This window comes from Perissodus microlepis, chromosome 8, assembly GCF_051167445.1.
Source record: "Perissodus microlepis isolate ML-2025 ecotype Zambia chromosome 8, ASM5116744v1, whole genome shotgun sequence".
Classification (NCBI taxonomy): Eukaryota; Metazoa; Chordata; class Actinopteri; order Cichliformes; family Cichlidae; genus Perissodus; species Perissodus microlepis.
Window position 1 is genome coordinate 8,518,492 of NC_140468.1, and position 133,628 is coordinate 8,652,119.

Below are 133,628 nucleotides of genomic sequence, written 5' to 3' on the forward strand. Positions count from 1 at the left end.
GTTATTGGGAAATAAAGACATACATACATTTTTTTTGTCATTCACCAGTATATGCTTGGCTGGGTTATATTAAGTTTAATATTCAATATATGGTAATAAAGTCTATAAAACACGATTTGGGGATTTATGCGGCAAACGCTTTTAAATTTCGGCAAAACTGGGCTCCTGTATCAATATTCGATTCGCTTTTCGTCTTGGCCCTCGGTAATTGCCGTAGTGACATATAAATGTGTTTTCAACCGGAAGTCCCGCCCCTTTTTCATCCCCTCTCTGGCCGACTGAGTGAGTTCATGTTGCACCACAAACATAATGACTATTTTAATCATCGTCCATCCTCTTTGTCAGCAACAATTAGAACCCAACTTTTGCTAAAATATAATTATTTCATTCCGTTGGTAGAAGATTAGATTGAAATTTTATTTTTAGTACATTGATTATCGTCTGTATAGCTGACTCGATCTCTCTCTTCCGCAGCGTCCAGTCCGCTGACACGGCAGCATGGTAAGGTTGCATCTCATTTTAATCTGTTAGCTGCTTATTATTTGTGCTTAATAAGGTTATATGTCATGTATACGTGTATGTTGTTACTTAGAATGTGTTTACAGTTCAGTTAATAGTCGGTAGTTGTTGTAAAAGTAGTTAGCACTGGCTATTAGCATTAGCAAAATGCCGCTCAGGGGCTAAGCTGGGCCACCCGGCTGCAGTTTGTTGAGGAATGACACGAGTCAATACCTATAGGAAATTGTTTTTGGGTTTTTTTTGTTATTTTAATTAGAAGTGAATGTCTTGAAAGTAGCTTAAGGCACTAAAATCATAGTTGCGTCTTTTCTACAGTAGAACAGCTCTGACTTGGTCTGCGTTAGCCACAGGGTGCCTGACAATTAGCAACATCCTACCAAAAGAGAGTTTTTTGCTAACAGCAAGAAGTCCAAACATCTCAGGCTGATGTGCCCGTGATGCATTCACACTCTTGCGAGAATAATGATGGACCAAGTGCTAGGTTTCGACTTTATAACGGGAACCTCAGTTCCACCGGTCCACTAACACTCGTTGGCGATTCATTATCAGCATGTTAAGTTTGATGCTCTGTCTGACTGATCATTTTTGCTGTTTATTTGTAGCCTCGCAAGATAGAAGAAATCAAAGATTTCCTGCTGACAGCCAGGAGGAAGGATGCTAAGTGTAAGAGGCACACAGGCATCACATTTTGATGAACTAGAAATTTAATCTTCTTGCCAAAGAATAGGTAGATATGTGGGTGACAGCTTGCCACAGACAGCTCTATGCTAACATTGTAAATTGAAATGCACCTTTTTAAGTCCAGTGAAGGTGTTGAAAAAGAAATTTGAACCTCTAGAAACATGGGGGGGGCATCTATCATGTAGTTACCTCTAAATTAAAGTGCTCTTCAATGAGATTTTGGTCTTCCCCCAAAGCAAAATCACCATGGCTTTGATAAATAATAAATTGTGATGAAACTTACTAAAAGTGTTTAGTAATTGGCAGGCTTGTGGCAGTTATTCTGTGTTGTCTTAGGCTATTTAATATACAGACCATTCATACTTGCATTTGTAGTCACCTCCCACAAGCCTATTTTTGAGGCATGAAAAAACATGTGTTCAGAATGCTGTTTTTATTAGCAGATCCAGTAGAGGAAAGTATTAAACTAAAGCTCTCACCTATCAGTGTTTGTTTGACTTGAGAAATAATTATGTTTGAGTTGACTTTTGAAGAGACTCAGCGCTAACACAGCTTTGTCGTTCCTCCTTTAGCCGTAAAGATCAAGAAGAACAAGGACAATGTTAAGTTCAAGGTGCGCTGCAGCAGGTACCTGTACACCCTGGTCATCACAGACAAGGAGAAGGCTGAGAAGCTCAAACAGTCCCTGCCCCCAGGTGAGTAATAAGAGAGGTGGCATGTAAAGTGAACACAGCTGTCTGGAAAATGTACTCTTGATTTTTATCAAGTAGATTTAAGGGCTTTGAATTAAAATGACTCAGACTAAATCTTTTATCGCACTGATTTAAAGATATGTGCACATATACTACTCTGTACAGTTTTGGGCCACCTTTGGGTTGAAGATTTTTAATGCTGGTGCATCCCTTTAAGTTAACTTACTTATTGAGACATGGTTCAGTGATTGTTAATGGTTTGTTTCTCTTGGCTGCAGTGTTAAAAAATAAACCCTTTTTGAAGAACATTCATAAAAATACAGTTAAGCTTTTTGATATTCTGGGACTTTAGTGCTTTTATTGGTCCACAGTAGTTGTCTGCTTCATCATATTTGGAAGGAAACATATAAAACGTAGTTAATTTCATAAACAAATGTCTGGAATCTTTAGCATTTAAAAAGTCTGTGTGCACATGTATTAATGATATCTGGTTCTCGTGGAAAATGACCTGGACTTAACAGTGTGTAAAGCACAGCTGCAGATTCTCTGTTTACAATGTGTAGAACAGAAGGTCCTGATACTTAAGTGCCCCGAATTGCGAGGGTTAATAGTGCAATACTGGGAAAAAAAGTCTCATAATAAAGAGAATCAAAGAAATTGATTGCTACAGCAGAGCTTTCCCAGCTTATGTTGTGTTCCTTTGCTCTGATATCTGGTTGGTTTTCAAATGTTTTCATATTTGATTGCAGCCTGTCTAGACATTGCAGTTAGTGCCTAATAGTCTGTGTATGGTGGCATTGCACCATAAAACCTGTAGCTAAGTAGTTTGCCTCATAATGGCAGAGGAGCCATTTTTAGACAAATTAATTCATTTTAAAATTAATAATATCATCAATTTTCTGCTGCATATCAGGGTTTAGATTAGTTTCTTCAAAGAATTATTTCTTTAAAAATTGTAATACTTTAAATTATAATGAGCTATCATTTTATTATCCTCTGCTTTTTCTGTAACACGTCATGTTGTAGCTGGTAGGACTGAAACTGGCATTGAATCGCAAGCTCTTTGTATTAAAAAAAAAACCCCAACAACCCTGAATTAAATTCTAATCGCCACAGAAACATTCATGCTCTTCAAAGAGCAGATCCACATTAACTGGTTCCTTGCAGTTTGCTGTCACTCGTGTTGATGGCAGTCTGCAGTCTTCTTAATACTACCAGTATGATAATTGTTAATAACTTGCCCTGTAAAGGTCACATGTGATACCTGGTGCAAGTGGAGAAATTTTGATGAAAATATAAATACTCCTTACTACTTTAATCATGTGATGCCTCAAATGTATTTTCCCAGTTGTGTTTTAGAAAGTGTGTATCTGAATATTTCTAATCTTTTGTCCTTCGTTCTCTACAGGTCTGGCTGTGAAGGAGCTGAAGTAAATCCGTGATGTACAGATAATTGTAATAAAAAAACTGGGGGAAAAAAAATCACTTTGGTTTCTGTGTTTTGTTGTGTTGTTATACCATAATCCACAAGTTGTGACATGGACATTGGAGCATTTGATCTGAAATGAGCAGCGATGACTTTATAGCACAATTTGGGGCGAAATAATAAAATGCATCCTTTGTAGATGTTGATTGTTTTCTTCAGCTTCATCTTTGTAGAGGTTTTCACTGACTGTTTGGTTACAATGTCTGCATCAACATATAGCCACACTACATCTATATACAAGATTTTTACCCAGAAAATGTAAGCTTGTAAATTTTAATGGCTATAAAATTAATTTTGGAAACATTTAAAGCGATAAAGTCATATAACCAGCACAGTTAGCTATTTGACAGCTGGGCTGAATCTGGCTCAATTCCACTTCGTTTAATTACAGCAAAGTTTCATAAATAAATATAAGTAACCTGCTCATGAATACAGCAAATATTATTTTAGCATCTAAATTTGCTGCATCTGTAGCTGAAGTACACCAGAAAATACAACTATACAAAATGTTAATATAAGCCACTTTAAAAATGACCCACCAGCTGCTCTCACGGGCTGCATGTTGTGTAATTGGCTTAATTGAACACTAGGTGGCACCGCTGTTGCTTATTTACCAGAGAATAAAGGGACCGTTAATAATAAAAAAAAATCGATGTAGCTGATGTTACAATAAACTGACTTTGTTTATTTAATTAATTAGTTGTACTTATGATGTGTGCTGCCAGACTAATGTTCCGAAACCATTTATGAAAGCGAATGTGCACGCCCCCTCACCCCCTGGTGTCCTGAGCCTACTATAAGTGCGCGTTCACGCTGCTGACTGTGTTGTCTGCTGTTTGTGTGGAGCAGCTGTCGGTCGGATAGTATCTGTGGGTCCACAGGAACGGAAACATGGACGCAGAGTGATTATTGGTCTTTCTCGGGAAAAATCTTAACCGGATCTCACTTTGCAAACACACTTTTACCTTTGCAGGACTTTCCCCACCTCTCACGTGTGGTCGAGTGTGTTTCCACAACCGAGCATGCTTTTATCGTTGCCTTTGTTTAATGTGCGACTTGATTAAAATATCCGGCAGCGGAAGAAACTGCCTGCTTTACTACTGAGAGGCTAATTTAGGCTGAAGCCTAACTTTTTCTCCGGGCAGTGATGTCTTCGGATCGTGTGGATTACATTGCGCCGTGGTGGACTTACTGGCTTCACAATTTTCCTCATATCAATCTGAGGTTTCAGCCCATTGATAAGACCTTCCAGCCTGAAGATGCGAACTACCAGCAGGTCAGTGGAGAGGGATATGGGACATATGGCTCTTTACCAGAAGCCTAGTTATAGACGCTTAAAAACTTAGGTATAATATGTCTGTAGGTTTCTGCAATGACACTTAATAAAGAGTTTATAATACTATTTTAACACATTGTCCCAAAACCAACCCACAGTATGATCAATTTTTCTGATATTGCTGTTGTTTCACTATAATCAGTTGTGGTCTGTTTGCTATCACTATTCCCTCTGCTACCCTCAAGAGTCACACTGCATTGTATTATTGATGACAAAAGTGGGCCATAATGTTCCTGTACGTAACCTAGTCAGCTCCACTGAAATCACACTGAAGCTTCTTTACTTTGCCATGGACCTGAGAATCAACTCAAAATGCTGTTTATGTATTGTAATTGCAGTCATCGTTCTGAAAGCAGCGATTGCTCTTCAGCAAACACACTAACAAAGCATCATCATCATTACTTCAGAAAACCTTAGAAAGAGAAAACGCAGCACAGGACATCTCCCAAACACTGCTTGGATCTACTGTCGCAGCTTTTAAAATGAGCTAATCTTTTATCTGTGTGTGCTGGAGAGACAGAGAGAGGAAGCACCCTTGTGGGATATTGCTGGCATAGATCACCCGTGGGAGTCAAAGTCCAACTCCAGAGATGGTGACAGGACCATTTCACACAGCACTGAAGAGGGTTGGGATCAACCTTTGGATGACTAATGACCTGCTTGTGAACACATGTCATGTTCCATGAATGTTTCATTATTTAACTGTTGAATTTTTCAAGGTTACAGTTCTGCCTCTGTCATTGCAAGTAGTCATCCTGAGAAGTGATGGCATTTAAGTTCATCGCTGCAGCATCCTAGCACACTGGTCTCCAGAGTGAGTTCAGGTGTCTGAGACAGTCAGAGCCTTATAATGATTTTCAAGCGTTTAATTTCAGCAGTGAAATAAGGCAAGTGGGAGTCATTATCACATAGTCACCATTAGTGAATCGCAAATGGGCGCATTCTTTCATAAGCCAATACTAGTCACGCCAGATTTAATGTGGCTATGATTCATATTTCCTTCTTATTTCTGTGTTAACACATCATCACAAGTTTCCTGGAATTTAAAGGAGGATTTTAGTCATAGCACCTCTTCAGTTGGGGGTGATCAAAAACAGAGATAGAAGGGGGTAAAAAAAGCCTTACTTATTCTAACTAAGTGGGGACAATAAGAGCAAGGTTATTTTTCCACCTTGTGATGTTTTTGGTGGGTGTTTCATTCACTTGTTTCACCCCTCAGACCCAAGGGGGACCCCCTCTGTACTATAACTATAACGCTGATATTGTCAACAGTTACCTATCAGCACAGATAGGAAGCAACTTAGGGTCTCTCCTTTTCTGTTGGAAAAGTATCAAGAGAAGAATCAAGCCTAAAAAAACCTCTCTTCATGATGTGTTGAGTCCCTGTGCTTGAGCCTTTCAGGACTTTAACGATAGAAAAGAAGAGACCCCAGGAAATACTGGACAGCATATTCACTGATACCATTGCATTCATTTTGGTTTTGATGCATTCTGTCTTTGCAAGATATAGAATATATTTTTTCACTCATGTTGAGGAAGACTCCAAATGAGGCAAAGAGAGGCAGATTGCCTTTTTTCCTCATGCTGCCCTGTGCCGCCCTCGGTTGCATTGTGGAAATACAGCCAGAGCCACGGGGTGCAGGAAGAGAAGGTGGTGAGTCTCAGCAGGTGAAAAGCAATTTCCACTGAGAATACTGTCAGCCACAGGCAGTCAGTCAGTCTGGGGTAGGAAATCCCCACCACTGCATCCATCAACCTTACTTGTTCTGTGCGAATCTTCTTTCTCCCACCACACTCTGTCTGACTAAACCATGCTCCTGCTTTCTATTGTCGAGGCTTTAATGGTCTCAGCATGTAAAACAATGTACTGTAAAACACCACAGCAAATGACGCAATTGCAGGCACATGCCAGGCTACTTAGGGCATTATATTCCTTTTCCTTTATGAGCTGTTGAGCTTAATTCACATCACCACCCCCTGTTTTGCCTGAATTAGAAGCCATGCTCATGTGCTGTGCATGTAATCAATTAATGAGTTACTGAGAATAACACTGATAACATGGATCTTGGGTGTCCTGAATAGTCGCCAAGCTGTGAATTATGCTTATAGTATTTAGGGTGAGTGTTGAGGTTGCTAGTGAAGTATAATGTATTAACATTCACAAGCTGTGAATTAACTTATACTGTCCTGTTTTATAAAACTACAGTACACTGTGATATCTGGGGTGATATAGTGCATTGCAGTCGATACTTTTACAGCATTTAATAGTTTAATGGGATAAAAATTACACTTTAATTGAGTTATGTGGTGGTGAGTTGATTCTTTTGTTAACGAGTTGCTGAGTTGACATTTTCTGTTGTAGATGGGGTAGCACTGAGCAGCTGAGCCATGCTTCTTAAAGCAGACCACATGCTTTGTCAGAGGATTTGTAATTGGTTAGTTGTACCGTGGGCAATCCTGGTGAAGTCCCGCCCTGGCTTTGGGCCAGGGAATGTGAAGGGATGTGAGGCGATGCTATATTTCATTGTTCTTTATCTGTGTGTGTGTGTGTGTGTGTGTGTGTGTGTGTGTGTGTGTGTGTGTGTGTGTGTGTGTGGTAGGAATCTACTACTGCTGTTGTCAGTAAAGGAATGTCTGTAAGCTGAATCATCTGCCTGGAGTGCCTCTAATTTCTGTCTTCTGACCTTAATCAAGCTATCCTTTTTTATTTTACTGAGATATTTTGGAAAATCTCATCTAGTGCTGCAGAGTTGAGGGTTGAGTAGGCTTGAAAACTATGCAGAGGATCCGTTGAGTGACTGCTTTAAAGGTAAAAGTGTTTAAACCTTGCTCCCAGGGCCTACTTTCAGACCTGCACTCAATTGGTCAATTACTGCATGGAGTGGGCGTGATTGTTGAACTGTTTCTTTTCTTTTTTTCTAAGCATGCTGACCTCGTGAGCAACTGACATCCATCACTTATTTTTGTTTTGGGCACGCACAGGCTTGAGAGCCAAACTGCTGATCTGCTCAGCAATTTGCTCAGTCTTTCTCAGCCAGTGTCTGATGTAGAAAATGGATTTCTCTGCTCTTCCTGTCCCGAGGCCTGGGGGATATAAAGAGGGCAAAAAACTGGAAAGGCTTACCCAAAAGTAGGACAGAGTCGGAGGCCTAATTTTTTTTGTTCTTGTATTTTTGAATGTATGTGTGTGTGTATGTTGAGCCAGGCATTATGTGTAGGTCAGAAGGTCCTAGTCTATCTGACTTCTCATTTCTTTTCTTCATTTCCTGCTTTGTGAATCAAACATAAACATATTTATGCCAAATAAATTACTGGTACAGATCACATGGATCACATGGATGACTGGATCACATGCTCCAGTCATCCCACCAATGTACTCTCCTCCCTTTTAAGCAGCCAGAGTCACTAAAACTCATATAGTGTGATGATAGAATGTAATACTAAATACTAAAATCAGAGTTTTCAGAACAATAGTCATTTGTGCTTCTGTTTACTTGAAGTTTTTAATATATATGTTTAGGTAGTCCTACATTTGCACTGGCACTTACTGTACTGTGCAAAAACTTTGAGCCAAGGTGGAAGCCATTCTGTTGTGGGTGTATTTTTAATGTTCTGCTGACAATGTGGGAGTGTAATTGTGCATTACTGGCTAGGGCAGCCGACTGGGAGACAGAACTCTCATATATGCAAATTAAAATAAAACAACAAACAAATAAAATGTAGGCAGATTGGTTACTGTACAGTATACAGCTCTGCGCAAAAGTCTTGAGCCATCCGTAATTTCTTTATGTTTTGCGAGTAGAATGGGGAATAGGTGCAGTGATTTGTTGAAACATATGCCAATGTGTGGAAATACAGAATGTAAGACAAAAATAGAGTTTGTACAATTCTATGACAGTGGATATTTCGTAGGATCACATTTATTCTTCACCACAATCTGACAATCTTACAAGCTTTAATTAGTCTTCATAGTTCTCAAGGATTCGTTAAAGACGTTTAAAGCTCTTCTTGGGTTTTTGGCCGCCTCTTGTTCTGTTCTCTGTCAAGATGATCCCACACTGCTTCGATAATGTTGAAGTCTGGGCTCTTAGGAGGCCAATCCATGACTGATAGAGTTCTAATGTGTGATTTTCTGCCCAGATATGCTTTTACTGCTCTGGCAGTGTGTTTGTCATGGTGAAGAATGAAGCTGTTAACATTCAGATACTTTCCAGATGGTGTTGCATGGTGGATCAAAATGTGATCAGGATTGTAGTACTCGCATTTCATGACTTTCAGGTGCTGTTCATCTTCAGCTAATTCAGCTCATTGTTGGTGTTGTTGGTGCAAATATACTTTTCATGCCAGCCCAACTATTATCTTTGACATTTGTTGGTTGGTTGCTAAGTTGCCTGTTATATTTAGACACAGCATTGGTTCTTCCCCGGAGTTAGGTGTGTTTTTATGCTCGAGTGATTCATAGATCTGAGTTAAGATCAGTGTTAGCACACAAACAAACAACAATAATAATAATAATTCCTCTGAAGATGGTCAGGTACAAGGACTGGACTGAAAATCTGTGAAAAACCAGCCAACATCCAAAGAAAAACTTTGAAAGACCTTCACAAAACCTGGAGAGCTATTGCTCAAGATGACTTTAAAACATTACAAGACATTTAGACTCCTTGGAAGAAAAATATAAAGAAATGAGGGGTGGTTCAAGGCGTTTGTGAAGTACTGTACATCAACAGAAAAGCAGACGTTTGGCTGATTACCGAAGTAATTAACTCAGGCATTACTTGAACCAATTTTGAGTTGGTCATGAGACTCTGGGAAGACACAGGCAGCATGTTCGTGTTTTTTGTGAAAATTAAATATTTTCCTCTTATCAGCTGTTCAGTAACAGTAATTACTGGGAAGGATGTGGATTTATGCTCGTGTACGCTCAGTCAAGCACAGAAATGTGTTGAAAAATGTATGCAGCCGCTGCAGGAAATCTGTCATGTTCTTTACTGTTGACAGTTAGCTAGTCTCATGTGGTGTTATGCCTGTTACGGTACAAAGAGTTCAGGGAAGCTTTTGTATTTTAGGGTAGATGTTTGTCTTCTTTGCTCTTGTTCTAAACATTTACACAATTAAGGATGGTTAAAAAAAAACTTTTGTCTGTTTCCTGCAGAGGAAAACAGACTTTTTTTCTCTTTTTGTCTGAGACTAATTGACACATCCTGTAATAACCACCTCAGACAGTCTTCTGTTGAAGGCTTTTATCTTATTGCTCAGAGTGATATGGGATAAAGACCTGGTCACATACACAGCGTTCATTTATGGTCACAAACAAGAACTTTTAATACATCCCATCTCTCTGCGTCAGTGGCTTTTCTTACAGATCGCGTCTGAAAAATGAGTTCCACCGCGATGCTTGGTTTTTCCGACTTTCCAGGTGTTTTTTGTCACCTTTGCTATTTCTGTTGTCATTCATCAGCATTCCCTTCACCTCACCATCTTTATTCATTGAGATAAAACCTCCCAGTTTAAATAAATGCACTGTGTGTCAGAGCTAATCATAAAGACCGGAAAACTTATGTGCAGTCTTTGTGGATAAAATATGTATTTTTTATGATTTTCTCCAAGTCGTATACTTCAGTTTGAAAGCGCTGCAGCTCCATTTCCCATTAAAGTACAGCCATTACATTCTCATTATACTGCTAGATTTATGAATATTTCTAATTTATGGTTAAAAAATGATTTGATTGCATTTTTACGTGAGCCCTCTTCACACGATGTTGTTTCAAGCAGCTACTTTCCTGATTTGCAGCTAAACGCTTATATGGCACTGTTGTGTTAACTGCGTTTAGTGCGTGTGATCGAAAATGAAAAATTATGCGTTTCAAGAGCTGAAAATCCATTATCTGTTCAGCTATCGCAGTCACTCTGATTGCACTGGAAATTTACCAACTCCTTTTGCCGCCTCCTCAAGAAAATCAATCTTAAATCTGTCGTTCTTAATTCCCATGCTCCTTGTCTTATCTCAGCCTCTCCCCGTTTGCCTGAATGATTGTGTAACCTTATTGTTAAAGCAGTGATTCACCTCAGCTCAGTCTCTCTGGTAGGTTGTCTTTTTTTGCTACACAGCCATCTATGTATGTATTCCTCGTTAGTGACATGCATAGACAAAGAGAAAAGAACTTACACTGTCCCCTCTGGGTTTCCAGAAGGTCATTAACCCCAATCTGTCTCCATGCTGCTTGAAGCTAGTGATTAGTATCACCTGATTGACTATATGGTATGGGTTAGGTCTGCACTAATAAGGCAATATTCAAGCCCTCACGCTGATCTAACCACGATTAAACAGGATATGACAGCAGCGGATGACCAACCGTGCTGCTGTAAACTTGGTTTTCTTTGTATTTCCTTAGTGTTATAATTTTAGTTAGTGATATACAACACAGGAAACCTTCAGCGGGTCGCATGAAAGGCCGTACAGCTTTGGCCATACACCAAAGCTGTATGAATTGGGAGACGTGGATTCACATAGCCACATTCCTCTCATGTCTCTCTTCCATGTAAGCTGGTGGGGGGGTTGGATTTCCTTTGTTGTGACGGTGTGGAATCAAAATCATGACCCCTGACTTCCCCGAGGAAACAGTTTGGCTTTGGGATCAGAGAGGAAACAAACATAACGCGCTTTGCTTCACTCCAGAGATGTCCCGGTCAGGATGCCGTGTTTATTAAAGAAGCATTTACTAAAAAAATATTCACAACGGTTTCTTTTTAAAGAAAAAACAGAAAGGGTGAAATTAAACGGATTGGAAGAAACTTTAAACTGACACCATCAGTTTATTGTAGTAAGACAGCACAATGTAGATATACATCAATACAGCTTTTTTTTTTTAATAATAGGCTTCTGTGGGGTACTTTATTGCAATATAGTAGACCTACCATTGATATTAGTTTCACAATAACAATAGTGCAAAATACCACCTAAGTAGCGACAGCTTATAATCAAGTTATCAAGAGCAGTGGAGTGGATAAAAACTTTTTTTTTCTTCCATCTCCAGTATTTGCTTCAAAGTTGCTTCTTGCTTCCTCTCACTGCAAGCATTAGGAAACTGGTTGAATGTAGAACTGCAGTGGGTCTTTGGATGCTTTTTTAATTGCTTGAAGTATTAATACCAGTATGGCTAACGCCATACTGGTATTAATACTTCCCTAACATAGTGTAATAGATTTGAAACAATGGTTTAACAACAGAACCACCCCGCTTCTCATCCATATCTCATGGGTCACCTTGCTGGGACTTAATAGCATCCCAGCTGTGAACATGGGCAGGCTCAGCTGAATGCACTGAGCTGGAAAGGGCCCTCATCTCCGGGGCATCCAAGTACGTATCGGAGTGGAACAGGCAGAAGCAAGGAGGAAGATAGTGAGTTGGACCATTCATTGATCTTTGGGTGGGGGACTTTGCTTCTTTGCCATATCAGCTTGCATTTCTTAAGGCGCTTGGCTGCCTCAGTTCAATCTGGTATGGTGGTCTTGAGTCATAGAAAAAGTGCTGTGCTATGTCATGCAGAATGGTTACTGTAATAAAGAAAGAAATGATGGGGGAAAATTTGCCATGGGGCTCTCATTTTAAAAGCTAAAGTTTACTAATTGTGAGGAGTACTAAAAGTACGTTTGTTAAGTATTAAGTTCAATAAAAAAAAACTTGATGACATGAATCTAAAGATGTGGAATTTAAGCTTTTTACAAAGTTGCTGTTGTGTTGTTTTGTAGGAGAGAAGGATCCAGTCCTTGTGGAGTTTTGGGGTGTAGAAGGGAAAGGTAGTGAAACATTAAAAGAATAAGTGAAAGAGAAAGCTCTTTTCTGGTGACATTCAACAGCAGCTACTGTTTCCCACCAAGCTTTGAATTTCAAAGTGGAGCTTTTTCTTTTTAAATGTCTTCTTTTTTCACTAACTGACCTGACACCTATTTAACCCCTATCACGCTGAAGTAATGTCACTGCCCATTCAGGCCACTGTCGAATTCGGTGTATTGCAAAGCAATGTGCACAGCGCCTGGAGGCCTTCCCAACCTACGCACAGCTTTCTGCCACCTGCTGTGGAGCTCCAATGCTCGCAGAAGACACTTCACATTGCTTAGCGTTGCATTTAGAGCTCCTCTAAGTTTGTGGAATTCCTCTGTTAAATGACTCAGGGCTGCTTAGCAGATGCACTTTAACAGATGGAGGTGCTTTCCATTTCTATGTATTAATTATGTGTATTAAAAATTGATTTTTAATGGGAGCTCAGTAAAAGGCACATATAACACTTAGGGAGTTGTGAGTTTACATCTGTGTTGACATAGCACGACCTCTATGTGCTCTGTTTCTTGTCTGTCTTTGTTATGCTCCAGCAAAGCGGCAGAGAGTGCTCATCAAGGACACTGAATATTTGGAAAGATGTTCTCTAGTAAATCAGAGTCTTTCCAGTGAAATTAAGTTGAACTGACTGTGAAGCTGTAAAAGCAAACTTCCACATCCCTGCATTAAACCTCCCACAGTCCCTCTCTTGGATTGAGACCGAAGCACCGTGAACATGCTCCGGAGCGGCATAGACTCCACTCAGTATTGATTTTTGCATCCTTCGAGTTGTAAGTGCATTCAGAGGGTTATTTTCAGTATTTCATATTATCTGACGTTAGAAAGCAATAACATCATTCTGCCTTGGCCAGCTGTCTTTAAGTCTGTTTGTCATATTTCTCACATGGCTTTGCGATAGGTCATTACAGCATCACTGTCCGTTTATCTCACCGTCCCATCTGTGCTGGCTTTCATCATACCTTTGATGGTGCTCGGGGGAGAATAAATGACTCAGCCAGTGCCCTTTGGGTCATTTCTACCCCCGGGTTATTACTGCTTCATTATGCTTCTCCCTTTGTCCTCCATTTGAACAAGAACGTGTGTCCAGGCCTTTGTTTTATTTATTCTCTGTTATGGGCCATTTTGTTGATTGTTATTGTAGTGCAGTTTAATTGCAAACCATTCTTTTTAAAGTTGTTTTCAATATTCTGTTCGGCCAACTCTGCATTTTTTTAGAGTCTGATTAACAAATGAATTACTTCTTACAAATTCAGTATATAGATGTTCAAAGACAGATCTAATAGGCTTTACTTGCCGTCTAATTTGCATTGGATATGCTACAGGCAGTTTGAAGTTCATACAGGGGCCACATCTGAATTTCTGAGTAACAAATAGTTCAAAAGTTCAATTAAAAACAATCTGCCCATTTTAACTGTGCGTTAAGTTTATTACCCTGCAGTTTGTATAGTCGTCGTTCTTTGGGGCAGATTCTTTTTTGGCATTCAACAATGATATCTTGTACTGGATTTTGGGAAAATCACATTATTATGCAACATTCCTGCCTCAAGGCAAGGCCATCTACAATGGGATTGTAATGGGAGAGAAACTGGGCCGAGCAGTGAGTAACAGAGTGTGTTTGAGGTAGCCGTGAGGATGAGGTATCTCCGTCGGCTGTCTCCCCTGTTATGAATTCACGCACATGGAAACACACACTTTGTCAGGCAGCCACTCTTTGCCTGCACCACCTCTCTTTGTCTCTATTTTGCTCTTTTTCTCATCTGCACCCTCACTGTTTTCATTACCACAACAATTCCTCCGTCATTCTGTCATCCTCTTTTTATGCAACCCCCCCCACCAACCCCCTCACCCATGCTATGCAGCTCTCCGGGACTGCCTTTACGCTCAGCTAGATCTTCCTTTCTTTCCTGTGCCGTTGGCTCCAGCCTCGTGCTCACCCCACCCCCGTGTCTATAGGGACAATTGGGAGGAAACAAAAGAGAGCGGACAGCACGGCCTCTTGAGTTTACAGTGAGCAAGTAAGGAGAAGGGTGTTAACATATTGAGTCTGCTTTTATGGCGAACTACTCAAACCTAATTTAGGTAGCAGTTAAGTGGTTGGAGCTGAATTTACCAAAGAGTGAATGTGTGCACACTCTGGTCAGTAAAAGATAAATGGTGTTTTTAAACTTAATGGAAGGTTGGAGTACTTGGGGATGATGGTTCCAGGATGGGGTTTGCGGTGTGGTTATGTGTGTCTTTGTGCGTCCTGCTACTGAATGGATGCTACATAATTTAGAAGCTATTATTTTTGCACCCTACTACTGAGAAGAAAGAACAGTAGAGGAAATGACAGACAGTGTTGTCTCAGCTATAACTGCTTTAAAAGCAATACATTTATGAGTTCCGTTTTAAGTCCTATATATTCTTTGACTTTGTTGTCAACAAAAACATAATCGCTTGTGCTCCTCTCATTCTGCCACTTTCTCTGCTTCTTCTGCATTGCCTGCCTGCATAGGAATCACAAGACAGAGGCATGGCAATTTAACCAAGCCTGTCACATGCTGCTTAATTCAAATAGGCTGATAATTCGCCCGTTCACTCGTCTTCCTTCCCTGCTGCAAGGGCAACAACTAACATGCATGTTACCATGACGATAAGAGGGGCCCGGTGGCCTAGTGTTTGTTCGTTCAGCGGGAGTTTCCCCCTTTTCTCTCCTCTGTTGAAAAATCCAAAGCTGTCTCCCACCCATCCCCCTCTGTTCATATTTTCCACCTGCGCCCCCACATCTCCATCTCATTTACTGTGTTCACCTCAATTACACCCAGTTTATGCCAGCTCTCATCATTCAAAAACTCCACCCTGCTTTAAGATGTCGCTCTCGCCCCAGCTCTCTTTGTCTCACCTTGGTGAGCGCTCCCATCCATCTGTCTGAACACAGCAATTAACACATATACAGCCCCATCTGCGAAACTGCAAAGTGCTAAATTTTCATTTAAAGAACTTCTTTATATGTAGCATTTTCTTCTATTGCCTTTTATTTTTGGTCAAAGTGTGACAGCAGTGTGGCATAGCCTAAAATAGGAAGCCTCACCTTACTCTCTTGGTTCCCTTTAATGCCATGTGGACTGATTTTATGTGAAGGACTCACTCATTTGCAGTGAAAATGCAAAGTATTTAAGATTTATGCTAGCTCCCGGGTGTCTTGTCTCAGTGCTGCTCTTCTGCTCGAGCCAACGTTAACAGAGTCACTGGCTCCCACACCATCACAAACTTGATGTATTATAGGAAAAAAAGTTTTTTTTCATAAATATAAATAATTTTTGCTAGTGAGAACTTTTTTTTCAAGGAGGCTAGCAGATGTTAGCTAGCAAACAGCTGGCAGCCATGTCTGCTAGCTAGAATTTTTCTGACAGGTAAGCAGGTAACACTCGGTAACATTTACTGCTAGAAAGTAAATGCACTTTTTGCAGTACTAATCATGAGGGGGGTTGTGAGCCAGCTTGCTGTAAGCCATGCAACCATTTTCCTCTTCTTTCATCTGGTTCCCTTAGGGTTCACTACAGTAGATCATTTGCTTCAGTCTGAACCTATCTCTTGCATCCTCCTCATTTACACCAAACCCTCCTTCACTACACCCATGAATCCATTTTGTGGTCTCTTTCCATCCTGCCTGGCAGAAATATATTCAAAATTTCTTTGTCCTGTATATCCACTATTCCCAAACTGCTCACCCTGAGCTGTCCCTCTGGTATACTAATTTATAATCCTGTCCCTCCGGATCACTCCCACTGAAAATATTAACATATTTAATTCTGCCACCTCCACCTCGACCTCCTGTCTTCAAATAACATATAATCGCAGGTCTCTCTACCATCTTGTAAACCTTCCTTTTCACTCCTGCTGCTATGCTTGTTACAATCACCCCTGACACTCATCCTGACCCACTGCCTGCACCCTTTTCTTACCTGTCTTGTGCACTGTCCATTGCTTCAAATGATTTACCCAGGGTATTTAAATTTGTCCACCTTCACTGCCTCTGCTCTTTGCATCGTCACTGTTACCCATATTTCCCTCTTAATGTCATGTTTTCTACAAGCCATGCAACTACAGACAGTGTAAAAATCGACATAGCTATAATGATGTCACCCACGGGTTTCTGAAGTCCCATTTTGAAGCCCGATGAGTGTTTCTGCTGTCACAATCTTGGTTTCAAAAAACAGATGTGACAAGGAAGGGCTGGTCTGACTTTGATATTAGCTAAAAACTTCAGTTCAATTCAATTTTATTTATATAGCGCCAAAACACAACAACAGTCACCTCAAAGCGCTTTATATTGTAAGATAGACCCTACAATAATACATACAGAGAAAAAAACCCAACAATCATATGACCCCCTATGAGCAAGCACTTTGGTGACAGTGAGAAAGAAAAACTCCCTTTTAACAGGAAGAAACCTCCGGCAGAACCAGGCTCAGGGAGGGACGGCCATCTGCTGCGACCGGTTGGGGTGAGAGAAGGAAGACGGGATAAAAGACATGCTGTGGAAGAAAGACAGAGATTACAAGTATGATTCAGTGCAGAGAGGTCTATTAACACATGTTGAGTGAAAAAGGTGACTGAAAAGGAAATCCAGCCCCAACTATATGCTTTAGGAAAAAAACAAAACAAAACAACTTGTAATTGGCTGTGTGCAGTAAAACCATTTTGAAATGTGATATAACCATTTTTTGGTCAACATTGCCCAAATTTAGAGACTGAGCCCATAAACTTAGTAGGGATGTTTTTACAGAGGTTCAGATAGAAAGCCATTTTCCCATAGACGTCTGTAGTCTATGGGAAAAATCTGGAACCACAGCTATTGCCATCTGGTGGCAGGTTTAAGTCACTTCAGTGTTGGCATAATTTAGAAGCTATATTCATGCTAAGGCTTTCTACACACACACAATAGGTATCTGCAGTACTATCTTTACCATGTTCAAGTCACCTTTTAGTCAAGACTGGTGCTTCTAATTCTCAACAACTGTATAAATGGTGGAATAATGACGGCAATGCAAGCTGTTCAATGATGTTTCTTGTGTAACATCATCCACACATTACATGCAACTATAAGTGACTGCGCCAATCTGTTAGTGCCCAAAGCAGTTGCTAGCAGGTTATTGATTCAGCACGATATACCTATTTGTGGCCAATTTCAACTTGCAAGTTGCAGCAACTGCCAGCAAACATTCAAGAAGGGTCATTAACTGGACTCTAGGCCTATGTAACTGAATCTTTGGCCATTAATTTCACAGCTGTTGCCATCAAACTCCAGCAACCACTCTCTGATCAGTTGGGGAATACGTATTTTTCCCTTGCAGCCGGTGGTTTCTAGATGGTTGTCAACTGGTTTCTAGGCCTGTGTAACTCAGGCCTTATTCATGTGATGTGACAGCAAAACCTCAACAGAAGTTAATGGAAAACAAGCTGTTTGCTGTCTTCTTCGGTGACCTCCGTAAACATGATTATCATGACTTCCTGTGCTGAGTTCCTTTGAGGTCTAACATGAAGTTTGTTTTGTGAATTATGGTCACTGTTAGAGCTGGGAAGGAGGATTCTCCAGGATATGGGCACTGGCTAAGGATTTGGGAGTTACAAGTCATTAGTCAATGAGCATCCAGTATCCTCGGCTTCACATCAGATTTCAAAACACCAAGATGTTGAGTGTGAAAATGCTCTGCTCAAGGCTTCATTAATGGGACACAGTTTGGAGTTTTTTGGGTTTTTTTTATAGAGATGAATAATGAAAAAAAAAGGAAAGCAACTCAACAGGACCAGTAGAAACAAATAGTGTTTTTTTAGTGGGAAGGGAGTAAAAGTTATAAAAGATTTGTTGTGCAAAAAGAGCAAACATATAAATGCTTTTATCCAAAGATACCTTGCAGTTATGAGGACTTTCAAATAAAGTGTTGCTAGTTTTTTGATTTCAGAGAATTTTTAGATTTGCGGTTCAACTGGCTCTTTATAGCAGTAAATGATATATTCCTGCAAACTCTTCGGTCGCTGAATTTTAATCCCACCACTTCACTTGCAGGACACATGACATCACAGGCGAGAGAACAGATGGCTCAGCACTGAAAAGATTTCAGGAAAACTAAAAAGGAAGAGTAAAGGGGGTGGAAAGGAGGGGACCGAGCTCGAATAAACCCATCTGCTCACAGATGGATGCAGATTTCATTTGGGCCTGTTATGACAGTCTTGTTGCTATTTTTGTCACCGCTCTCCATCTTTCGCAGAAGGTGGGATGGGGGCTAAAAGGAGGGGTTGAGAGGGAGAGGAATGTACCCAGAGATGTATGAGGAGGTGTCTTGTCTGCTTTCCAGTTGGATTCGGGATCCCAGAATGCAGCTGGCCTTGTTACCATGGCTGATGCAGGCATATTTATTATTGTTTATGTGTGTTATTACCACACAAATCACAATAAGGGCTGACAGCAAAGCTGGAAACTGGTTATTTGTATAGGAAGTTAGCACAATTTAGAAGCCAGTTAAACCCAGCGAGCTGTACTGATATAAGGGTTGCTCTGTATACAGAATATTTCTTCGTTATTTAAATTTTACTGATACTTAAAAAGCAATAGTTTAATTACAGTGGGCACTTAAAGCAGTTCAAGTTACTTTTTCCACTACTTCACAACTTAAGTGTTAACATCTTCCTCACTAGTAATTATCCAGTAATATTAATGAATAATTCAGTGTGCCAACATTTTGCATTTGATGCTCGAGAAACATTTTAAATCACAAGAACTTTTAGAGGAAAAAATGTGGTAAAACATGTGAAAATGTAATTATACTCAATGTCACTTGTGTGCAGTTTAATATACAGACTGTAAATTACTTTGCATTTTAGTACTTTGTAGTAAAATGGTATAGACCTCTGGTTTTTCTTACTGCCGTGTGGATGTTACAGCACGGTGCTTATAAAATAATAAGTTTCCTTGCAATGACACAAGGCGTTTGATTTATTTCCTCCTGTTCTCACCCTCTGCAGTCACTCATATTCCTGGGCTGTGTGGCGGCGGCGGGGCTTGGCCTCAACCTTCTGTGTCTGGCCATCTACCTGAGCTGCTTGTGCTGCTGCCGTAAAGAGGAGGAGGAGGAAAGCAAGAAACCTAATTCCTGCTGCGTCACCTGGTCGGCAGTCGCCGCCGGCCTCATCACATGGTGAGAGAATCACGACCCAGACAGCGTGTTATGAATAACCGTGATAACAGTTCGCACACGCTCTCCGCTGCTGTCTGCAGTTCTGTGTTTTCCCATTTTCTTTATTTGTTGTTCTGTATTTATCATACAGAGCTGTAAGTGCTGTGATGTTTTCACTGCACATTCTCTATTCCCACACTAACTTATTAGTCTGTAGCACGTAGACTCTCTCTGTGTATTTGTCCACTCTGTTTGTCTTTTTGTCTTCCCATTTGTATTCTCCGTGTGTTCGGAGCCTCTCCTTCTGGTCTTCGTAAACACTGTAGGTTCATGAGTCTCTACCATTTGTTCATTTCTAGTGATTTCTAGTTTTGAAAATGTTCCACAGAAAGAGTAAGGATTTGAATTTGTGTTGTTGAAAATGGCTCTTTAGGAAACTATGGTCACTATATTTTGAGGCACAATAAAAATTCATCCAACGCTGAGTTCACTCTGGTATTAACAAAATATCCCACTGGCATTTGTGGCTCTCAAGCACTATACCAGTGGTTGATGGAAGCTATCCTGATGTGGGCGTATTGTCAATGTTCTACTGACAATGTGGAAGTGCAATTGTGCATTACTGGCTAGGGCAGCCAGCTGGGAGACAGCTTTTCTATTATGCAAATTATAATTAAAAACCAAAAAAAACCCAACCAAAAACCAAAATGTAGGTGGATCGGTTACTGTACAATAAGCAGTACAATGAGCTGCACATCTTTCATTTATATTTTGGTAGGAAAATAGGGGATAGGTGCATTGATTCACTGAAATGTATGCAAACATGGAAATAAAGTCTATAATAGTTTGTATGTCTGCCTTCGGGGCGATCGGGGCGATTGTGGCTCAAGAGTTGGTAGTTCGCCTTGTAATCGGAAGGTTGCCGGTTCGAGCCCCGGCTTGGACAGTCTCGGTCGTTGTGTCCTTGGGCAAGACACTTCACCCGTTGCCTACTGGTGGTGGTCAGAGGCCCGGTGGCGCCAGTGTCCGGCAGCCTCGCCTCTGTCAGTGTGCCCCAGGGTGGCTGTTGCTACAATGTAGCTTGCCATCACCAGTTTGTGAATGGGTGGGTGACTGGATGTGTAAAGCGCTTTGGGGTCCTTAGGGACTAGTAAAGCGCTATACAAATACAGGCCATTTACCATTTATTCTTCAGCACAGCCTGAACTCTGTTAGGGTAGCTTTCTTTAAGCAGTCTTCAGGAATAGTTCTCCAGGCTTCAGACCTTTCAAAGCTCTTCTTTGAATGCAGCCTGTTTTTTGTTATATTCTCTCTCAAGATGCTGCTTCAGTAATGTTGACATCCACGTTCTGCTGAGGCCAATCTATGACTGATAGTATTCAACTCTGGGATTTTCTGTCCAAGTAGTGTGTTTGGGATCATTGTCATGTGGAAAAAATGACGTTGAGACTTTCCAGATCGTATTGCATGGTGGATCAAAATCTGACCGTACTTTTCTGTTTTCTTAATTGAATCAATTTTGACAAAATCCTCAACACCACTGTCTCAAATGCAACTCCAAACTATGAGAGAGCTTCCACCATCCTTTACAGATTGCTGCACACAGTCAGTGTTGTACATCTGTCCTGGCCATACTGGTGATTTTGGATTCATCTTTCCCTAAGACTTTTTGCAACTGATTTTCAGTGCAATTTTTTTGGCATACCACAGCCCTTTCTCCCCGTTTCCCGTAAGGATGGCTTCTTGGCAGCCATTCTTCCACTGAGACCATTACTGATCCTCTAGCAAACAAGTAGTTGGATCAACTGTAGCCCTACATGCATCTGTCACTTCCTCTGTCAGGTCTTTGGTGGATATTTTCCCATTTCTTGAGGTCAGAAAGGTCATCTTAGAGTTTCAGATACAGATCCTCTGCTGTGGATAATTTTTTTTTAGAGCTGTTAATTCTTATTTGTGTTCTTCACTTGCCCAATTTCCATACTGAGAAATGCCAAGTTTTAGGCTTTAAAAACAAATAAAAAACAGGTACAAGCAGTGGAATTAAAATGAACGCAAAAGCAGCCAATGCCCAAAGAAAAACTCAGAGAAAGCCCAGAGAACTACAGCTTGAGACCAGCGTGGAAGCAAAATATAAAGAAATGAGGGAGGATCAAGACACAATACTTCATGATATACACTGCACATGCAGGCCAAAAGAATGTAGAAATATAGAGGGACAAAAGATGACTATAGTATTTTAAAATTTTATTTCAGTTGTATTGTTAAATTATTTATTGGAAAAAAAATGAAGCACATGAAGGTCATTCTACCTATCAAAATCCCTTCTGTGTCTCACTGGGAATATGGCAGGAATATCATACTGTAGAGGTCTTGAAAATTATACCAGTCAGTGCAGTTTTAATGACTTCCTAGTTTTCCTGGCTTGCTGAATGACTGAATAGCGTTTCCTCTCGCTTGTACAGGCCTAAGTATCAAACTGTACTGCTGCAGACGTAACCTACTTGTTTTGCTTGTTTAAAAACTTTTTGTTTATGTCACTGGAAGAATAATGCAACCCAGTGCAATGAATTTGTATTTTTCATTAGCACAAATTTTGTGTCACCCGCACATTGTGTGAGTGCCAAACCTAAGTATGGCATTTTATGCAAAAATCACGTATTAAATAAACCACTTAAAATGTGAAAACGATACTATTTTAAGGATAAATGTTTTCTTTTTTGTTATCGTTAAGATGATATCAGACGCAGTATTTCCCCTCAGATTTTATAATGGAGCAGCGTTGCAGTTAATGTGATTTGTTTTGGCTGGAGGCTGCTGCATCTCATCAAGTCTATGGTGAACTGAAAACTTCCCTGATGTGAAGTGACATTAGCTGTGATATATACAATAGATTAATGGCATTAGTGTTATAGCCTTTAGCTGGTATAGGAAGCCTAAAGCAGCTAATTATTTTTGGCAAGATCCAACTTTTCATTCATTAAAGTTTCGGCTTTTGCGACCGACTCGAACACGTGAACTCAGTCAGCACTTACATCACCACATAGAACCCATCAAATCCCTCAATGAGCTCCGCTGTCCTCGCAAAGTGGATAACTGAATTACTCGACTATCCACAAAGGAGGGGACAGTCAACCATGTGACAACCATGCTTGTTAACTACCTGATTCAGATGTTACCAACCCATCAGCTTTTATCAGTCTCACACACAGATCCCCAATGAGTGGAGTCCTCTACTTTCAGTGTGGCCCAGTAGTTTGTTATTAACCATTATAATCATTCTAATAAACAGAGATCAACACAAATTATGGTGGCTCCAACCAGCAGTACTGAATAAGGTGACAACTCACTCAGCTGGTTGGTTATCTACTGCCAGTGTCATGTGATTAATTACTGCTGCACGACTATGTCCAAAACGATTATTATGATCATTTTGATTAATATTGCAACCGTGATCATTTGTCCCAATCATTTGTTGATTTTAGTGACAAAATCTTTCGTCAATGCACTTTCACTCACATTCATATTATCTTACATTCCTGTGTTACAGTAAATTGAAATTGGTTCTCTTTATTCACCTAATTTCAGTGGACGTCTTAGAAGAAAAATAAAAAGTGGCCCAAAATGTAAAACAAAATTCAATAAACAGTCCACTTATTTTGCTCTTACATTCCAGTTAATTAGAACATCTTTGCAGACAATTAAGTGTTTATTTAGCTTACCTAAATGCATCTCCCAGAAGACAAATATAAAGTATTTCACTGCTCATAATACCTGCATGTGCTCAGCAGCTCTGTAGCAAAGAATGTGCATCTTTGGTCGAACAAAATGGAACTATGTTGGTGATTTCACTGTGTTTTTATGAGCTGGATGGATAAGCTGGAGAAGCTGGCTGGGGAGACAGAGGTCTGAGCATCTTTGCTTAGGATGCTACACCCACAACCCGGCCCCGGATAAGTGGAAAAAGATGGAGAGATGGAAGGATGGATATGAAAAAACAAACAAACAAACAAACTGCAGTTTGTGGTTATGTTTTCAGATGGCTGAATAAGTTAAGTTGTGTTGTGTTGAGCAGACACAACTCCACAGCACTCTTTGACTAAGATCTTTTCTTGGTTAACACTTGCCTTAAATTGGAATTATTTCCAGGGAAAGGATGATGATTCATTTCTGCTGCTGTGCCAGACACTTGGATTTTATCATATCATATCTTTAAATGTAATGTCACCCAGAATAGTCAAGGAAACTTAAAGCTGCATGGTGCAGAAACAGCTGGCATGTGTAGGGAGTGCTTGATTTACCTTGTGTTTTATCGGTGAAGAATTCATTTTCACTATCGCCTGATCATATTAATTTAACTGTGGGAATCCAGAATCATGGTTAAGCTTATGATATGACTTACTGGGCAACCCTATGATTAATGATTAACAGTCAGTGAGTGGTATTGTAAAATCTGAAAAGGAGCACAAGTGGGGAAAAAATTAAGTCTTAAACCCACAGTGGATTTAGTGAAATAGATTAGCAATTGTTTTAACAACTGTGCAAAGATTAAATAATAGTGAACCTTTATACAAAATATAAGAAAGTTATTGGTAGTGATGAAAATTTTTCACCTTCAGTTCATATGGTAACTTTGTTAATGTAAACCCCTCATGTGCTGAGTGTGAGAGAAAGTTTAACAGGTAGAACAGCAAATAAAGGGGACACAGCCGGTAAGCAGTGAAGTATGAAGAGCAATGGATTCAGAAAATTTATTTTTTTCCCTCCTATTTACAAAAAAATATCTGGTGCTTACAAACCCAGAAGCCCCAAGGTCATGAGACATGGTTTGAAACTTTGTCTGGTATCTAGGACGTCAGCTTTAAAGGGCTCTCAAGAACATCTGACAACATGAGCCAATCTGTCGTCACGATGCCAAAAAAACATAGCGGCATGTTCTGTATGTCATTAGATGGAATAGCCTAGAGTTCCTATAGTCCTGGTCCTCTGCTAGTTAGTGCTCTCCACTGTATTTTCACTCTTTTGCATCATACATTTTTAATGTAGGGAGTACTGCTCACTTGAGACGCTCTATATTTTAAGAAACTTTAATGAGCACTGTTTCACTTGATGGGAACAGAAGTCATTTTCTACTGATGACATAAAGAAACCACTGAAAAGAATGGGCGACGTCGGCTAATTGTTGTATAATTAATGTTTTCTTTTGTGTCTTTTCATTTTTTAGTCCAGATTAATAGGTTGATCTGACATATGCAAAGTTTATCATCGTGTTTTTTGGTGAGCTGTGCTTATCTTTGAATTCAATAGCTCTCCAAATTGCTAAATCAGCGGGAAAGCTTATTAGCAATATGTTTAAACTAGATGTAGCACTGTTGTGCTTCATTTTTATTAAATCCAATTTGGTAGAATTGAAGTTGAGGATTTTAAAACAGACTTAATAGCATTAGAGTGTAATGACTCATTTATCTGATTTAAGGGTGTTGCTCTCTAATTTATAAATCAGATTATGCGTGATTAGGGAGTAGAACTCTTCTACTCCCACAGGGACAAGGAGACATACTGCATTTAATGAAGTTTTTCTTTCTCCTCCCTTCTGCTGTCCCATGTCTCCTTTGTTTCCCTGGGCTGGATCGCCATACGTGGATTAACGTTTTAGCTGGATTAAATTGGTGACCATTTGCCTTGATCCTGGATTTCTTAGTTCTTAAAAGCATCTGTAGGATTTGTTGTCACAGCAACATATCCGTAAGGTCAAACCAACTCAGTAGCAGGATTATTAAGTAGATGATGGAGGGAAACTTTACCATGCGTAATTTATTCCAATGGAAGAAACTAGCTGTGTTTATTGCACTGATAAAAATAATCACCAGCTCAGTCCTTTAGTGTACACTGAGTCCATAATTTTAGAGCCCCACCACTTCAATCTGGATGGAAAAAAATAATGCACACCATATTAAAAGAAAAAGTGACATAAAGGAAATGGAGATCAGTGAGCAATGATATGACACAAACAATAAGATTGCTTTACCAAATTGAAGTCAGCGCTGCTGCATCCTGCCAGTCCTTAGAGGAAGAGCCCCTCTCCTGTATCATCTGAATTTGATTGATGATAGCCAGCTCTTGAGCAGAGGTCAAGCTGGGCTCAGCTGGTCCTCTCACATTTTTTTCTACTTCCTATCTATTAACTTTAAAAGAGACAGAGAAAATTGAGTGTTTCAGTTTGAAAAGATATCGTGGTGTTTTACTTTTTTTTTTGCTGTCGGGCTCTTTGAAGCCCAGTCTTGATTAGAATCCTGATAAATAATAAATAAAGATCTTACTCATTGATTGTATTTGTAGGTTAGGATATGTAATATGATGCTATTTTGTTATATGACTATTATAGACATGTTTGGGCTGTTAAGGTTCACATCGAGCATCAGAATGGGCATGGTTGCTGACGGCAGACTGGCTGGTCTGACAATTCAAGAAACTACTCATCTACAAAGATTGCACCACACAGCCATCCCCATGGTTTATAGAGATTGCCTTAAAAAAAGAAAAAAATATCTAGTAGCAATTCTCTGAGGTCAAAGCAGAATGGCCAGACTAGCTGAGGTAAAAAGAAGGCAACAGTGCCTCAAATAACCACTTGTTAGAACCAAGGCATGGAGAAGAGGATCCCTGATAACATGTCATGTCACAAAGCTTGGATCATCTCAAACTGATTGCTTGAACATGTCAATGAGTTCAATGTCCCCAAATGGCCTCCACAGTTACCAGATCTCAAGTCATTAGAGCATCATTAGGTTGTGGTGTAACAAGAGATTTACATCACGAATGTGCAGCCAACAAATCTGCAGCAGTGATGATGTCATATCAGTATGGCTCAAAATCTCTGAGGAATGTTTTCAGCACTTTGATGAACCTGTGCCACAAAGAATTAAGGCTGCTCTAAAGACAAAAGGGAGTCAAATCCAGTACTAGCAATATGTATCAATATATATCATGTGCAGTTTAGAGACTCTCTGTTAATTCCCTACAGCCCTTAAAAAAAGTTTTGCTCCCCTGGAGGTAACTTTGCATGCTTTCATTGTCACTGACCACGGTTCAGTTATGAGTGAATCTTGCTGTTCTAATCAAATATTCTTGTGCCTTCAAAGGACAAATGAACCAGGACCAGTAAGTCTTGGTTCATGTGACCTGGTATCGTTTAAGATCTCCTTCTTCTTTTTTTTCTGTGTGTGTTTTTTGTTTGTTTCTTTGTTAAGTTGTTTACTTTGTGTGTTCAGTGTTCGTTCACCCTTCCTGTGTGTGTTATTGGCTTGTTGGGTGTCAGCCCAAACCTCATCGGTTTCCCTTGTGTCCTGTTTCCCAATTAGTTTCTGTGTATTTATAGTGTTGTCTCACCCTCTAGTTGTCAGTTTGTCTGAATTCTCAGCCTGAGTTTCTCCCCCGTCATCTGCTTCTGCTTCACTCTTCTCTGTATTTGCTCAGTTTCGATTGTGAACTTTGGTTTAAACCTTGTTTAATTTACATTCTTGTTTTTGTTCCAGCTTCTAGTGAACTGGGTTCTCTTTTGAACAGAAATCCCTTTGGTGAATATAAGAGTGCTTTATTTTATTGCATTTTGTGATAAAGTTTGACCTTTTATTTTACATATGTTTAGAGTATAGTGGAATAAAGTCTAAGTCTATGCTTCCTCCTCTGATTATATTTATACCCTTTAAACAAAATCATGTCCATCTGTCTGGTCTACACTTCTGTGCTGCTGTAAATTATACTACAAGTCTTAAGTTAAACTCTCCATCAGCATTAGCTATTTTAAAGTATTATAAAGTGTGTTGCATTGTTGTTCAGACCAGTTCATCATCATTTGCAGTCCATACCAAAAAAGCTCCCTCTAATGGGGAGGACTGTACTTAAAAGGTTTATGTTGCCTGACTTGGTAAGCTAAGACAGGATGAAATATGAGATCAGTGAAGTTGGAGGAAACATCCTGTGGGAAACAGACTCTCTTTCATCTGACTCCTGACTTTGATTTTGTCCATCTACTGGATGAAATAGAACATAGATGTGTTTGCCTAGTGGATTTCACACCGGATTTGTACTGAAGTTGAAAACTGGCTTCATATTAATCCCATCCGTCCTTTTCACCCTTTCCCTACACCCTAATTCTATTTTTTGCCCTGATTTTGCCTCCCTTCCCTCTATAATCCTGATCGGTCTCCCCCTTTTCTCTTGACTTCCTCCACTCTAATTATGTTTGACAGTGGCTAGGTCTGATACGCTGTGATGTCCGTTATAATTAACACTGGTGAAGCCAGAGCAGATGTCACTCAGCTGTAGCTGCAGCCCTGCCCATGGTGTAGCACATTAACTCTGTAATTATGGTGTATCATAACTGATCAGGCTGCTCATGCTGAGGACATCTGGACTGATTTTTTTTTTTACTACAACTATGATAGTTTGCGGTTTAGAATATTACTTGAGGTATATTACCGTGATAGTTTGGCACACAATGAGCATTTGGGTTTTTAAAAAGAATTTCAATTAATTTGATATTGCTTTAGTCTTCCCAGAAGAACAGTTTGATTAAAGAAGGGTGTGATTTACAAAAACCAAACAGTTCATTCCCACACAGTCACTACAAGGTGAATTACAGAGGGGTTATTTGAATTAGGGCTGCCACGATTAGTCGACTAGTCACGATTACGTCGACTATCAGAATCGTCGACGACTGATTTAATAGTCGACGCGTCGTTTGAAGCTTTGTAAAATCACAAAAGACGCAGGAATAAGTAGTGGGACTTAAGAGTGTAATAACGGACTAAAACAGAAGATGGCAGTACTGCATGTACAAGGATGCCAGCTGCCGTTAAACCCCGAAGAAGAAGTAGCTCTGTCCCAGAATTCATAGCGCTGCCCAGCTCAGTTTCCAACAATGGTGGCAGCTAGTTAGTTTTAATATTACTCTTATTATTCTTTCTGGGTCACAAAATAAACGTTTAACATATTTTCAGGCGAGAATGTAACTGTGTAAACCTCAAATATCTCCTCAGTTTATCAAGACACCACATATTTTCAAAAGCACTCCGACGTTTTCGGAGACGTCTGTTACCCACTAGCTCGATAGCTAGCCGGGGGCAAGGCTCACTAGAGCCCGTGAGAACACCGGACTCCCGGCAAATCGTTTTCAAACCCACCGCTGTCTTTCGCTACTCAGGTTAAACATATATAAGTCACTTAGATAACTTAAAAATGTTATTGTTTGGCTTTTTGTAGTATTTTATTTGTTCCTGAGTAAATCGGTTTGGCTGAGATTAAAGTTATAGTTTTTACACAGCTGAATAAACGTCAAGCAGACAACTGATTATCAGAAGTGTGAGCTGCTCAAGAATATACTCCGGTGTCCCGTTATATTTTAGATAGCAAGGAGTTTATTAAACTTCACCGAAACAATCTGCAAATCTCATTAAAATTTAATAAACTATCATCTTGTCTTTATTTTTAGTTAGCACATACCTTAAACAATTAAAGCTGTAAGCTAATGATAGTTATATAAGAGCAGATGCATGCTGCAATAAGCTGTACGTCCAATGGATGCATGATCTGATTAGTCGACTAATCGCAAAAATAATCGGTGACTAGTCGACTATCAAAATAATCGTTTGTGGCAGCCCTAATTTGAATGCCAACAAAGCACATTATGCCAAAGAGGGTGAGTTTATTAACTATCGGTGTATGCAAAAGGTAAACTGTTCAATTCTGTCTGATCACTGTGTGCGGTGCACTGGCAGGGTTAGGAGAACCATACGCCGGCACACTTAAACAAATGCACCTGAGCAATCAGTTGGATTTAAGCACGGCATTCATGGACTGTGACCACTGTCCGTGCAAGAGCATGGATCTCCAGTTCCTCAGTGATACCTCATGAGAACACGCATTATGTAAATTACAAATACAGGGCATGTGAGAGGAAAGTAAATCAGCCATTCCAGAAAATACCCTATTTAAGCCACACAATGTGTAAAATCTTGAGCTCCGCAAAAGTGCCGTTGAAGAGTGCGTATTGCATAAAAGAGAGAATAACTGGCAAAGGTTGACAGTCATGCCCAAGCACAGCAACACTGAAGATACCCGTTCATTTCCAGATCTGGGGTGTTGGACGGCTGCTCATTTAAATTGCTGTATGGAAACGTGGGGTACAACACTGACAGGTCGCCAGTCTATCACACGGCTAACACAAACACACTTAACATGCCTGTCTTTGGATTGTGGTAGAGAGCCAGAGTACATGGAGAGCATTCACATGGGCACAATGAGAACATGCAAACTCCACACAGCAATCCAGTGGATTCCAGGGACAGTGGTTACCATTGAAATGATCAGTCCGACTTTGGAAACTGACTAAAACTAAACTAAGCAGAAAAGAGAACAATAATTCTTCATGAATGAAAACAATAATAAGTCTAGTGAGGTCACTGTTAGTCTTATTATGATGACAGTACTGACCCGCCACAGGATGTTTTAGAACACAAAATTACAAATTCTTTCAATAAAAGATAATAACATGTCAGTATTCTCCAATCTAGTCCAAGAAGTGTAATAATAAGGGGATTTTTATTTTATTTTTTGCTTCTACTGCCTATAAAAAAAGTAATAGATCGTTAAAAATTATTCTCTTTTCCTGTCGATTTTAAATATACATTTTTTTAAATTTCTTTTTGTGGAACATCTCTCTTGACAGTCACAAAGTAGAAATTATAACAGAGGCCACAAGTGAGAGAGGATGTCTGTGTATCCACTGAATCCATTAGAGGAAAGCTTTTGGAACGAGCCGCCGTAACACAAAATCTATCAGCAATATAAATGTACCAACCAAGTAATTGGCAGCATATACGTTTGTTTTTACTGCTTCTCAGAACTTAAATGAGCTATGCTGGACTTTTTGTAGCTCTAAAAAAAGATGAAAAGTTCAGAAAGTAACTATTTGTGTTCCGTAGTTTATATCAAAGGGGATTTTCCCCTGCTGAGAGTTCAGTAGGGCAGCGTAAAATATAAGCTCACCCGTCTATACTTATCATCCCAAGAGATTCATTGCTGCCATTCTGGGGCAAAATTTCAAATATTCAGACCTGTCAGGGTCTATTTAGCATAGCTTTTTTTTGCTTCAGGCTGAATTTTTTTTTAGGTTATTTTATTTTATTTTATTTTATTATTAATTCCCATCACTGTCTGTTATGTACTTATTCATTTATCAATGTGACAGTTTGGACTCTTGCTCAGTACATGCCTACTCAAATCTATGGTGTTCTTTCTCTTTGAATTAGACGATGGATATTTCAAGTAGCAGCACTAAGAGAACTGGCAGGACCGAGGGAGTACAAAGGGGAGAGAGAAGGCAAAGAAGACACGTTCTATTTGTCCTCTCAGTTCTTTTAATCTGAATTCTGCCTAAAATAGTTGCCTTTTTTAGAAGTAAGTCTGTGGTTCTCCAAGCTGTGACTGCTTTAATACATTCCCTGCATCTGTGCTGTTAAAGGGGCTAATAGCACACAAACATAGATATACAAAGAACAAATAAGATGCTATGTATCTTTGGTGAGGAACCCAACCCACCCCCGCCCAGTCTTGCTTTTTGTATCCGAGGGTCTTTCTCTCTGCTTTTGTGACTTCTTTCGTCACCTGTATTTGTCTTTTTTTTTTTTTTTTTTAGTGCTGACTGTCTATATCGCTTCCTGTCTTCCTCTAAAATGATGATTTTATTCTTGTCTGTAATGCCTGTCCCCACTTTCTTAACTGCTCTCCCTGAGGGTAAGTCTGTAACCTGCCAAGTGGGATGTTTATCTGCAGGGGGTCATTTAATGAGGCCATCTCTGCTGTACTAATTAGGAAAATTGCCCCCGTTGTTTAGCTCCACCTGTGCTTTGCTTCGACCACAACGATCATAACAGCTCTGCAGGATTTTAGCCATTCTAAGTGAATGTTAGAGGAAGCGCTGATGGCTGCAGACTTATAGTCTCTGTTTTCAGCTTAAAATTTATCCGGAACATCAGGGATAAGTCTGTAGGAACCACAGCCTTAATCTAAAGCTCAGTCAGGTTGAGTCCTGCTTAGTTTTCTTTTAGTCCTGACCTGCCACGCGAAGTAGTGCTGACCTACAAATAGTGTCTTCAGTGTGTTGCATTACTATTGTGTGCAATAAAAAAATCACACACAAAAGACCTTCTAAACATTTAACCTTGTTCAGTAAATGATGGTCAGTATTTATTTATTTAGTGGGCACAGCGCTATAGGTGCATCTTATTAGTATTGATTTGGACCTGCTTTTGCTTTGAGAACTGCCTCAGTTCTTCATGGCTTAGATCAGTTTTTGCTCCATAACGACATGATAACATCACAGAGTGGCTGCGGATTTGTCAGCTGCATATCCATGATGCAAATTTACTGTTTCACCACATTCCTAAAGTGCTCTATTGGATTGAGATCTGGTGACTGTGGAGGCCATTTGAGGACAGTGAACTCAATGACATGTTCACGAAATCAGTTTGAGATGATCTAAGCTTTGTGACATGGCACATTATCCTGCTGGAAGCAGCCATCAAAAGATGGGTACACTGTGATCAGAAAGGGATGGCTATGCTACAGTAACAATGCTCATGTAGCTGTTTAAACTAACCTCAGCTGGTACTAAGGATCCCAAAGTGTGTCAAAAATACCTGAACATGGAAGAACCTGGAAACATGAAGGCATGGAAACATGACGAAAACTCAACAGACAACCTGACAAGGAATGAATGAAAACACACAGACTAAATCACACAGGAGGTGAACAGGGGAAGTGGAAACGCATGGGAAAGGAGCTGATTAGAAATAACATAATGACGCCACAGGGGAAGTGAAACTAAACACAATGAACGTGGGACACCAGACCTCTTCAAAATAGAACAGGAAACATAAAGAGATGCAGACATGACAACACGAGCTTGACAACATAACACACGCAGACCTGACACACATGAAGGACAAGGGAGACTTAAACACAGGGGTCAAGACACAAGTGGAATCTAATAAACAATGAACTATAACAGGGCAACATAGACAAAATAGAAATGAAATTAGATAAGCTAATGAACTTAAACATAAACCATAAACAACAAAATGACCCAGGATCGTGACAATGCTTGCATGTTGTTTAGGCTAAATTCTGACACTGGTGTCCAAGGGTGTAGCAGAAATCAGCAGACCAGGCACTGTTTTTCACATTTTCTGCTGTAGAATTTTCTGCTCTTTTAGTGAGCTGGTGAACCCAATGTGTTCTCCTGCAGCTGTAACACATCTGCATCAAGGTTTGAAGTCCTTCTGTTCCCCTTTCTGAAGCTCAGTTTGAACTTCAGCAGGTCGTTCTGACCTACTCTGTATGCCTGACAGCATTAGAACAGGTCTACCTAATAAAGTGGTCTGCAGGTAATTTTAACATTGCAATGGCAATATGAACTTGAATAAAAAAAGAAAACAGGCATAAAAAGGCATAAAAAGTGTCTATTTTTATCACACTTTGGAGAGGAGAGATATGAGCGCAATTTGTAATGTGAGAGTTGACGTTCAGATTCTTACATCCTTGTTTTCAGTTGAGTTCAGTTCTCCTGATCCAAGGAGGATTGAAACTATAAGCTTCTCAGATGCCCACAATCTTTGAAGTTACTGTTGCACTGTTGTATTTGAGTGCAAGCAGTGTATATAAAGTTTCCCTTGGGAGGTGTACTAAGCTCTGTCATGTCCTGTTTCTCACAGATCATGGTCATATACGGGATCTGTATTCCTTTTTTTGTCCTGCGTAGTTATTGAAAAGAAAGGGTATAAAACAAGAGAACTGTACCACATGTTTTTCTGTTGCTCACTGCTCTGATCTACGGCCTTTAGTGTCTGTAGTGCAAGACTTGGACATCCTTGTCTTTGCAGAGGATTCTTGTGCAGGGTCTTTGGAGTATATTGTGAGACATTGTGTTGCAGCATTAAATCTTCTTGTAGTTAACTGTGCGGCTACTTTGAAATCCCATCATATGGCAGCACAATATGACGGCACTTAGGGAAAAAGTGGAGCTCAGAGAGACTACTTAAGTGTGTGTGTTTAGAATGTGCCGGTTATTATTCTGTTTGTGCTGATGCTCCAGCTCAACAAATTAAATCCTTGGATGGCTGAATATGCAAAAGTGGTTTCAATTTATGCACACGCGTTCCAGAGGCCTGTATTGTATAATTTCTGATTCAAAGAGTGTTGTTTACAAAAATTAACGCAGAAATCCAAAAAGTTTTTGCTGCTTCATTGCGCTGTGAGATATATGTGCATCAAACACACACATACACAAATTACAGGTATTTATTTTCTATAAATCAGCAATTTATTGTTTTTCATTAAGGTTTCTTAGTTTTTCCACATCCTGTTTGTTGTATTTACATAAAAAGTTGGCGATATTTATCAAAAAATAACACATCGGACACACTACGGTGTGGTGAGACAGACAGCTAATGGCTGTTAGTGACAAGGCTGTTAAACTGATAACTCAGACCACTGGTTAGGATAAAATGAGCAGTCTAACAAATGGATGGAGCGATGGAGAGATCAATTCTTAACACCTTAACAACAGCAGTGCTTCCTGATGTAAAATACATTAAAAGCTCCAGAAATACAATACCCTCCTTTTCTTCATTTTTCACACTTTCTAAAATCATTCTGTAAGCTAGATCAGACCCTTTGGGCGAGCTGGCTTTTACTCCCTGAATTCACCAACACACTCAGCAACTCAGCCTTCGCACTGTAATACCATTCATACTGCTTCACAGCTGTTTACAGTGGGAAATAATTACGGAATAGCTAAAACAAAATTTCTGTCCCAAAGTGCCTCATTAACTTCATACATTTAAAATTTTTCCAAAACTCAAGCCTGATGCAGAAATTGATGATACTGCTTTATGATAATAGCCAGTTCTTTTTTTATCTTTAAAAAAAAGGCATCAAATATTCATAAAACGTTGTGCTCTTTTCCAGTGTGCCATGCTATACTACCTTGTAAGTTGTATATTTCCACTGCAGGTTGGCAAAGATGTTTTCAAGTAGACAGAAAATTGTTGTTTACGGGTCGTTTCGCATTAATGTTTAATCTCAGCCAGGTTGTGATAATGGCTTTGAAGCTGGCAAACTTTTAATTTAAGGACCGAAAATGGCATCACTTTGGATGTAGATGATTTAAAATCCAAGAGACTGCTTTTATATTCTGCTCCTTCTTTATCAAAGGTTCACCTGCGCCTTTATGCATCTTTTCTCTGCAGCGTCGCAGTGGGTGTGGGTTTCTATGGCAACAGCGAGACCAATGACGGTGTATACCAGATGACCTACTCCTTGTACAACGCCAATCACACGCTGGGTGGAGTGGACAGTCTGGTATGTAAAGCATCATTTACGAATATTAGTGTCACACAATTAACGCTTCACATATCTCTGGATGGATGAGATTACATCATGTATTAGTTTGCAAAAATAAATTGAAAGCATTTGATTAAATTCCCGCCATTTCATAACATGCATGGTTTATAAATGAGTGACCAATGAAGCACGAATCAAACAACTCTGGGTGAAGACTTCAGAAAGGCTGGATGTGATGTATTCCCACACACAGACGCACAACCACACAGGCTCCAAAGAGAAGGAAAGTCCACAGGACTCAATATAGTATGCCTTTAAATGTTTTTATGGTTTTTTTTTAATAGCTATTTACGGCTACACACAAATTGACAGCCTCTCCACACACAAACCTCGTCCTCTGAGAGAGACACACACTCCCTCTGCCTGCTCCACCTTCTCCTAGCCTCTGTGGCTTCAGCAAACACAGAGCCGTCCTGTCTTTTATGCTCAGTTAAGTTCACTGTGTTTTTTGAGCATTCTTTAATTTTGTCCAGATGCAGTTTTCCATAAGAAACGCCATCATTTGACACTTGATTAGGACTCCAGTAAAGACTAAGACTAAATTCCAAAATGTGGAATTTTACACTGATATCAGTACTGATATTTAAAAGTGGTGTGGTGGTTAGCCTTCCAGTCTGGGGCATTTTCTCAGTGGAGTTTGCTTTATTGCGTCTCCCCCAGTCCAAAGAAATGCATGGTGTTAGATTAACTGGTGATTCTAAATTGCCCATAGGTGTGAACGTGAGCATGATGCAGACTGGAAAGACTTTTTTTAATGATTTTTTGTGTATTCTTGGCACTAAAGAGGGCATAAATATAGACTAGAATAGCCTTTTATTGTCATTGTAGATGTAGAATAAAATTATAGGTGCTCCACGCTAACTGTGCAGGAATAAAATTTAAATAGTAACACACACTATATACACACTATATAGCAAAAACAAACAAACAAAATAATATTAGTACTGGCATCACTTGTCGGACTTTTTTTAAACACTGGTATCTGCACTTTTAACCCATTCTTAAAACTGTTATCTTCTAGTTATATTTGCCAGCAGTAATAGAACATCGTGTAGCTATTAATTGTTGAGGTTTTAAAGCCTTCACTGTGTGTTCTCATCAGGCGTTTGACCAGTGTCGATCCAGGATAACTCGCTGTCAAAGAGTAGGGATTAAGTCTCCATTTGTATTAATGGAGATTAATGTAGTGGTGTGTGAGACACTCAGCGTGGCGACTCGACTTGGCCTCGGTAATAAACACGTCTCGAGAGAGCCTGCAGCGCGCTCTCTGCAGCAGTGTTCTGTGGCATGTTAGGACATCTGATGCTGGTGATTAGGGAAAATAATCACAGACTTAAAAGGAGAGTGGTTCTAAGCTGTGGGACTTCATCAATATTTTAAACTGGAAGCATGTAAGATCTCTGTGACTGCTGAAGTTGAGATATCACTTGTGCTACTCTATTTGGTCATCTGGGATTAGTTCCTGCCATACTGTACAACACACAAGTTAGCATTTTTGATTTATTCCATTTGATCAATATAACCGCATATTAAGCTTGTATTACTATAATAAAGAGGCAAAGATGCATCTCTTGGCATTTCTAGATTTTATTTATTGTTCTCTGATTCTCTGCCAATAATTTTGGAAAGTGGACAGTCACATTAGTTTATCAGAATCCTAATAATAAGTGGAGAGAAATCAATAATATATTGCATATTGGAGCACTTATCAGTATGTTCCTCTAGGGTGTGTGAACTTGTGCAAGCACTTAATTGGACATAGTGGCCTTTATTTGGGCATCTTATGTGTGTGAATGTGCATGCCTGTGTGTGCATGTGCATGAGTGAGTTCATTGCATGCTGCTATAGACTCTTAAGGAGTCTAATTCTTGAGTTGGACAAAGAGCCCAGTGTGCCACACACAGTTCCTAGTCTCCCCCCACCTAATCAACCATGAGCTCAGGAGACAAAGCCCTTTGATGGGTAGAACAAGGAGCAGTGCAAGCCCGTCTGATTGGCAGAGTCGGGGTTAAAATTGGCATTGAAATCATTGACAATGAAGGCCTCTCTGCCCTTTTGACCATGCAAATGCCTTTTAGCCCAGCTCCTAGAAAGTTTAGAAAAGGGGTAAGCTCAGAATATAAGTGAGAAAAGGAGGAAAGTTAGGCTCTTTGTCATCAGATGCTTTTTTTCCTCTGCTGCTATTGAGAGTTTAATTAGTAACGGTCTGGAATATATGCTTATGATGTGTTATGGACACAGACTCACACGGAAACCTGGAAAAAGATGAAGAAGGTGGCTTGAGCAAAAGAATACGGAGGAATAGCAAGAATATAGAATATTACTCTGGCCTCTAAATAACAAACAGGTTATTAAATAATTAATGCTGCATAGCCAGTTACAACTGGTGGTGATGCTGAAACTATAACAATTGCAGTTGATACACACAGCTTACCTGCCTTGCATGCACACAACTTGTTAGGACCAATCATTTTTATGCAGACTTCCTAACTGGTGCTTTGGTCTACAGTACATAACATCAACCATGCAACATACTATATACACTAGTCATACATAGTGAGAATCTGTGAACAACTCTCCACTCTTAAGCTTAAAACAATAAAAAAAGATGCACACTTTGCAAGTTTAGTTCAGTTTGTTATAAAAATTTAACAAACTGAATTCCCTCTGAGGCAGACCACGAAATAAACCTACTGAGAAAGTGAGTTTTAAAAAAAGCACTTGCATTTCAGCAGCATTGCTTTCGAACAGTAATGTTAGCTCTGGAAACTGGCCCGCTTGGATGCCTTTTAGTGGTAATGGGACTGATCTCATATTTGGAGTGTTTAAACACCAATAATAACTCGGCGGGTGAAGGATGTTATTAGAGCTTTTGGAAAGCAATCATCCAGTGGACTAGGTCAGTGTCTGGGTCAGTAACTGAACAATTGGCCAGAGCTCAACTAAGGTTTGGATGCTGGCCTGACACCATTTTACACCATTCTCACTAGAAGCTTCTGTAATAACACAAAACGATAAGCTTTTCGTGATACAAGCTAATATTGAAACACAATTATTTATTTATTATAGTTATTTTTGTAAATACTCCTAGTGTAAGAACCTGATGTTTAACTCGCTTATATTAAGTGTCAAAAAAAACTCAACGGCACATAAAGAACATATTCAAGGTCACATAGAGCCCTATTCTGTCCAGGTGAATTTATTATGGTTGTAGGGAAAGAGTGTTACCGGCCAAGCTTCTGGTATTTTATGAGCACCTTGTATGTCCATATTTACAGCCTGACCATGGTTTTTCTTCTGTCTCGTAGAAATGACATTTCTCAAAGAAATTTAAGTATCTTGAGGTATTGTTAGGGGTAAAGTAGAGCTGGCGATTGACATGTGTGTGGCCTAGACATAAGCATCAACATCTGGGGATTAAAATTTAAATTGATGAACAAGTGTCAAATGTTCCTCAACTGACAGCAACTTGACGATGGTTCCAAAACCCATGTCGGTAAGCCCTCAGACTGTTTTTGTCCCATGTAAAATATGTAAATGCATATTTATATGGGGCAAAAACAGTCTGTACAGATGTAATCACCATGACATCACCAAAAGATGTAGTTCTTCTAATAACGATGTGAAGCTGGTTCAAAAATCAAGTCAGTCCACATGAACATGTCTAAAGGCACCAGACTGTTTTTGTCCCATGTAAAATATCTAAACAGCTTCACGTCGTTATTAGAAGAACTACAGCTTTTGGCAATTTCGTGGTGATCACATCCATCTCTACTTACATACAGGTTTATAGGAAAAGGTGAATTTGTGTTCACTGCTGTAGTTCTTTTACCTAGAAGTTTGTAGTTCAACATGACAGCATATTACTCCCATTGATGTGACTACCACAACACCAGCTGACTAAACTGTGCCACAAACTACAGATTTTCATGGAGTCTGTGGTACATGCCAGTTTTGCCATATTTACGACTATTCGTTGGTTTTCTGCAAATGTGTGTTGTTTCATTCAGTGTAATTGGAAATGAGTAGAATAGAAGCATGGCTTGTTTTTATAGGCCTATGCGCATGTGTTTAGCATAAATTTTCTCAAGCAAAACAATCTTTTTGAGGATTGTAATAAACTGTTGCAGTCAAAGGGGAATTGAAAGTCCAGCACCAAAATGTACAAGTTAATTTAGAACAAACAGTTGGACTGCGGATGGTTTTGCTCATGCATAGGGAATGGGAGAGGATTTTGGATAACAGGAAAGAGCCTGAAAGCAAAACTGCTCTTCCACAGTAAGGAGACAACCAAGGTGTTTGCTGAGGCAGTGGACTGCATCACTCTGTGTCTAAATATCTAAATTGGAGAAAACCAGCGATGTGAGACTTATCTTTATCAGAGAAACTGATGCTTTACCTCAAAATGTGCCTCTTAGAGTCGAAGTAGAAGAAGTAACAGTTTTGCAAAAACTTAAGGAGAAACATCATCTTTGAAAACTTGTTCAGTCTTTCATCAACAAACTCATAAACACCACTAATCCACTCTGAAGGATGACCTCCTAGAAGCTTCGTGATCATTCAGTATCAAACTTAAAAAAGGAATTTATTTTTAAAGAGATGTTTTCAGAGCTTCGGTACCCAGTGGTGAAGATGGTCTCTATCTTTAACTGTGACCGAGCTGCCAAGGCACTTCAGACCCATGTTCCATTTCACGCTCTAGCTCCCACATTCAATTTTAATTGAAGAAACTTTTCTCTTCTTCTATCATACAGACACAATGGATTGCAGAAAAAAGATCTGATTCCATATCTTATCCTTTTTTTAATTTCAAAAATACAGTCAAACGGTTCTCATTTATCAAGCAATTACGAGACGATTGTAAGTGATTCTGTGATGCCTGCTCAGCAGCACTGAATTTTTAAAAAGGAAAACACTACAAAGAATTAGAAATTACTCCTTTTTTTTTTTCTTTTTTTCTTTTTTACATGGTTCATCTCAGAGACGAACCCTTTCTGGGAGGTTTGTGCCTCAAATTAGAACTGTTCTTTTACATTCACTCTCTGTTTTGTGATCCCTCATCTCTCTGAGGCATCACTTCCACAGAGACATACCAGCCCGAACAGGCTTAAAGATAGAGATCAAATTCTAGTGAAGTGGTATTTATATTCTGTAGAATCTCAGACCAGGGCTTAAAGAAAGGAAACATTTCTGTGCCTGAAATGTGTACAAGCCTTAGGAGACAGGATGGATTAAGTTACCCGTGGGTATTATAATACTTCTTTGGAAAAAATGATGGCATTTTGAAAGATGGACATGGCAAATGGCAAGGTTTTCTGTAAGTAGGATCTGAGACTACATAACTGTTTCTCCCCTTCAAATGATGCTCAGGGGCTTTAAAATGTGTAAACAAGAGTCTGCACATGATGCCCATTGATCTGTATTTTTTTCCATTTCCTGAAGCGAGAATCTACATTTGAAACTTCACAGCCCATTGTCATTTTTCTCTGCTTAAGGTTATGCATATTTTATCCGAATAATGTCACGTATAATGGTTCTTTAGATTTTTTTCATTGTTTGTTGTTTACCCTCTGGCATGTAGAAATGAATATCCCACAAGAAAATAGCTAGCCACTGAGTACAATCTACTGTAAATTGTTTGTTTAGAAAAGATGTGAGGCAGAAAGTACTTCTCCGTGCCCTTAAAACATCAGTCTGAGATAAAGGCTGAGATGACTGGAAAAGGGGAATTATATCTTCTTGATCGGTGCGGATCAACCCACACAGTGAGTATCAGACCAAGACGAAGGAGAGATTAGCTGGATTGTCTGTCTCCCTGGGCATTTTAGATAAGATTCTTACACAGGAGGCGAGGATCAGATATGTGCTTTCATTTTTCATCTGCAATTTCATCTTCTCAGTTTGAAGAAGAAGATGTATTGATGAGTGATCAGATAACAAAGTACAGAGTGCTACATGCCTGTGCATACGATCTGTTTCTTTTTGTAAAACCCAGAAGCCACTGTGTGCTGGATTTCTGTCTGATTAGCTTTCAAGTCATTCTTATGGCAATCAATCAAAGTGATAACTTTAAATGAAAATTAAAAAGGTTTGCTGCGATTAAAGTGATCAATTTTTTTGAGAATACTATATTAACGTCCTCTGAAAACATTCACCCATAAATCAGGAGGCGCACCAGTATGAATGATGTAAGAAAATGTGATGTTTTCACAGCGCTGTGTGCACCCCATTATTCAGCAGCTCATAGGAGCACTTTCAGCAGCAATAACTCATAGTGATTATTTTCTGTATGACTTTATCAGTCTCTCACATCGTCGAGGAGGAATTCTGATCCACAGAATGATCCTTCTCTAAAACATTGCTTTAGTTAATTGGATTTTGTGGGAATTTGTTTTATCCACAGCTCTCTTAAGGTCCCAACACAGCATTTCAACCAAGTTGAAGTCTGGATTTTGGCTCATTGCAACATTGTAATTCTTTTCTTTTTCAGCCTTTCTGTTGTAGATTTGCTGCTGTGCATTGGATCTTTCCCCCAATGCCCAGATGGCTTCCAAGTGTCTACACTTGGATCCACCTAACTCTACTTTAATCACATCACATCTAACTCCCTTTTCTGTCTCACTATAAGAATGGACGAGTTCTTTAAACCTGTGATTTTCAGTAGTTGCTCTGCTTTTATACAAGTATGTCACGTTAGATTTTTTCATTAAGGTAATCGACATCTAATGACTAATTTTGTAAGGAGCGACCTTATGGAATAGCATCGTTCATCAAAAGGATTAACAACATGCACAACTTTATCAAAGTTAAATACAAAGGAAGACAAACTAAATCAAACTTCATCTGGTTTCTCTTATGTTTGGAATTTTGACCTGTGTAGTCAGATCACACGAAAAGGAAATGAATCTGCATTAATAGCAAAAAAACTCGATTTGAGACATTCTAGTAAACATTATTCATGTTATGATGCATTATGTCTAATATCGTTCACTTTTTGAAAGAAAAATATAGTTTTAATTGTGGGCAGTCCAATGATTCGTTTATGAAGACATATTTATGAAAGTTTAGCAAACAATGCTCAATCAGCTGCACTTAACCTTTCTCTTCCTTTTTTCTCATTATGTATTTATTCTCAGCTCTTCCGTAAGCTGTATAATGTGGCCCACACATTACATGCAAAACCAACTAATTACTGCTATCCAAACTTTCCTTTTAGCTTCAGCAAGCCTTGTCCCTGACAAAGCCAACAACAATATGAGTAGTCTTGCTTGTGAATGCCAAGTACCCAGAGCTGAATAAGAGCGCTTATTTCCCTTTTTAATTATCTTATAGCAGGTTGTCTCCACGAACACCATTTCCCTGTAAACAACTTCTCCCTTCAAGCAAAGTACACAGTAATTAAACCCAAGAAGATGGTTCGATATTTGTTACATAAATACTGTATAATGTTGTCTTGGCCATAAATAAAAATGTGATTTGTCACAATAAATGTGTCTGTTTGCTGTTTATCTGTTTGTTGTTTGGCTTAGGGGATCACTCTTCCTTTCGGGCTTAAACAGGTAAATAAACTATGAGTCTCATAGTGAGGTGTTGGTTTGAAAAAAATATCTAACCACCAACAGCAGCACTAGCAAACCTGCTGTTTTGCCTCTGCAATTTCTAGTTTTGGCTGTTTTCCAAGCTGATCTGTTTACTTAAACTAAAACTATGCATCAACATGCACAGTAGCCCAGCTCTCCCACACAGTCCTCTGTCTGAGCTCTGCTGCTGACTGGCAGCACAGACCAACCTCATGTTTACGAAAATCTCACCTTTGTCCATAATTCTGGGAACTTCTTTCAGGCAAACATATGACCTCAGTAATAAAAAAAACACTGTCAGTAAATTATTATTTTAGCAGAAAAGTCTGGCATAGAAAACATTATGCTGTGTTCAAACTTGTATGTTTTGCTGACAACTCATTAAAGCATCAGTTGTATTGATGAGTTTTCTGTGAATAAGACTTCAAGCGTTAAAGGCTGGTGGCTTGACTCTATGGCAGCACGGTGGGTCAGTGCCTCATAGGATACTTGATTTGAACCCAAATAGAGTCCTTGTGTGTGGAGCCTGCATGTTGTTCCTGTGCTTGCATGGGTTTTCTCCAGGAGCTTCGGTTTCTTATTGCCATGAAGAAAAGCAAAAGACAAAGATATTGTGGTTAATGCTAGTTGTCTGACAGGTTTATGAAAACGCTTTACTACTCAGGGCTGTAAGCTAAATGCTAATGAGTGTGCAAGTCTTGACATGTTCGTCATCTTACACTAACAAGTACAAGTTGTCTTCAGCAGTGGTGTGCGACACTGAGTTATGGCATCAGCTTTTGCATTATGTGGGGTTACTGTTGTAAAGGTCTGTGTTAGTATCTTTCCAGGTGCTTAAATCTAACCTGCATGTTAAAAAACAATCTATAGTGCAAAACTGGATGAGAACATACTAAGTAGTCATTTGACTTTCAAGTCATTTCTCTTCCAAGGATTTGAGTGCTTTGATTCATAATCTGCGATGTGGAAACTATGAAAACCATTTTCTTTAACAGTTGATTTTTTAAAGATAATTTTAAAGATGTTTTAACAAAGCGGTGGAGAGACTTACTGACCAACAGAGAGATGTTGCCATCCCCATAAAGGTCAGGATATTTCCTGACCTTTAACCACGCTAAGCGCATGGCTAAAGGTCAGGGAGTGGCCTCAGATTGATTGTGTTTCCTGCTTCGTCTGCTTTTGTTGGAGATGTTGTAAACTAATGGAAGTTCATACATGTTGAAGAAGACTTCTCACTGCCTAAGCATTTAACACATGAAGATGAATTACTTCAATGTTGATTTCCCACACACACACACACACACACACACACACACACACACACACACACACACACACACACACACACACACACACACACACACACACAGCTGTTTCATATGGACTTTTCTGTTCCATTGTTCAGTGAAAAGCTGAATAAGAGCAGCTGTTGACTGACCGGTTGAGTGCCTCACTTTAAGCAACAGAAAATTTCTATATTTAGAATATTATTAGAAGCATATTATACTTAGTATATGTAGTCCATTGCTACAATTCACTGCTGTTAAGTACATTGTTTCAGACAGATAGATAGATAAACAGTTTTTACATCCTTCTGCAATCCAGTCCTTGTACCTGATAAGATAGCTTTAAGGACTTTGTTACTAGCTGCTTTTGCAAAAACACATAATTTGTTCACATTTGTGAACTTGTCGGGCATGAAATAGTATTTTTGCACCAGCAAGGTGATTCTGATAGAGCTATTGGCATATGTTTGCAATGTGTCCTTAAAAAAAACAAAAAACATGGACTTTGGCATGTTAAGTGCAAAAGAACTGTCAAGGTTGCAGACGAATACTATCTGAGAGTCAGAAGAGGTCAGAAAGGGGTTAAAACTGTGTCTGTTTTTAGCCATCTGTAAAACACAGTGGAGGCTCTGTGATTGTTTTAGGCTGTATTTGAGCCATCAGCTTTTGATCAGCCATGCTGTACCGTCTGGAAACTGTCTGATTGCTTCAACAACAACAGTAAAAACATAAATGAATAAAAAAGCACACATTATTAAAGTGGTTCATCTTGACAGAGAAGGGGATAAAAGACTGCCAAAGGAGCTGTGGAATGTCCTGCAAGAAGTTTAGAAAACTATTCCTGAAGACTACTTATAAAAGTTACAAGAACACTTGCCTAAGAGAGTTCAGGCTGTGTTGAAGAATAAAGGTGGTCATACCAAATACTGACTTTCAAGCTTTTTGAAAGTGAACAAACTCTCTTTTTTGCCTTACAGGTTGTATTTCTTATTTCTGTGTACATTTGCATATTTTTCAATAAATCACCACCTAATTTTCCTAAAAAACACAGAAAGAAATTTAGTTTCTCAGGACTTCTATGCAGTACTTTAGATAGATCTATTAATGTATTATAATACCATTGACTCATACCCTCTAACTGTATTTGCTGTGTCAGTTAATCTTACCCCACTCTTTCTTCTTGTGCGCTCCAGGTTTCAGGCACCATGGGCAACATGAGGAGTGGGCTGCACCAGCACCTTGCGAGGCTTGATGAGATCTTTGCAACACGGGGCGACTACGTGCAGACCCTGCAGTTCATGCAGCAGATGGCTGACAATGTGATCAAACAGCTGCTCGGACTGTCTGACTGGGAAAAAGCTAAAGTGGACCTGGCATCCATTGCCGATCAGTCAGCAACCATAGAGTACTACAGGTGGGGAACAGAAGAGTACGTGTGTCAAGGTTGTACTGTGTGCGAATCTGTTTACTCGATGCTATAAAAGTGTCTAGTTAAACAGGAGGAGAAAAACACCCAGAGCTCGAGGACAGGATTCAGGAAGGTTATTTCTGTCAAAGTTGGTGCACGTTTCCGTTGCCCTGAACATTTTTAACGGTTTAAAGCTTCCCAGATACGTGGGAGGTGAAATTTGCACATTTATTTATACAATGAAAATCAGTAGAAAAGTGTTTATGGAATCTAATTATTAATGACTTTGGAACAAGTTTACTTTTCGTACATACTTGCAGTCTTTAATCATTTTATATGGCAAAAGTTTATCTGGAAGACATCTAAGCATCGGTGCACCTAAAAAGCAAATTCATCAGTGTTATGTTAAAACAAATAATCCAAATAAAAAAAACTTGCATATAGTCATGCACATTCATTTTATAGCTGCAATGAGCAATTTGAACACGGTGGAATAGATTACTTTCTACATGCTATGACCTGAATATATCACATAATATTTATTGGGTGGGTTTAAATAATAATGCAGCTGTGTTTGTGTGTGTACCTACATACTGCATGTGAATTATCTTCCAGACAGTTCTTTAGGATGTTCAAAAAAAGAAGCATCCTATTGAATAATTAGCAATCATTGCATAAATGAAAACAGCAACTACTACTGCAAAAACTACTGCAATGTGTTAGCGGAACTATTTTCCGAGGCTTTGTCTCGCTGTTGTTACTCTCATCGTCTTAGAGAAAAAAAACGGGCCCATGTCCAGTTTTTATTTTTATTCTTGAATAGGCTCAGTGGTGTTTTCTGTGGAGTCTGCAGTAACAGACAGGCTTATGTGTTTGTATTGATCTGTAATGTGACTCCTTTGCTCAGCCAATAAATCAATACCCCGCATAGCTCCATGCTAGAAGTGTAGGCAGACTGCAAGCAGACAGCCAGACATTGTAAGCTGTTAATGGACTCATTATCACTGCTGCACTCCAACAAATAGTTTCTGTGCGGTTGGCTGTGTGTGCTTCCTGTTTTTCTTTTTTCTTCTTTTCTTTTTCATGTTGAACTTATAAAAGCCTGTGTGTTGTTCACTCTTCCAGTGTTGTTTTGTTACTTAGTCACAAAAAGTAACATTATTACTTCCAGGAATTGCTCAGTATTTCTTTTAACTGTGGCCCAATGCAAAACTACTGTTCCTAACCATTCTTAGTTTACCATGCAGTTTTATTCTCTCTCTATTGATCTGTTTTTATCATATCAGGTTAAGATATCGACAACATCAGTACTTTTTTCTTTATCTACATGGTTTCTAAGTCGAAAGAACTGCCCAGCAGAGTTTACCTGTTCTCTCTGTGCTTGTGTGGGTCCTCACCAGGGGCTGCAGCTTCCTCCCACGGTCCACAGACATGCCTCTTAGGTTAATTAATGATTAACTGGTGATTCTAAATTGGCCGTAGGTATTAATCTGAGTGTGAATGACTGTCTGTCTCTGGGTGTTATCCCTGTGATGGACTGGCAACGTGCCCTTCACAAGGATAAGCGATTAAAAATGGAAGAGCGATTTTTCATTGTTATTCCTGTGTTTTGAAGTCAGATACAATGCAGACAGTTAAATATTTGTGTACAGATTTTTTTCTCATGAAATTACCTGACGCTTAGATGCAGGATCCAGGCACCTTTGACCTGTCTGTGAGGGTAAACAGGTAGAACTTGAGCAAAACATCAGGAAAGACTGACAAATCTCAGTGTTCTGTATTTTGTTTCTTGAGGAAAAGAGGTCTTGCTTTTTATTATACATACATGCCGCCTGTTCAACCTCCTGCGTGTATTCATGCTTTGCTCAGACTCTAATTGGATTAGGATAACATAGACAACAAGGTGGCAGCGGTACTGAAGTACCTCCCATGCTGATGCCCCAGCTTCTTGTACTGTCCCCTGCCGAGGGGGGGAAGATAAAACAAGGAAGGAGATGGCGGCGAGGGAGAGAAAAGGGGCTAAAAGGGAAAGAGAGAGAGGGGAGAGAGATTAAAGAGACTGACAAAGAGGGGGAGGAAAAGGAAAAAGATGGAGAAGAGATGTGAGATGGATTCTGTCAGAGGGGTAGAAACTCTGGCTGGTGAGAAGTAGAAAGAAATGATTAAATACACAATAAGGATATACAAAGTGATGTCAGAGTAATGTATGCAGGGTGGAAGAAGAACAACGATGGAAATATACAGGAAATTAAACTGAAATGATTCCCCACAGTTTGCATTTTTCATAGCATGAAACATTCAGCCACATGGATTTGAATCCATTCATTATAAGCCATCTGGACAGGTTTACTATGTCCAGCCACAAACTGTTCGAATAACAGATGGTTACAGTGAGGTGGACAACTCTACCACGTTATACCCGCGAGCACGAACACACTTTCACACACACCTCTAAAGCACATATCCGATGATGTGAAATTAGGTGCAATACTTTACCCTTTCTTTCTTTTCCTGCTTGTCTTTACGAGTCATTTCTTATTTAACTAGGTTCCAGCATCGATCGAATTTTTCTGTATGTTTTGATTAATTATAATAAGAATGATTCTCTGCAGAATAAATGCTTGTAAACCCTGTTTTTTAACAGTTGCTAAACCACTAGCTAGCACAGAGGAGTGAGGTGCAATTTTAAACAATTATGTGGCAGATTTACCTCTCAGAATTCATATTTCTGTATGTGTAATTTAAAATAAATTGGTAGTGATGCCTGCTGTGAAAAAATGTTGTTGGTTGCTTTCAAGATAAACCCATCTCCAGCTATTGACAACAAAGGTATTATTACGGGTAGAAATAAAAGCAAAACTACAAAAATAAAGGCTACATTTCAGAAACTGAATTTCTTTTTAACCTCCCATGTTCCATCACCTCCCATAAATAAAAGGCATTCACCAGCAGCAGTTTAATTTTGTGGTCTGTCTGTGTCTGCAGGTGGCTCACATACCTGCTGCTCCTCATCCTGGACCTGATCATCTGCCTGCTGGCCTGTCTGGGACTGGCCAAGCAGTCCCGTTGGCTGCTCACAACGTGAGTCTTATATACCCTGTAACATTGGGCTATTTTACAGCAACAAGCTATCCTTTTGTTCACACGAAAAGTGGTAATCTGTTCCTTCCCCCCAATTCTTTTATGTGATATTTTTCTTCTCTTTCCTTGCACAGCAGGAGGGAGAGACAGTGGGTGAAAAGCAAAGGCAGGATATATAAAAGAAAAAGTCAGTTGGGAGATTAGTAGGCTAAGCCTTAACTAACTGTGTGCTATTATGGAAATAAAATATATTCATTTTTCTTTTCTGAAAATATTCAATTTTTCTATTTTTTTTAACAAAAAATAGAGATGAGTTGAGCGAATTAGTATGAGTTGGTGTAGGTGAAGGAAGCTTGAGGCGTGGTAAATGTCTGTGAACAAAGCAGCACAGCACTGAATCACATCCTTGCTCAAACACTCCTCTTCTAGCCATTTCTGTATTCCCTTTGCTTTTTAGCATTGCCAGCAGTGGGTTGAACTTGTTCAGCGTTACTGTCTCAGTGGCTCTGCTTTGCAAAGAGGTTTGGAAAGCAGGGGAGAGATGAGATGTTATCAGCAATACAACTTCCTGAAGATTATTTTCCCTCTTTAACACTTGACCTGTTCTAAATAGGCTGGGCATGAATTACATTAAACAACAGTAGGTACAATTTTATTGTATCTCCAGATTATATAGCATGTGATTTATACCTTTTTTGTTGTGGTTTTTAGTTGTATCACACTAATGCTACTCTTCAGGAGTGACAAACATCCAGAATGAATGATAAATATGTGACAGCACATGCCAGCTATACTAAAACATAAGCAGTAAAAGAAAAAAAAAAACACAGTAATACATTAACAGGTGTTGGTTCGTCTGCCTTTTAACAGGCGGCCAGAATGTGCAGCATGTTGGTGTTAATGAACCTAACAATCACTCTCCCGCACACTGTAGTGCATGTTTTGCTGAAACGGAGCTTTCACAGAAAGAACATGAAATCTGTCCTGCCTTCATTCCTTCATTCAGCATCCTGTCTCTTGCAATCAGTCATTTCAGGGTGTGAGCTCTGCTAAACTTGCCCTACTAACCACAAATGCACTCGAGGACTAACCCTATACATACATACACACACACACACACACACACACACACACACACACACACACACACACACACACACACACACACACACACACACACGATGAGTCAGTGTGAAGAGTATCTGCCTTCCTAAGAAATGCAGTCTTCCACTAGAGTGGAAGTGGTTGGGGGCAAATTACACTCTGGAGGCCTACCAACTCTTTCTGGTACATGCCGTCTGGCTGGGTGTTACTGTGACATACAGTAACAGCTTACACCTACACGTTAGAGATTTATAAAGCTCACTGTCAGAGAGATGTTTATTTGTGGATCTTTTACAACTGCTTGTTTTTGTGAAGAGGCATTTTTTGCGGTCGAGTTTTTCAGCCGCGATTCTTTTTATACGCCTTTAACGTGGCAAGGACATTTTGGTTTCGGGTGGTGAATAAAAACTGTCATCTCAAACCCGGATACACAGAAACTATTATGCATATTCGGTCTGAAAGTGCTGTAAAGTATAAAAAGCTTCAAGTGCATGTGTATTCCTAAAGTAAAGGACAGAGGAAATTTAATTTCCCTGGATGGTGGAGATCATTAGGACTGTGATGAGCAAGGATTCGCAGCGCAAGTTGCGTTAAAAGTAATAAACGGTTTTTCAGGGAAGGCCTGAATTTCTTAAGTAACCTTGAATATCCAGATTACGAACTCAAGAACACTTAACAAGCCCGAAGCGAATAAAGAGCAGGCTTTAGTTTAGGCAGCCGAGTCTGCTTCAACGCTCACATGACTCACTGTAGAACATTTCCAGCTCACCCTTTTAATCATGGAGCTGTAATTAAGCCTCATTATTGTGCTTGTATACTGCTGATTTGCATTTAGAGAAATGTAAAGCAATCTGAATTGCACTTTCACGGGCACAACAAAGAAGTGCTTTTAATTAACATATCTGACAGATGTTCAATGGCAAGATATTTCATTCATCTTACATAACATGGCATGAGTAATATCTCTTGGAAAGACACTAAAAATGACAGAATAATACTATGAGCTGGGAAAAAATACAGTGCTTTTTGCCATATAATGCCTGTTAGTATAATTCAGCGTTTGATTATGTTGTCCTAAAAAACATATCAGTCAACCATCTCTTACTAAATAGTTATATAAATTTAGAATATGTACAGCATTAATGTTTGGCTTTTATCTTCTTAGCTAATTGCTCATCAAGCATAAAACATCAAGCTCATCTCAGCAGGAAGTGGGAAGTGACAATACTAATTTTCCCCTCAAGGGAAATCTAGATTCAGAGCCTACGGTTAGGTGCTGTGGTGGGCGTGGGGCTTCTGAAATGCTGACAGCAGTAGTCTAAACAAGCGTTGGTATATCTCTCAGGTTAGCGTGTTTGCACTGCGTTGAATTGATGGTTTAACTACACCTCTGTGATCAAAAGCTTCCATTGTAAGTCTGTCACTGGGGGGGTGCCATGTAAGTGCAGCAGCAAGCTTGAGTTGGGTATCCTGAAGGGTCCCTCACTTCACTTCATATTTGGAAAAAATAAACAAAAATAAATGAGCCGGGGAGAGATAATGTTCCTGCTGTAGTGGAAAACCTTTAGAATATGTTGTCAGTTTACCCATTAGTGCTGGGGTAAACATTGAAGGAGGTAATTGCACAGATAAACCTGTTCAACTGCTCGTTAATGCAAATATCTAATCTGCTAGTCATATGGCTGCAACTCAGTGCATTTAGGCATATAGATATGGCCAAGACAACCTGCTGATGTTCACACTGAGCATCAGAATTGGGGAAAAAGGTGACCTAAGCGACTTTGAGGTTGTTGGTGCCAGACTGGCTAGTCTGACAATTCCAGAAACTGCTGATGTACTGGGATTTTCCCAACAAATCCCAGTAGATCATCTCTGAGATTTCCAGAAAGTGGTTTGAAAATAAGTCAATGTCCAGTGAACGGCAAAAATGTCTTGTTGATGCCAGAAGTCAGAGGAAAATGACTAGACTGCTTTGAGTTGTAGGGAAAGCAACAGTAACTTAAACAACTTGTTGAACATTGAAGCAGATGGGCTACAGCAGCAGAAGACCACAATGGTTGCCATTTTTGTCAGTTAAGAACAAGAAACTGAAGCTGTAGTTCTCACAGCTCACCAAAATTGGACAACAGAAAACTGGAAAAACATTGTGCGGGTCAGGCTCAGGCTGCTGATGGTGGTGTAATCATATGTGGATATTTTCTTGAGATACTTTGGGCCATTTAATACCAGCTGAACACTGCTTAATGTAGTATTAAATGGCCAACAGTGCACTCACTGTTGAACATGACAGTGAGTGCACTATACTCACATGGCCGCCACAGTCACTAGATCTCAGGCCATGTCCACACTAATATGTTTTTGTTTGAAAACGCATCTTTTTGTCTCCGTTTTGGCCTTCCGTCCACACTGAGACGGTCAAGGAAAACGCTCTCCAAAGCGGATACGCGTGGCAGTGTGTACAGCGAACCCGGAGCCTTTTCGAAAACGATGACACATGCATCATGTGATGCAGTCATGTGACCAATTAAGCTACGATAGCGGAGGGCATTATACAGCAGTTCTTTTGTTTGCGCTCAATTTTGACAGCCCTATTAGACATTAATATCAGTTTGTACATGACCAGATAGCTTTTCTTCAAATTCTTTAACTCAATCGCTTTTGCAACTTCGTACTTTTGTGTTACTCGCAGCGACAACTCCACCTCATTGTTAGTCCACTTAAAAAACTCGGTGCTTTTCCTCGACATTTTGCTGCGACGTTTCAAAGAGCCAGAAAGTAACTAAACGGCAGACAGAATTGACGCAGGTCGAAACGTCTTGCGTTTCACGCATGCGCAATACTGGAACTTAGGCGTTTTCTGCCGTTTCAATGTGGATGCACAACTCTGTGAAAACGACTGAAAATGATAGTGTGGACACGGAGTGTTTTCTGATGAAAACGCCGTTTTCTAATTTATCCGGGCTAATGTGGACGTAGCCTCAATCAACGCAATGTTTCTGACATGTTGTTGAATCTATGCCAGGAAGAATTAAAGCAGTTCTAAAAGAAAAAGTGGGTCCAACCAAGTACAAGCAAGGTGGACCAAATGAAGTCCTCAAGAAAGACGCATCATTTTCGGTTCAAACTACCCTGTCCAAACTAGCCCCTTGTGTCAAAGGTGTCCCATAAGGAAGTGTGCCGGAGCCTTTGTGTTTTTCCAAAGACAATATAGAGTTTATTAAGATAAATTTCTTAAAAGTTTAAGGCACTTGCCCGAAGGAAGGAAGACAGGGATACATTTAGTTACTTTTTGTAGAAACAATTTATATTCACAAACACATAATAATTATACTATACTAAGTATAATCATCATAATTATACTTTACCTTAATTGTACACACTGACTAAGTAAATCCATATTACCACAACTGTCTTCATAATTAAGACATTTTAGACAATAAGGTCAATCTCCTAAATTTGCTCGGAGGAAATAAACACAATTTAATGAGTTGCAGTCCAAGTTAGTCTGTGATGGTTTCTAAGATGGCAATCACAAGGTGGAAGCCAAAATTAGAAACTGAGAGAAATATGTGATTACTGTGTCAAGCTAATTAGCACTGGCAGTGAGGTCTCAGTACCCATGCATATCTGCTCTGAGGTCACATCTCTATCATTTTGCTCAGTTTTAATTAGAACATTTAATGGGGGCTTGTGTAAGGATGACAACGCTTTCACCTTCTATACATTTCTATAGACTAGCTATAACAGAAGTTTACAGCAAAATATTTTTTAGTAGAGAAGAAAATCCACTTCCCACTCTGATTTAATTCAGAGTCACTTGATCTCATCCTTGAATGCATTTACTAGCATCATCTGACCTGCTCATTGAACTCTGTAACTTTTTCACTTGACTCAACTTTAAACCCTATTTTCCTTGTATCCCATTGATTCCCATTCGTCTCACAGAGCACAAAACTGAATAATTTATTTTAATTTCACTTTAGTTTTAGGAATAAAGCTCTAGTTTGCAACAACAGTCATCACAGGGCACTTTACAAAAAAGAGTAATTACCTTTTCTCTATGTAGTGTTGAGAAGACATCAAACAATAAACACTCATCAACTGATGGGCTCAGTTACCGTAGATCAGAAACATGTAGCTACAGAGCCAAAACGAGGAAAGACTGGAAAAACAAAGACAGAGAAATGCATGGTGAATGAAAGAGAAAACTCCTTTCAACACAGAGCAGTTTGCAGTTCATGTGCCCCGCTTCCCATTTACATTGGGTCTCAGTATGAAAAATTCTACATACCACTACACACGCTTAAGTCATCTGAACATTTTTCACAGGACTCTATCCAGTGCCGTGAAAAACCAACTGGAACCCATGATTTTTTCCACAATTTCTTTTGCTGTATGACTTTGTCATAAACCAACATCATCATCACATTCTTGTGGAAGAATGTGGCCCACTCTTCTTTACAAATTTGCTTCAGTTCACTGATTAGCAGGTATTCATCTGTGCACTGGTCTCTTTAGATCCCACCACAATATTTCAATCAGGTTGACTTTGGCATACAGAGAGGTTGACTTGATGTCTCCAGACTACCCAGGTTCTGTGACTGTGAAACGAGCCTAATTAGCATAGCATAGCATCTTTATTTATAATGCACTTTACATCCGACAATGTTAGCCAAAGTGCTACAAATATAAAACAAAGAGAAAACAGTTTACATATAGAATATCTTAAAATTAAAAATAATATAATTAATAAGAAACATATTAAGAAACATCAACAAGTCCTGCTGTGCTGAAAGCCAAGGTAAATAGATATGTTTTAAGACGTGATTTAAAAACAGATAAGGAAGGTGCCTGTCTAACATGTAAAGGCAACTCATTCCACAATTTTGGTGCTGCCACAGCAAACGCCCGATCCCCTCTGAGTTTACGATTAGTCCTGGGCACGCTTAGGAGGAGCTGGTCTGTCAACCTGAGGGACCGGGAAGGTATGTATGGATGAAGAAGCTCAGAGAGGTACAGAGTGGCAGCATTGGACAAACATTTAAAAACAAATAAAAGCAGCTTAAAATGGATCCTAAAATGCACGGGCAGCCAATGAAGTGAATATAAAACTGGGGTGATATGCTTGCATCTACGAGTGCCAGTCAAAAGACGTGCAGCAGCATTCTGAACTAGCTGCAGTCGAAAAACAGAAGATTGACTCACCCCATAATAAAGAGAATTACAGTAATCCAGCCGAACGGCTACAAAGGCATGGATTACTGTTTCAAATTGCTAATTATCATCCTTCTACCACCGCGCTTGACAGTTAATATGAGGTGTTTATGCTGACATGCTGTGTTTTTTGGTTTCGTTTTTTTGCCAAACATGGTCCCATATGTCTAAAGAACGTTGTTCCAGAGATCTTGTGGTTTGTTCAGATGCAACTTTGCAAAATTAAGCTGTACTGCCTTTTTCTTTTTTGTTACAGATGTTTGCTTTTCTCCTGTTAACTCTTCCAAACAAGCCATACTTGTTTAGTATTTTTCTAACTCTACTGTCATGAACTTTAACATTAACCAGCTAACTGTGGCCTGTAGTGTTTGAGATGTAGCTTAACTGTTTTTATATTTTTTTTGTGCAGTTTCTCTGAGCATTGCAAAGTCTGGCCTTAGGGTGAATTTGCTGGGAAGATTGGCAACTGACTTGTTTTCCAGTTGTGAATAATCTTTCTCACTGTTGTATGGCAGCCTTCCCTGTGGACAGCAACGGTTGCTTCTCTCAGGCTATTCCTTTCGCCTTTCTTCTTTGGCATCGTGATAACACAGACCTGAATGTTCCAGACCAGCAAATTGACCCAAGACAAAAAAAAAAAAAAGAAAGAGCTATTCACTCATTGGAAATAACGGTTGGAGCATTTGACCATTGCTGTACAAGCTTCCAACTTTTCTTACATTTACAACTTGTCAAACCTTTGTCCACATATCCAAAGCTAAATTCTTTTACACCGAAGAAAATAAAATATACGCCAAGACACAGCTGCAGTGTGTAGGTTATCATTCAACTTATGGTTGTCTTAAGAGCTTGCGAAAACAAGTTTGTGAACTGAAGAAGCATCTTAGGTGAACAATGAAAACATAAAGAAGTCCAGTTTTCTTCATTTTTCAAACTCTTATGACCCTAAATTAACATCCATCCAATTCAGTACCCATCCCAGCAGCCATAGGGTGAGAGCCGGTGTACACTCTGGAGAGGCTGCCGGTCTATTGCAGGGCTAACAAGCCTAAATTAGCCTAAATTGCCAAAATCATTTTCTATGTTAATGTATGTATAACAGTTAATCCACCAGTATGCACAAGCTCTTTATCAAAACAGCATTTTTAATGCTAAAATATAATTATAGTTGTTATGAAAGAATTTTCAAAATTTTTGTTATAACTATAGATATAGATATCAATATAGATATAGATAGCTAACAGTAGTGTTTCCATCTATGCTGACAATGTTTTCCTGTTACTGTCAAACAAATTATTGGTGCATCACCAAGATGGTGGCTAGTGAAAATGAAAAGTGTACAGAATTTTACACTCAGGGTTTTGTCTGTTTTAAGCATACCACCAAGTTACTTGGAGTGTACCGGGTGTAGCTGTCCTTTTTAGTGTGACTACTCTAGGCAAACAAAAGAGGAAATATGTGATTTGAGATGCAGCATTAGTATTTCATGGGAAAAATACAGGAAGAGCACAGTCTTCTAAGGCCAGTGTCCTAGCTATCAATTTTAGAGAAAGTGAGAAAGTGAGAATCTGCACCCAAATACAAAAGGTTCATTCGTTTCTGCTGCTATATCTCTGCAGCAGGTTTGATGAAATTTGGCCATGTAGCTTTTGTGTAATTTTGCTGACAGAAAGAGAGACAATTGGCACAGCAAATGTAACCCTGTGAGGCTCTTGTCTGCGAGGAGGAATTACAAAAGTGTCAGAAAAGGAATCAGAATTTTCTTCTTATCCCTTTATAGTTGTTGTAGTTACCACCAAGAACCAGATGTGATACTGGTGTAAAGTGTTCTATACAGTACCCCTTATATAGCCATATGCAGATATAATCACATATTAATGCAGGTTATCGCAGTGAACGAGTAAGACGGTAAAGAACGTTTGCATTAGTTCTGCTTGTCGAGTCTAAAATAAGATAAGGAATCTGTGAAGCCTCACTCTCTTTCCTATCTCGCAAATTGTCTGGGCCTAGTGAGAGGTCTGTATCAGACAGAAGGAAGGAGACAGACTTTAAGTATGAGGATCTGATTTGAAGGCAGAGGGCGTTGAAAATACACTGTAGAGAGGGCAAAGGGAATATATAGAGAAGTAGAGATAAAGAGAAAAGGACAGAAGTAGCGGATTGTAAGTTCAATATTGGGAGCTCAGTATCAATTCAGTGCATTGAGAAATGGATTAGCCTGGGATCTGTGTGGTGCTGAAAGATGAACAGGCTGGCGATGAGCCTGGACATGCATAGAAAAAAAATCCGATTTAAACTGTGGTGACATGAATCAGGAGCTTATTGGATTTTCTGGAAATTCTTTTCACTTAACCAGAGCTGATCTATGATTGTCTTTAATAGGTATTGATCTCCTATTTTAGTACATCAACACTTTCCTGCATGCCAAAATGGACAGCCAGGGCCTGTAATCTCTCAGCCTCTGTGTAAATCATCTTATCATCTAATAAGTTGACATCACCAGGGTATGGATTCACTGTAAAACAAACACATGGGTGCAGGAACATCCATCCACTGAGTTCGCTATAATCAGATGTCGGCAAACAGAGCGGATGAGCACTGTTGAAGATTAGTTGTTCTTCTGCAGCTGTATGTTGAGGCAGCAGAATCAACTCCATGGAAGTAAACATGACCGCTGTGACTTTTTCTGGTGATGACAGCCCAGTGACATCAGCATTTCTTCCTCTTGGGTCGCAAGCCATTTCTTATGAGTAGCAGAAGCTGTTATGACACGGACTCTACAATAGCTCTTTTTGTTTCTCCATTTTGATTGTTATTTTGTTATATACAGTAGTTATAAGACATGCTTACAACATGCAACTATTCCAAAGGGGTCGCTTTATTACTAGTTTGGAAAAGCAGTTGCTTGCGAAGATAATGACTCAACTCTCCTTTGAAGCGTCTCTTAGCATTCATGGCATTCAGCTTTGTGATTTTTCTATCAGTGCAAAGACACAGATTAAATGGAGTGATTAGACTTAATATTAGGGGCTCAAAAACACAGCTTCAAAAGAATGTTGATGTAGGAACCATATCAAATTGAAGGTGCTGATATACCACTGATATAATAATTGCAGATTCGTATGACAAACCCAGAGTACTTCTTGGTTTTCTAACAGTGTGATTGCAATAGTGTTCACCTGTAATCACTGCAAGTAATTGGAATGAACCTAATGCAAACCGGGTCAAGTACTTAAATCACTGACTCATTCACTTGGATAAATACAAAGCTTTAATGAGCCATTGTGTCCTGGTTCACTGAGCCTTCAGTTAATCTTAGTTTGATTTAGCAAATAAACAGATCACTGCACTGAGTTTCAACCTGACCCTGTTGTTTCTTTGTATTTCTGCAGGATGATGGTGTTTGGAGTGCTGACGCTAGTCCTGAGCTGGACTTCACTGGGAGCTGACCTGGCAACCGCTGTGGTAAGCTCCCTCGCTTTCTTACCCCTGAGTGACTGACTTACTTTGATATAAAATACCCTAAACTGGTCACCTCTCTTATGATACTTGATAGTTTGCAGAAACTATCTATCTATTTAAGGTATTAGCTGCTAATTAGTGGTTCTAAGCTTAAAAGCCAAGTATTTAAGCTTTATCAGGATGTTAAGGTTACAAAAATATTTATGAAATCAGTCTAAGTGACAGAGATCCCTCACAGATGCACAGAGTCATCAAAACAGGTTCTAAAACTGCCCAATCTCAAATTCTTCTGATCACAGCTATCCGTCTACCACGTCATGAGCTTTTGATCTCTGCTGTCAAAACACACGGCACTAAAAATAGACTGACAAAAGAACAAAATTGCAAACCCACACCTTCTCAGCAGCATTATACAGAGCTCAATAACCCGATTCCAATTCAAGGATTATGACAACACGAATCCAATTGCCGTATTCACACTGAGTAGGTGATTAATTTCAGTGTTTTTCCTCTCTCATCGTCCCAAGGCTTAAAAAAGCCGCACAAGTGTTTGATCGATGTGGAGGTGAGAACTCACCGTGAAAATAGAGAGAAACATGAGACACGATGAATATCAGATGGCTGAGCACTGGTGTTTGACTAAGCTGCCTTGGGCGTCTGTGCTATTTTTCTCATTTTTGTTGCTGGATGTTGCTTTTTTTTTTACTCAGGGCAGCAGAGGATTGTTTACATGTGTGAATTAAATTTGGAGATAATGAGCGTCAAGTAATCAGGAGTAAGTAACAGCGAGAAGTTTGATCTGTTGCACAGTGGTGTCTGGTTTTATCTTCCTTTTTATCTGCATGTTCAAGTCTTCTTTGCGAGGCTTCATTTGGTGTGGTCTTCATTTCCTGACACAATGACACTAATGGTTTCCTTTTATAGCAATGCTACGGCACACATGTATGACTAAAACACCAAAACCCCCATCTGCATCCACCGGTCAAGACATTGCAAATGCAGATAAATACAGAATTTCTCAGTAGATGATTCATCCTGTCCATTTAGTCTCCTGCACCATGACACATGCTGCGTTCAGGTCCAGCTATGGTGTGTAAGGCTTATCTCAACGGAAAGACAGTACTTTCCCTTTAAGGAACTTGAAAGCATCCAGTAAATTACATGGTAATCTAACTAAAAGGTCTTCTTGTTCTACAGCTCCCCTTGATAAATGAATAATATAACTTTTCAGAAATTGCTTCAGAAGAGTCACGGGTACATCTTGTCCTCTCAGACGTAATGATTTTGTGTGTGTTACAAAATCATTCCGTCTCACTTTTATGTAACATGTCTGCTGGGTGTCACTGAGGCTGAGGCTGAATGAATGATTTGTACACCCTTAAAAAATAAAGAACCTGTCTTTAGCGGTACAACAGCTTGTTACTGGGTACTACCCTGGACAGGAGGTACTTATTCTTATTCTTATTCTTGTGGGCCGAACCTTGTGGAGCCCAGTCTTGAAACTCTGGTGACAATTTTGTACTTTATTAAAACAGCACATACACAGATCTGTTTAAAGAGTGTAAGAGTAGCTCTATTAGAAAAACATCAATATATTTTATTATTCATTCATACACTTGGAAATGATTTTGGTCAGGTTCGAACCCAGAAACATCTTGCTAGTAGATAACAGCACTAACTTCTGAACCACTGTGCTGACAGTACACTGTATACAAGACAGATACAAAGTGAAACTTTTCTCGGGGGGTGGGGTCCAGAGTTAAAAAAATGTATACATAAATTGGCATTTTATGTGAATTAACAAAAACTCAGTGAGCTACAGTAACGTTTTCTGTAATTTTAGACATTAATTTGTCATAATTTAGGGGCCATGCTCACAGATTTCTTTAAACTTTCTAGAACAGCATTTCTTATCAGGTTTTTCTGATATTTAAATATCTCAGGGTTTAAATGTGTAGTTAAACTTCTTTAGATTGACAGACAGTGGAGGTCCACTCATTTATTCCGCTTAACATCAAACTGTAAAATGAGTTTGACATGAAATTAGTAGGATTGATAATATTTCTTTATGTTTCTGTAATGGTTAATTAACTGCTATGCAAAGGATCTTTAAAAACGATATTTTTAATACCAGTATATAATTATAGTTAACCCTGAATTTTCTGATGTACTGTTTTACAAAAAAAATGTTTAAAAATCAGAAAACATGTTTTTTTGATTAGGATGCCAAATTAGTTATTTACTTGCAGTCCTTGACAGAAAAATTACTTTTAGCTGTTTAATTTTATGCTCAATTCATTACAGAGTTTTTTTTTCTGAGAAGTCCAGTGTCCTCAAATTTGGGTGTAAATATGTGAAATCAGTTTGCTATTAATTAATACCAAAATAAATAACAAAATAACTAATAATGAAAAATATTATTTTGACAAATTTCTGAAATGTTTTCCTTTTTTTTTATAACAGGTAGTCTAATAAATTCATTAAGGATCCAGTGTATAACCCTAGATGATACATTTGTGTAGATAGTCGGGATAGAAATTGGCTTTTACTGTACCTCTGTTTCTGAGAATTTATAGATAAAGTCCACCTGGGCCTTTTCTTTGCCTGGGAGTAAACATCATAAAGGCTTCGTAAAAGCAATTACATGAAGAATCTGCACTGGCTCCTCAGACATCATTTATATGTGTAAATAGGAGCTTGTGCTTATGTCGATGCAGGTGTTACTTCTTAAAGGAGATGTTTATGTGAAAGGCCCAGATTTCATGTGTGTGTGTTCCTTTATATAAATGTGAGGGTTATATACAAACTGCTTGCATAAATGTTAGGCAGACAGTTGGTGCTTGTGAGTCAGTGTGGACTTCACAGTTTTCAGTTTCTAATAACAGACTTGTAGACATCATTGTATGAAGGCATTTCATCTTTAATAAATGTTGATTCATTCTTTATGCTTTAATCAGGTGTCTTCTTTAAACAAATTCTTTTAGAATTTATATCAAATAGAGAAAAGTGGCAAAAGCAGTTAGAATGTGTTTATTTGTTTGCATTTTTTGATCTTTTCAGCCCTAATTCCAAAAAACAAAATTTAACATAGAGAAAGATGTGAAAGTACTCATTAATTGAAAGATCTCTTTTGAATTTACTGTTCGATTGAATTTATGCAAAAACCTCATTTATAATAAAATCACTGACAGCATTTTCAGGCACTACAGACTGAACACAGGACAGGCCAACATTCCTGTTTAGATGTAATTGTTCTACACAATTTTTCAGCTCAGCGAGCCAGCTAGCACCTATGGAGAATTTGTGCGTATGTGCAGGAACGCCACACACATGGTGACCTCTTTAACCTCCACGTACCACTGCCATCTGAAAATGTCTGAAAATCTTCGACCTCCTCCACCCCGACTGAGAGCTGAACTTGTTAAAATCGATTTGCCACTGCAGTCGCGCAGCTGTGTCCCACTTTAAATAAGAATGAATTTCATTGCCCTGCTCTAATGATGCGAAAACAACCACAGGAACTAACAACTGTTTAGTACATAGAATCTGGATTTATCTGAGTTTCTGATCAGCTTCATGTGTGACTGTATTTACAGGTGTGACTGACAGACCTGCAAGATAATCTTCACATCCTGTCTGTGTGCAGACTGCACTTAAATTAATGGCTGAATCCTTAGTAAATAAATGCATAATGAATACACCCCATTGGCAGAACTCCTAATTACCAACAGCGGGTAGTCAGAACTTTGCATTTTCTGAGATTCACTGTCGTCCCTTCAGGAATTCTAACAGACTTGCTCCTGAATTGCAGAGCTCCTTGGTATCCCTCGTCTCTAACAAACTAGCTCAGGTTTGCTGGGAAACACAGTTCTCTTTATCTCTTCTGTGTGGGGCTCATTAGCGTACCCCCAGAGAAGGTTAAGCTACACGCAGTGTTTGTCCTGAGCCCCGGGGACATTTAACATTCAGACGGCACAGTTCAGCAGAGACTGCCACTTGTCTTTTGTTATTTTTGCCAAGGCAGGTTTCGTGTTAGCACTTTGCATTGAATTGAAAAGCATTCCTGTTAAGATGTGTTAAAGGGGTACAAAAACAGCCGTATTCCCTCTACTGTGTCAAAACGCGCTAAAAATGATAGCAATCACTATTCATGTTTCTGGAAAAATGTTTTAGTACAAAATATGTATAAATAATTGTCAAGCTGATTACTTTTATTTGACACACCACATCATTCCTTCTTTGAAATGTGAGTCATGAATTGTTTTGTGAGTCATGAAATGTGAACCATTCAATCTTTTTTTCTGATATGTCCTTGTTTTCCACTCTCTTTCCACTCCTCTCACATCTCCTGTTTTATTTTAGGGCACGAGTGATTTCTGCATTTCCCCTGACAAATACATCATGAGTAAAACAAAGGATGTCATCAGTGCTGGTAAGTGTGGTGTGAATAATAATGATCGTTTAATGGATTCATTATGTGACATTAAATTTGTGGCCATGGCGATAATTGATATTTAGCAAAGCGAGGACAATGATGATGAAAAAACATTTTCTGTCTGTTTTTGTGTTTGTGTTTTCTCAGATATTGTTCATTACTATCTGTACTGCAACCAGACTCTCTCCAACCCCTTCCAGCAGGTAGGAAACAGGATGTGTTGCAGAGCTCCTCGCAAAAATTGCAGGTCATAAAATGTCCACACATCTAAGCCAAAAGAGTTTTGATTAACACAAAGAAATGTTCTGTAGACATTTGAAATTAAATCTTTATCCATAAATGAGGATTTATGATGTGCAGGTAAAACTGGACACTTGCTGGGTATTTTACAGATACAATTTAACATTGTTAAATGTTGTTATTTTGGTGGCTATGCACTTGCCATCAACATTATTAGGTACACATGTTCAGCTGCAAGTTAACAGAAATGTACGAGTCACAGGGTGACAACTCACTGCTTTTAGGCATGAAGACATGCTCAAGGTGGGCTGGTGAAATTCAAACCAAGCATCAGAATGGGACAAAAAAGGCGATTTAAGTGACTTTGAACTGTGTTGTGGTTGGTTGTTGGTGCCAGATGGGCTGCTCTGATTGTTTCAAAGACTGCCGATCTTCTGGGATTTCCCCAGACAGTCATCTCGGGGGTTTGCAGAGAATGGCCCAAAAAGGAAAAAATATCATGTGAGCAGCAGCTCTCTGGGTGAAAATGGCTTGTTGATGCTAGAGGTCAGAGTAGAATGGCCAGACTGTGTCAAGCTTATAGGACAGGAACATAGCAGAAGGTATGCAGAAGAGCGTCTCTGAGTGTACAACATATTGAAGCAGATGGGCTACAGCAGCAGAAGACCACACAGGCTGACTCTCTTGTCAGCTGATAACAAGAGTACAGTTCACACAGGTTCACCAAAACTGGAGTATAGAAGATTATAATGTTGCTTAGTCTGATGAGTCTCTATTTTTGCTGTGACATTTGAATGGCGAGAACAGAATATGACAAAAACAACATGAAAGCATCTGTCCTGCCTTATATCATTACATAAGTTCCTACTGGTGGTGTAGCAGTGCGGAGGATATTCGACGGGTACTGTTTCCAGCAAGATAACACATCGTGTCGCAGAGCTCAAAAAATCTCAAACTGGTTTCTTGAACATCACCAGACACCAGACCTCAATCCAGTAGAGCACCTTGGTGGAACAGGAGATTTGCATCTTGGATGTGCACTCAACAAATGTGCAGCAACTGTGTGACGCTATCATGTTAGTATGGAGCAAAACCTCTGAGCAGTTTCCTGCACCTTACTGAATGTGTGCCATGAAGAATTAAAGAAGTTCGAAGACTAGTAAGGTGTACCTAATAAAGTGTCTCGTGAGTGTATGTTTATTTTGAATTTAATAAATCTGTTCAAACTACCCACTGCATCAACATTCAAATAGACGCTTTGTCCTGATTTTTTTTTTTACTTTTTTAAAGGTATTAATGAGGAAATATCAAACAGATTCATGATTAAGCCTAATATTAGTTTAATTATGGCAGGATTAATATTATATTCTTTTTCATAATCAGCCCTTTAAAAGACTCCAAATTTCTCCTCAAAACTCCATCTTAGAAGTTTAAAGAAGAAACTGTTACTTATTCTTTTTTTTATTTACTAAAAAGAAACTGTTATCTGAAATTTTTTTTTAATCTTAGAAATGTGAATTGTGTAAACAGCATTTAAAAGACCATTTAAATACGAGCAAGGTCATTCCTGACTCATTTAAACAGACTTAAGACAGCTGTTGTTGTGGCGATACTAATCGATATTAATAGCTACAAAAAACAAATGTTGCTCCGTTTTAACAGCAAAATGCCTTCATGTCTTTTGAACTGTAATTTGCGATGCTCAGTCTTTGCTCATTTCTTTGCCCCTCAGGCTTCATCTTTGTCAGGCTTTCCCTTCGTCCAGCCCTGTCTGTCTGAGTTACATCCTGACTTCTAGCAGAGGAGTTATAAAACCACCAAGGATCAAAGACTGTCGCCATTATTTTTCTCTCTTTCTGTTCTTGCTTCCTTGATGCATGACAAAGCATACCTTAGTGTTACAAAACTGCCGAGACAAAGCCTATGAAATTGCACGTTAGATGAAACAACCTGGAGAATCTCTTCTCCCACTCTTCTGAGGATCCGTGGAGTTACTCTTCAGGGAAGCAGTTTGTGGGTCACTTCACTGACTTCCCAGCTGACATCAGTCAGCAGTTAAGTCAATTTCTGTAAGTTCTGGTTCACCAGACCTCAGATCTTATTATCTGGCTCTTGTAGACATGCCCCGAGGAGCACACCACAAGAGCACAGCGGCAGAGGGCAGGCAAGCGTCACCTTGCCTGGTAAACAAAGTCAGCGCTCTTTTCACTGTCACACAGATAGCCAACAGGTGCAAAGTTCACAAGCAAGCTGGCAGATACAGGAATTCACACTGATTGGCAAGAAAACAAGCTTCTCCCCCCTGTTTATCTTACTCTCTTAGGTGTTTGTCTCTCCGCAGTGCCCTGCAGGTCTACCTTCCTGCCCCAAGCGTAACACTGCCTTTGGCATCACTCCTGTGCCAACTCTTTATCTATTTTTATCATCTCTTCTTCTTTTTTTACTGTCCTCCTCCATACACTGTCTTTGTCCTATTTTTTCACTTTATTTGGCTTAGAACAAACTCACCCAAGCTAAAGTTGGGGGAAAAAAATCAATTGAAGCCAGTCGACTGTGTAGCAGAGAGCTACTGGGCCATGGACGATCGTGTAGATCGAGAAAAAATGTCAGATCAGAGGAAAGCAATTACATTTATGGATAGTTGAGGTAATTGACCACATCTTGTTTCAATTTAACACTGTGCCCCAGGCGTGGGGGTTTCCAGGCTCGTCTTGTTAGGCTGGGTGACTGTGAAGATACAGATTTACTTTGAAGATATGGCAGATTAATTGATGTATGATCATACTTGAATGTTAATTAAAAAAAAAGGCAGGAACGATTGTGTTTCAGGTAGAACAGACTATCCCATTACTCCGGGCTGAATGTGGATGCTTATTTTGCCCCCTGCTGGTGGGAACATAGATCTGTTGTTGAGATGGGATATTGTGTCTCAAGTAACCAAAATCAAAGCATGTTAAAATGAAGTGAAGAATCTGACGTTTTGACATATAAAATTTTTATTTGTATTTATATTATCATAAGAAAAAGTTGGGGTTTTTAATAAAGTTGTAAAATCTGAAATCGCTGTATAAAACAGGGAGAAACACAAACTGTGATAACACCCAATACCTCCAATGAAAATTAGATTTAGCTTAGGCCAGTCTTTTTGGCCATTAACCTGGATTTTCCATTTCAATAAATCCAAACCAGTTCAGTGACATAAAATCAAAGCCAATTATTATGGCATTAATGTTTTTACCTATAGTTTTTGAGGCTTTTTTAAAATTACTGTACATTTTACAGTACCTCTATTACTCAGCCCAAGGCTTGCTGCATTCATATGTGTTATTTGCCTGCTGTTCATTTGCTTCTGTACTTTTGTTTGCAGCCTCTGGCCATCTTCCAGAGGTCTCTGACCACCATGCAGATCCAGATCCAGGGTCTGTTGCAGTTTGCTGTACCACTGTTTCCTACGGCTGAGGTATGGCACACAGAAACACTTTTATGCTGTAGTTTGAGAAAAAAAAATAAGGGCTGAAGTGTTTTTCAATGATACGCTGACCTCTCCACAGAGAGATCTCCTGGGTATACAACATTTGCTCAACTCCTCGGAGGCCAGTCTGCACCAGCTGACCGCCCTGCTGGACTGCAGGGGGCTCAACAAGGTTTGTTCACTGCATCCTAATTGACATTAGAGAAGCACAACTAGGTCAACTTGAGAGTAAGTGGCCATTCAGGATTTCAGAGTAAAACTGAAAGTGGAACTGAGAGCAGAGAAGATAACAGTAATTTTAAAAACCTCTTTTGTTGTTTGCAAGTTTGTTTGCACAGTGCGGTTCATGACTGCAATGCGGTTTACGTGAATGATGTTGAAGTCCCACCGAATGTGCAAAACATAAATGAAGAAAATGATGACGCACACCGATGCACTAAATGCTTTTTCATCTTTGGCTCATTTTGTTCCGCTGTGTATTCAAACATGGCAGCGAGAGTACAGATAATGAGCAAACAGTTTGGCCACATATCTGTGTTCTGCATTTGACCTCTTTAGGACTACCTGGATGCAATGGTGGGGGTGTGCTATGATGGAGTGGAGGGTGTACTGTACCTCTGCCTGTTCTCCATTCTGGCAGCCTGTGCCTTCACTGTCATGCTGTGTGCCATTCCCAGGGCATGGAGACAAATTGCCTGCAGGTCAGTACATTTTCAGGCTTGTCTGCCTGCCTGAGCGCCCTCGTTTTCTCATTCTGCACCATTCTCTATGTACATCCCGGTGTACCGTCTAAGCCAGCACATACCAAAGAATAGTGTAATTTGAAGTTTTGTTTCCATCAGGCGTCATTCACACCGTACCCAAGAAATGCAATATCGTAAACCTTTCCTCTGATGCTCCTTTCCTAATTTTTCACTGAAGGGAACAAGATTACGATGACATGGATGAGGAGGACCCGTTCAACCCACGGGCAAGGAGATTAGGGTCTCAGAACCCTGACCACACCAACATGCACAGCTTCTGCAGCTACAGCAGCAGCATGGGCAGCCAGACCAGCCTGCACCCGCCCGCCCCGGCTGTCTCCAATGCCCCAATGTCTGAGTACATGTGAGTCAAAAAAAAATAACTTGGGGGGGGGGAAAGTGACATCAGAAATTTGAGCCATATCCGAGTCACTTCTCTCATTTTTTTCTGCAGGAACCACACAGCTCTTTTCGGGGGAAATCCACGGTATGAGAATGTTCCTCTGATAGGACGAGGCTCTCCACCCCCATCGGTGCGTTGGGTCCCAGAGGCCAAGTCCTTCCTATGATGTCATTTCTTTCTCAGTTAAACTCAGGAAGTGGTTTTCTTAGAAATAACAGCTTATTATTTCTTTCATTTTTTTAACTTGGTGACTCAGCTAACCTCCTTTGTTACATTTTACATTCACGTCACTTAAATTTTAATTCCAATTAAATCCACTCTTTTTAAAGGTTCTTTATAGTATTTAACCAGATACTCTTGTGTTTTACACTGTGGCTTTTATTTTCTGCTGTGAACAACATACAGGAGGCTGGCTTACAGTGCCAAAGCAAGGAGAGGAGAAGTAATTTAGTTAATATTTAATATGAACAGAACATCATTTAGCCTCTCTCAGGCCTCTCTCTCGGGATAAGGTGACACAGGCCGTAACCCATAAACTCTTTCACTGTCGACACACAAGTTTTTCTTCCTCACTGAATTAACTCAGCACCCTGCTGGGCCTCTAGTCTCCTGTTATATCACAGAGATAAAAATAGAAACATTTTAAATGAAGTTTTCATTCAGCACACGCTCCTAATAGCATGCTGTACACCATTTTACAGATCTCTAATCTGGATTTTGCTTACAGTTATAGGAAAGAAATAAGTTTTTATCCTTTTTCCTGCTCAGATGTTTTATTAAAGATTGCTTATATGTTTAGAATCTAAATTGAACCAAATTTATACATGTGTTACTGCAGTTTTAATGTATGTAATTCTTTTTAAGTTAGCCATCATTATCATTAACCTTCAACCTTTAATTCCAGCTAAAGTACCAACTAAACATGTGATATGCTCTGTCTTTTGACTCTTTAATACAACCAAATAATATGCATGTTAATTTCTTCCTCATGGCTATAACTGTACAGAATCATGCAGTCATCTTCGGCTAACAGCTTCTTTTATATATTTTTTTGTTTGTTTGTTTGTTTGTCATGTGTATGTTTGTTTGTATCTTTCATTTCTATATTCCCTCTTTTTTTAATCAACTTTTGGAGATATACTCTCAGCAGTATAGAAATCGAGTAAGTCTTTTCTTCTCTCTCTGTCAGGAATAAAGTCCCTCACTTGTCCCTCTGTTCCATCTCCTATCATTTCTCCTTCACCTCACATTATCTCGTCTCCTGTGCAGTTCTCCTGTTTAGCATGACTTTTAATCTGCAACCTATTGTCCCAGTCGCAGATAGGTTCACTTAGCAAGGGTATTTCAGCCCCTGGTGTTCACAGGGTGGTACGGTAGTTACTTCTCTGGGTACTTTCACAGTCAGCTCCTATGTGCATGCAGTCTTTCTCCGGTCATTTAGTTTTACACCTAGCACTGACACAAAAGTGTTAGCAGTAGGGATTCTGTGCACTGCAATAAAATGGATTTTACCTGGAAAGTGTTTCACATACTTTATGCTATGTGTGTATTTAATGAATAAAGGATTGACCTTTTAAAACAAACTATAGGTGATATCTAAAATATTTTACCCTGCCATGGTCTGTTATGATTTAAATGAATACTCCACTGAAACTTTGTCTTAGAAACTAATATTCAACCACTGTAGGAATGAAATCTGGCATTTAAAAGTTTGCACACTCTCCAACACAGAATTTTTGTTGATATACTAGCCAGTAGTCTTTATATACGCATATGTTCGCCAGCCATACACTCACCTATTCCACTGCTCATTAACACAAATACCTAGTCATCCAATCACATGGCAGCAACCCACGATATTTAGGCATGTAAAAATAGTCAAGATGACCTGCTGAAGTTCAAACTGAGCATCAGAATGGGGAAGAAAGGTGATTTGAAAAAATTATGAACCCTCCTATTAAAGCAGAAATTACTGCCGGTCTGAAAGCAAAAGGTGCTCCAACTCAGAACTAGATAGGTGTAACTAATAAACTGTGTAGCGTGTAGCTATACTATAAACATGTACTATATATTCATTCTTCTGTAGTTTCACTTCACCTGTTTTTTAACCTGATCATCCATGCTTTCCCTGCTTTATGTCCCACTAGGGGACTCGGGAGCCTCAAACATTTCTCATGTCAGTGCCACAGTAGAGTGAATTTGATACATTAAGATAGATATTCAGTGGACTGTTCCTTTAAGCCCATTTTCCCTACTTTCTTCCATTACAAATGAGTTTTACATGTTTACATCACCACAATCTAATACAACAGACTTGTAATATTCTCTATATGTCTCTGTGTTGGTGTTTTGTCTATAGTACTCTCCCACCATGAGGGCCACCTACCTGTCCATGACCGAAGAACAGAGGAGACACTTTGGAAATGACTTCCAAGCATAGACTTCCCTGTTTGCCCAAGGAGAGAAGCAGCATCGCATACCATCTACAAGACAGCAACATGCAGTTGATAGAAGACTCGCAGAGGAAACTGTGTGGCTTCACGTTAGTCAGGACTCCAGCGTGTGGAGTCTAATGATAATGGAACAATATCTGTAATCTTCTCTCTGTTCTTTTAGCTCATTCATGACATTTCTATCCTTTCGTGGAGAACGTGCTAGACGTTTCCAAGAAGTGCTGTCAAACTTAACAATCTCTTAATCAGTTTTGTCCTTTGATACCCTCACACGCTCTTTTAAACATATAAAAAAACACACAAAAAAAAGTTGTTTCCCAATAACGTAAAAAAGAAAGTTTAAATTCAGTTGAGATCTCTCTCTCTGCCTTTGAAATGGAGATGTGTACTAATTTTGACATCTTATATTTGAGTCTCCAAAGATAAAAGATGTGAACGCAATAGCTCATGCATCGTTATTTTCTATGTAGTGTGCTCCATGCGTGATATTTGTGAAGCACAGAGCCAGCACTGGCAGCACACAGCAGGAGTTTGTGGAGCAGTATAATTTATTTGCAGTCTCACACACACACAAACACGCCTGCTAGTGAAGCTTTAGGAGTCTACAGAGACGAGACTACCTTGAGACCATGGCTTCTGTAAATAAGTTGTAAAATAACAGATTGTTGTCTTATTCTGTTTTATGTTTAAACTGTGTGCCATTTTTATATACTTTTTCTAGTTCTGTCCAGCAATACATAGGACCACTATTTTTTGTATTTTCTAATGGGCCATTAATTCATACTCCCTGTATATCTAATCCAACTAATCCAATAAAGTCGTCATTCCTATTGTGATTCGGGAAGCTGTGCTGCTGTCTGATTAATGAATTCAGGTAATTACTTTCACCATAGCAAACAATCCAAACAATACATGTTTGTACCGACTAACGATGACTTTCTGTGCGGATTGGATATATGCTGTGTCATTAATACGTTTTGTGTGTTTGTTTCAGCATGTTGCACTGTACAGGCACAGAGAGTGGTGCTTAATTTTGTTTGTGTGTGTGTGTGTGTGTGTGTGTGTGTGTGTGTGTGTGTGTGTGTGTGTGTGTGTGTGTGTGTGTGTGTGTCAGTATGTGTACGCAAACTTCAGGGTCTAATCGTAAATTGAATAAACCAGCTTTGAGTACAACGCGATGAGTCTTAATTTTGTTTTTGAGTGTTTGTGCCTGAAATCAATAAGATCTCCTTGTGCATTTAACTGAAACATATCCACATGCAATTAGTGTATTGTGTACTAGTGATTCCTTGAGTATTTTTAAAGACTGCTGAAAATATGTACAATTCTTCCCAAGTAAAGGATGAAGAGGCAGGGACCAGGGTTCATTTGTACTCAGTGATGAAATTATTCGATTTTGGTTTTTTGAGGTCAGATGTGAAGGTTGCTGTGAGCACATGGCTATCCCATTTTTAGTGAGCTCTATATATTTAGTTTTGCATATTTGTCACAAATCTAAATGTTTCATATCATCAACGTTATTAATTTATTTATGAAAACCTGTTCGATTTACACCAGTTTGTGGCTGTTGCCGGGGTTCGCTTGAGCCCCAAAGCCTTAAAAAGGTCTTTGTAACCCTGTGACTTTATTTGTCATCTTTTCTTGAGTTTCTTTAGATCACGGCCTGATTCGTTGCTTTTTAAGATCTTTTAGCCTACTTCATTCTGTCAAACAGGTCCTTTTATATTTTATTTTACTGTTGTTTAGCAGGTCTGGCAGTAATCAGGGCTGAGTGTAGCTCATGAAATTGAAATCAGCTTTAGAAAAAGTGTGATAAAACACACTTAATTTGTCATTTAACAAATCTGATTCTTGTTGGCAAAGGTGGCTCAACCAATTATAAGGGTCAGTGCGAAATCACTTTTTCTCACAGGTAGGTTTAGATAGCATTTTTCTCTTAATGAATCGAATGATCATTTAAAAATACATTTTGTATTTTCTCATGTTGTCTTTATCCAATATTAAAATTAGTGTTATGATTTGAAACATAAGGGACAGGATACTTTTTCACAGCACTGCATAGCAAGACTGAAGATATTTTTACCCAATAACCTAGAATTCAGATTTAGGAGGAAATATCACACAAATATCCGAGAGGATAAAATGACGATAGAAATGACGAAACAATGACATTTTATATCCCAAAGATCAGGTCTAGAGAAGTCCTAACTGCTTGGTGGAACTATACAATGGGATCTAAAGGGTAATTCTAGTTTAAAATATCCCTGTTACCTTCTTTTGGTTTGGTTTATTTGTTTGTTTTTAAAGACTATAATCTACCTTAGGTTGTTTAGAAAATTAAAAATTATGAAAGTAAAAACAACTTACTTTAGTAGGTATTTTATGTTCCCCTTTCTGCTCATTTTTCGGCTTTTTGTTTTTTTTTTCAGCATTAAGCCGCTTGAAATTGATTGTCTAAAATAGTAATTGCACCATTTCTACAGCAGATGTCAGTAGAGTGCAGCGGAAACGGTATCTCAGTAAATATTACAGAAGTTTAGTGTTTTAAAGATCTAAAGTTTTTTCACTACAGATCATTTTGTAAACACGCTTTGTGGTCGTAAAAAGAGCTTATGCTATTATATTTTTAAACTGCCTTTTCCTCCCCCCCCTTTTATGTATTTATTGATTTCTGGTCAACATCAATCCGCTTGAAGCTGATGTCTTGAAACGGTAATTGCATAACATTTCCACCAGATGTCAGCAAAGTCACACAGAAAGGGTATTTCATACAGAAAAAGACATTTAAAGAAGGTTACCATTTTCCAACTATTCGCGTCCGTAAAATGTGTGATATTAGGATCACAGATCTATCTGAATGCTCAATAACTGGTTTGGATAAACGCATACAGCCATTTAAAAATATTCACCATTGATTTAAAGGTGTTTTAGAAACTCTCCAAAAGATTTATTTTAAAAATAATTAATAATAAAGGCACATCCAGTCCGATAACTGATAAATGCTCGTTTAAATGTGACTTTTTGTCTACTTTATTGTCCTTTTGAAATTCAGAAGCGTTATAAAATGTTAATATGACCCAGGTTGCTATGAAGCACTTTTACAAGGTACAGAGGGTTATGTTTGTATTTCCTTTACAATCATTGTGTAGCCTAGGATAGGAAAACTGGGAGCACACATGCCATGTCATATTATTTATTTATTTATTCACCCAAAGCAATGAAAAACCGGACTAGAGGGTTTTATTTTATAATCGGATGTACTGGTGTTTACAGTAGCTGATTTGATACTGCCGGTGTTCCGCGAATCTCCAGGGACAACACAGCACGCGCGCGCGCGTAAACACAGGACAAGGAGCGGAGAGGAGCGAGGACAGACACAGACACAGAGAAGTGCGAGTAGCAGGTGAGCTGTTGCTGGTGCTGCTGTTACCTGCCGCTACCTTTAACTCTTTGTCTGGCTAAATTATTCCCGTGTTTCCCGACCCGCTGCGTAGAAGATACCCACCGACGCGCTCTCGAGGACACAAAGAGGAAGCGAGTGAGAGAGTAGAGTCGGTCGGTAGTTGTAGGAAAGCTAATGTCGTTGAGTAAAAACGACTCGAAGAGATTGTTAGCTCGCCAGTCGCGCTTGTTACTATTGACAAGCTACAGCCAGTGAGCATTAAAGGCAGGACCCGGGTATATTAGTAGTTGTTAGGTGTGTGCGGTGGGCTGCAGGTGCTTTTTTTTCTTAAAGAGTAGGTGGCATGCAGGTAGCGACGGGGAGCGGGATGGTCCAGTGCCCCGTTTTCTGTTGATGCTCGCTACCCTTCAGGCTGACCGAAAGTGAACATGAAGGACACCGGAGAGTCAAAGGACCACCAGCTAACTGTGAGTTTCAACCTATGCTTTTTTTTTAATGATATTTTTTTATTGAGCCATTACTAACTTTGTCAAATGAGTTCGCTCTGTTGGTGAGTAGTGATGGGATTTACGGCTCTTTTTAGAGGTCCGGCTCTTTCGGTTCGGGTCACTAAAAAGAGCCGGCTCTTTCGGCTCCGAACCGGCTCTTCAGGTTGTTTTGTTGCTTTAATTTATTATTAACAATAATATAAAATTATGCACAAAAGGAATTACTAACGTAAAAAAAAGTGGTTTTATTTATATATGTTTATATATAAATATATGTGGTGGCCCCTAGAGACAAAACACATAAAAACTCCAAAACACATTTCTAGCATGAACTGAACTTCCAAAGCAGAGCTACTAGATCACTTAAATTACACAATTGAAAGCATGTGTGTATTGTTTGTGTATTTATACACAGGCACTCATATATATTCAAATAATTAAAAAAAAAAAAGTTCATTTACCTGTTACTACCACACACCAAATCCGGTCGTTGGTACTTGCTGGCTTGTGTAGCCACTAGGTAACAAAAGCTCAACACTGCGCCCTAGCATCCTGGAGCACTTCTGTTGTCTTTTGTAGGTGTTTTGAGTTTTTATGTGCTTCTGAGTTTTTACGTGCTTCTGAGTTTTTACGTGTTTCGGAGTTTGTACGTGTTTTGGAGTTCGTATGTGATTTGAAGTTTGTATGTGCTTTGTCTGTAGGGGCCACCGTTAATATACTTTTATTTATTCACTCCACATAAAATGTAATAAATAAATCATATAGGGCTGCCACAAACGATTATTTTGATAGTCGACTAGTCACCGATTATTTTTGCGATTAGTCGACTAATCAGATCATGCATCCATTGGACGTAAAACGTACAGCTTATTGCACCAGCATGCATCTGCTCTTATATAACTATCATTAGCTTACAGCTTTAAGTGTTTAAGGTATGTGCTAACTAAAAATAAAGACAAGATGATAGTTTATTAAATTTTAATGAAATTTGCAGATTGTTTCGGTGAAGTTTAATAAACTCCTTGCTATCTAAAATATAACAGGACACCGGAGTATATTCTCTACCATTTCACACTTCTGATAATCAGTTGTCTGCTTGACGTTTACTCAGCTGTGTAAAAACTATAACTTTAATCTCAGCCAAACTGATTTACTCAGGAACAAATAAAATACTAAAAAAAAAAAAAGCCAAACAATAACATTTTAAGTTATCTAAGTGACTTATATATGTTTAACCTGAGTAGCGAAAGACGGCGGTGGGTTTGAAAACGATTTGCCGGGAGTCCGGTGTTCTCACGGGATCTAGTGAGCCTTGCCCCCGGCTAACTATCAAGCTAGTGGGTAACAGATGTCTCTGAAAACATCGGAGCGCTTTTGAAAATATGTGGTGTCTTGATAAACTGAGCAAATATTTGAGGTTTATACAGCTACATTCTCGCCTGAAAATATGTTAAACGTTTATTTTGTGACCCAGAAAGAATAATAAGAGTAATATTAAAACTAACTAGCTGCCACCATTGTTGGAAACTGAGCTGGGTTGCGCTATGAATTCTGGGACAGAGCTACTTCTTCTTCTTCGGGGTTTAACGGCAGCTGGCATCCTTGTACATGCAGTGCTGCCATCTTCTGTTTCATTCCGTTATTACACTCTTAAATCCTACTACTTCTGCGTCTTTTGTGATCTTACAAAGCTTCAAACAACGCGTCGACTATTAAATTAGTCGTCGACGATTTTGATAGTCGACGTAATCGTGACTAGTCGACTAATCGTGGCAGCCCTAAAATCATATAATACAAAAATCAACTATTCACATTTCAACTTTTAACTATTTAAATTTTCAGCTTTTTCCTTTTAAACAAATTTAAAATGAAACAACACAAAATGCTGCAAATCATAACACAATTAAATATAAATTAAAATATGAAAACAAACAGAAGATGCATATTCTCTGTCATATGGGCCCGCATGAATAAACTTTCTGAATCCTTTATTATCAGCAACTGAAAATAGTTGTGGATGATTACTATACCTTTCTAATGTGACGTTGTTGTCCCTGGCTCTCTTTCTCTCTCTCTCCCTCTGGCTCTGTTCCTGTGCTACTGAGTGTAACTACCGCCCTAATGCACAAGGCTCGCGTGCAGAGTGAAGCGGAAAAAAAGTGCGAGAGAGAGGGTGAGAGAAAGAAAAAAAAAAACAAAAACCACGTGACGGCTCGCGATAAGGAGCCGGCTCGCGTCGTTCACTTCAAAGAGCCGGCTCTAAGAGCCATTTCGTTCGCGAACGACCCATCACTATTGGTGAGTAGTAGAAAACCATCACCATTTAATACAAACAAGCTCATAAATTTTCTGCCAGTTAACTGAACACTCGGTGATCACTTCATTAGAGTACACCTGTAGGCTGCAGTCCTGTGAAGTTTGCCTAAAAAATGCCTGTATTTTTTGTTGAATGACATATGCACTAAAAGGTGGCTTCACACTGGATACCAAATACCACCCTTTATATATAAAAAAGCAAGCAAACAAACAAACAAACAAAAAAAACCCATCCTATTCACCCCTAAGTGACCTCGGCATTAAAACATATAATTTAATTAAACTAAAATACATTAGCGGCATCATGGAGTTAGCCTAAGCATAGTTTATTTTTAGGTTCTTGTTCTTCTTTCTAGTGGTTTCTTCTTGAATTCCTAACCATTTAAGCTGCTGGCGTTTATAGTGAATGTTCAATTTTCTTTTATACCACCTGCATTGCAGCCCTTACCTGAATTATTGAAGTGGCTGTTTCAGTTGCCTGGCCTCTCTTGTCCCCCATGTAATACACCTTCTACATGGTGCTGATAGAGAGAGGACCTTATTATTTCTATTTGTTGCCTAGGTGAATCTAAGGTGGATCCACATCCACTATAAAAGCCCTTATATACACGAACGTCATAGCACATTTGTTTGAATGCATATGAATGCAGCTCATGTGCCACCCCTGTGGATCTAACACACTGCTGGTATTGCTACACTCTGTTTTCATCCTGTTTTAATTCAGTCAGAGCTTTTCTGCTGATCTCTAAATCATGCAGACAGATTTAGACTAACAGTAGGAGTCTGAATGTGCATAATGCTGTCGTATTACAATGCTCCACTCATTAAGTTGTTATGTGTCTGCCAAGTGCCATCCAGTATTCATAATTTAGACTCTAAAACTACAGTTCTGCATTTAAAGTGATATTTTGAGTTTCCAGTTTACCTACCCTGGTTGAATTGGGGTTGTGAGAGAGAAAAGACTTAAAAGTTAGAAGATCCTGCATTTTTCCGCTAAGTGTGATTATACCTTATTATTAAGTTAAATGGTGAAAAAAATGTGTTTGACATTTGAAAGATTACTCATGCAATTTATGTGTTTCATTTCCATGAATTTGGGTTATTACTAGGATACATCTTTTACAACTCCCTTAATGCAATATAGCAGTGTATCATAGTTCCCCTTCCTACTTATATTCGCACATCTTTATTATTCTAAATCACATTTCATCTTCAGGGATTCTTTTTTTATCCTGCACAAAGCCAATCCTGAGCCGTATTGAACATTACTCACCTGCTTTCTTCATTCCCAAAACCATTGTAATGTTCAAAATCAGCAAAGCGTGCGCTGCATTTGATATATGAGCCAGTTTTTTTTTCTTATAAAATGCTTTTCTGTTGAAGCACTCTAACAAGTGACATTAAAGCATTTGTAAAAATTCAGTTTAAACTACAGATAAAACCTTAGACATGTTGTCTTATGTGCGGTCAGTGTCATTTTCTTAGATATGATGTCATGAAACCGAACATATCCAAGCTGATTACATTCAGAGTTTGCTCTGTTTGCTGCAGGTTGCCTTGAGAATCCGACCCCTCAGCGATGCTGAGCAGGAGGAGGGGGCTACAATCGTGGCCCACAGAGTGGACGACCAGGTGAGACATTGGTCTTTTAATTTTTCATTCGGCATGTGAGTGAGTGATGGGGTGGCTTTGTGTGAAAGAGGGATACTGTCTTCCTTCCTGCTTGTCATGAGACTGCACAAATAAGGTGCCTACAGGGACCTTTGCAACATCAGCATCTCTTTAAAAAAAACAACCTAATGTATAAAGCATACATCATAATGCATATGTATATGAATGCTGCAAGATTCAGACTCAAGTAATAAAAAGCTCCTTAAAGGTCTTAGACTATGTGCTTCATATATTTTAAAATTTTCACCTTTAAGATTTATTAAAAAAAAACCCATTATTACACATGCAGTTTTAATGTCACTTGCTGTAGTTATATGGACTGTGACACTAACAAGCACTAACCCAATAACATAATTAAAATCAACTTGTACTGGTCTGTCAGCAACTTCAAAGTAGCTTCATCAAGTCATACATTGTAAATACTGACATATGCTTGTCGGAAAGAGAAACAGGGGTTTGTATGCATTACTTTCTAAAACTAAGGTTAATGGTAACAGTGAGTGTGTGCTTTGCACTAAGTCATGTATACGCACCACACCAAGTCGTCTTGTAGATTTAAAAAAAAATAGTTGGTGTGTTGATCTGCTTTTTGTTGTACAAAATAAATCAGGTACACATGTTTTAACAGAAGTGTGGTGCAGTTTCCCTCTGGTATCTTTTAAGTCCAGAAAAAAGTATCTCTGAAGTCCAGTAGTGCCCACACAGTTGTAACATAAAGACTGTGCCGCTCCAATTACTGAGGTCTTGAAAAGGTCATAAAAAGCATTGATTTTGATTTTCATAATGGTGCAAGAACTTTGTGACGTGAATGGCAACAGAGAGAGACGGCTAGGGCAGCAAGTAGTAATTATTTCTATTTCTGAATCTGTCTGATGCTTATGAAGTATTTTTCAGCCACCTAGTCATTGGAAATGAGTAGTTCACCAATTAGCAGTGCACTTCTTCTGTAGTGTCAGACAAATGGACAATGGACAAATGCTTATGCCTATTTTTATTCCACTAATACTTTTATCTTGCTAACTTAGCGCCTACATTAACCATGATGCAATTTGACAAACAGTTTAATTGGAAAGTCTTTTTCTGTTTTGTTGTTTCTATAATTTGAATTTCTTTGGCTTTTACTGTTGGTCTGACAAAACAACACATCTGGCTTTAATATGAAAACAGCCAGTACTGGCAGCCTCATGCTTGGTTCTGTTTGTTTCCACTGTGGTCTTGTTTCAGTTTTCCACCAACTTGTTTGACATTACTTTCCAACTTATTTGACAAATAAGCAGCTTTGAATGGAGCTATTACACTAATTGTGTTTTCCATTAGAGTAAACCATGACGAGAATGACTCAGAGTGAACAGAATGTAGATTGGCTATCATGGCCATAGCTGTTCCCCATAGCAATGAGTTTTAGGCATATTTCATAAACTACAACCAAAACTTGATTTTTCTATTCATTTATTCTGGCAGTGGAATAGAAAAAGAAACTGGACTTGGTTTGCCGTCATAGACCAGATGGCCTTTTTCCCAATGAGCATAGTATTTAATGAGGTTGCTACCATGTGACCTTTCATATGAGAAGGACACATTGCGTGTGCAAGTCCCTTGAGGACCATTTTCACCATTACGCCTCACATTTGAGCAGGTCCCCCTTCGAGATCATTTAGTAAATTGTGCAGTGGTGATGACAGTAGTGCAAACGATAATGAACATCGTGACTGGGAACCTGCTGAGGTGTCTCCTCACGTAGTGTAGGCTGATTGAGGCATTTGTAGGCCTGCTGGTGGTGGGCAGCTTCTCTTAACCAAGACAAAGCCAGAAAATTAACAGTAGCAACAGATGACTCACCACAGTAAAACAGTGAGAAGTGTTTGTGGAGAATGTTATATTCAATAAAGGGTATGATTAGTGTTTTTTCATGCTGTTGAGGGAATTTGCTAGAAACTCATTATCCACGACGCTGATATATCACTTGTTTGTCTTAACGTAAGTAATTTAATCACAGCTTAAGGACAACATCAGCACCAGTCTGGCATGACATCATTAAAATAGGCTTGGACTCAGGGGATTAGTGCATAACACCAGGAAGGTAGATATGGTGCTGACACAGCCACTATAATAAGGCTCAACCAAACCTCAGCTAGAAAAAAAATGTTTCCTCTTCAGCTTGACTCAAGTGTGTTGATTTCACTCCTGAATACCACAGTACATAGTTTATTATATCTGAGAGTGCTGATGTGTGGCGTCTTTGAGGTTACGTCAGGTTCACTTGTACACGTTCACAACAAAGGATTAGTGGAGCTTACGCTACACACTTGTTATCGAGACAGTGGGATTGTTGGGATCTGTTTTTTACCTGTGGGCTTACCTGGGCTGCCTTGACATGAATGGAGGGGATATTGTAAGATAAGGTCACATCGTCACAGTGGATGTGGTGGGATTATATTGCACGACAGGGCTGAATCTGTTTACCTGTAGCTGTTACTCCTGTGGTAGTCATCACATACAGAGAAATAAAGAGTGATGTCTATACTACATCTTAAATCCTTTATAGACAGCATCTTTTTGCAAGCAAACAAGACAGTGCATATGTTACTTTGTTGGTAAGATGATAAACATATGGCCCAACGGTAGTGCTCAGACAGATTAGCAGAGGGCTGGTGGCTGACTCGACGGACTGGGCCGGAGTACCCAGATCTGGCTGACCTGGCAGAAAGCAGACAACTTGGAAGCTGGCTAAGCCTGTGGAGATGAGCTCATTAGATGAGTTTTAGCTCAGGTTAAGCCTTGTGCCACCTGCTCTTTTTCTCTCTCAGGCTTACTCTTCCCCCAGAGACAGCCTGTAGGGATCTTCATGGACCACCTGTTGCACTTACACTCAATGGGCTTTTCTTGTCCTTGAGTAAGTAGTAAAATAGCCACAGGTGTAGTGGGTAATATATGTGAATGGGATCTTAAATGTTGCAGGTTTTAGTCACTCAAGAGCATAATAATCTAGTGAAGTTTCAGCATAGAAAAGAGACTTTTATCCCTATCAGAAAAGTAGTGGTAATTTATCTGACTGTACTGTACCATCACACCATCACTGCCTGACACAATGGTCATTGGGAAACAAAGAAACCTTGAATTATTAAGACTGGCTACTTTCAGCTCTTTCACAAGGGATCAGTATAGCAGGCTTCTCCACACATTTGATCTTGAACTTTAACTTTACCTTCCTGATGCAGCCTCCTCTGGGAGGATTTATGTCTGCTCCCGGGACTGTTCCAGATAGCTTTCGTTTGTTAGGTAAATGTGTAAACCACTACATTATGGGACCACTGAACTAATGCAACCGGTGTAGCCTCTAACACTATGGACATTGAGAATCAAAGAAACGTTGAACTGTTGAGGGAAAAACTAAATAGCCTAATTCAACTTAAAAACAATAATTGGGCATAATTGTTACTTCTAAAGAGAATGAGAAACAATTTCAAAAAACTAACCTAACAAACAAGCCTAGGTGTATTGGTCTTTGCTAATGATGATATAACACAAAAAAGATAACAGCTCTTGCCACAGATGATAATATAATTCCTATGGTCTGCAAATATTTTGTTTTTTCAGACAGGTTCTGGTGAGTAGCAAAAAATAATGTAACGCATCAACTTTTAAATGCTGTTGGAAACCAGCTTTTAGAGTGCCATGTGCTCTCTGTTTTTAAAAAAATAGTTGTGCTTCAGATTTCTAATCAATAGTTATTGACATTTACATTCACATACTGAACATCACTAAGAAGAAACTGAACCTGCAGCACACAGTATTTCCATTACCATCTTAATGTAATATACAAACAGAGGTGAGAGGTCAGTCCTTAAAAGGCTAACACTAAGGCCATGTTTAGCCCATAAGGTCTAAAGATGGTCACTCAGCCTTGTGAACATAATTACTTAGGACATTTTCACTTAACAAAGTCTGATGTGACATTTTAATGGTTAAACTAAAGTGGTAGGTAGAGGTAGAGTCATTGAAAATACATTTAATTCTTTAAAAGGTATTTTATCTTTAGGGTTGGGCAATAGTTTAAACTTATACACCCATCACTGCCCTGTCACTACAACAAACTTTGTTATGTATTTATTGAGGTATATGTATAATTTGCAATTATCATTTTTGTGTTAAACTGTAAAAAAAAAAAAAAAGAAAGAACGAAAATCAGCAAGCTGAGGAACCCATTTCAGTTGAAGTTGAGATGAAGGGTGTCTTGCAGCCTCTAAATAAACAGGTGGGATAACACATGCTGTTAAGTGATCAGGGATCACCACCTATGATGTGTCCTTGTCCGAGAAGAGAGAGTAATACGTAGCACTTAGCTAGCTTGCCTATAATAGTTTAGACATTTGTCAGACACAGGAGTGGAGACATTCGCTCTGGTGCTTTGTTCAATACAACCTAAAAGTGACCATACCATACTAGGTGTCCTCAGCACTACATTTCATTGAAAATGCGAATCTCAGTCAAAGCCTTATTTCTGTGCCTGTGTCCTGTGTCACAGTAGGCATCACCCTGTGGCTCTCTTCAGCAATTCCACTTTACAAGCTGATTATTTTTACAGAGTACATTAAGAAAAACCTTTTGCACAGATCCCTTATAAATGTGCAGACACTTTATATAAAAACTGAATCCATTTTCAAAGGCGGAGCCAGAAAAGGAATATCAGGAACATTAGTACATAAATTCATACACATGTATGTAAAAATATCTTTTAGTAGAGTTGAGTGTTTGCGTCACGCAGCATGTGTCTTAGCCTTTGGAGTTGTAAGGCATGTTTTTGGCCAGGCTGGTCTGTCACCACACAGAGGGGAATGCTTTATGTTGAGGCCTCATCTCCATAGAGACACCTAGACAAGGTCAGGGCCATTGTTTGTTTTTGTTTTCTGTTTTTGTTTTTTTCATTTCTGTTCCTCAAAATTACAGTCCAACATTTGTGAGAATAAAGGAAACGTTTTGGAAGAAGTTTACAAAAACTGTGGATTTTTCCTTGTTGCTTTTCAGTCAGCAGGTGAATTGTCTGCATCAAATACGTTCTTGCATTCATTAGTGGGACATCTGTACAGCTTAGCTTGTCTGTGCATTCTGCACTGCATTTCATGGGTATGTGCAGGGATTCCCATGTACTTATATATCGGGTGTTCTAAAGAAAATTCTCAGGGACAGGTTTTGTCGCTCATGTTCATCTTTATCCTGAAGAGAGAGAATGTCAGCCAGAAGGCAAACAAAAGTGTAACCTTTTACCTCCTACTTCCTTTGTAAAGATCACGTCCTTTGAGACAATCAGCAGCATTCAGCTTGGTCCAAGCACAGGTCAACGTCATTACAGTATGCCCATTAACTGGCAAATTTTCTGCCTTTGTGAACTACGAAGCACCTAACCTCAAGTGCTCAGTATAGAGTTTCCGACATCCTCTACGCTGGCCTGTCAGTGAAAGGAGATTCAAATTGCCTTCGCATTAGAGACTGTACTGTAATTAGCCCGGTTTAAAAAAAGCAGCTCCCTAAGAAAACAGTGTAGTGTAGATTAGAAAAGGTTTGCACTGCAGAATACAAAAGTGCCAGAAAACATCAGAATGCTACATAGGACACTCAGTGACTGATAAAATTGGTCAGGTAGCCATCCTGACATTGATTCAAGATTCTTTATTGTCACTATGCAGTCACATAACAAGCTTCTGTGCAGTAGCTCTTAGCTGAAAACAAACAGTATTTAAAACACAAACACACAATAGGAAACTAGTAAGACTGCAGGATTAATTAAAAATGTGGTAAATTTGATTCTATATGTAGCATGCTTACAAGTCTCCGTGCCATGCATAAGATATACTCAATAAATATGCCTAATTAACTTGCTCCCTTATTGTTTCTCCACCCTCTGTTAATGGAAATGTTCTCTCCAACAGCACATTTGCTTGCCTATTTCTAACAAAAACGGGAAAAAATGGCACACTTTGTCTAGGTGGAGTGTTTTTATGAGGCAGACTGTTTGAATAGCTTCACAGCTGCAAATAGCATACAGCGAAAGTGCTAGGCACAGGAACTGAACTTAAAATGGCAACTGTGGCACCACAGAGAGCAGAGGAAGCAGTTTGGGCCAGACGTGGAAAGTAGACCTACTTTTTTGTTTTTCTTCAAATGTGGGTTAATGTGTCAATCCAAATAGACAGCCTGTTCCAGAAAAGTGGATAATCTTTGCTTTCCTTATTCTCACACCTGACCTCGAGTTAGCTTTCTCACTACACCCTCCTTTACAGCATGAGCTGTTGTTGGTTGGATCGTGCATGTTTGCGTGTGCTGTGAGTGATCCCTCTCAGTGCCCTCTCATCATGCGCTCTCTAAAGGCAGGGCCATAGATGTGCTCGCTTTAATAGGTGACAGGCAAGAATTTGTCCATTGTGGCAAAACTATTAGGTAAAAAAGCCTTTACACAATGGCTGAGATAACTCTAGCCAGAGCTGAAAAAGCAATAAATTGAAAATATCAGTTGTGAAAGAGTCAAATTTTTGAGTGGGAAGAGAAACAAGTATGCCAAAAAAGACTGAGGGAAATAAAAATAGGAAGAAAAGAGATTGTATTTGAGATGGACAGATTTTCAGTTAACCATTACAGGGTGTTTACAAAGAATTGCATGCCTTGGGTATTAATGATCTAGTGGGAACCAGTCTCTATGGGGGCTTTTACCGTATTACTACAGTCATAACAACATGTTGTCTCTCTGGTGGGGCTCATCCATGAGACTGCCTTTCCCGAAAATTGCCTACATTGGACAATTAAAACAAGAATCAGGGGAAAATGTTTAATCATAGCACTGAGTCAGAGAATAGAAAACTTACCTTTTCCACAAGGATGGTAATTATGAAAAGGTGATGTAGGTGAGTCACGTCTCCATTTATTGTGTAGCTTTAAGAGCTGCACAATAAATGTATTATATATAAGGATGGGTATCGTTTAGGTTTTATCCGATACCGGTGCCAAACCGGTACTTTTGAAATGGTGCCGGTGCTTAAACGGTGCTCGAACCGGTGCTTAAAGAATGGAGAACACAAACTTTGTCCAAAAACCTCTCATGTTTAGCTGTTTTTTTTGTAAAAAGATAACAATGTTAGCCTTTTCTGCAGCTATAGGGCATATATGGTATCACTCTTGGTGATACCATATATGTAGCATATATGGTATCACTCTTGGTGATACCATATATGGCAGCGGTCCCCAACCCCCGGGCCTCGGACCGGTACCGGTCCGTGAGTCGTTTAGTACCGGGCCGTGAGAGTTGAGGCTCAGGTGTGAAATGTATGGTTTTCAGGGTTTTCAGCGTTATTTTGTTATCGTTTTTATCTTTAACTCTGTTTGCCTGGGTCTTTTCACGTGTGTTATGAATAAATCGTCTTTTTTTCGGTACCGGTGCTAGTTTTATTTTGTTGTATTTATCCGCGACACATTAAAGGCCGGTCCGTGAAAATATTGTCGGGCATTAACCGGTCCGTGGCGCAAAAAAGGTTGGGGACCTCTGATATATGGTATCACTCTTTTGTGTTTGTGTTTTTTAAATAATGGAAAAAACACATACTTTGTCCAAAAACCTCTCATGTTTAGCTGTTTTCCACTTTTTCTTTGGTCATTTTAGCCTTTTTGGCCAGGGTGAAGGGAGTATCTGCCATCAAACAAGAAGACAGCCGCATGTAACTATGACGGTGTTTGCTAGTTCACCTTACATGCATTAATGTAATAACGTGGTTAGCCTACTCAACGTAAATTACACACAAACAACATTAAGCTACTCACGCAGAGAAGAACGGCCGCTGCTGCTGCCATCATCATCCGTCATCATTTCTGCTACACTGGCAGGGCTAGGTACCAGGACTCTCCTCTTCGGGTTCTTGGGGGATGTTGCTAACTCCGGGACCGATAACAGGCACCACACCCGCAGAAGATGTGCTCGGTGTGAGGTCTCACAGCAAGCTATCAAATACGGTGCATTTCTCGGCTTTTAAAAAAACACTATGCGTCACCAGGTTCGTCGTCAGATTTGAGGTGTTACCTCCTTTGCATAGTATCACCTTAAAGCACTTGTTGCAATGTGAGTGAAGTTGCCCCCCCCACCTTATTCAAATCCAACAAAAGTGGTATCAAACGTTTGTGCTACCTTTGTGCTGGTTTGTGCTGCAAAAATGTTCGTTTGTGCTGCTATCATTTTAAAGATATTAATAAAAATTTCTAGAGGTCATCAGAGGTCAACCAGCCCCCCCCACATTAATGGAATCAAACAAAATTGATGTCAAACGTTTGTGCTACGTTTGTGCTGCAAAAATGTTCTTTTGTGCCGCTATCATTTTAAAGATATTAATAAAAATTTCTAGAGGTCACCAGAGGTCAACCAGCCCCCCCATATTAATGGAATCAAACAAAATTGGTGTCAATCAGTTGTGCTATGTTTGTGCTGCTAAAATTGTAATTTGTGCTGCTTCTGTTTTAAATATATTAATGAAAATGTAAAGGTCAAAAGGTCAACCAGCACCCCCACATTACCCAAATCAAACAAAATTGATGTTAAACGTTTGTGCTACATTTGTGCTGGTTTGTGCTTCAAAAATTTTCGTGTGTGCCGCTATCATTTTAAAAATATTAATAATATTTTATTATTACCGGTAATATAATAAAATATTCCAGACCAAAAAGCACCGAAATGTGCGCTGCTTTTTGGTCTGGTTACTACCGTTTATGTCAGAACCGGTGCTGGTACCCATCCCTAATTATATATGATGAAAACATAATTTTTATCACCCCTAAACCATAAAAGCCTGAAGGGGTGTAGTCGTCACCCTGCCGTCACCCAACTTTGCGAACTTGATTAATTGAGAGGGAGCTGACGTAGGATTTTCAAATTGATACCATAGATGTATCTACTAGGTGGATGATGACCATTGATAACGACCGGTATCTTTTCCTTTTAATTCAAGTACAATGGATTTTTTTTAAAACCCTTTCATTTGCATTGTTAAATTATTAAGTATTACCTAGGAACTCAACTGAAAATCCAATATAGAGTAAGCTAAAAAACTCTAGTTGATTTAGTACAGTTGTGCTTCCTGAGCTCACCCAGAAGCTTTTAACAATCTAATTTGCATACTGACATTTTTAAAGGATGTTCAATTTATACAGTTTGTCAGTTCCAAACTCCACTTTATTTATTTATTTTTGTTTGTTTAATGAACTCAACACTTTCATGGGGCTGCTTACAGTTTTTCTTTTGCCTATACCTCATTAGTACATTCAAGCTGTCAGTTAACTTCAAAAAAGAGAGTGGAGTGTATTTTTGAAACCTTGGAGAAAGTTGATTGTCTGCCATGCCTCCAAAAAGGACTTGGAAGAAGTAATGGTTTCTTTTGTGTTTTACACGGACAACATCTCCTTCTGTCATGTCATGATGGTAGCAAAATTCACTGAAAGGCTGAAAATAGCATGCTGTCGAGCACCATTTTGCTATTACTGTCATTATGTGTGAACATGGGTGTGAAGTTAACTCGGCTCTGTACTAAATGGACCCTTGCACAGCTTGCTGCTGCCTTCATCTGGAAGGATCCTCCAAAGGCCATTACTCACCAACATGTTTTTTCAGCTTTTATTCTATTATACTAGAAAGAAGGAGAGTCATCTTACTCCTGTGATAATTCCTTTTGATAATTGTAACAGTCATTACAATGAAACAAATGAGGAACAAATAACAAAGCAAATATACACACTTAAAAAAAATGAAGTTATTTTACACTGTTTGTTTGTTCGGTCTGTTTATTATTAGAAGTTAATCTGCTATGGATGATTCACATCATCTTTGTCAAAAAGCAGAAAAAGCAGAACATCAAAGGTGTAAATGGAAAAATGCTGGCATATTTATATCTGAAATCCTGGCACACAGAAGACTTTTACAATTTATAATAAAAAAATAAGATATTAAGAAAGGAATGGAGTAATCTGTGTACAGGTCAGTTTAATTTTTCTGATTTCAATTGGAATTTATTTTCATTCAAATGTTTCCTTTTTATCCTAAAGAAATAATCTTAAAGTTGACTCTTAAGTTCTCCGACACATGATAAATGTGAAGCTAGATGTTAACCCATATCAACCTCGGAATTGTAGCTTGATTCTGTGTCGTATGTGTTTGAGTCTGCGTCTGTGTGTTATTGCCTGGATAACTGGTGATTGCCCTAGTTTGTGTGTTATGCCAGACCTCCGGCCCTTGGCCTTGAGTTTACTTCTGGCCTTTAAAAAGCCACCAGCCTCTTGCACAGCGCTACTATGGGTTTCTGCCAGCTGGTGTACTCCTGGATGTTTGTTTGTGATGGTACCACGTTGTCATGTAATAGCTTTTCTGGTAATCAGCCTAATTACCTCTTGGAGTTGAGTTTACTCTTTTGTCATTGTCTTCTGTTGGCTTGCATGTTATCTCCCAAACATGACATTTTTAACACAAGAAACAAAATAAAAGTGATTAATGGGTTTGATTGTTTTATTTTAGAGTATAATTTATGACAGTGTGAAGATACCTGACATCTTCACACTGAATTGTGATCTGGACGTTTAGTGAATTGCTTTTTTGGATGACAGATTGCTGCATTGTTCTTTCAGCCCTTTTTAACAATCCGTGCTGTTTAATAATGCATCTGTGCTACATAAAAAAGAAATAATGGGAGTGATGAGTGAAGCGAGGAAAATTGGAAGTTTAAAAGGGACAAAATGAAGTAATTTCTCTCACCCAATTCTTCAGCTTAAAAGACATCTTGCTGCATTGTGCAAGAGGCTGAAAGTACTATTGCGTCTATTATTGAACATCTCAGTCGGAATTACATCTGACTGTAATGATTTGGCCTTCGTTAGCCACGGCCAGACATCTTATATAACATCAAATAGAAGAGCAGACCTTGCTATCAGGCACACTGTATCAGGTATACTGTGATCCAGCACGCACCTCCAATCATAGAGAGCCTCTGAAACGGGATATACAGTAGCATTGTTGGGGTGCAGAGGGCAGTGCCGAGGGTTTCTATCAGATAACCAGCTGCAATTGTGCCCGTTGGATTTTCCAAAGCTTTGGTTGCGTTGCTGACAGAGCAGCTTGAAAGGTTGCCTTGTAAAGGTCACAGCTTAGACCCGCTTGCATCCTTTTTCTGATCTCAGTCCTTTTATTCTTCTTCAGTATTCTTGACACAGCATGCAGATGGCATTGTTAAGCAAATCTACTATTATGTGATTGTGCAGCCAGAAGATATTAGCAGGGACTACTGAAATACACACAGAGAGCAGAGTCGTCACACAGAGATTAATACATTTATTTCATATTCTGATGGGTACCTGTCCTTTAATAAATAAAGAGATGAATACCTGCATGACAATAAAAGGACTGCATTGTAGACCTAATGTGGCTGGCATTTCCTTTTTCTGCCAGTGGCTCAGTTGAAGTCAGCAGGGAGAGTCTTTAAACATATTAGCAGCTCTATTTTAGCAGACATTTCAACTGCACTTTTAACTTATCTGTCTCATATAGATTTGTAGGGATAATTTTAAATCAAATTAAAGGATTTCAGTAGACAACAAGATAGTATTTTTCCATGTTTTTCCCAATAGCCTGCTTGTCATAGTGAGAAAGTTCTTTCAGGGTGACCACAATCTATCACAAATGCATCTTTTCAAAGCATGCATTACGAACTGTTCACATAATTTCCTTAGGGATTAATAAAAGATTCTGATTCTAATTAAGGGATGTTACCTCATCAACACTGAAGCCAATTCACTCTAATTCAGACAGCATCTTAACATTTTTGGTGTCAGTTCTTTAGATTTCTCATCTGTGCTATCTTTGGTTATTGCGTCAGTTGTTGCTGCTTCATTGATGTATAAGGTTTTTGTTAATTAACCTTAAAATATCTCACAACATTTCTTCAGGTTTTCCTTAATTTTACCTGCTAGCGATGCACTACACCAAAGCCTGAAAATAATTATACGATTAGTACAAGACAGGAAAAGGGTTTTGCTTCTAGTGTAGTGTTTTCAGATTTTGCTTTGTTATTTTCTTAGTGACCCTAACCATTATCTAGGTGTAATGAAATAGTGCTTAGAAAACTGGTTGATCTCTAGACTTCTGACTTTTGTTCCCCGTCTTGGCAGCATTTTCCATTTGGCACATGATAGGGAGAAGCAACCAGGGCTGGCTCGCTAGTGAAACCGCACCACATCCAGGCTTTGAATTATAGATCTACGGTGGGGGCTAGCTGTGCTATAGTCAGCAGGATGGCCAACCAAGTCAATCCTGCTGGTTTAATGACCCCAACAGCAAGTCTTGTGGATCATCATTCACATCAGCCAAGAAAAGCCCCAGGCAGCACTGCTCCATCTCACCACACTGTTTATTGCAGGTGTATAGATAATGCCATCATGCTAATTGGGTTCATGTCGCCTCATAAGCAAGCTGTTGTCGGACTTTGGCTGATCCTTGAGATACTATAAATATTTTATAGCCTCTTTTTTTCTTAGCCACCATGTATAAATTCACGCTCTGACCATTTTCTTTTTGCCAGCCTCCAAGGTCAAGTTAAAATGAGTCACGCGCTGCATCCAAATGAAAAGTGGCTGTAGCATGTGATGTCCATTGTGACACCATGATTAAAACTGCTAAAAATGACACCATGCTTGTAGAGGCTGTCAACCAGGAAATTGCTTTCCTTTTCACTTTGTGCTTTTCTCAGGCGCATCGGGCTTCTAGCCCACTTGTGTCAAAATTGATGTCTCCTTCAGAGGTGCCCATGAATAAGTCAGCAGCCAGTGAAAAGGGGCGATTGGTCCTGGTAGAAATAACAACAAGAGCCAATTTAGAACTGAGTGGAAAGTCTTGTTTTGACGTCAAACATCTAAAATTGTGTCTTTCCGGATCTTTGAAAGATCATGGTTTGACCACTACCCATAAGTTTAACCATTTTGGCAGAGGTTTAGAAATCACACACTGGCTGCTGCAATTGGTTGTTATCATCAGAGTGCTAAGCCATTAATGGACGTGATGGCAAATTAACTGTTACTATACTATCACAGTTTTGGCCTGTCCTTTACTTTGATCGTTAACAGCAAACACATAGGCCCTTATAATGATCTATGTGCTCGCTGTATTGTAGCAGTTGTGTTTGGAGAATGATTGCTGTGCAGCTGTTCACTGACTCACAGCTTCGCCTCAAGTAAGCTCAACTCAAGAGAGATGAGTTTGATTAACTATTTTAAGGCTCATTTTGCCATTTTAACAGTTTCATCAATTCATCTTAACATTTGCCAAATGTGCTCATGGTGGCAAAATGTGATTAGTCGGTTCTTGTGGGGAAATAAATTACGTACCTTTTGTATAGGTGAATTTCTTTGTGCTCAAACATACTGTGTTTCATAAGTGCGTTAAAACTCTGTCTTTTTCATCTTATACACATCAACATGCTTCTTTCGCTGTGAGTGTTTGAGTACGTTTCCATGTAACTGTGAGCAAAAACCGGAAAGAGGGAGGATGTGTATAAAGCTAATGTCTAGAACACTACGTTTCTAAGCGTTTCTTAACCTGTTCTGTACGCTAGATGTCAGTGCTCAAGGGCTAATACTGACCTGTACCTAACCTCAGACACTTCTCAGAAGCCTCTTAATTAAATGCAGAGAACAACCTACGGTAAAGGCCGTCTGTGTCGAGAACTTCTAAACCCAGGAAGGTTAGGCACATGTCCAGACATCCTGTCTTATGTTGCCACACAGTGTACTGACACTAGAGCCAGCACCTTAAAGTCTTATCAGGAGACTTAAGAAAATTAATAGTATAGAATCTTTCCAAGCAGCAGATGCTGTGTGTGGATGTTCATGGGTGGAGCTGTGGGAAGGTAGCCTGTACTGTAACTCAAGAAACACAGATGACAGATGGGACTATATGTGTTATCAACACCCTTGGTCCCTAATGATTTCCCAAGCGCATGCACAGAAACAGAACTGTGCATGAAAGCATGCATTTGATACTTGCTATTATGTAACAGCACTGCTGTGTGCTCATCAGCTTTTTCAAGCAACAAAATTACACAAGCATATATACAAGTTAATATATGCCTTGCATATATTAACAAGCTATGTCGCTTTTCAACATAAAACCAACTAACTTCAAAAAGGAAAACATTTTACTCCATTATAGTTTTTGTTTACATTTGAACTGGTACTTTTTAGCCCCCACCTCCAAAAAGGTTTCCAGGGGTGCAGAAAATGTGAAAACACTCGTTTTATGCATTTGTTGTGTACAAGAACAACAAAAACTTTTATAGCAAAGTGATCATTTCTGCTGCTTCTTTTATAGATTGTTTTTCTCCTCAGTGTTGCCAAATGCTCACTCATAAAGGATCAATTTATTGTTGCAAATCCATGTTTAATGTTACGCTCTTTTTCTTACAAGACTAAGTGCTTTCAAATGATGATAAATAAATAAAACTGAATTGAACTAAAATTTTTATTTTCCCTCACTCCCTTCTATGTTGTGGCAGGTGTAGTTCAGATCATAGAAAGATGACTGAAAGAGGAATTGTGGTTGACAACATCTATCTAGAGTTAAAGTTACATTTTACCATGGTCACAATAGGTTAATGCCAGAAAGGGTCACTATTGTTTGCCTGACTGTCCATCCCGGGCCTTCCTGCCTACACCTCTTGTCACCGCTGGGACTAGTGGTTTCTCTTAAGAGGTGGGCAAAAACACTCCCTCACTTGGGTGTAACTACAACTGGCATGGCCTCTTTTGCTCCTGACCACTTTGATACATTTATTTTATTATTAGATGTTCAATTACACACTTTTTGTGTCTTTGCTGCTCTTTGCCAGAATAATTCTTCTGACTACACTCACATTGTCTGTGAAGGTCATCACATTGACTGAGACTAAGTGGCTTAAGAGCACCTAAGAGAAGTACTACGTTGTTCAGTGTCTTTTCTATGAAATGCGATCAGAGCTTGTACGTCATTGTATCTGGGTGCTACAGGAGACGGAGGAAGTTAGGGAAAGAGGAAGAATGGGCATCAGTTGCTGGACATGTTATCTTTGTGTCGAAAGGACATTGGGGCATTAATCTTCTTCACGTGTATGCCATAGAAAAAATACTAACTGAAAAGGTAACGATATAAATTCAAAGAACAAATAGTTGTATGCCTTCGATGTTTACTCTTTCTTTTTCTTAATACTTCACTCTCCTCTTTGTCCCCCCTCTTTTCTGATTGCAACCTGTGTAAGCCTGCCATGCTCCCCACCTTCATCTGTTGTTCCCAGTTTATTAAAAGTGGAACCCACCACCCTCTCTTGAATTTCAATTGAGAGGCTTCAAAGTGAGCGGTTCAGTGGTTGGTGGGGTTGGGGGGGGTCATCAAACAAGCCGGGTGCTTCAAGCCTCAGAGGACTCTCAAGGCCCACTGCTGAAAGGAGCTGGTCAGCTGACAAACCCCTAGCCCCCCCATGGTCATATCTAAAATAAACTTAAGTGCTCTCTGTTTTTATTAATTTTTCTCCCAGGTCAGTTGCACAAGATTCAAACCTACAATACTGTGAGAAAACTAATTTTCCTTCAGCTGTGTACAATCACACCAAGTCAGTTGGAACCACTCTGAGCCCGAGATTTGTCATCCTTATTGTAATATATTTTTCCTGATGTCGTGATGTTCTGTTTCTGCATTGTTTCTGAAATATTCTTTTTCAGAGATGTGATTTACTAGTGATAATGGACTAGTTTTGTCAAACCGAACAATTAGAAGAATGTGACATTTCAGTGCTTATTCACATTCAGTGTAATATCTGCCACCGTGGCTGTCACATGTACAAAAGCATATTTTTAACACCAATGTTTCCAATTTTCTCCCTAAAAAACTGAAGTTTGTCTCTTTACTGCATGACTGTCTTTGCCATGTGAGCTGCTTTTTGGGTCATTATGTTCTATGACCATGATTCAGACAGATGGCCTGAGTGGATTCCCATTTCCATAAATGCATATTCTACATACAAGCTGTGAAATGAGTGTAGAGGGGACTGTATTTGTCACAAGAAGTGGCTTTCATTTCCTGGAGGAAATAGCTTCCGCTGGCATTTTCATTTTTCACATGCAATTTCTTACCATTAACTTTAATAATATATAGGTGGAAGAAGTTATACTAACTAAAGTTTTTACTTTTAACATTTAGGCTCAAAGGTGCACAAAAGTGAAGTTGCACAATTGCTTTTCCCTTCCTTTCTTTGCTTTCATGTGACACTGCTTTTCTTTGTTAGACGTACTTTCTTGTTTTGTTTTTTTTTGTACATGCCTCTTTAATTTGGATCTGAATATATTAAAATACCATCTGTGGTAAAACCGTAGTATGTTAAAACCTACTAGAAGACATAAATGTAGTAAAATAAATCCAAATGGACACACTTGGAGCATGGTGTTTTATGATCATTAAGTAGGTACTGGAGCTCATCTCATTGGCCTGAAGGGGGACATCAAGCAAATGGCTCTCTCGTTTTTCCAGATGTACAGCACAGTAAGGGGCTCAACAGAAACTTGCATCTGCAGTGATCTGCCACAAAGAGACATATCTTTATTTTGTGTTAGCTAGTCCTGGAAACTGAGCGGTCGTTTATATTTTTTTTTCCTGCACTTATTGTAATGATTAGTGAACAGTCATCCATCTAATCCCAGCAGAAATACGCTTCAGTAGCCTTTCAGCTGACCTTCTTGTCATTTATCTTTGCCACACTTTCAAGCTGGACCTAATGTCACTGAATAGAGAGCCCATTTGCTCATTAGCACATCTTTCCACTGTTATTAAAAGTAAACCATACTGTCTACACAACAAACACATTACTAAGTTCAATGGCCTCGCTGATGTCAATACTGTTTAGCCCCTTGCCTTCTTTTCCTGTATCTTAACCATTTTCTTCATCATTAGATGGTGGTTCTGATGGACCCCATGGAGGACCCAGACGACATCTTGCGTGCCAATCGCTCGAGGGAGAAGACTTACATGTTTGATGTAGCATTTGACTTCTCTGCTAGTCAGGTTTGTCAGGAGTTAAAGAAAAAAACAAAAAATAAATAAATTTAAGCAAATCTTGCACTGTATTCATATTGATGTGCAGCTGTTTATGTATGACCTGAACCCTTTATTTTCTCCTCCCTATACAGGAGGAAGTGTACCGGGCAACAACAAAAGGCCTAATTGAGGGCCTTATATCAGGCTACAATGCCACTGTGTTTGCCTATGGACCCACAGGTTTGTTTTGTGCGAGTGTATGTGCATTGAACAAGAACCAAGTATATTTCTTAGTACTCAGTCTCAGTGCTCATAGGTGTATCATACACTAATTACATGTGCAACCCTCCTGACCTGTTGTCAGCCTGAGCCAGAGAGCTATTCAGCAAGCTCTTGGGAAAAGGTAGACATCTTATTAACACCTGTTTCACTTTTGATTTTAGCAAAGGCCTGATTAGAAAATGAGTCATGCTCTGCATCCCACATTTCCAGTGAGTAGTCACAGGCTGTCAAAGACTAGTAGAGAGCCATTGCTCCATCAAGTTTCCCACCTTTCTCTTGCTTTCATTTTTTGCCTTCTGCCTGGCCATTTCTCGCACACAAGCTCTACTCTTGGCCTCCTCTTGTGGAAAGTAAGCACAGAGGTTGTAGCCACTCACGTGTATGCATGTTGTTTCCTCATTGAAACTACAAAGTTAACAGGTTAGGAGCAAATGATTGGCATTTATTTATACTTTGAAATGTTTTTTCACGAATTCACCTCTGTAGCTAATTTTGTCCGTCACTGGGTGCTCACTACGTGGTTAAGACTGGGTCTATAAGAGGTATTATATTTTGTTTTCAGGTTGTGGAAAGACATACACCATGTTAGGGACTGACAAGGAGCCAGGCATCTATGTTCGAACTCTGAATGACCTGTTCCGTGCCATTGAGGAGACCAGTGATGATATGCTGTACAGTGTGTCCATGTCCTATCTGGAAGTAAGGATTTTCATTTTTAAAAGAATTTCTCTCTAGACCTGTATTCTTATCACGAACTCTCAAGTAATGACACATCTAATTGCTCTGCAGTGAGACCCAAAATGTTAGATCCATTACTCTGATTGCTCACTCAGTAATTACCACTAATTTCTTGAGGTATGAACATTAGATATCCATCGCTGGTTCTGTCTACTGTTCAAATGGGATTTTGTTTTTTGGTTTTGTCTTTTTTATTTTGGGGGGGGGGGGGGGGGGGGGGTTCCACCTTCACACTGTTCTTGTAACATTTGATGTTGTTAATTAATGCCCGTAGTAGGCAGATACAGCTATCGCTTTACTTTTTTCTGGCATCCATGTCACATCTGAAGTGAGCTGGGCACATCCTTATCTGCAGCCCAGTAGAGAGAGAGAGAATAAGATTGTTAGATACATTTTTATATTATGCAATTGAACTTATAATATATGCACATATAGTATATGCAGTATAAATATACAAAACATTTCAAATGAGGTGACCTCTGGAAGTGATACAAGCAGTCACCCATCAGCACCTGAACTAAGCAAGTTTCCAGATCCACCTGATGTAGGATTTTTAAGACTGATAGCAATATTTGAAGATTTAAAACTTCAATGTATGAGCTGATATTTTTTGTTTCTGTCAAACACATGAAACTTAAAAGGATTTCCTGAACCTGTGATGTGCATAGAAATTTATGAATCCTTGCTAAGATAGTTTGTGAACTGCATTGTCATATTATCTTGTTTGTTTTTTTGTCACAACAGCTTGGGAATAACTTATTTAAGTTCTGGCCGACTCTCCTCAGATCAACTAATTGTTGTGTTTCTGGCGAAAGGTGTCGCCTACAGGGAAGTTTTAAAGTACCCTTTGCTGGACAAATTATACAGCGTGAACACTCAGGATTGAAGGGTGTTTTGACTTTTGACTTTTAAATATTTTCATTTATCTGTTGTTATAAAAGCTGATTCTGATATTTCAGTAAATGTAAACGTATCAGCCCCAGGGATATGAGTCCCACCATTATAATGGTCAAGCTCTATCTAACACCTCAGCTTGGTACCGCTCACCACTCCGATTTTCGTCAAGAGGAATCAGATCTGTGATAGTACTCTCATGGATATGCAAGGCTGCAGGAACAGCTTGGACACTCATGTCAGCATCCAGCATGCCAGTAGCTCAGCCTTAGCCAATTTCAGTCAGTCACGGCATGGTGGCACTGATGACAGTGTTGTGTGTACACTGTTCTTTTGTGTTTGGAGAGCATTGGCTTGAAAATACAATAAACTGATTGATTCTGGACTGTACAAGAGAGTTCATTTGTGTTCAGTAAACACATCAATCCCGCCACTGACTGAAACCAGTTGATCACAACTGAAAACTACTGACAGAATATGTTTGGGTATTTAAGAGATTAAAATGTTGTACTAACAGAAAATGCAGTCATGACTTAAAGCTTGCATTGCCTATTTGTTTTTGTGTTTTGTTTGGGGGGTTTCGACTAGTATATGTTGAAGCACTAATAAGTGTATGTTACTGGCCTGTATGTTTTGCATCTTCGAATGATTCTTATTGTTGGAAATGTGGCTTTTTGTAACAACATCAAATGCATTGAAGGGCTGAGAAATCTCTGAAATGTTCAAAAACTATTTTCTCCCATTTACTGTGTTATCTTTCTTTATTTATAAAGTTCAGGATCATCCAGAAAATTTTCATGAAAACTCAAACTTAATCACATGATTTGCAGTGTGAATAGAAATTATAACTGGCATTCAGTTTAGGTCATCTGGACACATTTCATTCCTTCCTGAAACAGCTCCCATGAACTGAATTGGTTGATGGGCACTTAAAAAGGGACGTGGTGGCTGTTCTGTTCACCGAACGTGCAGAGAAAATAAAAGCAAACAATTTCTTTTCTAAATAGTTTTTACAGAGGAAGTTGTAGTTTGGGTCTTTTTATTTATTCTTCTGTTCACAAATTGTTTTGGGGTTTGTTTGTTTTTTCACCCAAAGAGATCTCATTTTGATCAGCCTGTCTCTGCAGGGTTTTTTAATCTTCTTATGCTCAGTGTCTAGGTTTTATTTTTCATTTTATTTTATTTTTATATTGCTTAGTCTCAGATATGCAGCATCATTTTTAAGACTCAGATATTTCTTCCAGGAGTCGTCTCTTCACTGTTAGCGTGTTTTGTGGGCATCTTTTAATGAATCTGCTGATTGAGGACCTGTGAGGCGCCTGTTTGTCAAACTAGAAACTTTTATGTACATACATGTCTTTCTCAGTTGTACTGGAAACTCCCAGCTCTCTTTCTGTGTTGGTTAGATTTAGTCTGTGTTGTTATCTCACTGGAGTAGTACACACCATTGCATTTAGTTTTTGTGGCAGTTTTTCCACATAAATTTGTCTCTATTTCTTAAAAGTTTGAGTTTTACTGTTTTTTTGGGGGACAATTTTAGACTGTAATAACATACAAATGCTGAAGCCGCTCAAGTAGTACAATGTTTAGAGGTTGTTTAGTTTTCAGCTGTGCTAACTTATTTGATTCATAAAAAAATATTTTTTAACCTAATAAACTCGCATGAGTTTTGAACAGTTTTGCACTAGAGCACAGGTTTGATGGTTTCCTGAAAATGGGCTTGGGTATGCCTATGTAGATATTCTATTAAAATTCAATTAAATGTTATTAAAAAACAAATATGCGTTTGCTTCTGAGTGAACGAAAGTTACTGAGCAATTATATTTTAATAACAGTGTCGACGTCTGACTAATTATTTATCCTGTGGCAATATACATACAAAATGTGCTTTTGTGATGCTGATTACCTCCTAATTAGCTTTTGAGTTTAACTACATTTAGGTGAAGTACTGATGCAAACAATTAAATAATTTATTTGAATTTTGGAATGAATTTTTTTAAGTGATTTTCCTGTTTTGGGGCTATTAGTTCAAGTTTGTTTTTTAAGTTAGACTGAATTGTGATTTGAATACATTACAAGGGAATAATAGTACAGTCGACCCCCGGTATTTACAGGGGGTAGGGACCACAAGCTCCCGTGAATAGCTGAAATCCTCAAATACTTGAGTCCCTCTCTTAAAATGCTGATATATTTCAGCTTCCCAAGCTGCATTTTCTTTCCCGGGAGCTTTGTGTTTGGAATTTCGACATTTTATTGATATTTTGCTGTGTTTACATTAATATGAATATTTGAAAATTAGTAAATCATTTTTCTATCATAAAAATTGATTTAGTCACAAAAATAAAATTAAAATGATTAGCAAATATTTTAGATATGCCCTACGAAAAAATTCTGCGAATACTGAACTGCGAATAGGCGGGGGTCGATTGTAGAGACCATTGCTCAGTCCATGCCATCCTTGTCTCTTGTCATCATTACTTCAGCACATTGCTATAAATTGACAACAGTAACTGGAAACTATTCTTGGGTACTGGATTTACATGTGCCTTTATATAGAAAGGTTCAGTACTTTTAGGTGTTTCTTACCTTTGCCTTTCTCAGTGGATGATGAACCACAGATAAAACCACAGGCTGAGGATGGCGGTTTCACTGTTGGCTGTGTTCCACACCTCATTATTGACAAGCAGGTACAGCTCACTCTGTGTGTTCAGCAACAAAAGCCTTAATAGCCCTGGGTACAATAGAGCTGGTTCACTTGACTCTGACAGAAGAAACTTATCCTGGCTGGTGTGAATTAGTATAGCTACAGGCTTCAAGAGGTCATTTAGGCTTTTCCTCACTTTGAAAATACAAAAACAATATAGCCTTACAGTAAGCATTCAAGAGATCTAATTACAATTTTCACCACGTCATTTAGCAAGATATTTGAATGTTTTTGTTGGTTTGGGTTTTTTCTGTTTTAAGTAAACATGAAAAGAATCTTTGAAAGTAACTGTGTCATTGAGGTTATTTTTATGATTTTAAGTGAACAATTTATCTGTTATAGTTTTGCAACAAGATCTGCAAAAGATGGCAGCACAAAAATACAAATAAATGTCAGATTTATTCAGAAATGTTCAGGCTGTCAGGAAAGAAAAGAAATTTGGAGAAGAAAACAAAAAGGAAAAGCTCCAGGCAAAAGAAAACAAAATGAGGAATACAAACAGAGAGATGAAAAATGAATATGAAAAATGAAAAGAGCACAATAGATGTACTTGTTGGATACAAATCTAACCTCTCAGAGTGGGCTTTGCATCTGACATCAAAATTACATTTTGTGTTTTCAGTGCCAGACTCTATCATTATGTTCAGTGACTGACAATGTTATTGAAGCCTAGCTTTTAGTAGCGCTCTGGGTGGGTGGAAGTTAAAATGTTCCTATTAGGAAGCCTAGTCGCTGAGTCTGGATGCTCTCTGACCTGTATTGAAGTCATCGGGATGAATCCTGAAACAAGTGTGTGCGTGACATGTGTGTTTGCTGTTTCCAGGGAGCAATCTGTTATCGTTGCTGCCTCACCACAAAGAGTTTAAACGCCATTTTATAGCCTTACTGAGCGAAGTGCACACATCTGTTCCTTTCCTTGTTCCGATCACAATCTCTTTCACATGTGCAATCTCTTAAACATGTGCACAGAGCACATAAATATAGCCTGTACTGATAAAAGGACACCTTCAGCCATTCTGTACCATTCACATGCACACAGCCGTCCTCCTTTTTTGTTCATGTTTATTCTGGTTTGTGGGTTTTGGCAGATTTAGAAACCTTAATGGAAAGAGAAACCTTTTTAGCTACATTAGTGAGCCTCTAAGGATGGCAAACTCTGCAAGCTGGTTTCTGGCAGCTGCTTTTGTCCAAATAACTAACTACTATTTTGTCCATCTGAAGGTTCAGAATATAAAGCCAGTTCTCTTACGAAATGGGTTTCTTTATGAATGATGTCTGATTTCCAAAAGCCTTTTCAGTTTACTTGGCACCATGTTAGTATTAGACTTTTCCAGACATGTTACTTACTCGGATTGAAAGCTGTTGTAGGTCACCAGAGATCAACAGAACTAATATTTAGGATACCTTTGATGAAGACAGGTGGACACTGTTGGGCATGGAAGTACTTTGTGCTGTTATCCTAAAGTAACTGGCAACAGCGTAACGTTTTAATCAAGACGTTTGTGTTGAAGTACATGTAATAATCACTTTGTTTTGGTGTCAAATTGCGTATCAAGAATCATTAATTCAGCTGGTAGTCTCACTAGCAATTACATTTCTAATATCATGACAGCATTAGGCTGATTGTTGGTATTTATTTAAGTAGATTTTGCGATAGTTTGCACTGACAGTTGTTTTTGTATCCTCTTTGCTAGCTTTGATGTATTACACTGTAATATTTCTGACTATCCAGCAATCTTTAATCATTCCATTATTTTCTTTTAAAGCCATCATCTTGTCAAGTGTTAAATTTATTCAACACTTTTGTGAACGTATATCTTAGCTGTGTCTTGTGCAGAGCACTAACAGTGATTCTAGCACGTTTACCATGAGTGTATTTTAACATTTAGCTCAAAGTACCACTATGATTCAGTAGAACCTCTCAGAGCTGCTGTACACTCGGGCTTGTTTAAACATCACCAGCAATCATAGTGTACCAATGGAAAAAATAACGGAACAACCACCCAGCTGTCAGTGGCAGTAAAAGCATCCTCTTGTTAGCGTTTGTGGGTTCGTCTGCTCGACAAATAAAAAGCATCTTTAACATTTCCAACCCACTGGCAGATTGTCGTCCAGTGGTCACTTTCCAGGATGTAACTTCCTACACTGGGTTTTTATGTGGCTGTGGGCCTTCACGCTCATGCCATTACTGTCAGTTCAGAGAAGTCACTTCAATTCTGCTTTCATGAAAAAGCGCACTGATGTTAATTTGATGACAGCTTGCCACCCAACAAGTAGAAGTTACTTAATGACAAGTTGCTGAAAATGTAGCACTTGATGTTTTTGTACCAGGTTTCAGTCTATGCAGGAGGCCTGAAAGGCTGAATGAAGCCTTTTCCATGGATGTAAGCATTTTCGCAGTTAATGTGTGTCTGTAACCTAGCTTTTTGATCTTTATTGCAGGTCCATTCATATATATTTATATATATATTCTGTTTGTTATTAGATCTACAATGAGATGATCCGTGACCTGCTGAATCCATCCTCAGGCTTCTTAGACCTAAGAGAAGATTCTAAGGGATTTATTCAGGTTGCTGGAATCACAGAGGTGTCCACCATCAATGCTCAAGAGGTGAGTCAGTTTACCTTTCCAAGCACTACATGACCCATTTATTTCAATCAAAACACTCAGAAATTACAAAGACCAGAAATGACTCACACCTGTGTTTTTCTAGATCATGGAGCTCCTCATGAAGGGCAACAAACAGCGCACCCAGGAGCCAACAGCCGCCAATCAGACGTCATCTCGCTCCCACGCTGTGCTGCAAGTAGCTGTCAAACAGCAGAGCCGCTGTCGTGACGTTCTGCAGGAGGTCCGCTTTGCACGCCTCTTCATGATTGACCTCGCTGGCTCCGAACGAGCAGCACAGGTGTGTGTACATATATATATATATATATATACACACACATATACATATATACTTATATTTATTCAGAGGGAGTGAGTGTGGGTGAAGCTACTTTTATCAAGTGCTTACCCACCGAAGTCAAGTTTCAAGGCTGTGGCTAATGTGATGTGTCTGTATACAGTACAAGGGTTTGCTCCACGAGTCGTGTCTCCATGGGGAACAATGAATGATTTCTTCAGAGGATGGAGGTTACCATAAATCTTAGGAGACTTATAATATAATCTGAGTCCCTTGATCCAGTAGGATATGTCCACCAGTGGCCACCAGCTTTTGTTTTTTCATTTTAACATATATTTGTGACACGATACCTGCAACCTCTACCTAAGTAGAGTCAAAAACAGTTCATAGTGGACTTAAATTTGACAGGTGGTCAGAAACATGAATCCCGTAACTGTGTTAATGGTATCACAACTCATTTCTTTTCATAAATGAAATCTGATGTCTGCACTTTTTTTTCTTTTTTTAGACAACACTGTTTTCCAGGAATTTATGAAAAATGTTCTAGATATTTCTACAGAAAACTAACACAAAATAAAGAATTGGAAGATGACATATTAAAGCACATTCTTTACAGGGAAAATAAGAATGACAGATATAAAAGCGAAGAGCAGTCCATGGAATTTCTTTTTAGTATTGTCACACTGGTATTTGTCAGTACAGCGATGAAGAGAATCTGCGAGCCAGTTCATTTTCTGGGTTCTATTATCACCTTGACCTTCTCTTTGCAAGCAGTTAAGTGAGAAAAACTCAAGTATTTGTTCAGTTGTTTTTTTCTTTTTGGCAGTTGTTCAGGTTGAGACTGCTTTATTCCTTCATTTCAATAGCTTGTCACTGATGCTCATTTTACCACAGGCTTGTTGTTCTTCACCATGAGATAATCATGCGGTCAGGCTGTGAGAGCTCTTATTTGCCATGGAGACTATTTGAATGATTCAAAGGCATAATATTGATGAGTTGCGCATTACAAGGCTGAGCATATGTGAGGAGAAAACTCTTAGGAGGCAAGAAACACAGACTCAAAGATATTGCATGTACATGGGCGAAGTCCCGACACAATCTGTTCTGCACTAACGTGTGCACTAGATGTGTCACGGAGCAATCGCGCGGGGCGTCAGTACCTCCTTTATTTTATACTCAAACAGCTTTCACAACATTAGGTGTGGCATGTATAGAACTGATAACAACTCCTTAAAAGGAGAAACCGTTAGCTGGTTTACGTTGAAACAGGGTGTAGGCGTTTAACTGTCACAGCACATATTCTCACTCCCTATTCTGCAGTTGTACAACTCATAAGCTCTTCTTCCTTTAAATGAAGCTACAAAATAAACATGACACAAAACTCAAAATCTCCCAACAGCATACCTCACAGGTGTTAGTCACATGAAGCTGCAAAGAACATTTTCTCTCCCTGTAAACAAGAGGCATCCATGTAGTTAGCAAAAGGTGAGGTTGTGTTATTTTAGTACTAGATGGACCAAGCATTGGAGCTAATGCCATCTATTGGTCAGGAGTGGAAACATGTCAACTACACCACCGAAAGAAACAGCCAACAATAGCTTACTAATGTTGACACTCCCCTGGTGTCCGGGGGCTGTAAAGCCTGTGAAAACATAGCTCAAATATCACCATCATTAATGAATCCTCTATTTAGTATAACTTATTAATTTAAAAGGTTTAAACTGTGTTAATCTGTTGATACTTATTCAGGTTTTTTTGTCAGTGCCACCCAAAAGTAAGTGTTATCATAATATTACTGTTATATTATCATTATTATTATTATTATTATCATTATTATTATATTACTTAAATCACCTTCAGAGCAGTAAAAGAAAAGGGGGAATATTTTCCTTTTTTAAAAGCATATTTGAAGTTTTCTCATTACTCATCCATTTTTATTTTATTTTATCAGACTCAAAATAGAGGACAGCGTTTGAAGGAAGGGGCCCACATCAACCGTTCCCTCCTGGCTTTGGGCAACTGCATTAACGCCCTGAGTGACAAAAATGGTAACAAGTATGTCAACTATCGAGACAGCAAGTTGACTCGTCTCCTGAAGGTACAGTCCTCTAAAGGTTTATATGGGACCAACTGTGTTGATGATTTAGATGTTTTTTGTGTGTGTATTTATATTTATCATTCTTTTTTTTTTTAAACAAAAGGACTCCTTGGGCGGAAACAGCCGAACGGTCATGATAGCCCATATTAGCCCTGCCTCTGTAGCTTTTGAGGAGTCTCGTAACACGCTGACATATGCAGACCGTGCCAAAAGTATTCGAACACGGGTGAGCTGAGTAATATTTTATGTCTCAGTGTTGCTTCACTCTCTAGCAGAAGTTAAATAAATTATTGTAGCTTCAACTCAACTTTCTGCAGTTAGAAATCCAACTTCTATTGTATAATTCATATATCCAAAGTATATCTCAAGTATTCTTTTTCATCTTTGTCCTTTAGGTGAAGAAGAACATGATAAATGTGTCATACCACATTGCTCAGTACACCAATATCATCTCAGACCTGCGCTGCGAGATCGAGAGGCTGAAAAAGAAGATTGCCGAACAGGCGAGTCGGCAGCTCAATTCTGACCGAGCTGACATCCGCAATGTTCAGGGTAAGGTCTCGCACTCACAGCTGACTTTAATATTTGAAAAATACCTGCTTTTTGAGCTCTTTGAGTCTAATCTCCATCCCTTCCCTTGTAGCAGAGGTCCAGGCCCACTCCAGCCAGCAGAGTCGAGAGGAGATGGATCTGTTGAGGGAGCAGCTTCTGGATGCCTTCCGCCAACAGATGCAGATCAGGAAGAGCCTGATGGAGCTGGAAAACAACAACATGGAGATCCAGATTGCCACCTCTAACAATCTTTTAACTATTACAGAGTCAGTGTCAAGCATTTTTGTCATGTTTCTCCCTTCTTTATCCAACAGTATTTATCCTGTATATCTCTTTGTAACATTATTAAATCCAGCTATTTGATAATATGTTGAAAACCACAGCATGTCTTTGTCGTGCTTAAAGTTGCCTGAAAGTGTCAGTGTTTGTGGATTATATAAATATAAATTATTGTAAGTCTGATCAAAAAACAAAAAAACAACATAAATCAAATGTAATAATGAATTTTATTGGCCGCATATTTTTTTTTTAAAACCAGAAGACTTTTTCAACTATGTACTTTCAAATGTGCCTTCATTAACCAGATATTATTGTCTCTGTCAGTGACCATGTGTAATTTTCTTCTCTTAGCTGGGAACAGGAGCGCAGCAGGCGCAGGAGAAAGTGGCGTGCGGAGAGGAGGAAGGAAAGTGTCAATAAGGATGAAAGCGAGAAGGACTCTGATTCCTCAGAGTCTCCTCCAGACACCACGGAGACTCAGGAGGTGGCAATAGCTCGAGAAAATCTGGTTGCACTCATGGCTGAACAGAAAAAGATTCACAAGGAGAAGGTGGGAATGTCTGTCTACAACTAGAAAAAATAGCAGAAAACAGAATCGTTCTTATAAAACCTTTGACTGTAGTGCATACATAATATTTTTAGTGTCTGAAATACAGTCTGCTTTTTAAAATGTGCCTTTATACCTTTTGTTTAAAGGCGTTGCTTGAGCGTAGGTTTCTGGAGCTTCGGGATCAGGCCCGGCGCTTGGAGGAGCTGCTGCCGCGGCGGGTTAGCTCAGAGGAGCAACGCGAGGTCCTAGGACTTCTCTGTAAGGTCCACGAGCTGGAGATTGAGAACGCAGAGATGCAGTCCCACGCTCTGCTCAAAGACAACGTGATCCGACAGAAAAACTTTGTGGTGCAGCGTTTTGAACAGCACAGACACTTGTGTGACGAAATTATTCAGCAGCAGAGACAGTTCATTGATGGTGAGTATGTGAGCATTATGACTCCAAAGTTTGTTAAAAACAAAGATCATCTAAATACATATAGCACTGCTAACTGGGTTATTAGGCCCTTTACAGTTGAATATCAATGAAGTGAAATGAGGTTACTTTGCACCAGACAATTAGACAATTGAATAATCATGAAGGAGCTCATCAGTTGTTTTTGATTTGTTTTTTTTTATTAAATTATTTCCTGCTTTAAAGACATGAATTATCCTCCGTGTTACAGACCACAGTCTGCCCGTACCTCCACACCTCCAGGAGCTGTATGATATGTACATGAGGGAACTAGATGATAGGAAACTGGAGAAAGCAATTGGCCTAGAAAAGGTGACAATCAGGCAGACCATCAAGGTAACCACAGCTGACACGTAAAGTCGAAACTAAGTGATACTATAGTAGTATTAAGCCTAGAAGAACACAAGGTACAACTAACTCCTATGTGCTTACTTCCAGGAGGTCTCGCTACCTAAAATCGCCTTGCCTTCTCACGGTCGTGACAACATGCAGGACATAGATTCAGACCAGGAGAGCATACGTAAGATGTGCTCAGATAACAGGCGAGGTCAAGCCAAATTACGCAGACATACCCTGCCTCCCATTCTGCCTGAACCTGATCTGTAAGAGGACATCTTTTTCATGTGTGCCTTAAAGCTTTTTAACTCGTTACACTGTCTGGATACATACTGTAGGTTCTCAGTTTTGTTCTCTTATTCCCGGCTTTAGGGACAATAACAGAGTTTTCAAGAGCAGCCCTCATGCCAGGCAAATGAAAAATTCAGCAGTAATGACCCCACCTCCCATCCACATAAATGGGAAGGGCAACAGAGAGGTAAGTACAACTATAATACCATCTGGTTTTGTTCATTTTGCTTTATCAGCTGTGAGAAAATGCAGAAGAGCTTCTCTTCACATGGCTTCGTATTTGAATTTCACTCTCAGAGATACTTCACTCTATTAATCCCTTTGTTTTTCAACATTCGCCTGTCCATAATAAAATGTTCACTATTGACTCCTATGTTCAGGCTTTTTTTTGCTAAGCTTACCAAAGAATTACATCTTTGTTTCATCACCTCCAGCTCATTATTTTTTCCTGTGTAAATGCATCTGAGAGATGTGATTCATTGGCAAGATAAAGTTATGTTCACCAGAGTCCACCAGAGCCCCATTCAGAATTAAAATTTCATTTTGGAGAGCCATAGAATTGATTAATCCTCACTGACACTCAGACAGACCGACTGAAAGCAAAGTACCACAGTGAATGTCATATTGTAATGTGGCACTCTGCATCTCACGTCTGCAGCTGCAGCCTCTGGCTCCTGAGAGCTTTCTGAGTTACAGCCATCTCAGCCACAGTGTCAGCAGCCACCTGGACTCATCACCTGAGAGCAGCGAGGCAGGGGCCGATATCCCCCTCTCAATAAATGGTACGATATTCAAATGAGGACATATGAACTTTGGGGAATTTTAACAGGGTTTTTATCTACAGTTTAAATACAGGGGAGTATTTAAATGCAAGGTAACAGAAAATCAATAAACCCTTGAGTTTGATGATTGTTTGTTTCCATGATGTAAGATTTTTTTAAAGCACTTTGCATCAGTGCTCAGGATGAAGCCTTCAGATTTCACGGTGACCTAGAAGTGTATTTTTTGAAGCAGGACACAAGAAATATTCTGCAGATCTCCTTCATGTTTAATATGAGCAATTGATTTTCAGTTATAACAATTAAATCAGTGCTAATGGGGAAAAGTAGTGTTTCTCTGTTAACTAGCTTTCTTTCTGTTGTGTGAATGGAGATTAAAAATAAAAGAAATTACCTGTGTCTCCACAGAACGGCAGCAGATTTTAAAGGGGGTCCAGAACATTGCAGTAAAAGCAGCACGTCGGCGCTCCAAAGCGCTCGAGGTGGATGTCTTGCGGTTACCTCCTGCACCATCTCCCCTGGACCCCAAGAAGCAGAAGAGCAGCCTATCTTTAAGCGAAGCTCCCCCTAGAGGTTTGCCAATGAGGCGCGTCAGGCAGCCCAGCCCCGAGCTGAGACACGCCACTTCAGACGATAACCTGTCCAGCAGCACCGGGGAGGGACCTGGTTTGCATGTGACCTGGACACGCCCACGTAACCGGCAGGTGCTCAACAAGAACCAAACGCCTCGCGAGGCAGACTTTGAAGGCCGTCGCAAAAAGAGACGCTCACGCTCTTTCGAGGTCACAGGTCAAGCGGTTAGTATTTGGCTTTCTTTTCAAACTGCCACAAGACACGTGAAAGGTGTCACATAATGTTGATGTCTGTAGATTATCAGTAGTCTGTGTTAACAAGAGGACTAATATGACTGGTCTGGGGTGGCTTCTTTTGTGGTAATCATTTGTCTTATAAGGATTTAAGCCAGCAGGTTGGTACTATAGACTGTATATTAGAGTTATTCCCTCTGTGTACTATGTCACTACATATATGTCATTGGTATGGGCGTATGCCGTGTGTCTTGGAAGATGAGTCTATTAGTGTTCTTCATCTAACTTCCAGGTACCTCAAACCAAGACGAGCACAGCTCAGAGGTTTCGCCCTCTGGACAGCACATCAGACCCTCATCTCCACATTAATGTTCAACCCCAGGCCCCTATGCTACGCCCCCAGTACCGAGGGGTCCCTCCTCTCGCCAAAGTCAGGCCTCCCCACAGCAGCCAGCAAACAGGTAAACCAATTTCACTGCCTGTGAGGAGATGGTCTTCCTTAAAGTTGTAACACTGCCGAGCACAATCTGAGAAACCTCCTTATGTACATTTTATAATATGCAAAACATGTAAAGCGTATTTTCTACTGCTCAGCTTCACATGATTACACCCCTCAGGTATATACATGACATTATACATACACATAGCCTTTAAATAACTCATGTTCATGTGTCTCCAATCTTCAAGTATCATTCCTCTTTCACCTTTCATCATCACTGTACTGAGCATTCATTCTGTTGTTCCCTCTCTTTCCATAGGCTCAAATGCTGAGTCCTCTACAACCAATATGAATAACCTGAAGCGAGCACCCCAACTACGGCAGCCCCAGCCCCTCCTCTACATAACAAACACAGGCGCGGGCGCCCAGCGTATACGCAGACACTGAGCTTACACTGGCCGCGACTCCCAACACCAGCATTAACACCAAACCCAGCTGAGCCTGGAGGCCGAACCATCTTGTTATCAGAGATCTGACAGCATGCAGCCTCAATAAAAAAAAAAAAGAATTAATCCTTCAGTGACTGTCACTACGCAAAATTTGTAACAACATTGAGCTGGATAATTTCACACAGGTCTCACTGTGATGCGGTTTTGGCGATGAGTGGGTGAGGTTGACACGGCAGTAGCTCCGCTTAATTTCGATCCTAAAACTCCAAATAGACCGTAATTATACGCAGTAACCGAAGGTAACTTAAACTACTGTCTGATAAAGTGGCTGGGTGTCTACACACCAGTTGGAAATGCCCAAAAAAGTTTTGCCAAAGTTGGACACGCCGGACGGGGAAGGCCCGAGTGAAGCCTCCGGCCACAGTAAAGACGCCAGCGGAACCGTCACGAGCACAGACAATATAGTGTTGGGGGCTATTGCGGCACTCCGCTCTGAACTGGCAGGTGTTAAGGTTGAAATTTGTGAGAAAATTGAAAATAAGATCTCAGAAGTCACAGCTGTATTAAGAGGGGAGATAGCCAGCTTGAAAGCCGAGAATGACAAAGCCATAACAACGCTAAGGAACGAGATAGAGTCACATGGCCATACGCTGCAAGAGCTAGCCAACACGGCTAGCGGCTCATCCGATGCAATACGGGGGTTGGAGAACAAAGTTGAGACGCTCCGTGGGCAAGTGACATCGCTTTCTGAAAAATGCCTCGACCTCGAGGGACGCTCGAAGCGTCAGAACCTAAGAGTGGTAGGGGTGAAAGAAGGCAAAGAGGACGGGCAGAATGCCAGGGAGTTTGCAGGGAGGCTGTTAAAAGAAGCGCTTGGACTGGACGAGACACCTGTGATTGACAGAGCCCACAGAGCTTTGAGAAAGAAGCCCGGAGATAACGAACCACCTCGACATCTTATTGTAAGAGTTCACTACTGCCACACCTATGAGGACATCATGAAGAAAGTCATGGGCACCCGGGATATAACATTTTGTGGCCGGCGGATTCAGATTTTCCGGGACCTGCCACCTGAGGTGGCAAAGCGCCGAGCTACGTTCACCGCTGTGAGGAGGATGCTACGCGACAAACCGGGAGTCAAATACGGACTTCTTTACCCAGCCAAACTACGAGTGTCTCACGACGGTGTTGAGAATTTTTTTTACTGACCCGGAAAAAGCACGACAGTATGCAGAACGCCTCATTGGAGACGTGGATAACGGAGGATCACTGGATCCTATCCCACGTGAGATAAGGGCAGATAATGCCACAATACACCACCCAGAACGCGAAGAACCTCTACGCAGGTGACATCTAGCACTTTACTATAGACAGGTTGTTTTTTTTTTTTGTCTTTGTGTACCTAAGAGTCAATAATCCGGGTAGCCTGCGGTTAAAGGCATATGTTAGTAACGTTATACTTGTTAATGATGTTACATGTTGCGGTCTCATACTTGGTTTTAAAGGCTGGTAGTTAGACACCCTTTAACTTGTTTTTGAATAACTGTATTGTTTTGTTTAATAGTGACGATAATGTACCTTCTGATCCTAATTTTTGTGATATCTGGTCTATGCTTAATGTCTTTATGGAGCTACACAGGGCACTTGTTATGTCGGAGGTTGCGACAGAGGATGGTTGGAAGTACGCGTGGTCTTGTTGGGAGGATGGCAGGCTCCCCTCCCTGCTATGACCTAGGTGTATGTGGGGGTTTTTTGTTGTTTGTTTGTTTTGTTTTTCTTTTTTATTATTTCTGCTGTGTTTATTTTGTATTTTCGTGGGTGGGGTTGTTGGGTGGGAAGGTGCTATGGTAGAAAATGTTCTAGTCAATATGGGACAATACACATAAATCACTAACAATATGGCCTCAATAGATGGTGATGGAAATGATGGGGTGAACAGGAGAGGGCTTGTAACCTTTTGCTCTTGGAATGTGAATGGCATCAATGAACCAATAAAACGTGGTAAGGTGTTGGCATACCTAAAGTCATTGAGATCAGATGTTATTTTCTTGCAGGAGACCCATCTTAAAAATGATGCACATTGCAGGATTACAGCTAAGTGGACAGGGCAGGTTTATCACTCAAGGTTTTCCGCAAAGGCAAGGGGTACAGCAATAATTATTTGTAAAAATGTGCCATTCATACATAAATCGACCCTGGCAGATAAGGAGGGGAGATATATCATGGTGGTAGGAGAAATTCAGTCTATACCAATCACATTGCTGAATGTCTATGGCCCGAACAGGGATGACCCAGAGTTTTTTAGAAAAATGTTTAGCTTAATCCCGGATATTTCAACTACAAACTTGATACTTGGGGGAGACTTTAATTTAGTTTTAGATACCTATCTAGACAGGTCGTCAGCTCAGAGAATTGCGCCATCGAATGCTTCTAGGTTTCTGAAATCGTTTATTGATAATTTGGGTCTTGTGGATGTTTGGAGAACGTTGAATGCAACCGGAAGGGAATATTCCTTTCACTCTGGGGTTCATAATACGTACTCCCGTATAGACTACTTTCTATTAGATAGTAAACTGTTACATGGAGTCCAGAGTAGTAAATATCATAATATCCTTATATCAGATCATAGCCCAGTGTCTATTTCACTAAATTTACTGGAATCAGGTGGTAATTATAAACACTGGCGATTAGACCCTCAACTTCTTACGAGGAAAACATTCTGCAATTATCTGGAAGAACAGATCAAGTTGTTTTTTGAGATGAATGACAAAGATGATGTATCACATCTGTTATTGTGGGAGATGTTTAAAGCATATGTTAGAGGCTGTGTAATTTCTTTTCAGTCGTCTGAGAAAAAACGTAATAACATGGAACGCATACAGTTGGAGGTTCAAATACAAAAATTGGACTCTGAATGCCAGACAACCATCTGTACAGCTACATAGTAAAATATCAGCTCTGAAGTATAAACTCAATAACTTACTCTCAGATAAAATTTCCAGGGCTTTCATGTATGTTAAGCAGACCTATTTTGAATTTGGCGATAAGCCACATAAATTACTGGCCAGGCATCTAAGGAAGAGAGAAAGTGATAGGGCTATTCATGCAATCAGGTCAGACTCAGGGTTGTTGATTAATTCTTATAAGGATATTAACACTGCTTTTAGACAGTTTTATGAACAGTTATATACATCTCAGTGTAATGCACTTCCTGAAATTATGCAGGATTTTCTAAGCAAATGTAACTTGCCCACATTGGCACAAAAGGACAGGACACTTCTAGATGCAGATTTAACATGTCCAGAACTGATTAATATCATACGCTCCCTGAAAAACGGGAAGAGCCCAGGACCTGATGGTCTATGTAATGAGTTTTATAAAAAGTTTAGCAGTTTACTAACCCCATATTTGCTGAAAATGTTTAATATGGCCTTGAAAGATGGTGCACTCCCACAGACTCTGAATGAAGCAACTGTGACTCTCATTCCAAAGAAAGGAAAGGACCCAGAATTGGTGAGTTCTTACCGACCAATCTCTTTATTGAACACAGATCAGAAAATACTGGCCAAGTCTTTAGCCAGGAGACTTATAGGTAAACTGGTTCACCCAGATCAAACAGGGTTTATCCCAGCAAGACATGCGTCTTATAACCTGAGACGTCTTTTTGACATTATTTATTCCTCTAGGGATCCAGATAAAGACCTAGTGATACTGAGCCTTGATGCAGAAAAGGCCTTTGACTGTGTCGAATGGTCATATCTATATGCAGTATTAAGTAAGTTCGGAGTTGGACCTAAATTTGTTTCCTGGATTCAATTGTTATATAGTAATCCGTGTGCCAGAATACTCACAAACAATACCCTTTCCGAACCAATTAAGCTATTTCGTGGCACAAGACAAGGATGTGCGCTGAGCCCTTTATTGTTTGACCTCGCATTAGAGCCGTTGGCAGAAACAATTCGGAAACATAAAGAAATACATGGCTATAATACAGGATACACCTCTAATAAGATCTCACTGTATGCTGACGATATTCTGCTGTTTGTAACCAGACCATTAGACTCAATCCCTAAGGTGCTAGTAACAATAGATATGAAGCCAATTTTGTGAGAATTCTGGATACATTTAAAAACGAGGTTGAATTTTGGAAATCACTCCCACTTTCCATGATAGGTAGGGTGAATGCGATCAAAATGATTTGTCTCCCCCAACTCCTATATCTGTTTCAAAATATCCCTGTGTATCTAAATGCTACATTTTTTCAAAAATTGGATTCAGTCCTTCTCCCTTTTATCTGGAACTACAAGAGCCACAGGATAAAAAAGGCCCACCTTTGTAAAGAGAAAATACATGGTGGCCTAGCCTTACCAGACTTTAAAAATTACTACTTCGCAGCTAATATGCAATACATAGCTTATTGGCTAGATGATACAGTTATAATGGGAAGTTGGTTGGACATGGAGCAAGAGGACTGTATGCCTTATTCTCTTGGTGCAATTGCATTGTCTCCTGTTCGTTTTAAAAATACATACTACAACTGTAATCCAGTTATTCACAATACAATTCAAATCTGGCGACAGATCGTGAAAGAGTATAGACTCAGAGCCTTCTCGCTTTTGACACCTATTACAGCTAATCCTGCATTCAAACCCTCAGTTTTAGATGGGACATTTGATCGCTGGAAGGAAATGGGGTTGCGAAATGTGGGACACCTGTATTTTCAGGGCTCTTTTGCTTCATTTCAACAGCTTAAGGAGAAGTACAATTTACTAGCCTGTGATTTTTTTTAGATACCTTCAAATAAGGAGCTATGTAAGGTCCCAACTACAACAATTTGAGTTTGCAACTCCAGGTAAGCTTGACCAATGCCTGGCGGATTGTATAACAGAAAAGCATGCGGTTGCTTCTATATATGAGATATTACAGTCACTCCGGCAGAAGGATACAGGTAAAATAAAATCAGCTTGGGAAAAGGAATTAGGGTCAGAAATTCATAATGATATCTGGACTAAAGGGCTACGTTATGTTAATTCTTGCTCTATCAACGCCCGACATAGGTTAATTTAGTTTAAAATTTTGCACAGATTGCACTACTCGAAGACCAGATTACATCGAATATTTCCTGAAACGTCACCCATCTGTGATAAATGTCAATGTGCAGAAGCTGATCTGCTTCACAGTTTTGTAATGTGTACCAGATTACAGAGTTTTTGGGCTTCAGTTTTTTCTTTTTTTTCCAAACTTTTTGATGTGCAGTTAGACCCTGACCCCATTTTGATTCTTATTGGACTATCGGGACAATCTAAAAAACTTAAGAGCACACAGATCCCCCTCCTGTCCTATGGCCTGATGTGTGCAAAGAGACTGATTCTCCTCCTATGGAAGGGAAAAGAATTGCCCTCCTTGAAAGCCTGGATTTCAGTATTGACAGATACTCTTCATCTGGAAAGGATCCGCTACATTATAAATGACAAACTGGAGGACTTCGATCAGATTTGGAGGCCGCTCATTGAGCACCTGGAAATTATGAACAAATGAGAGTTATTATGTGGACTTCACCATTGCTTAAAATAAGCTGATAGCACTCTGGGATAAGGGAAAGGTGTAGGGAGGAGGGGTTTGTTTTTTTTTTGACCGCCCTTTTTGGTACGTTTTGTTTTTTCCTGTTTTTGTTGTTTGGGTTTGTTTTGTTTTTTGTTGCTATTGTTGTTGTTTGCTTTGTTTTTCCCTTTTTTTGATGCCAAAACTGTAAAAAGGAAGCAATGTCAGTCTATGGGACAATTTGTGATTGTTATTTGTGCTTCACAATAAAAATATTTAAAGAGGTCTCACTGTGATGGTGCTGAGGGTCAAGTGTTTCCTCTTTAGCTCGCTGTTGTGCTGAATCACTTGTGGTATCGTCGTGTCAGGAACATATCAAGCTCATTATAAATGCAAGACTGTGCTTATGTTGCTTTGTTATCAGTGCAATGGCTCTGTAATGTTCAGTGCTTATTATGAACAGTGAACGGTTGGTGTTAACGAGCCTCACAGAAGATACATAAGAATCCAAGGGAAAGTATGGATATGGGACAAAAGATTAGGAGACAATATTAAACAAATGCCGATGTTTAAAAACAAAAAAAAGAGTAATGGCCTGCAGTAAAAAGGTTTCAACATCAATGTTTTTCGTAGTGAGTTTGTTTCAACATGACACACTGAAATTTAAGAAAAAAGAAAACTTAATCATCTTGATCATTGTGCTCTTCAAACTTAAAGGTCTCTGCCTTTTCTTACCCACAATACTCTTTAAGTGTCATGGTTGTGTAGATACACAGGATAGTACCACACAATGTTTTTTGCAAATTACCTGGCTGTTTCAATTAATTATTTAACTGTTGCCTTTTCCATTATTATTTTTTCATTCATATTGTTTTCATAATTGCAACTTTCTATTCTTTATTTTGTAAATTTTTTTTAATTTGTACCTAAATAAATTTAACCGAAGTATCCAAAAAACAAAGCATGTGTTTTTGTTGTGCGTTTCCTTTGCCTGCAAAGTCTGTTACATCTGTAACACTCGTCTATCTTGTGTAATATTCACATATGTCCAGTAGGGGGGGCGCGAAGGCCATGGTTGACCATTTAAATTGCAGTAAGGTATTTTTTTTCTTGTGTAATCACGTTTTATTTTTATACTCCAGTGTTAATCCAGTCTTTGCATGTATCCCCTGGAAAATGCGGGCGATTTTAATTGATTTTGTATTTATAATTCCGTTTAAAAAAAAAAAAGTATTATAATCTTTTTAAATTGGTAATATTATGTATACTTGTTTTATTGTTTTTTTTCTCAGATGCTTATGTGTATCTTATAATTTCGCCATACCCTAAAACTGTAGCCATTACACACACACACACACACACACACACACAGACACACACACAGTGTAACAACTGGAGAATATGTTTTTCACTGAGTCATGACCAAGCAACACTATGCTGAAGGATGTGTCTCTATATTTGGACATTATTTAACCATCATATATTCATGTATGGTTCAACCTGTAATAAAACTGGGGGAAAATCCGCTAACTAACCTATTATACTGTCAAAACTTCTGCTTCCAGCTAAAAGCAGAGAACTGAATATATCGTCCAGATTAAAAGAAAGTAGATTATTATAAAAACTCCTGGTCTTCTATATTTTACTAAATAGTTTTGTGGTAGAATTACATTTTAAAAGAAGAAAACAAATACATCTTCATACATGTGTATTTGATCAAAGAAAAAAAGACCCATTTATTTCAATCAAAACACTCAGAAATTACAAAGACCAGAAATGATTCACACCTGTGTTTTTCTAGATCATGGAGCTCCTCATGAAGGGCAACAAACAGCGCACCCAGGAGCCAACGGCCGCCAATCAGACGTCATCTCGCTCCCACGCTGTGCTGCAAGTAGCTGTCAAACAGCAGAGCCGCTGTCGTGACGTTCTGCAGGAGGTCCACTTTGCACGCCTCTTCATGATTGCCCTCGCCGGCTCCGAACGAGCAGCACAGGTGTGTGTACATATATATATATATTTATATATGTATATATTTATTCAGAGGGAGTGAGTGTGGGTGAAGCTACTTTTATCAAGTGCTTACCCACCGAAGTCAAGTTTCAAGGCTGTGGCTAATGTGATGTGTCTGTATACAGTACAAGGGTTTGCTCCACGAGTTGTGTCTCCATGGGGAACAATGAATGATTTCTTCAGAGGATGGAGGTTACCATAAATCTTAGGAGACTTATAATATAATCTGAGTCCCTTGATCCAGTAGGATATGTCCACCAGTGGCCACCAGCTTTTGTTTTTTCATTTTAACATATATTTGTGACACGATACCTGCAACCTCTACCTAAGTAGAGTCAAAAACAGTTCATAGTGGACTTAAATTTGACAGGTGGTCAGAAACATGAATCCCGTAACTGTGTTAATGGTATCACAACTCATTTCTTTTCATAAATGAAATCTGATGTCTGCACTTTTTTTTCTTTTTTTAGACAACACTGTTTTCCAGGAATTTATGAAAAATGTTCTAGATATTTCTACAGAAAACTAACACAAAAGAAAGAATTGGAAGATGACATATTAAAGCACATTCTTTACAGAGAAAATAAGAATGACAGATATAAAAGCGAAGAGCAGTCCATGGAATTTCTTTTTAGTATTGTCACACTGGTATTTGTCAGTACAGCGATGAAGAGAATCTGCGAGCCAGTTCATTTTCTGGGTTCTATTATCGCCTTGGCCTTCTCTTTGCAAGCAGTTAAGTGAGAAAAACTCAAGTATTTGTTCAGTTGTTTTTTTTTCCTTTTTGGCAGTTGTTCAGGTTGAGACTGCTTTATTCCTTCATTTCAATAGCTTGTCACTGATGCTCATTTTACCACAGGCTTGTTGTTCTTCACCATGAGATAATCATGCGGTCAGGCTGTGAGAGCTCTTATTTGCCATGGAGACTATTTGAATGATTCAAAGGCATAATATTGATGAGTTGCGCATTACAAGGCTGAGCATATCTCACAGGTGTTAGTCACATGAAGCTGCAAAGAACATTTTCTCTCCCTGTAAACAAGAGGCATCCATGTAGTTAGCAAAAGGTGAGGTTGTGTTATTTTAGTACTAGATGGACCAAGCATTGGAGCTAATGCCATCTATTGCATTGTTCTTTCAGTCCTTTTTAACAATCCGTGCTGTTTAATAATGCATCTGTCCTACATAAAAAAAGAAATGATGGGAGTGATGAGTGAAGCGAGGAAAATTGGAAGTTTAAAAGGGACAAAATGAAGTAATTTCTCTCACCCAATTCTTCAGCTTAAAAGACATCTTGCTGCATTGTGCAAGAGGCTGAAAGTACTGACCTTGCTATCAGGGACACTGTATCAGGTATACTGTGATCCAGCACGCACCTCCAATCATAGAGAGCCTCTGAAACGGGATATACAGTAGCATTGTTGGGGTGCAGAGGGCAGTGCCGAGGGTTTCTATCAGATAACCAGCTGCAATTGTGCCCGTTGGATTTTCCAAAGCTTTGGTTGCGTTGCTGACAGAGCAGCTTGAAAGGTTGCCTTGTAAAGGTCACAGCTTAGACCCGCTTGCATCCTTTTTCTGATCTCAGTCCTTTTATTCTTCTTCAGTATTCTTGACACAGCATGCAGATGGCATTGTTAAGCAAATCTACTATTATGTGATTGTGCAGCCAGAAGATATTAGCAGGGACTACTGAAATACACACAGAGAGCAGAGTCGTCACACAGAGATTAATACATTTATTTCATATTCTGATGGGTACCTGTCCTTTAATAAATAAAGAGATGAATACCTGCATGACAATAAAAGGACTGCATTGTAGACCTAATGTGGCTGGCATTTCCTTTTTCTGCCAGTGGCTCAGTTGAAGTCAGCAGGGAGAGTCTTTAAACATATTAGCAGCTCTATTTTAGCAGACATTTCAACTGCACTTTTAACTTATCTGTCTCATATAGATTTGTAGGGATAATTTTAAATCAAATTAAAGGATTTCAGTAGACAACAAGATAGTATTTTTCCATGTTTTTCCCAATAGCCTGCTTGTCATAGTGAGAAAGTTCTTTCAGGGTGACCACAATCTATCACAAATGCATCTTTTCAAAGCATGCATTACGAACTGTTCACATAATTTCCTTAGGGATTAATAAAAGATTCTGACTCTGATTAAGGGATGTTACCTCATCAACACTGAAGCCAATTCACTCTAATTCAGACAGCATCTTAACATTTTTGGTGTCAGTTCTTTAGATTTCTCATCTGTGCTATCTTTGGTTATTGCGTCAGTTGTTGCTGCTTCATTGATGTATAAGGTTTTTGTTAATTAACCTTAAAATATCTCACAACATTTCTTCAGGTTTTCCTTAATTTTACCTGCTAGCGATGCACTACACCAAAGCCTGAAAATAATTATACGATTAGTACAAGACAGGAAAAGGGTTTTGCTTCTAGTGTAGTGTTTTCAGATTTTGCTTTGTTATTTTCTTAGTGACCCTAACCATTATCTAGGTGTAATGAAATAGTGCTTAGAAAACTGGTTGATCTCTAGACTTCTGACTTTTGTTCCCCGTCTTGGCAGCATTTTCCATTTGGCACATGATAGGGAGAAGCAACCAGGGCTGGCTCGCTAGTGAAACCGCACCACATCCAGGCTTTGAATTATAGATCTACGGTGGGGGCTAGCTGTGCTATAGTCAGCAGGATGGCCAACCAAGTCAATCCTGCTGGTTTAATGACCCCAACAGCAAGTCTTGTGGATCATCATTCACATCAGCCAAGAAAAGCCCCAGGCAGCACTGCTCCATCTCACCACACTGTTTATTGCAGGTGTATAGATAATGCCATCATGCTAATTGGGTTCATGTCGCCTCATAAGCAAGCTGTTGTCGGACTTTGGCTGATCCTTGAGATACTATAAATATTTTATAGCCTCTTTTTTTCTTAGCCACCATGTATAAATTCACGCTCTGACCATTTTCTTTTTGCCAGCCTCCGAGGTCAAGTTAAAATGAGTCACGCGCTGCATCCAAATGAAAAGTGGCTGTAGCATGTGATGTCCATTGTGACACCATGATTAAAACTGCTAAAAATGACACCATGCTTGTAGAGGCTGTCAACCAGGAAATTGCTTTCCTTTTCACTTTGTGCTTTTCTCAGGTGCATCGGGCTTCTAGCCCACTTGTGTCAAAATTGATGTCTCCTTCAGAGGTGCCCATGAATAAGTCAGCAGCCAGTGAAAAGGGGCGATTGGTCCTGGTAGAAATAACAACAAGAGCCAATTTAGAACTGAGTGGAAAGTCTTGTTTTGACGTCAAACATCTAAAATTGTGTCTTTCCGGATCTTTGAAAGATCATGGTTTGACCACTACCCATAAGTTTAACCATTTTGGCAGAGGTTTAGAAATCACACACTGGCTGCTGCAATTGGTTGTTATCATCAGAGTGCTAAGCCATTAATGGACGTGATGGCAAATTGACTGTTACTATACTATCACAGTTTTGGCCTGTCCTTTACTTTGATCGTTAACAGCAAACACATAGGCCCTTATAATGATCTATGTGCTCGCTGTATTGTAGCAGTTGTGTTTGGAGAATGGTTGCTGTGCAGCTGTTCACTGACTCACAGCTTCGCCTCAAGTAAGCTCAACTCAAGAGAGATGAGTTTGATTAACTATTTTAAGGCTCATTTTGCCAGCTAACAGTTTCATCAGTTCATCTTAACATTTGCCAAATGTGCTCATGGTGGCAAAATGTGATTAGTCGGTTCTTGTGGGGAAATAAATTACGTACCTTTTGTATAGGTGAATTTCTTTGTGCTCAAACATACTGTGTTTCATAAGTGCGTTAAAACTCTGTCTTTTTCATCTTATACACATCAACATGCTTCTTTTGCTGTGAGTGTTTGAGTACGTTTCCATGTAACTGTGAGCAAAAACCGGAAAGAGGGAGGATGTGTATAAAGCTAATGTCAAGAACACTACGTTTCTAAGCGTTTCTTAACCTGTTCTGTACGCTAGATGTCAGTGCTCAAGGGCTAATACTGACCTGTACCTAACCTCAGACACTTCTCAGAAGCCTCTTAATTAAATGCAGAGAACAACCTACGGTAAAGGCCGTCTGTGTCGAGAACTTCTAAACCCAGGAAGGTTAGGCACATGTCCAGACATCCTGTCTTATGTTGCCACACAGTGTACTGACACTAGAGCCAGCACCTTAAAGTCTTATCAGGAGACTTAAGAAAATTAATAGTATAGAATCTTTCCAAGCAGCAGATGCTGTGTGTGGATGTTCATGGGTGGAGCTGTGGGAAGGTAGCCTGTACTGTAACTCAAGAAACACAGATGACAGATGGGACTATATGTGTTATCAACACCCTTGGTCCCTAATGATTTCCCAAGCGCATGCACAGAAACAGAACTGTGCATGAAAGCATGCATTTGATACTTGCTATTATGTAACAGCACTGCTGTGTGCTCATCAGCTTTTTCAAGCAACAAAATTACACAAGCATATATACAAGTTAATATATGCCTTGCATATATTAACAAGCTATGTCGCTTTTCAACATAAAACCAACTAACTTCAAAAAGGAAAACATTTTACTCCATTATAGTTTTTGTTTACATTTGAACTGGTACTTTTTAGCCCCCACCTCCAAAAAGGTTTCCAGGGGTGCAGAAAATGTGAAAACACTCGTTTTATGCATTTGTTGTGTACAAGAACAACAAAAAAAATTCATAGCAAAGTGATCATTTCTGCTGCTTCTTTTAAAGATTGGCAACACTGAGGAGAAAAAACAAATGCTCACTCATAAAGGATCACTTGACTGTTGCAAAGCTATGTTTAATGTTGTGCTCTTTTTCTTACAAGAATAAGTGTTTTCAGATGATGATAAATAAATAAAACTGAATTGAACTAAATTTTTTATTTGTGGAGATGTGTGGAGATCAGGGAAATTATTTTACTGCTATTGTCCAGATTAATAATATAATCTACAGTATTGATATTGCATTCAGATGTTTAAACAGTGTGTGTCTTTCAGAAAGACTAAGCCACAGGCGACAGGAAACTGCAGGTTTGCAGAGTGTGCCTTTTGCAGAACTGAAACCGAAAGCGGAGTCTAAGTGCAGGTTATTCTGAGGATTACATGTAAGGATGAGCCTCTGTTCTGGTGAAAGGTCAGAAGTGCAACGGGTGAGATGAGAGAGCATTTGAGGACGACAAATACACACACACACACACACACACACACACACACTCAGTTAGTGGGTTCATTTATAGGTGAGAGGGTAGTCATGTTTTTCTCTGCAAAAAGAGGAACAGTTTCTTGTTGTCTCTGCAAAAAGAGGAACAGTGTCTTGCAGGATGAGTGTCTTGTGACGAGGAGTAAAAGTCAAAAGGTTGACAGGAAATACCTGCTATGAAGACGAAGACAATGTTCTTTTTAAACTGTTAAAAGTCATTGTGGTTTTGATGTGACCTATGTATGAAGTGTATCTGTGACGCATGAGGGGGCGTCAGTAAATTCAAACCCTGATGGTATAAAAATTTGTTTATGTTTTGAGTAGTCGGAGATCAGCGCTGTCTGCGAACAGGCACTGGTCTTCCCACGCGTGTATTTCATTAAAATCAATTGTTTGACCAAGTTCTGGACCAATGGTTGTTTGTACTCTCCTTCCCCAATTTTTGAACCTTAACATTTGGGGGCTTCGTCCGGTGGTTGAGGAGGGAGAGAGTTGGAGGTGTAGACGGAGAAATCCAGGGTCCGAGGTGGTCAGACGGGCAAACACGAGGGCCAGTGGTCGAAGTGAGTGGGCATAAGCCGGCTTATCCAAAGGTAAGGCACTACCTGTTGAATTATTTCCAAAGTGTGCCAAATTGGACATTACAAATTCCACTTGCCTTAGACGTAGGGCATCTTCCTGTGGGGAGAACAGGGATAGTACGGTTGGCAACCGGGGAGAACTTGGGAACCTCCAAAATAGCTAGGAGTTAGAGTCTCCTTACCGTTTGGAACGGTAGTCTGCGCTTTTTTGGCCAGCAGAAGTTGGACTTCGGGCGTGTAACTTTAACTTAAAACTTTGGGGTAAGCCTTGGCTGTGAAACGCCAAAAATAGAGCTTCAGGCAAAGTTTGGGTTGGTTGACGCTTTTAGATTAACTTAGAGATGAGGCCAGAAACAGTTAGAGTCTGATACTGGTTAATTGATCACAAAAAAGTTGGACTTTATCGGTTGGACCGTTAACTTAAATTTGTCGAAATTGTTTAGGCGCTAAAGCTGACAGATCTGACAGTGGTTGTAAATATAAGACGTCTTTGTAATATAAAATAAGAGTGTTTGGTATGAGAGGAGGCTGTGTGTCGAGTCAGTAATGCACTGACTGTCTGCTGCTATTTTTAGATGGTGTGTGAAAATGCAAATTAGTAAGCTGTGAACTGTTTAAACCACAGTTGGTTTTACAAATACTGCTGCAAACATTGTTGAATGTGTGTTTAAGACGCCATTTATGTTCATTAGAGGGTTATAAATAAAGTTTTGAGTTGCCGTAGTGGATGTAAAGTAATTGACTGAGTTTGGATGTAGATATATAAATATATTGAGTGCATTGTATATACTTAAGATTAACATATTACTTTCAGTAGTAACTTTTCTCCAGCAATAAATGCTGGTGTGTTTTATTTTTTCAATTTCTTGTGTGTGCTGTGAGAATTAATAGAGGTTTCACATGTTTTTTTTGACTTGCTCTTTCTGATTATGAAAGGCATGTCTAAAATACTCTTAGGAAAGCGTATTTTGAGTATATTCCTCAACTCCTGCCACAGTTTAAGTGTGTGAATGCTGTGAATAGTAGGTTTTGAGTGATTGGGTGTGATTTGTACAAAATAATAAATAATAATAACACTATGAAAGTTGATAGTAGAGTGAGTGCAGAAGTGGAAGTGTGAGAGAAAAAGGCGGTGTGTGTGAGACGATTCCTGATGTCTGAAAGAGCTCTGCTGAGCACGCTGAAGACTGTGATGTGAATGCTGACAAATGCAAAGAATTTAGTATATTTAAAAGTGTGTGTGAATGAAATAAGGGTGCATCGTTGTATTTTTACTCAGTTGTATATAGCATTTGTATTTGTATTCTATTTTTATCTTATTGTATATTTATTTTATTTTATTCTACTGTATATAGTATTTTATTTTTATTCTATTCTGTACAGTTGTGTACTGTATTTGTTCTTATTGTATCCTAATTTTTGCCTCATAACTTTTGCACTGTCCACTTCCTGCTGTGACAAAACAAATTTCCCACGTGTGGGACTAATAAAGGTTATCTTATCTTATCTTATCTTATTGTTTTTAGATCAAGACTTAGTAAAACTAAACAGTTTGATTAGGTTGTAAAATAGGAAAGAGAAACAGAAAATATGGCTCTGAGCAGCTGCGCGTGTGTGTGACAGGAAGTAGTGTGTGACAGGAAATGGTGTGTGTGACAGGAACTTTGCATGCCCATAAAAGGAGACTCACTGTGACGATTTTAAGAAAAGAAATGAAAAGGATATTAATGGTATGCTTTAGTGTGTCAATACAGGTGGACTTTTCTCAACCTGGAATTTTGAGTACAGCGGCAAAACCATAGATTAACATAATTGGGAGGAAACAGGCCAGATTTTGGCTTAAAAATTTTACAGCTTGACCTCCCACTTGTCCCATACTGAGAAGAAGCTCAAAGGACAGTTAATCTCCTGATGAAGACCGACAGAACATCGTGGACTTGAAGATTTAACAGCAGGAAAAAGACAGTGCAACTGATCATAACACTGACGACTCCAGAAGCAGAATGAAAGAAACCACGTGATGAAAACACTAAGCACGGGGAGACTGCAGGCTGGTAAGAACAGTGTGACATAACTGTTTAAAGGCACTGAATGTGATATTTTGCCAGGCTGGGACTTAATCAAAAAGGAAAATACTGAAAAGAAACAGAGAAGAAACAGACTGTGTTTGCTGGAGATTTCAAGACAACAAAGGACACTATGAGAAGAGCACAGGGGCCAGTGGGAAGGTGAAGTCCAGAGGAGTTCTAGTGTGAGAATAGAAGGTAAAATTGGGTTGAAATTGAAGCCTGAACTCATGATGGTGTTTAGAGATGTCCACCAGAGAAAACTAAAGAGGTAAACAAAAATAGAAAACACACATACACAAATTGTTACATGTGAAATTATTTTTGGAAAGAATTAGAAATGAGATAGTTTTGAATTAAGAAATCAGGGAAAAGATGCATGAATTAAACCTGATTATAACATACAGAGGCAATGAAGAAAGCAGCTTACACTCACTGAAAATTAACAAGAATACATAGAAAACGCAATGAAGACCTGCTTCCACTTATACACATGACATAAGCTGGTATTTCTGACCAGAGAGAGGGAAACGGGTAGTTTAAGTACTCATGATAATAATGAAAATGTCTCAGTTGTGTTTCTTCAGGGGCGAAACAGACCTGGATCAATTCTCCACATGCAGCGGTCGGAAGAAACTTATAGGTTAACATGACTGGACATGTTAAGGCAAGTTTCTGGTTGAATTGTTCATAGCGCCATGTGTCCCTGAACCTCACAAGCAAACTCCGACCTATGTTTGAGGACCAGGAATGCTGTTATTTAAGGTGGGAACTTAAAATTTGGGTTAGCAAATTTGGGAAAGAGAAAACTGACGGCTTAAGTGGAGAATTGTGGAGGAGTCTGAAACACTGCAAAAGCAACATATGCAAATTCACATACACAAGCAGAAAATGCATTAACCTTACAAGGACAAGCTCGTGGAGATTAATGCATAGACATTGATTAAACCTGGCTAAGAACACAAACATACGCAATGAAGATCAGCTTGCTATTTGTATTAGTGATAGAATGGTGTGAATGTTTAATAAAATACATTTGAGTTTGAAGTTGAGGAATAACTCAAAGAAGATATATGACAAAGGGAGTGAGTTATGGAAAAAACAAAGAAGTGATTAAAGTAGTTTTAAAAAGTGACTTAGGAGTGCCCTGGTACTGATTGATCAAAGCAAGTGATCACTGTAGAAAGAAATAAAATAATTTAATAAGGTGGTAATGTTTAAACATATGTTTCTCTTGTTACGGCAACTTCTTGAGATATGACTCAGTATGTAAATTAGCTGGAGTGAGTGGTGACGAAGAAGCTTCCTGTGTGTGTGTGTGATTGAGGCTTTCAGGAGAGGAAGCATAGCAGACTGTTCAGAGGTGCAGACTTGGATAGGAAATTTATAGTTTAGTGATGATATGTTGTCGTAAGGGGGTTATATCTTATGCTGAATCTAAGTATGTTAAAGTGCATAAAGGGGGTGATTGTTGTGTGCAAATTGTGTGGTTTAACAAGACTTTCTGTGTATTGAGCAGGTGAAATTATGTCAGTTGACTTCGGAGTGTCAGGACCCTGAAGAACTTGTGGCAAAATGCTCTGTGTTTAAGATTTTTGAGGTTGTTGTAGTGATGGATTGATTCGGTCAGTTTGCTTTGGATGGTCTTGTTATTTTAATGGAGGGAGTTTTAGTAAACATGGACATGTCTAGAATTGGGCCCATTATTTTTGTAACAGTGCACTTAGAGAAAACCTGTCAGGTGATTTTGTTTTGTGTTTTGCGGAGCTAATAATCAGCTCTCTTTTTCTCATTTTTGTCCTAAGCAGGCCTGGAACAGTGAATAACAGCGCTGACAAATTCTTGGGAGAGCAAATATAAGGTGGGCTTTCCAGATTACAACTGGCTGAGGAGAAAGCTACCGGAGAGGGACTGATCAGGTCGTAAGTCCCTGTCTAAAAGGATTGTAGCGATTCAATCCAGTCCAAAAGCATAAAGAACTATTTTCCTATGGAAAATAAAACAAATGAATGAGCTCATTTTGCTGAGGGTGGAGAATCTGATCACTTGCGCGGGAGGCTCCATTATTAGCAAAAAATATGGTGTGAATGCATGTGAGTGAATGTGTGTGACTGGATGAAGGTGGGGATGAATAAATGTGGACAAACAATTTGCTTTTACCAGAGAAAATTTCTGTTTTGTTGAGTGGGGTTAGATTAGGGTATTATAGTATATTGTTGGGAGAATGCTAAATGCTAAAGGGGAAATGTTTTTTGATATAACTCATGCTACCATTAACTGAGGAAACACATGACTGATAACTGTTCTGTTTTAAGTTTATTTTTATGACATAGATTGGATCATGAGTGGGGAGAACTGAGCATTTTTAGTTTTGACACATGAGATGTGTCAAAAAAAGGGGGGAAAGGTTTAATTTGAAATGGGTTTTAGGATCATTCTATGACTTTTGGTTTTTTTGATAATTTAGATATGGTAAAACTGAAGCAGAAATTGTTATTTTTATGTTAAGGTTAAAGGATTAAAGTGAACTGAATCCTGTTTGGAAGATACAATGCCAGTGTTTTTAAAGCTGTATACAAATCTTAGAGGGAAATTGTGGGACACGTTGACAAAAGATATGCTTTGGGGATAACACTGAAGATTATATACGTAGGAATTATTTTTTACATATTGCGATTGTGCTAATTAACAGAGTTGATGCCCAGTGTATTGAAGGTTGTAAGCTTCACTGAGCGCGATGTCTCAGCTGATATATTGAGGGTGACTGGAGCATAGAAGGCCGCACATGCTTACAAACACATAGAATCCATAAACCTGTCAGGCCAGAGGCCTCAAATTAATTTAGCATTTAACTGAACTTGAGCTGGCCCTGTAACAAGTGACAGAAAAGAGGAACTGAATAGGAGTTTCTTGCTTTAGAGAAGGACCAAAGGAAGGAAAGCATATATTTTGGTTAAGTCTGATAAACGAGAATTAGAAGGTATTGTTACATTAAAAGGAGCAAAATGAAATAAAAAGGCTATACCAAAAACAGGTTATAACATATGAAATGTGAGTGTTAAAATGAAGTTAGTGTTAACACACAGGAGTTGTTTCAAGGCAGCATTTAGCTATGATAAAATGTATGCATGAGTGATTGCTTATATGTTTAAACTTAATTGATTAAAATGGTTGTTCTCTCTTGGATCTTTTAGTAGAATAGGCGCTTATAATGATTTTCTTGTGAAAGGTGACTTTAGATCAGAGTGGAGGAACTTGCAGCAGCGACAGTTTTGTGTACAGGATGTTGATGATCAGATAAGGCGACAGGAAACATATGCAGGGACGTGAAAGCAGAGCTTTAAGAGTTTTAAATGATGAGTAACGCTGAAGAATTTATATAAATACAAGTCAATGAGTCAAGAACATAATTAGGATCATGCTTTTGATTAAAGAGTCCCAAACATGATGAGTTAGGGAGGCATAGGAAAAGGTGTTTTGTTTCCTTTGCAGAAGATCTCGGCGACCACAGGGGGGTGAGGATGATGGAGGCCTGAGGCCTGATGGACCACAAGAGAGGGACCCAGAAGAACCTAATCTCACGCATGGAGTGTTCTCGAGTGGGAGCTGGTGTTTATTATTGGACCAGTTAGATGACATGAGGTTGTTGTCTGATTTGCTGAGCCAGAGGAGGGATGTCAAAGAAATGGAACAAGTGTAGTGACCCTCTTTTTTAGGGAAAAAAAAAAAGAGGGTCAAGAGAGGGAGTGTGGAGATCAGGGAAATTATTTTACTGCTATTGTCCAGATTAATAATATAATCTACAGTATTGATATTGCATTCAGATGTTTAAACAGTGTGTGTCTTTCAGAAAGACTAAGCCACAGGCGACAGGAAACTGCAGGTTTGCAGAGTGTGCCTTTTGCAGAACTGAAACCGAAAGCAGAGTCTAAGTGCAGGTTATTCTGAGGATTACATGTAAGGATGAGCCTCTGTTCTAGTGAAAGGTCAGAAGTGCAACGGGTGAGATGAGAGAGCATTTGAGGATGACAAATACACACACACACACACACACACACACACACACTCAGTTAGTGGGTTCATTTATAGGTGAGAGGGTAGTCATGTTTGTCTCTGCAAAAAGAGGAACAGTTTCTTGTTGTCTCTGCAAAAAGAGGAACAGTGTCTTGCAGGATGAGTGTCTTGTGACGAGGAGTAAAAGTCAAAAGGTTGACAGGAAATACCTGCTATGAAGACGAAGACAATGTTCTTTTTAAACTGTGTTAAAAGTCATTGTGGTTTTGATGTGACCTATGTATGAAGTGTATCTGTGACGCATGAGGGGGCGTCAGTAAATTCAAACCCTGATGGTATAAAAATTTGTTTATGTTTTGAGTAGTCGGAGATCAGCGCTGTCTGCGAACAGGCACTGGTCTTCCCACGCGTGTATTTCATTAAAATCAATTGTTTGACCAAGTTCTGGACCAATGGTTGTTTGTACTCTCCTTCCCCAATTTTTGAACCTTAACATCTCACTCCCTTCTCTGTTGTGGCAGGTGTAGTTCAGATCATAGAAAGATAACTGAAAGGAATTGTGGTTGACAACATCTATCTAGAGTCAAAGTTACATTTTACCATGGTCACAATAGGTTAATGCCAGAAAGGGTCACTATTGTTTGCCTGACTGTCCATCCCGGGCCTTCCTGCCTACACCTCTTGTCACCGCTGGGACTAGTGGTTTCTCTTAAGAGGTGGGCAAAAACACTCCCTCACTTGGGTGTAACTACAACTGGCATGGCCTCTTTTGCTCCTGACCACTTTGATACATTTATTTTATTATTAGATGTTCAATTACACACTTTTTGTGTCTTTGCTGCTCTTTGCCAGAATAATTCTTCTGACTACACTCACATTGTCTGTGAAGGTCATCACATTGACTGAGACTAAGTGGCTTAAGAGCACCCAAGAGAAGTACTACGTTGTTCACAGTATCTTTTCTATGAAATGCGATCAGAGCTTGTACATCATGGTATCTGGGTGCTACAGGAGACGGAGGAAGTTAGGGAAAGAGGAAGAATGGGCATCAGTTGTTGGACATGTTATCTTTGTGTCGAAAGGACATTGGGGCATTAATCTTCTTCACGTGTATGCCATAGAAAAAATACTAACTGAAAAAGTAACGATATAAATTCAAAGAACAAATAGTCGTATGCCTTCGATGTTTACTCTTTTTTTCTTAATACTTTACTCTCCTCTTTGTCCCCCCTCTTTTCTGATTGCAACCTGTGTAAGCCTGCCATGCTCCCCGCCTTCATCTGTTGTTCCCAGTTTATTAAAAGTGGAACCCACCACCCTCTCTTGAATTTCAATTGAGAGGCTTCAAAGTGAGCGGTTCAGTGGTTGGTGGGGTTGGAAGAGTGGGGGTCATCAAACAAGCCGGGTGCTTCAGGCCTCAGAGGACTCTCAAGGCCCACTGCTGAAAGGAGCTGGTCAGCTGACAAACCCCTAGCCCCCCCATGGTCATATCTAAAATAAACTTAAGTGCTCTCTGTTTTTATTAATTTTTCTCCCAGGTCAGTTGCACAAGATTCAAACCTACAATACTGTGAGAAAACTAATTTTCCTTCAGCTGTGTACAATCACACCAAGTCAGTTGGAACCACTCTGAGCCCGAGATTTGTCATCCTTATTGTAATATATTTTTCCTGATGTCGTGATGTTCTGTTTCTGCATTGTTTCTGAAATATTCTTTTTCAGAGATGTGATTTACTAGTGATAATGGACTAGTTTTGTCAAACCGAACAATTAGAAGAATGTGACATTTCAGTGCTTATTCACATTCAGTGTAATATCTGCCACCGTGGCTGTCACATGTACAAAAGCATATTTTTAACACCAATGTTTCCAATTTTCTCCCTAAAAAAACTGAAGTTTGTCTCTTTACTGCATGACTATCTTTGCCATGTGAGCTGCTTTTTGGGTCATTATGTTCTATGACCATGATTCAGACAGATGGCCTGAGTGGATTCCCATTTCCATAAATGCATATTCTACATACAAGCTGTGAAATGAGTGTAGAGGGGACTGTATTTGTCACAAGAAGTGGCTTTCATTTCCTGGAGGAAATAGCTTCCGCCGGCATTTTCATTTTTCACATGCAATTTCTTACCATTAACTTTAATAATATATAGGTGGAAGAAGTTATACTAACTAAAGTTTTTAACTTTTAACATTTAGGCTCAAAGGTGCACAAAAGTGAAGTTGCACAATTGCTTTTTTTGTACATCTTTAATTTGGATTTGAATATATTAAAATACCATCTGTGGTAAAACCGTAGTATGTTTGCCCCTGTGACCACATTAACAGATTATGGAGAATCCCCAGTAATTAGTGTGTGCGTATGTATGTGTATATGTCTATACACATATAATTTAGTGCTAATTACATGCACCTTTAATTCAAGAAAATACAGATCAATTGCGGATTACACCAATGACAGCTGGTGCAAAAACACAAAGACTGTAGACAGCCACTGTTCCCCGGATTTGGAATATTTGACTGTGAAGTGCAGACCCGTCTACATACCTCGCGAGTTTACTGTTGTCATGGTAACGGCCGTGTATGTACCACCCGATGCTAATGCTAACTCGGCCATGGAGGAGCTGCACAAGACAATAAGCAACCAGCAGAACTCTCATCCAAACGCAGTGCACATTATAGCTGGTGACTTCAACCATGCTGATTTAAGGTCAGTATTCCCCAGATTTGAACAGCATATTAAATGTGCAACGAGGGGGAAAAACACATTGGATAAAGCCTACAGCAACATCCAAAAAGGCTACAGAGCAACCCCTCTACCACATCTAGGTTTGTCAGACCACATGTCCATGCTGCTGATCCCTGCATACACTCCCATTAGGAGAAGAGCCCCCCCAGTCACAAAAACTATGAAAACCTGGCCAGAAGGTGCATCACATCAGCTGCAGGACTGTTTTGAAAACACGGACTGGAGCGTGTTCGAACATCAGGACCTTGAAGAGCACACAACATCAGTGCTCTCATATATTAACTTCTGTGTCAACAGTGTCACTGTGGACAAACGTCTCCGGGTGTATTCCAACCAGAAACCCTGGATGACTAAAGAGGTCCAGGTCCTGCTGAAGCAACGTGACGCCGCTTTTAGATCTGGTGATGGTATGCAGTACAGTGCAGCCAGATCTGAGTTGAAAAGAGGCATCAGAGAGGCCAAGGCAGCGTACAAGAGAAGGATCGAAGACCACTTCAGCACCAAAAACTCACGACAGGTATGGCAGGGAGTTCAGCACTTAACCAACTACAAACCTGGCAATACCACGTTGACTGAGGGTAACGCGGAGCTTGCGGAGGAGCTGAACCACTTCTTCGCACGCTTTGAGGTGAAGGGACCAGAGGCAGCAGCAGCAGCCCAAGCCTCATAGTGCAGGAATATGAGGTGAGGCGCACACTGAGGGCAGTGAACCCCAGGAAGGCCGCCGGACCAGATGGGGTAACCGCAAAGGTCCTAAAAGAGTGTGCAGACCAGCTGGCTGGGGTCTTCACTAAGATCTTCAACACTTCACTGTCCCAGTCCTGCATCCCACCGTGCCTAAAGTCAGCCACAATTGTCCCACTGCCAAAGCATACTAACATTAGCAGCCTCAACGACTATCGACCAGTTGCTCTAACACCTGTTATAATGAAGTGCTTCGAGAAACTGGTCCGACGTCACATCATGTCCTGCTTGCCACCCACACTCGACCCGCTCCAGTTTGCATACAGAGCTAACAGATCAACTGAAGATGCCATCGCTACAACGCTCCACACCACCATCTCTCACCTGGAAGTGCAGGGCCGTTACGCCAGGCTGCTCTTTGTTGACTTTAGCTCTGCTTTCAATACGATACTCCCGGACAGACTAATAGTTAAACTGCTGGAAATAGGACTTCCTTCTACCACCTGCCGCTGGATCAGAGACTTCCTCTCAGACCGTGTACAGAGAGTTAGAGTGGGGCCTCATCTTTCCTCAGCCCTCAGCCTCAACACCGGCTCTCCACAAGGCTGTGTACTGAGTCCCCTACTGTACACTCTGTACACACATGACTGTGTTAGTTCCCACCCAGACAACACAGTCATCAAGTTTGCAGATGATACCACCGTGGTGGGGCTCATCTCAGGGGGAGATGAGACTGCGTACAGAGCTGAAGTTCAGAGGCTGTCAGATTGGTGTGCAGATAACAACCTGGACCTCAATACCACCAAGACAAAAGAACTGGTAGTTGACTTCAGAAGGAGGAAGTCCGAGCTGCAGCCTGTCAGCATCAACGGGGAGTGCGTGGAAAGGGTCTCCAGTTTCAAGTTTCTGGGTGTGCACATAGACACAGACCTCCAATGGAGCTCTAACACCTCTGCGGTCTTAAAGAAGGCCCAACAGCGTCTCCACTTTCTGAGAATCCTCAGAAAAATGGACCTGAAGAAGGAGCTGCTGACCGTCTTCTACTGCTGCTCCATTGAAAGTGTGCTGACATATTGCATCGGTGTGTGGTTCTCCAGCTGCACCACAGCACACAGAAAGGCACTCCAGAGGGTCATCAACATGGCCCAAAAAAATCATTGGACATCCTCTTCCCTCCCTGAAGG

General features: G+C 39.5%; 3 protein-coding genes across 7 annotated transcripts; all 3 read left to right on the plus strand.

Annotated features, from left to right (window-relative positions):
* The first annotated feature begins 204 nt into the window (after positions 1-204).
* On the plus strand, positions 205-3,524 carry rpl38 (ribosomal protein L38). The gene is made up of 5 exons (XM_084937300.1): positions 205-282; positions 475-501; positions 1,122-1,182; positions 1,773-1,895; positions 3,301-3,524. The coding sequence occupies exons 2-5, from the start codon at positions 499-501 to the stop codon at positions 3,324-3,326; spliced, it is 213 nt and encodes a 70-aa protein (XP_084793426.1). The 5' UTR covers positions 205-282; positions 475-498; the 3' UTR covers positions 3,327-3,524.
* Positions 3,525-4,172: 648 nt separating this feature from the next.
* Positions 4,173-71,227, plus strand: ttyh2 (tweety family member 2). Of its 2 annotated transcripts, XM_084937298.1 has the most exons (15): positions 4,173-4,654; positions 19,560-19,732; positions 35,020-35,131; positions 45,233-45,453; positions 48,433-48,528; positions 58,239-58,311; positions 62,671-62,740; positions 62,891-62,946; positions 66,351-66,443; positions 66,535-66,627; positions 67,014-67,156; positions 67,377-67,562; positions 67,653-67,731; positions 68,737-68,763; positions 69,961-71,227. In XM_084937298.1, exons 1-15 carry the CDS (start codon positions 4,526-4,528, stop codon positions 70,039-70,041), a joined length of 1,632 nt encoding a protein of 543 aa, XP_084793424.1. In that variant the 5' UTR covers positions 4,173-4,525; the 3' UTR covers positions 70,042-71,227. The 2 variants fall into 2 exon arrangements, with proteins under 2 accessions (XP_084793424.1, XP_084793425.1); XM_084937299.1 differs by lacking the exon at positions 68,737-68,763 and having other exon boundaries at positions 4,175-4,654.
* A 2,072-nt stretch (positions 71,228-73,299) lies between these two features.
* On the plus strand, positions 73,300-115,393 carry kif19 (kinesin family member 19). Of its 4 annotated transcripts, XM_084937304.1 has the most exons (21): positions 73,300-73,457; positions 73,796-73,924; positions 77,813-77,893; positions 94,917-95,027; positions 95,153-95,240; positions 95,845-95,981; positions 102,104-102,229; positions 102,333-102,527; positions 104,476-104,622; positions 104,726-104,848; positions 105,018-105,174; positions 105,266-105,440; positions 105,805-106,003; positions 106,150-106,420; positions 106,668-106,792; positions 106,895-107,058; positions 107,165-107,270; positions 107,742-107,865; positions 108,271-108,659; positions 108,961-109,129; positions 109,427-115,393. In XM_084937304.1, the coding sequence occupies exons 2-21, from the start codon at positions 73,886-73,888 to the stop codon at positions 109,552-109,554; spliced, it is 3,054 nt and encodes a 1,017-aa protein (XP_084793430.1). In that variant the 5' UTR covers positions 73,300-73,457; positions 73,796-73,885; the 3' UTR covers positions 109,555-115,393. The 4 variants fall into 4 exon arrangements, with proteins under 4 accessions (XP_084793430.1, XP_084793429.1, XP_084793427.1 ...); XM_084937303.1 differs by having other exon boundaries at positions 73,300-73,924; XM_084937301.1 differs by lacking the exons at positions 73,300-73,457; positions 73,796-73,924 and adding an exon at positions 73,931-76,243.
* Positions 115,394-133,628: the final 18,235 nt, after the last annotated feature.

Excerpts from the sequence above, each read along its gene's own strand:
- rpl38 (XM_084937300.1), top strand. Across the intron at positions 1,183-1,772 it reads CAGGAGGAAGGATGCTAAGT|CCGTAAAGATCAAGAAGAAC; the intron begins GTAAGAGGCACA and ends TTCCTCCTTTAG. Across the intron at positions 1,896-3,300 it reads CAAACAGTCCCTGCCCCCAG|GTCTGGCTGTGAAGGAGCTG; the intron begins GTGAGTAATAAG and ends CGTTCTCTACAG.
- ttyh2 (XM_084937298.1), top strand. The coding sequence starts at position 4,526 with ATGTCTTCGGATCGTGTGGATTACATTGCGCCGTGGTGGACTTACTGG. Across the intron at positions 35,132-45,232 it reads TGGGTGGAGTGGACAGTCTG|GTTTCAGGCACCATGGGCAA; the intron begins GTATGTAAAGCA and ends TGTGCGCTCCAG. Across the intron at positions 67,732-68,736 it reads GAGGCTCTCCACCCCCATCG|ATATACTCTCAGCAGTATAG; the intron begins GTGCGTTGGGTC and ends CAACTTTTGGAG.
- kif19 (XM_084937301.1), top strand. The coding sequence starts at position 76,067 with ATGCACAAGGCTCGCGTGCAGAGTGAAGCGGAAAAAAAGTGCGAGAGA. Across the intron at positions 95,241-95,844 it reads GTTTGCCTATGGACCCACAG|GTTGTGGAAAGACATACACC; the intron begins GTTTGTTTTGTG and ends TTTTGTTTTCAG. Across the intron at positions 106,793-106,894 it reads CAATCAGGCAGACCATCAAG|GAGGTCTCGCTACCTAAAAT; the intron begins GTAACCACAGCT and ends GCTTACTTCCAG.